General features: G+C 33.9%; 1 pseudogene; it reads right to left on the reverse strand.

Moving 5' to 3' along the window:
- Positions 1-30350: 30350 nt before the first annotated feature.
- LOC141553942 (DNA topoisomerase 1 pseudogene) lies at positions 30351-32660 on the reverse strand (annotated as a pseudogene).
- Positions 32661-144179: the final 111519 nt, after the last annotated feature.

Raw genomic sequence — 144179 nt, forward strand, 5'->3', positions numbered from 1 at the left:
TGCCCCTTTAAAAGGAGCAAGTTCATAGGTTGAAGTATTTTCTCACAAGCCCCGTTGAGTTCTCACTACAATCTCTGCTAGGATAAAAGAGGAGGGCAGGAGGGCAAGGAGTTAGTCTACTCTGGGACAGAGTTGGGATGACACTCTAGAGGAAGAAGTCTAGTCTGGGATTGAGTTGAGACGGCAGTCCTCAAGAACAATTTAGAGACGACCAGACCTTTACAATTCCAGACCTTGACAGAAAACAGTTCTGAAAAAGACATTTTTTTCAAGTTTAAGATGAGTTCATGAGATAATGTGGTATCTAATTTCCATTAATAAGGAGGACAGAGTCCTATCTAATATGAGTATTAGGTTTAGTTGTATGCTCTATGGCTTAAAAAGTAACACACTAAAAAATATACAGCGCTTGTCAATTTGAAAAGAAAATGTCCTTGCAAGGCCATGTTGGTTGAAGGAACTAGGTCTGTTCATTCTGAAAAAAGAGTCAGGGTATGACACAATATTTATATTTAAATATATGAAGGATTGTCAGGTAGCTGAGGAAAGAAACTAGTTTGCTTTGGCCCTAGAAAACAGAACCAGAAGCAATGGGCAGCCATAATAAATAATACAAATTATCTCAGATGTCAAGAAAAACTTCTATATTACTAGAAGATCACAAGGACAAACTGGATAATGGAAAGGTAAAGGAGGAACATTATATAGAAAATCCCTGCTTCAGGCATTGGGTAAAATGGCCATTGAGGTACTTTCCATTTCTAGATTCTAATAGAGAAAGCATTATCGTTATAAAATCACTAAATGGCCATGAGCATTAATTAGTGCATAAATCTTTTTTCTTTGGAGTCAGGAAGAGTCCAAAAAGTGAGCCCAGGGATTTGCATTCAAATCCCTCCCCTTCCACTTATACATTATATGAATATGCCTAAAATAAAATAAATAATATGGTGTGTAAACACAGAAGTTCCATGATGTTCTTAAGCCTTAGTTTGTTTATTTGTATAATTGTCATGATAGTATCTGGAGTACATACCATCAGTGGTTTTCATGAAGGTCAGGTAAGATTATTTATGTAAAGGTTTTTTGCAAGCATTAAAGCACTGAATGAAAATAAGTTATTTGAAGGATTTTTCAGGCCCATTTTTGAATTCTGGTTCTTTTGTGTATTCTCTCTCCAAACAAGTGAAATTTACTAAACATCTTGGGACCTAATTTTCATTATCTGTAAAATGAAGTGGCTAGATTCACTGACATCTAAAATATCTTGCGTCTTTAACCTTTACACTACAGACTGTCTGTAATAGAGAAATTCACCTTCAAATGTCAATGGAAGCTCTTCACTGGGACCTCAAATACAGGGGGGAAAGAGTTTGCACTTTAATTCTGCACATCAATGTCAGTTCTTAATAAGTGAAGTAATGGGATTACAATGATACATGGGAAATATTATGTACTCTAAGGTACATTCCATTTCTGTCATTCTCCTCTAGGGACGTAATTGGTCAGAAAGTACCTGATCAATTGGTTTTTCCCATTCCATTTGATATCATATTTTATAAGGGAATGTATTATATCCAGGTATTAGTGATATGATCTCAGTGCAAAGATAGTCTATACTCTGTCAGCCCTATACAAGGTGTGAAGAAAATGAACCTGATGAAATTAGAGGGTAGCTATAACCTTTCCAATACTTTAAAACATCATTCAGTCTCTAATCAGAGTTGAGAAAAGAAAAATAATCTTTAGGAGGTTGATTTATTTATCAAAGCAAAGATCGAACTATGAATTGAAGAGTAGGATGAAAATTTTAAGATGATGGAATAGGTCCGAAAATCTCAAGCTCTTCAGATTTCCCCCACAAACAAGACAAACAAGTCTTAGAACAATTTGTAGAATGGTAAAATTAAACAAGAATTGGGGTAGAATGTGGTCCTCCTGGGACAACCAGAGAAAATCTAAATAAATCTACTAGGTTTGAGGTTTGGACTCTATGAAGTGGGTAGCTCCACTAAAGTAGAAGGCCCAGAGATCTGGAGCTAGCTATGGTGGGAGGTATCTCAGTCCCAGAATTTTCACTTCTGGAACAATGTGGATTTGGAAATATTGAGATGTTTTTGTACATTTTTAGTGTCTCAACCAAAGGGTGGGATCTCCAACTTCAGTGGTAAGCAGGCCAGGGTTAGGCAAGCAGACAATTTTTAGGGCATCTTTTCTAGCTCCTTTCTCACACATGGAGTGTGCCAATGGTGTCATAATGATTAGTGATAAGGACATGATCCTAGAGAGATCCTAGGGCTGAACACTTCCCAGTGTTCTCAACAGAGCATCATCAATCAATGCTGAAGCAATTGACCATTTACCAAGTTAAAATCAATCACTCCCTAGCTGAAGGTCCAGCTAGGTTTTGAATGCCATTGAGCTATTTTCATGTAGCTTCAGGTGCTGATTCTATTCCAGATAAAAAAGACTAAGTAGGGGATCCATTGCTTATACAAACATTGACTGAAAGTTTACAGATTATATGTCCAGGATGCCTCCTTTGTCTCTTTATAAAGGTAAAGGGAATAGATTGTCCTGTGACAATCAGAGAGAGGTCTCCCTCTTAGTTGTTGCTGGCAAGATTCTAGCCAGAATCCTTCTTACTAGGCCAATCCTACTCCTGGAAAAAGGTCATCTACTTGAGAATCAGTGTGGCTTCAGAAAGGGCCAAGGAACGGTTGATATGGTGTTCACAGCCCAACAACTACAGGAAAAATGCCAGCAGTACAACAGAGCTCTGTAAACAAGACCAAGGTCTTTGATGCTGTTAGTTTTGAGGGCTTATTAAAATTATGTCAAAATTTGGTTGCCAAAAATATTTAGCAGTATAGTAATAGTAATGTGGAATAGAGAAGATTGAGATTCATCTTCACTAGCAAAAAAACTCTCCTTCACCAAACAGCAATATCAAATGCTGACCTGTCCCAAAAGAATTCACAAAAGAACTCAAAAAAAACTTTAAAAATCAAATGAGAGGTATTGAGGATTTCTTAAAATAAGAATAATACAAAAAAATGGTCATGAAAAAAGTCAACCAGCTGGTAAAGGAGAGCCAGAATCTTTTTAAAGTACTTTTTTTAATTAAAGCTTTTTTTATTTTTCAAAACATATACATGGATAATTTTTTGACATTAATCCTTGCAAAACCTTGTGTTTCAATTTCCCCCCTTCCACCACACTCTCCCATAGATGTCAAGTAGTCTAATATTTGTTAAACATGGTAGCAGTATATATTAAATCCAATATTTGCATACATATTTATGTAATTATCTTGCTGCACAAGAAAAATCAAACTAAACCCAGAAAAAATGAGAAAGAAAACAAGATGCAAGTAAAAAGCAACAAATAGAGTGAAAATGCTATGTTGTGAACCACACTAAGTTCCCACAGTCCTGTCTCTGGGTGTAGATGGTTCTCTTTATCACAAGACCACTGGAACTGGTCTGAATCAGGACTTCCAGAATCTTAAGCAAGAAAATGATTTATTGAAAATGAGAATTAAACAAGGAGAAACTAATGAAGTTATAAAAGACCAATTAATAATAAAACAAAATATAAAAAATGAAAAATTCAAAGAGAATGTGAAACATCTTATAAGAAAAACAACTGATCTGAAGATAGCTCAAGAAAAAATATATTAAAATAAGTAAATATCTAAAAGCAGTGGTAAAAATAGGATCTTGAGAAAAATAATAATTGTGAATAAATAAATAAATAATCAGCAAATTAATTCATTAAATAACTTTTAAAAATTGTCCTGGAGTGTTAGCACAAGAGAGGAAAGTAGAAATTGAATAAATCACTGATCACTGACTGAAAGACATCCTACAAAGGAAAACCTAATAGAATTTCATTTTTCCAAATAAAAACAAAGATAATTTCCACATTTACCCTTGCAAAACCTTGTATTCTATTTTTTTCTCCTTTTCTTCTCCTCACTTCCTTCCCAAGACAGAAGAAATCTTATGTAGGATAAACATATATGATTTTTCTAAACATATTTCCATATTCATCATGCTGCTAAAAAAAAAAATACCCAGATCAAAAAGAAAAAAAAAAAAAAAACACAAGAAAGATTTAAAAAAATAAGTCTGGCAAATAGATGTGACTCATTATAAATCTTTTGGTCATCTGTCTTTTATCCATGTGGTGGTAGATACCTTTTGAGGATTCACTTTTGCAGTGCCAACAAAAAAAGAGACAAGCTGAGTTAGCACCTTGTAATCCTAACATCTCCCCCTTTCTTTTGATTTAGAACATAGGATGGTCATGGATTTGAAACATAAATCCATCAATATGGGAGGTATTACACATAATTACATAAATTACATAAACACATAATAACATAACACATGCTAGAAGTGAGGTAACAAATAACATGATCAAATAACCATAAATTGAGAATTTATACATGTCCAAAAGTCCATTGTCCATTAGTTCATGTGCCAAAAATCCAATAATTCCTGCAAATTTTGAAGTCCTCCAATAGTCTCATCTTGTGTTAGGAAATCCAATGATTCCTGCTGGTTTTAAAGTTCTTATTAACCATGCTCTTTCAGTGTCAGATGTTTCTTAGATTTTCTCCTTTGTTTTGAGGTCTTTCTCTTTTTCTGTCTCTCTCTGATGGACAAGGCGAATACCACTCATTGGTACCCATCTGATTCCTTCTCCATCTGAAGAAATAGAAAGAAATCTCCCCCAAGCAGTTAACCTATGCCCCTTCCTTTCACCACTTTCTGGGTCTCTCCATATCACCTGGTGATTATCTAAGGACAGTGGAGCTGCTCACACTGGACACTGACCTTCTGGTGGGTTATAAAACCTGTATGCTTGAGCCAGTGCATCTTTGTCAAAAATTAGAAAATTATTGGTATAAAGAACTAAATTTAGAAGTTCTCTATGGTTACCTGTGGCTCTCCCATTCTTTTATTTTTGGAGAAGTATCTTAATGTCTCTGTTTCTTCTCTCCACTATTGCCTGACCTTGCGGATTAAAAGATATGCCAGTGGTGTGTAAAACCTTATACTGCACACAAAAGTGCACAAAATGTTTAGAAGTATATGCAGGTCCATTATCTGTTTTTATTTCTTGTGGCACACCCATAATTGCAAATGCTTGGATAAAGAATTCAGTGGCCATTCGGGCTGTCTCTTTTGTTCTTTCAGTATGGCAAATCTGGCAAATGGATGTGACCCATTATAAATCTTTTGGTCATCTGTCTTTTATCCACATGGCGGTAGATACCTTTTCAGGATTCACTTTTGCAGTGCCAACAGCAAAAGAGACAACCTGAGTTAGCACCTTGTAATCCCAACAAATAAGGAAACAAACAATAACAACAATAACAACAACAACAACAACAACAACAAAATGAAAATACTATCCTATGATCCACATTGAGTCTTCATAGTTCTCTCTCTGGATGTGGATGGCTCTTTTCATCACAAGTCTATTGCAATTGCTTTGAATCACCTCATTGTTAAAAAAGAGCCAAATCCATCACAGCTGATCATCACATAACCTTGTTAGTATGTACATGTTCTCTTGGTTTTTCTCACTTCACTTACCATCAGTCTGTGGAAGGCTTTCCAGGCTTTTCTGAAATCAGCTCCCTCACCATTTTTTATAGAACAATAATATTACATTACATTCACATACCATAACTTATTCAACCATTCCCCAACTAAGGAGCAAGGGGTTTTAAGTTTTAACATCTATTAATGTGATTTATTCTACTTATGAAGAAGCTGAGATCTAAGAAGGTGAAATGCCTTTTTCAGGTCACACAGTAAATGAGAAGAGACCATTCCTCTGACTCTTAAACCAGATTATCTTTTTTTCTCTACTGCACTGCCTCTCATTTTAGGAGTAAAAGGGAACACTAAAAGCCAAACATCTAATGATATTGCTATTGATTTAAATGAAAACCATTTATTCACCATACATTTAGAGAATAAGATATGCAAAATTCACTCCTTTGGTTACTGTGGGTATGCAAACATAAATAAGACACACTTCCTACCACTGCAGAACATAGCAGTCTAGCTGAAGAAATGTTACGAGCACAACTAAATACAATCTGGTCAGTCCTGTTTATAGAATAGAAATTAATATAATTTAATACTCCATTTCACTTGACAAAGCAGAAAAGAGAAAATTATATATATATATATATATATATATATATATATATATATATATATATATATATATATATATATATATATATATATATATATTTGTAAAATTCTTTGTTTGTTTTTTCAGGTGGTCTCTGGGAGCAGCCTTCGTTTCAGTTGAGTAATCACCACAAGAGTGGCCACTATTGATTAGGACCATATTTTCATATGATTAGAAATGCTAATAATTTCCTCGTTTAAAAACTGTCTGTTTATATCCTTACAAAGGAAAACTTGCAGAAATATTATATCCAAATTCTGAAAACCCTCAGGTCAATAAGGAAATATTATGAGCAACAAGAAAAAAGAAAAAACAAAATATGTATGGTGGAATCATAATTAGAGTCACCTAAAACCTGGCTGCAGCTACATTAAAAGACTGTAGGGATTGTAAAGCAAAAGAATTAGAGTTGCAGCCAAAGTAAAGCATAATCTGAAATGGAAAAAATGCACATTGAACTAATTCCAGATGTTGATGCAAAAAAGAATTAAACTTAATAGAAAATTTGACATAAGAGAGAAGATATAGGTATATATAAGAGAAATATAAGGTAGACATAAAAAACTAATTATAAGGCACTCAATAAGAACAAACTGTTTCTTTTATATATACATGGAAATGTCAACTATATGTCTAAGATTGTCATCTGTAATTGGGTAATTCAAAAGAAAGATTATCATAAAGTTGAATATTATGTGATTCTCAAAAGCAAAACTCTGTAAACAAGGTAAAAAGAGTCATTATCTTATACAAAGAGATGCAACAAGAACTGATGCAAAGTACTCAAATAGGGAAGCAGTAGTACTTCTGGAACAATACATATATATCTTAAAGGGTAAGAAAGAAAGAAATCAGGTAAGAGATGGGGGAGAGGATAAAGGAAAAGTTTTTAGAGGGAATCCTACTCAGCTCAGAATTGTTCAGAGAATAATATATACATTAAGAAGCAAATAAAAGTCCACATTTATCAAGAAATAAGGTGAGGAAATAGGAAAAAGAGGTGTATAGAAAGATTAATGGGAATAAGATAAAGAGAGGGAGAGAATGGGGAAAAAATTAAGGAAGGGATACTTGGAGGATAGGATTAGCTTAAATAGTAGGAGGGCAAAGTAGTGATAGAAGTATTAACTGAGTAGTCAGAAGGGATAGCGAATAAGAGATACAAACAAACATAAAAGGAAGATCATGAGTAGAATTCATTAGGTGAGGGGAAAAACAGGAGTAGCAATCATGATTTCTGATAAAGTTAAAACTAAAATAAATTTAATTAAAAGAGAAAAATAGAAAAAAGTATACCACATGTCAGCCATATTAATCAAAACTGTTTTAGACCATTTTAAATATCTAAACAGTATAAGGTTGCAATATTACTATAGTGTGGGAAATGAATTGTGGGAGTTAGAAAAATATGCAAAGACTTGGACTAATGAAAGAAGATGCTGTCCAGTTTCAGAGAAACATGCATAGTATGATCTTAGATAGGTGAACATGAATTTTTATGAATGCGTGTTTATACACATGCACATACACATACATACAGACATATCTCTGTGTATATACATACATATATATATGTGTATATATATGTATATGTGTATATATATACATATATATATTTGTGTGCATATGTGTGTATATGTATATATATATATATATATATATATATATATATATATATATATATATATATATATATATATATATATATATATATATGCTTAATTGTAGCCTCTTGGGGAAGGGGGAAAGGAATAAAAGGTGTATGGCAAAGAACAAAAAATACATACAAGAAGTGAAAGGCAGGATGGAAAGGTTTTTATTTCATTGGCTTTCTTGAAATGTAAATGTATTGTTTTATATTTTGAATCTTCTCTTATATTCAGCTATACACATGGTAATGTTTGTTTATTTTTAATTTCCCATTTTGTATTTAAGCTTCAGATAAATAAATAGTAAAATAAATCAAATAAAATAATTTAAGAGTAAATGAATGCTTGTAGTTCAATTGTAGAGAAAAATAGACTCAGAAGCTCAGTTCTACCTGCTTCCTGTTTCTAAAGGGTAGAAATGTACGGATTTTATGAGAAGAAAATAAAGGACACTGGAAGCATCAGTTATATTTCCCACATGTGATCTCATCTTACATACTTTATTATGAGTGCATTCCATGCATATGATCACTTTTCAATTTACCACTATGTTTATTTGTTTGAAAGTTCACCCAAGATTTTGGGGGAGGGAATGTTTTATTGTTATACTCTTCTTTTTTCCCATCTTAGTAAATGCATTTACTTTAAGCTAAATATGTCTACTGACTGATTGATAAATGTAAGCACCTTGATGGAGACACATAAACTTTTGGTTTGGGGCTGTAGATTTATATAATTACTAAAAGTAGAGGTTTTTGTCCCTAAGGAGCTCTGCCTGTCATCATATGTTAAAAATATCTCATAATAGTAATCTGATCTATGTGCTCTCTGATTTTATATAAATAGATAAAGAAAGATATAACCCTATACATTCCACTCCATTATTCACTAAGAGCAATTAGCTATATAGAAAGGTTAAGTATGATAAGAAAACTCATATCTGTGGCTACAGGAAAAAAATAAACAAACAAAAATTATTGTTTTCAATACTGTCAGGCACTTGAATGAATCATGGATCAATCTGTGGATAATTTTTGCTCAGAGGATTATCCAATATTTGATGATCTTTTCCATATCATATTTCAGACTTCCTTTGTCAACAAGATGTAAGCATGCCTTTTTCAGAGCAAGCTTTGCATAATTTAAACTGATACTTGATGGACTTCACTCTTCCACAGAAACCCAATGTTCTATGATAACTTGGGGAATAGTTTTAAACCCCATAATGGGGCATAAATGAATTTGATTCACAATCTGAGCAAAAAGAAGGGAAGGTTAACTCAGGAAGAAAAATAACCAAAGAGAATATGAAAAGAAATAAATGATGGTGATTGAAAATATGATGATGGGATGATAGAATCATTATTCATATTACTTATGGAAGCAAACATATTAGGGTTGAGGGGCTTTGATTTACCTCCATATATGCCTAAAGGAAAACAGAAATAATTTAAAGTCACAGAAAATTATTCAAATAGATTCCTTTTCTATCTAACCAGAGACAGAGACAGAAGCACAGAGACACAAAGAGAGAAAAAGGGAAACAAGAGACATGGAAAGAGCAAGTACTGGAAATATAAAAACACATTATCTCAAATTTAGAAGAGACATTCTGACCCCAATTTAACTTGTACCTGATCAGGAATCTCTTCTACATCATATCAAACAAATAGTGTTGCAGTCTCTGCTTTGGGGCATTTATTAGCTGTGTCACCTTCAGCAAGTCACTAAATTACTGTGTGTAAAATAGTGATGATAATAGCAACCACTTTCCAGAGTATGTGAGTTTAAATAAAACAATAAGATCACCTTGTGAACCTTAAAATTAAATTTACTTCAAAATCTACATGTAGGCTTATATGATATAACAATTTATAATATAAAATAAATATTATATAATTATTATATAATATAAATGCTAGAGGTTCACAGTGAAGGAGTCTACCATCTCTCAAAGCAGTCTAGTCCACTCTTCATAATTTAGTCTGGATTTGTTTTATTTGATATCAAACTTATGTTTAGATGTCCTGTAGACATCTTAAATGCAACAGATTCTAAATTAAACTCATATTTTTCAGTCCTGCTTCCACAATTCCATCATTTCCTGGACTCTACTATTATATTACATTGTTCTCCCATTCACTTAGGCTCAAATCATGGATGTCTACTTTTACAATCTTGCCTGTTCAACCAATATATTCCCAAATTCTATTAATGTTAACTGGGTAACTTCTCGATTACACATCCTTTCTCCTCGCCTGACACTGACAGTACCTTGGTGCAGGTTCTAAATACCTTATTTCTTTTTCAATAAACTGGTGAATTGTCTCCCTCCTTTTTGCTTCCTATTTCAATCCATCTTCCACTTAGTTATTAAATTGATCATCTTAAGTATAGAGCTGACTACATGAGTCAGAATGGGTGGCTTAACATTATCACCTGACTTTTCATAAACTCCATTCATTACCTATTATTTTAGAATTAGTAAGAAATCTATTTTTTTAAATGAAAGCCCTTCAAAACGTGTTTGTCTCCTTCCTTTCCAATTTTCTCATACCTTATCACATATTCTGTCATCAGTGAAACTTGCCTACTGTTCTCCCCCTCCCAAGACACTATGCCCCCAACTCCAGATAGCTTCACTGACTTATTCACCATTCCCAGAACTTTCTCATGTATTGATTATATTCTAACTTAAAGACTCACCCACCTTCAACAAGAAGTCATCTTGACTATATCCCCACTTTCTCTTCTCTATACTTTAATCTAGGGATCTCTAAGCTGTCCCATCCTTCCCCATAAAACTGGGAGCTCTTGGATTAGTAATTGCCTTTTTTTCTGTTTTTGTGTCATCTTTGCTGGCACATAGTACATCCTTTTTTTATTAAATTTTTTTTTTTTTGTTACACACTGCATTATAAATCATGTTGGAAGAGAAAAATCAGAGCAAAAGAAAAAAAAAACATGGAGAGATAAAAATATAAAACAGAAAAAAGTTATACATAACATATATTGATTTACATTCAATCTCCTTAGTTCTTTTTCTGTATGCAGATTACATTTTCTGTGGAAATTCTATCGAGATTGCTTTGGATCTAAGAACCAAATCTTTCATAGTTAATGAGTGCATATTTTTGCTATTGTTGTGTAAACTGTATTCCTGGTTCTGCTTGTTTCACTCAGCCTCCATTTGTGTAAATCTTTCCAGGCTTTTCTAAGATTAGCTTATTCATTATTTTTTTATAGAACAATAATATTCCATGATATTCATATAACACCACTTGTTTAGTCATTCCCCAATGGATGGGCATCCACTCCTTTTCCAATTCTTTGCTACCATAAAAATAGCTGCAATAAACATTTTTTGCACATTTGGGCTTTTTTTCTTCTTCTGTGATTTGTTTGGGATACAATGGCATTGCTGGGCCAAAGGTGTGCACAGTTTTCTAACCCTTTTGGCCATAGTTCCAGATTGCTCTCCAAAATGGTTAGATCATACCACAACATCACCAAAAATGCACAAATGTCCCAGTTTTCTCACATCTCCTCCAACATTTATCATCTTTTCCTGTCATCTTAGCCAATCTGAGAGGTATGAGATGGTACCTCAAAAATGTTAAACTTGCCTTTCTCTAATCAATAGTGATTTGGAGTATTTTGTCATATGACCACAGATGACTTTATTTTAATCACCAGAAAATTGCCTGTTCATATCCTTTGGACCACGTAGTAGATTCTTAACAAGTGCTTATGGACTAATGATCATACACCATGAAATCATTTGTTAAGGACAGAAATTCATATAGAATTATAGACCCAAGAATGTGTAAAGTGAGAAGGTATCCCAACAATCTTCTAGTCTAATCCATACCACACAACGTTTTCTGTGATGTGCCTCAGTACAATATATTCTAAAAAAGGGATTTTGACAATGTACCAAAACAGACAGTATACTTTAAAATGCACTCTAGCCTAACCAATATTGGCTTATATTTCTGCCTTGTGACAGATGGGAGTTTTTATACAACTTCAGAATTGAACAGAAATTTAACATGATCCAACTATCCTCTATTTTTTCACAATATACTCCCTGATAAAGGTCTTCCTCCTATTGTCACTGCAATAATTTGGAATATTTTCTTTCCTTTAATAACTCGATGGAATTCAATAAGCATGTTTCCAATGCTTATTTTCTGCCAGTAACTGTGACAACAACAATCAAAACAGCCTTTGCCCTTAAGAAACTCACATCATTTGACAAAAAAGGAATTATTTCAAAGGTAACCTAGGATAGACAAATACAATAGATAGATAGATAAAAATATATGATAATATATATTTAGATGCTTGGCATTTTGGTATAGAGATAGATATACAGATAGATATTACTCATATGTATATATATATATATATATATATACATATATATATATATATATATATATATATATATATTTGATGATATATATTTGGAAAAAACAGAGATGGAATTAGTAATAGAGTTAGAGAAAGATGCACATATGCATTTCTTATGTAGGATGTAGCATTTAAATTCACTTTACTGGAAGGTTAGGGGGCTGTCACAAATCAAATAGACAATAATAGTGTTGGAGAAATGTTCATCTTTTAAAAGTATATTTCCTAGCTCAATTTCATACCAACATCATCATTTTGTTGTTTCTTTGCTTTTGTTTGTAAAAGGAAAATGCTTTACTCATTGGCTTTTTCCTTGTGACAAAGAATAACATTGAGAAAAATAAATAATGAACACAAAAACTAGATCTGAATACAGATAGAGAGCTACATATAGATGGATTTATCTACATCTATCAAGCTATCTATCTACAATATTATGTCAATATTACCATCACTTTCTGCAATTTCTATGAGCAATATCTCTATGAAAAAAGAAGTAGGAATTTTTCATTAATTTTGATAAAGGATTTTCTTCTCTTCAGTCATTCCCATTGACTTCCTTTTGTGATTGTTTCATTTATATGTTTGCCGCATTGTGGATAGCATGTACTGCACACAAGATAAGCATGTTAAATTCTCTTGCTTATTAGATGTGTAAGCCCAGACACAGGCATTCTGGGCCCTAGACTTTTCAAGTCAAGCCCCATCCTTTAACTATCCACTTCACATGGTCTTTACATGTAATGCTCCTTTAATGTTGACAAGAGCTCTAGAAATAGAAATAGAGCTATCCTATTGAAGAAATGGCTGAGGGACATCTGTGACTCTGGGAGGGCATTTTTCAAAGGCTAGGAAGAAGACTGAGTGTATGCAGCTCAAAGAAATCATGTTGCATCTACTATGACGATTGGGAAAGGAAAACAGAAATAGCCTAATGAGGGAGAGATTAAAAACCCATTTCTGCAGCTCATGCCTACAGCAAAGATTTATCTCTTGATATAAGTAAGGATTTAAATGTATTAATTTTTAAATTTGAATAATGTTAAGTAATTGGGGAAGAAATCAAAGGAGATAGAGACAAGCATTTTATTAGGATTAGGATTAGTTCAGTTCTAGGCATTATATTTTAGGAAACACATTCAAAACGTAAAGTGTCTGTGGAAGGGCAATCAAAACGGTGAAATAATCCATCTTTTTACCAAAGTGTCATTTTTGACTGTGATTCTCTCCCTCCTCTCTCTCTGTATATATATATATATATATATATATATATATATATATATATATATATATATATATATACACACACATATATATACATACATATATATACACATACATATATCTGTATGTATATATATATACACATATATATACACATACATATATCTGTATGTATATATGTATATGTATGTATATGTATATATATGTACACACATATATATGTATGTATATGTATATATATGCACACACACACACACACACACACACACACACACACATATATATATATATATATATATATATATATATACACATATATATCTGATGTGTTCTCTTCTATTAGATTGTAAACTCCTTGAGGGTAAGAACTATAGCATAGTGTCTGCCATATAATGGGTGCTTAATAATGTTTATTTATTGATTAATTATAGCACCATTGTATAGGTAGTCTCTGTGTATACTACATAAAAGTCAAATGAGTCCTAGCATTTATAAATCAATCACTGGATTTCTGGTAAGATAGATATACATGTCATGGAATCTGAATTTGTTTGTATAATCATTAATTATGTTGGAGAAGTTGTATGTTCTGGATATTTTGTGTAATGTGTAAATTTTGTAAAATGAGATCTTTGGGTAAGGTCATCCATGTGTCTTCAGACTTTAAATATGTGATACTAAAATCAATTTCAGTGGTACCTAATATTGATTTATAACAACTAATTCCCTCTTTCTGCCCCTCTAAAAAAATAAAACCTGATCTTGGATTATATTATTTAATCAAGGATTGAAAAGTGTCTATTCAGTGCCATGATCTGGAAATAAAATGACAAAAGTGAAACATCTCACAGTCTCAAGCAGTTGTTCCAAGAATAAGGAAAAACAGTCTATCTGCAACGTGCCCCTGTTGGATAATATCAGGAATATTTTGTTCTAAGAAACATGTTTTAAGAAGTTCATTCTAAAGATGGAGAACCTAGAAGAGGGCAACCAGGAGAACAAAAGTTCTTACAAGTTCTTGCAATAGGGTAGTGAAATCATCTAATCTTGGCAACCAATGAGATTTTATGACACTGGTTATGAACTTAAGTGATTGAGTTCCATTAACAGAAAAGACAAGTTAAAAAGAAGGATGCAATTTTGGGGGAAGTGGAAAGATTCAATGCCAGACATGTAGAATTGGAGAAAATGGTAGAAAATCTAACTGGAAACTTCTAGCAGGAAGCTGACATGAAAAACCATAGGAGATGAATGAAGTAGAAATAAGAAATTTAGGGGACATTGACTATATGTAAAAATTTAGCAATTCTAATATAACCAATTTTTTTCAAATTCTTATATATTTCATTTTTCACATGGTAAAATAATGTTTAACCTTTGTTTTTGTCAACATTTTAAGCCCCAAATTCTATACTTCTCTCTTCTCTGAGATTGTAAGAAACCACATATATATTATACATGTGCAATCATGTAAAATAATTGATAATAATCATTTTATACAAGAAGACAGAGGATATTTTAAAAAAAGAGTTGGAAAATCCAAGTCTGTTTCAGTCTGAATTTAGACAAAATCAATTCCTTCTCTAGAGACAACATACTTCATCATAATCTTTTGGGATTGTCTTGGATCATTGTATTAGAGAATAGAAATTATAATTCTTTATCATATAATACTGCTGTTACTATGCACAGCATTCTCCTGGTTCTGCTCATTTCACTTTAAATCAGTTCATACAAGTCTATCCAGGTTTTTTTGAAGTCATCCTTCTTGTCATTTCTTATGGCAAAATAATATTCCATCACAATTAAATACTTCAACTTATTCAACCATCTCCCAATTGATGGGCATCCCTTCAATTTCCAATTCTTTGTCAACACAAAAAGAACTGCTCTAAGTATAAAAAATATTGATTAAGCATACACAATACACTTGTGAGGAGTATGTAGAACTGAAGACTAAAATTATCCTTGTTCTCAAAATGTTTGCATTTTATTCAGAGTGGAGAGCAGATTAACATTTTACACACCAATAAGAATAAATACTTTTAAATTCGCCTGAATAACTAGAATAGCCAGGGATAATTGCTTGTAGGAGGAGGCATCTAAGCTGTGCTTTAAAGGAAGATAGGATTCTATGGAAAGAGCAAATGAGGAGAGCTGACATGTGAACAGAGACAATATAAGAAACTGAAATGACAGATTTCTTTCTTTTTTTTTAAGAGTGAACTCTTAATGGCTAGAAAACATAAAAAAGCACACAGAAAGGATGAAGCTGGGGGTAGGCACATAGGAAGTGAATTTCCTCTGAACAACACCATAGAATATAAGGAAAGATAACAAAGAACGATTGGATGCTTATAAACAATAGCTAAGATATCAGATAGGTCAGAAAAAAATGAAGCCAGAGGATATTCAGTAAATTATTTCCTATTGGGGAGCTTAAATGATTTATCAATAGTTATGGAAATGTATAATAGTTTATCAAGGAATGAGATGCAAAAAGACAATGAGAAAATGAAGGTGATTATTATAGGCTGTACTGGAAGACTGATAGTGAAAAAGAAGAGAGAGAAAATGTGATATTCTGCAAGAAATGATGGTTCATGAAAGGTATTTTGAGGACACAGGGAACTAAGCATGCTGGTACTTGTACATAGAAGTCAAGCAGAGTTCCAAATGGAAAAAAAACCTACTTGGACAAAATGGAATTTACCAGGAAATTTAATAGATGATGATATTTGGATGAAGGTCTGGAGTTTGAAGTTCAGTGTGAGTACTGAGAACTAAGGATAGCAGGAAGGAGTTCCTGGAAGACATAGCACTGAAGTTATATAACTAGAGAAATTGAGGGTTGTTTTTTTTTTTTTTTTTTAATCTCAAGATATCTTCCCCAGTGTCTAAGGAGAACTGCTATTGAGAGTTTCACCCACTGGTCTCATTCTTTCTCTTTTCTTTACAAGTAATATTAGAAATATGAAGAATGAAAGGAAACTGGGTGATTTAGTAAATAGGGAATACTGGACTTGGAATCAAGAAAACCTGAATTCAAATTCAGTCTTATACACTTGTTAATTGTGTGACACTAGACTGATTATGAAGTTCTGTTTGCCTCAGTAAACTTTGGGTGAGAGTAGCATTTATTTTTTAAGATTATTATGAGCCTTTTCTTTACAGGCAATATTAGAAATATGAGAAATGAAAGGAAACTGGGTGATTTAGTAAATAGGGAATACTGGACTTGGAATCAAGAAAACCTGAATTCAAATTCAGTCTTATAGACTTGTTAATTGTGTGACACTAGACTGATTATGAAGTTCTGTTTGCCTCAGTTTCCCCAACTCTAAACTTTGGGAAAGAGTAGTACTTATTTTTTTAAGATTATTATGAGCCTTTTCTTTACAGGAAATATTAGAAATATGAGAAATGAAAGGAAACTGGGTGATTTAGTAAATACAGAATACTGGACTTGGAATCAAGAAAACCTGAATTCAAATTCAGTCTTATACACTTGTTAATTGTGTGACACTAGACTGATTATGAAGTTCTGTTTGCCTCAGTTTCCCCAACTCTAAACTTTGTGTGAGAGTAGCACTTATTTTTTAAGATTATTATGAGAATTAAATGAAATAATATTTGTAAGGCTCTTAGCACAGTATCTGACACAGAGTAAGCACTATACAAGTGGTAGTTGTTATTATGTCATATTATGCTATTAGAAATGGGGGGTGGGTGTTATAATGCAAGAGTCCACTATAGACAGGAAGCAAATAGAAACAGGAATCATCTATATCACTTAGGATTGAAAGATTAAAAGACCTGAGAGAAGATCTAGCCCAAGGCCTTGCTTTGCCATTGAGAAAACTGTGCATAAGGCTAACAAAGGATGAAAAGGGATAGTAACAAATCTTTTTCTGCATAATAGTAGACACAAGTCTGAACTCAGCTCCCAGCTTCTGATCCAAGCCTCTTTATTCTGACATAGTTTCCCATCTTTGGAGATAGTTTGGTAGAATGGAAACAAAGGAAGTCAAGAATCAAAGAGAAAATGTAATTCAAAAACAAGTAAGAGAGGCCTGTTGTTCAATCTTTTTAGTCTTGATTAACCCTTCATTTGTATGGGGATCTTTTGGTAAAGACACGGTTGCCATTTCCTTCTCCAATTCATTTTACAGATGGAGAAACTGAGGCAAATAGGGTCATGTAAATCACCAAGAGTCACACACCTAGTATATAAGCCCAATTTGAATTCAGGTCTTCCTGATTCCAGTGAGAGGACTCTAGCCACTGACTCAGCTATCCTTCCCTTTAGCAAGCCTGAGCCTATATCAAAAAGTGCATGTGAGATTTGGCTTCTTGCATGTGTTGAGTATGTTGTGTGACACTGACTTTGGAATAGCCTCTTGGTTTCTTCATTGGTGCCTCTGATGATGGGGATACTGAGACTTATTCATAATCAAGGTTCCATGGAGGGTTAGTCACAGAGCAGGGAAGAGACTTCAGGTCTGCTGTTCCTAGTCAGTGCATCTATAAGAAAATTCAGACATTGTTCCAGATGTTCAGTTAATATCCAAATTGGCAAGCTGTGGGGTGTGGAATCTTTGGGCCTTGATAAGATTTTGCTGTGGAATTTATAAACAGACAAGTTTGCAGTTATAAAAGGGAAGACCACGAAGAAGGTCATTCTAATTATCAATAATGCTAGAGGTGAGGGGGGGAGTCACTGGAGAAACACTTGCCTTAATTAGTAGCTTAATTCAGATTAATGAGCCCATAAAGTTCAGCAGCTAAACAAGAAGCTAGAGACACTTTAAATGAGAAGGTGTGAACTTCTCTGAATACTGTAATAAAATATGGTAAAAAAAAAAAAAAATCTATGTAAATAAAGAATTAGCCATTGCTTACTCCAGCAAGTTGTAAAGCTCTCCCACAGTCTAACCATATGAATAATCAATGCAAACTTTCAGATAGCTTGAAAATCAGTCTGTTGGTGCCCCCAAGCAATGTGTCAATCCCTTGAGTGTGTATTTTTGGACACTTGATTTATTGTCACTCAAATAATAAGAAGAGATGCTATTTTTGAAAAAAAAAAACAGCAAAATGAAGAGCATCAATTCAATTATATGTACATATATACATATATTCAATGCACAAGTAAATATATAAATTGAATTTAACTGAACTTTTCAATGAATCCTTTTTCTACTTAAGGTCAGGTAGTATGTAAATCCTCTCTTATTATTTTTGTTGCTTGAATCCATTTTAAATACCCAATGGCTGAAGTAAACACATTAGGAAAAATAGTCTCTGAAAACACATGGGATAATGTAAGCAATGTAGGTTGATAAGTCCCTGTAGATTCTTAGGCCTTTGTTATATACTAGCACCTTATACCTTATAGCTAACCTGACTTTCTCCTTCAAAAAAGTGATTTTGACTCCTGGGTCAACTGCTGACTTAAGGAATGAACTGAAGATGTCACCAAGTGATAGTCTCTTTACAGAAACTTGAAAAATGGAATGAGATGCTTAGAAAATTAACAAGACTTCTTCATATTACTTGACAGTTTGGTTTAAATTCAAATCAGTTCTGAAAAGGCTGTGGGCGAGAAGTATTTTTATCTTTAATTTCAAATTGATGACATTGATGTAGAAACATGCATTCAATGTCATTTGCCAACAAATATTCTTCCTTTGGAGAAATACATTCTTCTGAATAGCTTCATATAACTGCTGAGATGGAAGAGGATTCCCAAGGATACATAGTTAGACTTTAACTTGAATAAGAATCTTTTTATACAATATTATCATTAAGTGGCCATCTCATTTGCTTGAAGATCTTGAAATGATAAGAACTCATTTAGTAAGGTATCCTAATCCTCTTTTGAAAAGTTTTGATAACTTTTACATTGTGCCCAAATCTGCTTTTACACAATTTAAAAATCATGAAACCTGATTCCCTTCTCTTGGTCCAAATGGATCAATTCACATTACTTTTCTATATTCTATATGTGTATATATATATATATATATATATATATATATATATATATATATATATATATATATATATAGTTATAGTTATATATATATATATAGTTATAGTTATAGTTATAGTTATATATATATATATATAGTGTTATATATATATATATAGTGTTATATATATTTATATATATATAGTTATATATATAGTTATATATATATAGTTATATATATATTTGTGTTATATATATACATATATAGTTATATATATACTTAAATATAGTTATGTGTATATATATATATATATATGTATACACACACACACACACACACACACATATATATATATATATATATATATATATATATATATGTATACACACACACACACACACACACACACACACATATATATATATATATATATATATGTATACACACACACACATATATATATATATATATATATATATATATAGTTAAGTGACTTGCCCAGGATCACACAGCTAGGAAGTGTTAAGTGTCTCAGATGAGATTTGAACTCCAGTCCTCCTGAATTCAAGGATGGTGCTCTATCCACTGCACCACCTATTCTCTTCTAGTACTATAGAGCATCTGCCAAGTTCACTTTCCTCTCCACACACACAAAAAAGATAGATAGGAATAATTTCCCCCCAGGTTATCCTATGCCATGCTCTCCCATTCTCTGATATAGCTCCTACCTTCTTCTAGATACGTTACAATATACCTATGTCCTAAAATTTACCTCCTAATTCTTCTGAGAGATTGTTGACTTTTCCAGTTACCATGTCCCTCTTAATTCATATTCAGTTTGCTATTCACAAAATCTTTAGAATTTTTCCCACCCAAGAAACAGTTACTTATTCACAACTTGTAGAATTTATTTTTAAAAATTTTATTTATCATTTTGTAAATTTATGGAATAAAATAAGCATTCCCATAACAGAATATTTTAAATGATGATTGCACATGAAACTGCAAACCTATTGTGTTGAACATGTTATTTTCTCTGTGTTTATGTACACACACATACACACATTTGTATATATATATATATATATATATTATCATGTAAATTTCTTTATTTTTTCCTCCCTTTGCCCCATCCTAGATATGGCTACCATTTGATACAAATATGTATATAAAATATATAAATTCAATCTATATATACTTTTATTTATCATTTTTTAACCTGTATGGAACTTTATATTCAATTTCATCAGATTACATCTTAAAATACAGAACTCATCATTATTGCTCTCATTTTTTGGTTGTTTGTAAAGTAGAAGGTGAAGGGGGTGCTCCTTGTTTTGTTTATGATGATAACTTGTACATCATATGTTCATGTCATCCTTCTCAGCCTAATGTCACCTGAAAATGTTTCTTTATGATTAAAATGACCTTTTCAGCAAAAATACCAAAAATGACTAATCCAGAGTTAATTTCCAATAATTAATAAGAGAACATCCAGCAGACTTGGAAGAATTCAAGTCTCCTAGTTCAGATAAACTATGTCCTCAGTCCTGAAAGCCTGGGCAAATGTGAGGACTGAGTCAAATGAAAGGGAAATCCATGACAGAGAGGACACTGTAGTCTTCATGTGCAAAGAAGGATAGAAATCCCTGGGAACACTGAAAAATAGTGATTGCTGAATAAAATTTAATGAAGCAGTGAAGTGAAAGAGCTGTTATGGTATGACTTTATCCAAAATAGGCCATGCAGAATAATATCATTTCCTTTGTTGACAGGATTAGAAACTATTAGATGGCAGGAATTCTGTGGTGATACTTTGCTTGAATGATTGCCAATGTTTTTGACAAAATTAGTAATAATAATAATAATAATAATAATAATAATAATAATAATAATAATAATAATAAAGCTAGCACTCATATGATGCTTTAAACTTTTTCAAACATACTTTACATGTTATTGCAATATTATTTTCATAAAGGTGAGATATTGATTCGTCAATAATGTGAGTAGATAGATTTGAAACCGATTGGATTGAAATACTGAAGAACGAGTTGTAAATGACTCAAAATCGTTTTCATAAGAGGTCTTCAATGAAGGCCTTTTCTTAGTCCTTTTCTGTTAACATTTTTATCAGTAATTTGGATATGAACGAAGTTGGAACAAAAGGTTTCGCGATTGTCAATGCTGAAAAATTACCCATGCTTATATCTTGTAAATAAAAAGCTATAATAAAAAAAGAGAATGAATACAAAATTTGTTGCTGGCAATAATTTGGGAGGGATAGCTAACATATTCACCAACACAGGATTCCCCAATGGTTCAAACATTAAAGTGAATCTAATAAGTTGGAATGCAATAAGGATGAACATAGTTATATATTTAAGCATAAAAATATTAGCTTCACAATTCCAATTCAAATAGAAAGAGTGACACAGTTCTCATGATCACAATGGATTTCAAGCTCATTTAGTGACAGGAATATAATGTGATGGACAAAAAGGCTAATAAGACCATTTGTTTTATTAAGAGGGACAGAGGACCAGAATCAAAATGGCAGAAAATGGTAGGGATTCACCTTTCTCAAATTCTCCTGGAAAAAAAAAAATGTAAATAATGCCTCAAAAGGAATTATGGAGCAGCAAATGACAAAAAAAAAGAATGAAAAAATTTTCAGCCTGAAACAACATAGAAAGTCAGAAAGAAAGTTCTGTTTTGACAGAATGGCAGTATAGTGAAGTCTAGCACAAACCATGCTAGTGTAGGTCAGGTCCTGGCAAGCCAGGAGCAGCCTCAGGGTGACTAAATCAGTAGCAGCAACAAGGCTTTTTGAGCTCCCAGTCCATAGATAGAAAGAGGGGTCTGAAAAGGAAACTGACCAAAGGAAAGCTACTACAGTGAAAAGAGCATTCAAAACACAAACTCAGAATAAGACAATAAAGTCAGAAGTGTTATATCCAAAGCCCTAAAGCAAAATGCAAATTGGACTTAGGAATACACACACACACACACATACACACACACAGACTTGATGCTTATCACTAAAAGTATGATGAAAGTGTTCTTTTAAAAAATCAGACACATATATTGTATCTAGAATATACTGTAACATATTTAACATATATAAGACTGCTTGCCATCTGGGGGAGGGGGTTGGGGGAGGAAGGGAAAAAATCTGAATAGAAGTAAGTGCAAGGGATAATGTTGTAAAAAATTACCCATGCATATGTACTGTCAAAAAATGTTATAATTATAAAATAAAATTAAAATTAAAAAAAAATCAAATAAGAAAGGTAGAGCTAAATTTCCAAATGATCATTTTTGACCTATTCAGTTTGTGGCTTGAATAATTATTTATTAACTTAATGATGATGGACTATCACAGTAAGTTGACAATCCAAATACTTTTCATAATTGAGATGATAAATCTATTTTTTTCCGTTTAAGTTGGCCTATATGAATAATTAGACAAAATTCTGTTTATTCTGAGTCTTGCTTTGATACAAGGTCACCCATAAACAAGAGCATCTGTAGGATCTAAAAAATCCTCTTCATTTGGGAGTTTGTCAGGATATCCTCTATGACAATGGTAAAATATACTTAACTCACCTTATTTTGTGTCTCACTTAACACCATTGAGCAGAGGTATATAGATCAAAGTTTTCTCTTTAGTTATCATAACATCCTCCATGACATGAAAACATGACTGACTAGACACTATCTTGTTGGAGATGACTCTTTTCTTGAAAATTAGTAAATAGCAAAGGAAACGGATTTTTATAATCTCTTTTCAGTCAATTTTAAAAATTCACAAAAAAATTGTGAAGATGTGGTCTACTACAGAAAAGAATATTTGAGTGCTTGTCTCTTTCCTTACGATAATCATTATTAATAGTGCCTTCCACACTTGCAAAAAATGTTTGTATGTGTGTTTGTGTAGAATTCTGGGTCGATTTCTTTGCATATCATCCCCTTCTGTCATACTTTACAGTAGGTATCAATATAAAATAAATAGATAGATAAATAGACATAGGTGATAGATAGAAAGATATCCTTGTATGTAAAATACATAATAATATTATATATCCATATGTATATGGATATATGGATGGATTGCAGATATAGATATGCAAGTTTATATTGGCAATAATACTATTTGCATATGCTTTATATAAATATTCTCTCTTATCTATTAGGACTTCAAATTATTGTTGTACCTGCATGGATTTTTTCTTTCTATAATTATTTTTCATGTCTACTAATCCTTTTTAAATTTACCTTCCCTGGGGTCATTTCTAATTCCTGATATAGGAGATTTGAGTATTGAGTGTTTAGATTCCAATGTGGTCATTTTACTAACAGTGATGATGAAAATATATAATTTTCAAAATGCTGCAAAATCTGTTCCATTTAGTATCTGTAAATGCTTTTCAGAGGATTAGACTTACAGAGGCTTCGTGTCAACCTTTCTGAAAATGTGTCATTCCTCTTCAATTATTTTCAGTTTTGTGAGGCAAACCCTCCATTACCCACTTCTAGGAGATTTTTCTCATAAGAGCTAATAATTACTAGCATTTATGCAGCATCTTAAAGCTAAAAAAGCACTTTACAAATGTTGACTCATAGACTTGTTCACAAAATTGGTGTAAACTTTGACCACTATCCTAACTAAGTATTAGCTACATGGGGAGGTTTTTTGTCCTCCTTACTATGGCAAGTTCTTTTCAAACAAACCTGAAAATTGTAATAATTCAAGTTGTCATTGGGCTTAATTATTTTGTTCAATATTTCCTTATGTTAAGAAAGAGTTGTTATAATTGTCCAAGGCCTCTTTTTTTCATCTTTAACTCTTTTCTAATGTGATGTTAATTTTGATCCATTTTGAAATTTGTCAATAGTCTTACTTCACAGAAGTGATTACTCCAAAATGATTACACTTTTGGAAACTAGCCATTTGTATGGATCATGAGAGCTTCAGCTTCATTTTGTTCTGTAAGAACAAAAACAAGAAAAGAAAATATAGTAGAGATACTGGGAAGGACGGAGTGAGACTTAGTAGCAAATCAGATATGTAGGATCAATGTGAGGGTAGGATGAGACTGAAGCTGCATAGCTTGATTTACTAAAGAGTTGAAAATGTTCTTGGCAATAATAAATTTGTTCTGTGTTCAATATTCAAGAGCTCCAGTTTATTATGCTGTACAGCCCTATCGATGTATATTTTTGCAAGCGTGTGGGCAATAGGCAATAACCAATCACCATTCAGAGAAGCAGCTCATGGGCATTGGGTTTGCATGGTATCTACCAATGGGAAGAGAGCCAATCCAGCAATTCAGCTACTCTCTCACAGGCAAGAGACTCTGTTCAAGGATCCCTGTTCACATAGCCACTGGCTGTGACCCTCAGCTTACACTCATTCCCACAATGATAAATCAATGTTCTTTGCTCAACAAGGGCATTTCTGCAACATGGCAGAAAACTTTTTATGCCTCAAAGGTCAAGGTGATCTCAATATTCTCTCTCAGCAGAATCCATAACTTAGCATAGAGGTATAAAATTTCCTCTAATAACTGCTTTGGTTGCATCCCACAAATTTTAGTATATTATCTCACTGTTGTCATTGGTGTTTTGGCCTTCTCTGTCATCATAGGAACTTTCTATGGCCAAGGTACTTTCTATTTCTTGCTCATTTTCTTTCCTTTTCTTTGGCATTTCCTATTTCCTTTTACTTCTAAGGTTGAACTCTACTTCTAGGGTGAAGGGGGGATTGCCTCAGGCTTCCTGTGCAACCCTGAACCCTGGGTTTGAGCAGAGGGAGCCCTTGTGTTTGCTCTTTTCAAGAAACTACCTGAGTTCCCAGAGTTTGCCTTCTGAGCTGGAACTGGAGGCTGCCCCACTGACTTGCTCCTCAACTGATCCAGGACTCAGAGTCTGAGTTGATGAACTGCTATGATTAAGATGCTCTTTCTGGCTTATTAGCTAAGAGCTCTTGTTAGTAACAATTCCAAGCTCTGCAGATTTCGGACACAAACAAAACAAATTTGTGCCCTGGGGCAAACAAAAACCAGGGGAAAAAAAACAAATGAACCTTATTGTTATTTTTAAAATACCCAGATCAAAAAGAAAATTTTACAAGAAAGGGACAAAGAAAACAAACAAAACCAATCCAAATATGCTGGAGCTGCAATTAGAATTCTATAGCTTCTATCAGCAGCTACAATAAAACACGTTTGGTTCTGGAATAATATATATTATCAATCAAAATAACTAGGTCTGGAGCCAAAAATGCCATATTCAGCAAAACTAACCATACTATTGAAAAAAACCCTCTTTAATTAACCAATGAGAAATTAGCTTCAAATGAAAGTTTCCTAAAGAAATAGGAGTCCAGGGATTCATAATTATTCTTACCAATTGTGTACATGTGACCCACATTCAAAAGATCTGTCTTATTTTGTGCAGAAGAGAGGAAAACAGGGCATTAAGAGACCAAATAAGCACAGGCTAAGCATTCTAGGGTGCTGTAGTAGATCAATTGCTAAACCTGCTGCCAGGAATGTCTGAGTTCAAATTTCACCTCAAGTATTTACTAATTGAGTAAATCAGAACTCAACTTCTGTCTAAGTTTCTTCATCTGTGATCACCTGAGAAAGTTTTAGAAATTTTAAAATATTGCATACATGCTAAGTTGTTATAGTTATTATTATCTTAGGGATATCTAGTATAAGAAAAGAAAATTAATCTCTATACAATTCAAAAATCATTTGCATTTGAATAGAGTTTTGTACTACATGAGTTGAGCACTGTAAGGAAGTTCTTTGAACAGATATGTGTTCATATATTTTTTCAGAAAGCCCTAGTTCTCAAGCACTGACCTTGGAGTCATGCCCTCACTCACATGTATTGGCTGGATGACCAAGGCAAGTCATTTAATCTCAAAGTGGGCAATCAAGCCTTTAAATTATAGAGGAATTGCTTCCTGAATCACCAATTCACAAAAGTTGAGAGCTAGAAGAGACCTTAGTGGCTATTTAATTTACTACTCAAGGGTCTCTGAAGATTGTTACCAATCTCCCCATTTTATAAATAAGGAAACAAGCTACAGAAGGGCTAAATGACTTGCAGGACTACACAGCTGATAAATATCTTTGGCTAGATTTGAATTCAGGAAGATGACTCTTCTTGTTCCTCACTACTATCCTAGCATTCTATCCACTGAGCAAGATAGCTGCCCTAAGAGATGGAGACTGATGATTTTGTTTCTTTTTCTCTGTGAGGACTTGGCTAAGACATTCACTTTATTTATCTGAAATATGAGAGGGTTAGACTGGATTGCCTCTAAGATTTCTTCTAGCTCTGTTTATTTCACTTTTTGAAATGGAAATATGATCATAGAGGGAAAGTTGCTTTCCCTCCCTCACTCAATTATTATTACAAGTATGGTTAAGCGACTTGTGTGAGTCACCCAGTCAATATATATGAGATACAAGTCAGGATCACAAGGTCACTTCCTGATTCACTAGGGCCAAACCCTTCTGCAAACACATATAAACATATTTCTATTCTAATAGTTTCCTTTCTATGCTCAACCCAATTTGTACAAAACTATATAGATAGATAGATAGATAGATAGATAGATAGATAGATAGATAGATAGATTAGATGTTATGTTGTAAATGACTCATGAAAAACATTGAGGCTAATTTTCTTTTCCTATAGCTATTAATACAGACTAAGATTTCTGGGTGCTGTGTTATATTTCTGATTTGTACTGAGCTTGGTGTCCACTAAGCCTTTTAGATCATTTTTGCTTAAGCTACAATCTTATTGCCATGATTATCCCACACTACTCTTCTGCCTGAGCAAGAGGAAAGGGTGATGACCTCACCTCTCAATTTCTCTAGCCCAACTCCAGCTAAGTGGAACCATCTTGCTTCATTTTCAGACATTTCACAGATAGACTGTCATATCACCATTATACAGAATATAATATTATCAGGGAAATTCCATTCGAGGAGAATAATATCAGCATCAACTTTTGGGGTAAAGCAGAATAAATCTTCTTTCCATGGCCTACGCAAACATTAAAGAAAATAATGTTGCCTGGAGATGGTGGGGCAAGAAAAATGAGTCTAGATATTTAGGTAGCTTTGATTAGAAAGGAAAAAAAAAACTCAATCATTTGCTGTTCTGGTTGATTTATTGTCCCATATTTGTACTAAAACGAGGTGATGTGTTCCTGAAGGAAGCTGCAAAAACATTCATAATTCATCACATTGAGTAGTATGCCTAAAATGGGAAAACTATGAAGGCTTGGTGATCACTTTTGATGGCCCAGTGCATCCAATTGCAAGGTGATTCTTTGTCATAGGCTAAATTATAAATAAATGAGTCAGAGATAATTTAAGTAGATTCAAATCTTATCTTCGATGCTCTCTAGTTATGAGATCATGGACAATTACCACCTCTCTGAGAAAATTCCTCATCTAAAAATGGGTATGCAATGCACACAGTGTTTAAGAAATGAGATTTATGAGATTTAAATAAAATAGTATATATAAAGTTTATTTGCAAACCTTAACGTGGTATAGACATGTGAGTTGTTGAGATCTTATTTATGTAAAGAGAAATGGGGAAAGTCCCATTATATTGAGTGGACACTGATGGTGAACATTTATCAGTATGAGTATAGAGTTGGCAAATATGGCTGCATTGTTGGATGATACACTCACATAGTGTATAAGAGTATGTGTTTTTGGTTATGAATTCTTTTATAGACACCATTCCTCTTGAGTCTCCAAACAACACTGGAGAAGTAGGGAGCCTAAATACTGTTACCTCCACTTTATGGATAAAAAACCTGAGGCTTGGAAATCTGATTCTAGATCATTATCCTGATTCTTGATCAGGAAGTTTGTCTGGAGAGATGAGGTACCTCAATATATTCTAATAGGTAGAGCAATTAATCAATGGATCAAAGGATTTGTGAAGTGCTTGTCATGTGGTGGTCCTTGTCCTAGGTGCTAATTATATAATACCATCTGACACTTCTTTTGGATTAAGTAAAAACTACATTTGACCCAATAACCAGGCTGCTATTGCAATCTTTATGTCTGCATAGTGAATTAAAGAATCTGAGAGCTGGAATGAACTTCTGAGATCTGTTAACCCAATTTACACCAAAAAGAAATCTTCTATCTCCTACACATGAAAAGTCATCACCCAGGCTGTTCTTGAAAATTTCCACTAAGAAGGAATCAAGTACCTCTTGATTTCATCTGATTTTATTTTGTATGGGTTCTAATTCTAATTGTTCTGGAATTTATTTTTTTTTCTGAGATAATTGGAGTTAAGTGACTTGCCCAGGGTCATACAGCTAAGAAGTGTTAAGTGTCTGAAGCCAGATTTGAATTCAGGTCCTCCTGACTTTAGGGCCAGTACTCTATCCTCTGTGCCATCTAGCTGCCCCTAGAATGTACTTCTAAATGTGGATCTGTTCAATATAGTTTATCTATCTTGAGTAACTATAATCAATTAAATTCATAAACAAGATTTTGAACATAATTTTACCAATAGATTTCTCATGTATTAATCTTTCTAAAATACCCAGGAAAAAAAACAGCACTCAAGCAACAGGTTTTTGAGACTTGTTCAAGTAACACAAAAGTTTAGCCATATTCCTGAATTAGTACACCTTTCTTCACCTTAAGGAAAATGAATTCATGATTCTAAAAGTGAAAGCCGGGGACAAAGTTCCTTTTGTAGCCAAGGATTGGTCCTGAGTGGTTTCAGAACTAACAGAATCAACTTTCACATCCTTTCCCAGTAGAAAAAGGGGCAGTAATAGAAAGAGAGTATTTGGGATGCTAACAAAGTGACGTAGTGGAGAGTCAGGAAACCCATAGGATTTATTGGTTTTATTCAGTCATATTAATGATGTCCAAGTCTTTGTGAAAGGCCATCTGAAGTTTTCTTGAGAAAGATACAAAAATGGTTTGCCATTTTCCTCTACAGGTCTTTTTACAGATGAGGAAACTAAGGCAAAGTACTAAGTGATTTGTCCAGGGAATGATGTCCAAGTCTTTGTGAAAGGCCATCTGAAGTTTTCTTGAGAAAGATACAAAAATGGTTTGCCATTTTCCTCTACAGGTCTTTTTACAGATGAGGAAACTAAGGCAAAGTACTAAGTGATTTGTCCAGGGTCACATATCTAGTAAACTCAATCTGTTGGCTAGATACATTTCACATATGATGATATCATGCCAATATGGATCAAGATAGTATTCTGGTTACCCAGAAAGTTAATCACACATTTTTCTAAACCATCATAAAATTATATAATAAACATGTCCTTTTACAAGTAAATACCAGCATCATTTGCTGAAATCTCTCTTTATAAATAGGATTTTTAATTTAAAAGATTTGTGCAGTGATTAATATTATATTGTTAGTAGTTTCTGAGTGTTCCTTAAGAATATTTTTTCTCCCTACAGATGTGTAGGAAACAAACACAAACTTTCAATGATATTTTTCTTTATAATATTTTATTTTTCTTCCAATTAAACATAAAAAATAAACTATTTAACATTTATATTCAAAACTTTGAGTTGCAGATTTTCTCCCTTCCATTCTACCCAGTGTAATGTTCTCTAAATTATAATCCTTCTCTTGGGAGCAGGATTCTTTGGGGGAGCTTCTGGAGCCAGCCTTAGTTTTAGTTTCAGTTCAGTTTCATCACCTCAAAATACAGCCAGGAGTTAAAGTCCACTTGTATTTGGGGGGAAGGGGTGGGGGGAAGAAGGACAGAAAGTGGGCAAGGAAGTGTTAATAAGCTCACAGTTTCTTAATATTCCTCAAACCTTTTTCTTTCCCATAAAACCTCAACTTGTAAAAACATTTAAAATTCATAGTCTTTATCAGCCATGTCAATGGCCCAGGCAAACTTCTCTCGCTGGGTTTTGTTATAAATTTTCTCAATCGGGATTCCCCACTTCTTACACCAAGCAACTGAGATCCTGGGATCTAAATAGTTGAGCTTGGAGGTTCCCAAGGCAATCTGTTTGTTCTCCTCTCTGTCTGTGGCCTGAAGCTCCAGCTTCATCAACTGTTCCGCCAGCCTCTGAACAGCTTTCTTCTTAGTTTCTAACACCTTTTCAGACTTGACATCCTTTCGGACCTTGGCCTCAGCTTTGGCACTTTTCAGATCTCTTCGGGCATCAGCAAGCTGGTCCTTTTTGGCATCAATTTTAGTCTGCAGGTTCAACATGGACTTCTCGTAAGTCTTTGGTGGTGCCCTCTGATGATTACACAAAATTGCAACAGCTCTGTTGGCACGGTTATAAGAAAGGATCTTTGCTGGGATATTTTCATCCGGGGCAGTGAGCTCCTTTAACTGCTGCTGTAGCGTGATAGAGGCGTTGTACGTCCGGAAGACCTTGGCTGTCAAGCCCTCCATGAGATCTTGAAGGTGTTTGTTGAGGATACTGGTATTCAGTCTATCAAAAAGATCATCCTCAGGCTGCTTGTTCTCCATAAATAGGTGAAGATTCTTAAAAACCCTCTTCTCAACAGGAACCTTGTTGTAGTATCGGATGGAATCCTTTCCTAGGAAATCAAACTCAACCACGTATTCCTGGCCATCCATCTCTGGATGTAATTTGATGTGCTCTACTCGGAGGGAACAGCAGCCCACAGTATCAGCTGTCTCTCCTTCTTCTTTCTCATTGCCAGCTCTCAGAGCAAGCTTATCAATGAAATATAATGCTACAGCCCTCTGTCGGACTTTCATTTCCTTGGACTTCCAGTCTTCTCGGTATTGGTTCCGGATCTTATCTATGCACTTCTTCAATCTACGGGCTATCTCATACTTCTGCCAATCCTTCTCCCCCTTGATTCGTGAACTAGGGTTCAGCATAATGTATTTGATGGATCCTTGGATATTCTCAGTCCAGGACACCAGCCAGGTAACCTTGTTATCATGTCGAACTTCTTTCCATTTATGTCCAGGGGGAGGAGGAGGAACCTTGGCATCTTTGCTACAGTTGATAATTATATCTTCAGGCATAATCCTCCTTTTCAACATTCCCATCTTGGGATGGTTGCCTCGGCCCCGGAAAAGACCTGGAGGTTCAATCTTGAAGTTGGCAATTCTCTCTGTGTGATTGTCCATCACACAGAAACCATATTCTTTCAATATCCTTTCATTTTCCTCTTTGATTTTCAATTTCTCTTCCTTGCTCATTTGCTTTCTTGCTTCCGACTGGGCTTTGAAATACTCGCTTATCTGGTTGAAGTCACACTTGCTAAGACTGGTGATATTATTTTTCTCTTCATTTGTCATCTCCTTTCTCCAGTCTTTGAAGAAATTTTTCCTAAAAATATCCTTAGTAGTGTATTCATGGTCAAGCATTTTTGCAAAGAATGTAGCCACTTCTTCTGCTTTGGGGCTCAGCTTCATGACTTTACCATCGTAGTAGAACTTGACATTTTCTGGCAGAGGCTCATAAGGTGGAGCAAACACAGGGCCTTTATGTTCCAGGAATTTCCACTTGATGCCTTCAGGATAGCGCTCTTCTTCCCACCATTTCCATTTTTGCTCCTCCTCTTTCTTCTGCTTGTTATCTGGTTCTGGAAGTTTCTTATCTTTGTTCTTGATTTTTTTTGCTTTGTTCTCCTCATCTTCCTCTAGTTTCCTTTTCTTGATATCTTCTGTTTTTATTTTCTTGGGTTTATAATCAGCAGCATCATCCTCTAGAGGTCTCTTTAAAGGCTTGATATCTTTTTTAGGTGAGGTAAAATAACCCTCATCACCTGGTTCATCTTTAATACGAGGAGAGCTAGAAAAACAATTTTCTTTCTCCTTTATTTTTTCATCTCCAGATGGTCTTCCCTTTTCTTCCTTTTGTTTCTCCTTGTCTCTATCTTTGTGTTTCTCTGAGCTGCCATCTTTGTGTTTGGTTTTCTCCTTTTCTCTGTGTTTCTTCTCTGAGGAATCTTTGTGCTCACTATTACTGTGCTTGGACTTCTCCAGGTCTTTTTCCTTGTCCTTCTTGTGCTCTTTGTGTTGCTGTTCCCGATCTTTGTGTTTATCTTTATGTTTGTGAGGATCATTCACTCGGAAATCCACATTGATCTGGGAGTCGTTGTGCAGTTGATCCCCACTCATGTCAGACATAGCCATGGCACCAGCAGGCCTGGAAAGGAGTCTGGCAATAGAAGGCACAGACTGCTCGGGCTCCAGCCTTGAGTAAGGAAATCAGGCCTCAGAGCAAAGGAGGAGGTGGGCAAGTGAGGCCAAGGAATCAGCAACAGTCTCTAACTCCCTCTGAATCCAAAGCTTGAAGGTAGAAGTAGGAATAAAATCTTGACTCTGCCTCCAGGAGTGTGGGAGTCTGTTGGACTTGCAAATCCACTGAATCCTGGCTTTCTGAATCTTCTCTAGCTTCCCTGAAGTTCTTCTGGGAAGTCCTCTCCTTGAGTCAAATCAGACTGAATTCCCCATTCAATGTTGGCTCCTTATATACTCCCAGAGAATGGGCTTGGTACTCCATGGGCTTATGGGAACTCCTTACAGAACCAATGAGCAAACTCCTTTAAAGGTGGAAACTCCTTTAAAGGTGGAAACTCCTTTAAAGGTGTAAACAACTCCTTTAAAGGTGGAAACTCCTTTAAAGTTGTAAACAACTTCTTTAAAGGTGGAAACTCCTTTAAAGGTGGAAACAACTACTTTAAAGGTGGAAACTCCTTTAAAGGTGTGAACTCTGAACTAGAGAATTGTTAAGTACCGATTTAGCACCTAGTAATAATCCTAACAACCCAGCACTCAGCTCATTGAGAATGCAAACAATTCAGAATAGATTATACATATGTAGTCATGAAAAATATTTCCATAATAGTCATGTTGTTAGAAAAATAATAATAGAAACATAGATCAAAGCAAAAAGCCCTGTAAAAGAAAACAAAAACAACCTCTAAAAGTTAAAAAAAAAAATGCTTAAATCTGTACTTAGACACCAGCAGTTCTTTCTCTGGGTATGAATAGAATTTTTTCTCATAATTCTTTCAGAATTGTCTTACATCATTGGATTGCTGAGTATTGAATAGTTATACCATTCACATAATCATCTTAGAATATTGTTGTTAATTTGTTCACAGTATATTTGTCTTTCCATCAGATCATGGAAGTTTTTTCTAGCTTTTCTTTTGAGGAGAACATTCTGCTAATCATTTCATATAGTATCCCATCATAATCACAAATAACAATTTATTCAGCCATTTCCCAATTAATTGATATCCCCTCAATTTCCAATTCTTTGTCCCAAGAAAATACATGTTATAAATATTTTTGCACATGTAGGTGTTTTTCTTTGTGTTTTTATCTCTTTCAGGATACAGACCTAATAGTAGTACTGTTGGTTAAAGGGTGTGCATGGTTCCAATTTGCTCTAAAGAATAGTTGAATCAGTTCACAAACACAACTATATATATATATATATATATATATATATATATATATATATATATATATATATATATATATATATATATATATATATATATATATATATATACATATATATATAGATAGATAGATAGATAGATAGATATAGATATAGATATATATTTAGATATATAGTATATATATACCATGTATATGGATTTATTTTGTATCCTGTAACTCTTTTGAAATTGTGGATTGTTTCTAAGTAGTTTTTTTTAGTTTATTCCTAGGGTTCTCTAAGAATATCATCATGTCATCTACAAAGACTGATAATTTAGTTTCCTCATTACCTACTCCAATTCATTTAATCTCCTTTTCTTTTCTTATTGCCAAAGCTAGCATTTCTAAAACAATATTGAATAGTAATGGTGATAGAGGGCAATATTATTTCAGTCCTGATCTTAATGGGAATTGTTCTAATTTGTTCCCAATGATGCTTGCTAATAGTTTTACATAGTTGCTACTGATCATTTTAAAGAAAAGTTCATTTATTCCTATACTCTTTAGTGTTTTTAATAGGAATGGGTATTAGATTTTATCAAATTCTTCTCCTGCATCTATTTAGATAATAATTTGGGTTTTGTCAATTTAGTTATTGATATAATCAATTATGCTAATAGTTTTTTTTTTTTTTTTACTGTTTAACAACTCCTGCTTATTGGTATAATTCCTATTTGGTCATAGTGTATTATTCTGGAGATGATTTTCTGTAATCTCTTTGCTAATATTGCATTTACTAATTTTGTCTGAATATTATTAGGGAAATTGGTCTATAGTTTTCTTTCTCTGTTTTCACCCTACTTGGTTTTAGGTGTCAACACCATATTTCAGTGAATTTGGCAGGAATCCTTCTTTCCTTATCTTTTCAAATATTTTATATAGTAATGGAATTAATTGTTCTTTAAATGTTTGGGAGAATTCACATGTAATTTCATCTGTCCCCATGGATTTTTTTCTTGGGGAGTTGATTAATAGTTTGTTCTATTTCTTTTTCTAAATAGGACTATTTAAATAATTTATTTCTTATTCTGTTAATCTGGGCAATCTACATTTTTATAGATATTCCTCTATTTCACCTAGATTATTACATTTATTGACATATAATTGGGCAAAATAACTCCTAATTATTGCTCTAATTTCCTCTTTCTTAATGGAAAATTCTCCCTTTTTCATTTTAGAGACCAATAATTTGATTTTCTTCTTTCTTTTTTTCTAATTAAATTAACTAATTTTTATCCATTTTATTGGCTTTTTCATAAAACAGTTTTATTTAATTCAATATTTTTTTAACTTTCAATTTTATTAATCTCCCCTTTTCAGAATTTCAAATTTGATATTTGATTTTTTTAATTTGTTGTTTTTCTAGAAAGCCCAATTTATTGATCTTTTCTTTCTCTATTTTATGCATGTAAACATCTAAAGATATAAAATTTCATCTAATAACCACTTTGGCTGCATCCCACAAATTTAGATATGTTGCTTCATTTTTGTTATTCTCTTGCATGAAATTATTTCATCTCTTGGATGAAATCAATAATGATTAGTTGTTTCACCAATTCATTCTTTAGGATTAAATTTTTTAATATCCAATTAATATTTGACCTATTTTCTTCTGGCCTTTTATTGCATGTAATTTTATTGCAACATGATATAAGAAAATGCATTTACTATTTTTGTATTTCTGCATTGAGTTTTGAGATTTATATGTCCAAATATATAGTCAATATGTGTATTGGTTCCATGTACTGACAAAAAAAAGTTGTATTTCTTTCTGTCTCCATTAAATTTTCTCTAAATAGCTATCATCCCTAACATTTTTAGGATTCTATTTACTTCACCTCAGTGGGAGGTCTTTAGAGAAATAAAAAGGTTTGGAATAGTCTCTATTGGGATTTGAATAGTAAGTTCATAAGGAATGTCTAGAAAGATTGCCTAGAAATAGTCAAGACCCCCTGAATGAAGGGAAGCTACCAGAGGTTAGAGGAACATTGTTGATGCCAAAACAGGACAGAGGAAATATCAACTACAAATCCATGTGTTTATTAATGTTGATGTTGATCTTGATGTTGATATTGAATTTGTAGATGACCAAGCAAAAAACCACATCTAGATAAGCAACCATAAAACAAATTCCCCCTATAATTGCTTGTTTTGTTTTTAGAACATACAGACAGGTTTTGATACAATAGAAACAATACTTGAAAAGTTATCTTCTTTTCTATAATCAGGAAAATTCACCAATGAATGATATTTCATCAGATATAACTTTTTATGAGTATCAGGGAAGATAAAGTATAGTGAAATGAGTATTCCCACTAAACGAGGTCTCTTCAATGAAGTCCAAATTCAAGTTCAGAGTATTTTCCTGAAGATGGTTATAGCATCTCTGTGCTCTTTTTGGGGGGTTTGACATTTATCTGATCCATCAAACTTTTGAACACTACATAGCTTACATAACTACAGAAAAGCTACTGTTATTTTAGCCATTGATTCAAGGAAAAATAACTAGATAAATCATACATATTAACTAGAATAGGCTATGAAATGCAGGGAAAATCTATAGAGCTCATTGTGTGTGGGGGGGAGGGTGTGTGGATGGGTGTGTGGGTGTGGCTATGTGTGTGGGTGTGCAAGTACACACAGGTGTGTGTTGACAATATAAGGGGATTTTTACCCAGAACTAATTTTAAAAATGGTGGCAGAGTAGACAAAATTGTCTTAGAACAATTGAATAATCCTTTAATAATCCTCAAATTCTTTAACAAACACTGATCTTTATTTTTAATTCTAATAGTCCTACCACTGCATGGCTTCAAATGATGGATCACTAAGATCTCAATGGCATAAAAATCAATATTGTTTAGGTAGCACTATAGATGTTCTTGGAACATATGATAGTTTTGTGATATAGAAGCCACCTGCCAGTGGTTTTTGGAGATCTAACTCAGACCTGTAGAATGGATCTCTTCATGTAAGAGGATGACAATGATAAAAGGAGACTGAGAGGCAGTTGCTGTTCTATGACCTCTCTCCTCTTCCCTCTTGCCTCCAATTTATTTCATTCCCAATCCACAAGGAACATCTGGGAAGTCTTCTTTGAAATTCCTTCAAATTTATGATTCACAGCTGTGGAGGCTCTTGGAGAATTGACTTGCCCCTTTACCTGAGCATGGTCCTTAACAGGAGAGAATTCCACAAATAATAAATAAAAACCAGGAGAAACAATGAGCATAAATGATGTGGTTGTTCTGGTGTAGTGGAATAGACATTGAATTTAGAATAAGGGGAGCTAGGTTCAAATTATTGTCCACTATTTCACTGTATGTGAACTTAGTTGTGCCTTGACCTGTCTACACTCAGCTTATTGATCTGTAATATTAGTGGTTTGTATAAAATGGTCCCTGGCTATCTTTTCACATTAGATCTGTTAAACTTTAAAAAAAATGATTCATTATTTAAAAAGTAAGTCAAGGGGTAAGATCAAGATTGGAAAGTCTAGATCCCTTCTGACATCTATGTAAAAGCCACAAGAATATTATGTAGATCCTTTGTGCTGGAAAAAAATAATATTGAATGTATAAGAGATGTGCAACCTAGGGAAGCAAAGCATTGATTGGTTTTGATCTTCATTATTGTGGGAGATAAATGAGCAATAAGAGCTTGTTTACAACTTAATTTGGGAGCAATATCCAAGACCACACACTAAGTCCCAAATAGGCTGAAAACTGTTAGATGAACTAAGTATTAATTTTAGGGGCTCCACTAATTCTTGAGTATTAAAACATTGTTGGGGAATGGAATTCTCTATGCTAATGCCTTTCTCTAGTTTCCATGTCTTACAGCTCCTCTCAAGTCTTTAAATTGTTATTGTTTTATTTCATCCCAGCCTATCTTTATAATTCAAAACTGAAAGAAAACCAAGCCTTCTACCCCAATTAGGAACTAAAATGTCTCTTAGTTCTAGACTAGCACAATAAGGCCTCTGTGACAATTAGAATTATTTGTGTCATATTCAGATTTTAGACTGTAAACTCTATGAGAAAGTGTATTCCTAATGTCTATTAGAGTTTTGTTTTATTTTAAATCCTCAATTATATTTAATCCTTTTTAAAATTTTTCAAAAATTTGTTAGGATTACCAGGTGAGAACTCAGGTTGTCTGGACAGTGACAAGGTGAGAATTCAGGTTGTCTGGACAATTATAAGGTGAGAACTCAGGTTGACTTGACAGTTCTCTGGCTCAGACCTTTGGTTTGGGCCTTTAAAGGGAGTTTACACCTTAGGAATTCTAAGAGGAGCAAGTTCATTGGTTGGAGTACTTTTTCCCAGAAGTCCTTGCATTATCCCATGCCCATTCTCTGGGAGGGCAGCTCGGGAGGAACCACTTCAACCAATGAGCTTGCTCCTCCAAAGCATGCAAGCTCTTCCCCAGGAATTCACAAGTCAAACTACCAGGAAAGGCTGAACTAGAAAATTGTCAAGTACCGACTTAGCACTTAGTAAAAACCTAACAAAAATTAATCTTGAGGTGTTTTTTTTTTTAATTATAGTAAGTTTTTTTTTTTATTTTTAATGCACATTAAAATATACATTCTTGATATTTAAGTATTTTTTTTCTAGCAGCTTGAAATATATTTTCATTGAGAATATAGTTTTAGAGTTTTGCAACGATGTTCCTTGGGGTTTTCCTTGTCACTATAGTACCTTTCCATGATTGGTGTTCTTTTCTGTTTCATGCTCCTTTTCTTTCCTTTTCTTTTGGTATTTCCTCTTTGTTTACTTTTAAGGTGGAGCTCTGCTCCTGAGGCAAAGCCATTGTCCTAAGGTTCCTGTACAGTTCTGAGCCTTGGCTTTAAACAGAGGGGCCTCTTGTGTTTTCAGAGGGTGTATTTGCCTGCTCCTTTCAGGAAACACCCTAGTTTCCCAGAGTTTGACTTCTGAGATGAGACTGAAAGCTGCCCCACTGATCTGCTCTTCTACTGAGCCAACACTAAAAGTCTTAGTTCTTTGCACTGTTTTCTCAGAGCCAGTCTGACCTGAGCTAAACACTCCTTTCATTTCAGTAAGACTTTATCTTTTTTGAAGTTTTTTTTCAGTCTATCAAGCTGGGGCGTAGTTTCATTTTGTCAGATTCTGTTCAGAGGCTTGGTTTCATTTGGTTTTCAAGGGAAACTGGCAGAGCTAGAAACACTTCCTGATTTTACCCCACTCTTCTCTCCCTAAGATTTACTACTAAGCCATCACTAACCTCTTCTGATTTTTTGCCCTCTCTTTTATAGCTGGTGATTTAAACTGTCAAGCACTGTTTCAACAATCACTTCTTTTATTTATTTATTTTTATTTTTTTTGTTGTTGTTGATGGGTCTTCTTTCTGTTTTTTTTTTTTTTTTTTAATCCTAATGTTTCCTGTTTTTTTTTTTCTTTTATTTTCTGGAATTTGTTTATAATAGATGAAAATTTAGTAGCAAAATTAAAACAGCTAAGAGTTCTCTAATATTCAGACAGAACTGTGTTTTATTTGGTTGGGTCTAGTTTGGTTTCATATTTGATTTTTGAGGAGTAAAACAAAATCATTTTTCTTGAAAAGATTTAGTAGAAGAAAATAATTTATATTTTAACTCAATGTTTTTTGTTTTTGTTTTTGTTTTTGTTTTTTGTTTTTTAGCAGCCATAAGTCAAGTAACTCAGAATTTATTGACATGCATTTTTGGACTCTTTATGTTCTCCATATTCTAGCAACAAATTCCACCAAAAATTAATCAATCTCAAATTCTGTGCAAGTCTCACCAAATCTATATGTGAAACCTAAGTATAATATTAGTATAAACTGAAGTTTTAATGGCATCAAAAAAAGAAAATATATTGTAACATGGTCACTTCACTAGAAAAACTATCCTAAATCCAGCAAGACTGTGTTTATTCTTTTAATAGAACAAGAGCAATAAGACTCAGGCCTAACAATCTTAACAAAAGTAGCTAGGAGAGAGACAAGTAGGTAGCATAAAGGGTAGAGTGTTGTCCTAGAATGAAGGAAACATTAGGTCAAATGCCATTAGATTATTTCCCCCACTTACTAATCTTATATTTTCCCAATTACATATAAAAATAGCTTTAATATTCATTTTTGTAAGATTTTCAGTTCTAAATCTCTGCCTTCTCCTTCCCATTCCCTTTCCCAAGACAGCAAGTAATCTGATATAAGTTATACATCATTTTGTACAATTGTACAATCATTTTAAGCATATTTCCATATTAGTGGAACACATTCTAAGGACCTTTGCAATCCTGTGCCAAGTCATGTAAGCTATCTGCCACAGCTCTCTCATTTGTGAAATGGGAGTATGAATAAATTCTACTTTCTAGGGTTTTTTGAGGATAAAAGAGTTTCTCTCTCTCTCTCTCTCTCTCTCTCTCTCTCTTTCTCTCTCTCTCTCTCTCTCTCTCTTTCTCTTTCTGTATATGTAGATAGATAGATAGATAGATAGATAGATAGATAGATAGATAGATAGATAGATAGATAGATATTTAGATATAGCTCTATTTAGCTATAGCTATAGCTGAGCAGAGCTTCTGGCATATGGTAGACATTAATAAATACATTCCCCCATCTTTTCTCTCTTTATTCCTTTCTTTTTTCCCACTTTCAGGGAAAGGAATCTTTGGCTTTGGTAATGCAAGAAACAAAGAAAATAAAATACTACTTGAGTCATGGGAAATCTAGAAATAACATAAATTGTAGACATTCTATAAACACTAATTTAAAATTTGGTATTCTGATCGTGAGAACTTTTTCCAATGGCATTATCAGAAAATCAGAATCTAATAAATATTATTTTTATCATTGTTGATATATTTAGGAGACATAAGGATATTGAAGCTAAATAAAAATATGAGTCAAAGGTTTTCTTTTACCTGATAAAGAAAGACTTTGCGGGAGCTGGGCTCATTATATGTTCAAAGAGAATAAATAATATCTTTTCCTTTGAAATTTGTCTATATTTATATGAACATAAGAAGAAAAAACACAATGCAGAAAATACACAATTCATATTATTTCAGAGAATGAAATTGGAAAAACATTAGGTTTTATAATATTAAATATAAATAATTAATAATTAAGGAAAAAGACAAACAAGGGATACTCTTAAGGAGTGCACATTCTCCTGTAGTTACAATACATGTTGGAGTCATTTCCAAGGATAAGAACGTCAGCCTAAAATTACTGCCATGCTGAATGAGGCCACTGAAGAGTAGATTGACACATTATATCTGGGAAAAACAGCAGAACTGATTTAATCATGATTCATCATTCTAGAATTGAATATTAAAATTAGGAATAAGGAGATTGTGTAGGAAGTATCCAAAAAAATGAGAAAAGAGTAAAAAAAAATATTCGGGAAGTTTTTTAAAGATTCCTTATAACCACCATCACTGCTACTTCTCCATTTCCTGATCTTTTGCCAAGACCCAACATAACTTCTCCACTTAGGGGTAACCTCCTTAGTGACAGCTAACTTCATATACCTGCTCCATCTCATTACCTATACATCACCTATAAATATATTTTATGCAGCTCATTGATAATCTATTATCCTCCCTCCACTAGAATATAAAAATTTTGAAAGCAAGGACTTTTTTTTTCTGTTTTCCCCTAATTCTTAGCAAAATATTATATGCATACTAAAATTTTAATACATTACTTTTCATTTATTTATGCATATGGAGAAAGTAAGGTGAAAATAATTGTGAAAATGTAATCCATGAAACTTAGGAACTGGCTACTTATGAGAAATAAAGGAGAGAGAAAAGTCAAGACATTTCCTAACTGATGAGTCTTAATGCCAGGAAGGAAGAAGTCCTATTTTAATATATGGTAAAATGGGTAAGAATGACAAAGGATATTTTCTGGACAATAGAATTAAACAAAGCCAAAAGAAGTGATACGAGTTCATCGTATCAAAATCAGGTTTCCATATATTCAATCTCAGGGCTCTAGGAGGTACCTCAGAGTAGCTGGAATATTTTTCTAGAAAGTCATTGCCCACTGATTCCAGATGTGTTTACCTTAGCTAGCTCTTACAAAATAGGGATTAAAGCTATAGCAATCAGATTTTGCTGCAGTGAACCAGAGATCAGCCTCTTCTCCTTTTAGCTTTATTTAATTCTATTGTCCAGAAAATATCCTTAGCCATCCTTGCCCATTTCACCATACAACAAAACAGAACTTTTTTTTTCCTTCCTGACAATATGGCTCATCATTTGGGAAATGTCTTGACTTTTCTCTCTCCTTTATTTCTCATAAGTAGCAAGTTCCTAAATCTCATGGATTGCATTTTCCAAATTACTTTCATATTCATTTCTCCATATGCATGAATAAATAAAAAGTATGTAGTAATCATTTAGTATGCATATAATATTTTGCTATGAATTGGGGGAGGGGGACAGAAAAGTAAGACAATCCCTGCTTTCAAAATTTTGTATTCCAGCAAAGAGAACACAGAAGCATAAAATACTTTGCCACTTTGATACCTCAGGGGCATACTTTTCTCTTTAATAAATTAATGTCTGGTGTAAAAAGTTTTAGCCTGAACATCATTTCTATAGATCATCAGTCCTATCAAGTTCACCTCTATATATAATGCCACTAATAGAAGTCTGCCTCAGCTATTACCATATGGGGGTCATAAAAGTCACTCCTTGCTTCTTGAGATATCAATGTTCTGCCTGGCATAAAACCTAGCATGGGCCCAACTTCTAGATTCTCAGACTGCTGGACTTCCAGGTTCCCTGGATGGCTCCATCTTCGGACATTTTGAAACCTAAGGATTATATCGTTATTCCCTTTCACTTAAACACAATAACAAACATCAAGCCGGGTAAAGAAATCAGCCCCCTGTTCATCGGGTCATAGATGTTCTCAGATAGGGAAAATGTTTGTGTCCTTTCCTGTAATAGCATTTTTGCTCTTGTATCACCAGAATGCCAATATCCAAGAAGAAGTAAATTTAATAACTGTCAAACCAAGAGAAAAGTCAGCCAAGAACTATGGTTATGGCATTTTCAGTTTTCTTTCTTCAACTTGAGCTACTCAAAAAGATTTTGATTCAACTTGTGATTTCCAGATTAGAAACAATTGCAGAATATCTAATCATACTCCAGGGTAAGATATGTTCATCACCGTCGCCACTGTTGTTAAGTCAGTTTTCCATTGTGAAAAACTCTTCATTCCCCCATTTGGGGGTTTCTTAGTAAAGATATTGTAGTAGTTTGCCATTTCCTCCTTTGGCTCATCTTTGCAGATGAAAACCTGAGACAAATAAGGTGAAGTAACTTGTCCAGTTCACACAGCATAGCTAATCATGTCTAAGAATGGATTTGAACTCATGAAGATTAGTCTTCCTGATTTTAAGCCCAGTACTCAGTCTACTTCATCATCCAACTGACTGTAACCCCACTTCATTCCAAGCCCACTACTCTATTCACTACCCAACCTAGCTGACTGTAACTACCAAAGTACATCATAATTCTCTAAGAAGAAGGTAAATAATAGAGCAAATTGAATACTGGAGTTGGAGTGAAGAAGATCTGAGTTTTAATCTGCCTTTAGACACTGTGTGTGTGTGAGGTTCCTGGTAATTCATTTAACTCTGTCAAAAATAGTTAACAGATAAAAAAAAAAGAGGGAGGGTTGCGCGTCACAAGGGGGGTCTGTAAATTAAATATCGGGGAGGGGGATCAGGGGGGTCAAGGGAAAAAAGCATAATCTGGGGATAATACGATGGCAGGAAATACAGAATTAGTAATTTTAACTGTAAATGTAAATGGGATGAACGATCCCATCAAACGGAGACGGATAGTAGATTGGATCAAAAAGCAGAACCCTACAATATGTTGCCTACAGGAAACACACTTAAAGCAGGGAGATACATACAGAGTAAAGGTAAAAGGTTGGAACAGAGCCTATTATGCTTCAGGTAAAGCCAAAAAAGCAGGGGTAGCTATCCTTATCTCAGATCAAGCAAAAGCAGAAGTAGATCTCGTTAAAAAAGATAAGGAAGGAAACTATATCCTGCTGAAAGGTAGCATAAATAATGAAGCCATATCAATACTAAACATATATGCACCAAGTGGTATAGCATCTAACTTTCTAAAGGAAAAGTTAAGAGAACTGCAAGAAGAAATAGACAGTAAAACTATAATAGTGGGAGATCTCAACCTTGCACTCTCAGATTTACACAAATCAAACCACAAAACAAACAAGAAAGAAATTAAAAAAGTAAATAGAACATTAGAAAAACTAGGTATGATAGACCTTTGGAGAAAACTGAATGGCAATAGGAAGGAATATACTTTCTTCTCAGCAGTTCATGGATCCTATACAAAAATTGACCATATACTAGGACATAAAGATCTCAAAATTAAATGTAGGAAGGCAGAAATAATAAATGCCTTCTTCTCAGATCACAATGCAATAAAAGCTACATTCAGTAAAAAGTTAGGGGTAAATAGACCAAAAAGTAATTGGAAACTGAATAATCTCATCTTAAAGAATGACTGGGTGAAAGAGCAAATTATAGAAACAATTAACAATTTCACCCAAGATAATGATAATGATGAGACATCATATCAAAATCTTTGGGATGCAGCTAAAGCGGTAATAAGGGGAAATTTTATATCTTTAGAGGCTTATTTGAAGAAAATTGAGAAAGAGAAGATTAACGAATTGGGCTTACAACTTAAAAGGCTAGAAAAAGACCAAATTATAAACCCCCAACCAAAAATTAAACTCGAAATACAAAAATTAAAAGGAGAAATCAATAAAATTGAAAGTAAAAAAACTATTGAATTAATAAATAAAACCAAGAGTTGGTTTTATGAAAAAGCCAATAAAATAGATAAACCTTTGGTAAATTTGATCAAAAAAAAGAAAGAGGAAAATCAAATTGATAGTCTTACAAATGAAAAGGGGGATCTTTCCACCAATGAAGAGGAAATTAGAGAAATAATAAGGAGTTACTTTGCCCAACTTTATGCCAATAAATTTGATAACTTAAGTGAAATGGATGACTTCCTCCAAAAATATAGGCTCCCTAGATTAACAGAGGAGGAGATAAATTGCTTAAATAGTCCCATTTCAGAAAAAGAAATAGAACAAGCTATTAATCAACTCCCCAGGAAAAAATCCCCAGGGCCAGATGGATTCACATGTGAATTTTACCAAACATTTAAAGAACAATTAGCCCCAATGTTATATAAATTATTTGAAAAAATAGGGGATGAAGGAGTCCTACCAAATTCCTTTTATGACACAGACATGGTACTGATACCTAAACCTGGTAGATCGAAAACTGAGAAAGAAAATTATAGACCAATCTCCTTAATGAATATTGATGCTAAAATCTTAAATAAGATATTAGCAAAAAGACTTCAGAAAATCATCTCCAAGATAATACACTATGATCAAGTAGGATTTATTCCAGGAATGCAGGGCTGGTTTAATATTAGGAAAACTATTAATATAATTGACCATATTAATAATCAAATTAATAAGAACCATATGATCATCTCAATAGATGCAGAAAAAGCATTTGACAAAATCCAACATCCATTCCTACTAAAAACTCTTGAGAGTATAGGAATAAATGGATTATTCCTTAGAATAATCAGGAGTATATATTTAAGACCGTCAGTAAGCATAATATGCAATAGAAATAAACTGCAACCTTTCCCAGTAAGATCAGGAGTGAAACAAGGTTGCCCACTATCACCATTACTATTCAATATAGTACTAGAAACGCTAGCCTCGGCAATAAGAGCCGAGAAAGAGATTCAAGGAATTAGAGTAGGAAATGAGGAAATTAAACTATCACTTTTTGCAGATGACATGATGGTATACTTAGAGAACCCCAAAGACTCTGCTAAAAAGCTACTAGAAATAATTCAAAATTTCAGCAAAGTGGCAGGATACAAAATAAATCCACATAAATCCTCGGCATTTTTATATATCACTAACAAAATGCAACAGCAAGAGATACAAAGAGAAATTCCATTCCAAACAAATGTTGAGAGTATAAAATATTTGGGAATCCATCTACCAAAGAAAAGTCAGGAATTATATGAGAAAAATTACAAAACACTTGCCACAAAAATAAAATCAGATTTAAATAATTGGAAAGACATTCAGTGCTCTTGGATAGGCCGAGCGAATATAATAAAGATGACAATACTCCCCAAACTAATCTATTTATTTAGTGCTATACCAATCAGACTCCCAAGAAACTATTTTAATGACCTAGAAAAAATAACAACAAAATTCATATGGAAGAATAAAAGGTCAAGAATTGCAAGGGAACTAATGAAAAAAAACTCAGAGGAAGGTGGTCTAAGTGTACCTGATCTAAAGCTATATTATATAGCAGCAGTCACCAAAACCATTTGGTATTGGCTAAGAAATAGACCGGTAGATCAGTGGAACAGATTAGATACAAAGGACAAAAAAGGGTACATCTATAGCAATCTAATCTTTGACAAACCCAAAGATTCCAACATTAGGGATAAAAATTCATTATTCGGAAAAAACTGTTGGGAAAACTGGAAATTAGTATGGCAGAAATTAGATATGGATCCACACTTAACACCATATACCAAGATAAGATCAAAATGGGTCCATGATTTAGGCAGAAAGAGGGAGATAATAAATAGATTAGAGGAACAGAGGATAATCTACCTCTCAGACTTGTGGAGGAGGAAGGAATTTATGACCAGAGGAGAACTAGAGATCATTATTGATCACAAAATAGAAGATTTTGATTACATCAAACTAAAAAGTTTCTGTACAAATAATACTAATGCAAACAAGATTAGAAGGGAAGTAACAAATTGGGAAAATATTTTTAAAAACAAAGGTTCTGACAAAGGTCTCATTTCCAAAATATATAGAGAACTGACCATAATTTATAAGAAACCGAACCATTCTCCAATTGATAAATGGTCAAAGGATATGAACAGACAATTCTCAGAGGAAGAAATTGAAACTATATCCACTCACATGAAAGAGTGTTCCAAATCACTACTGATCAGAGAAATGCAAATTAAGACCACTCTGAGATACCACTACACACCTGTCAGATTGGCTAAGATGACAGGAACAAATAATGACAAATGTTGGAGGGGATGTGGGGAAATTGGGACACTAATACATTGCTGGTGGAGTTGTGAAAGAATCCAGCCATTCTGGAGAGCAATCTGGAATTATGCCCAAAAAGTTATCAAACTGTGCATACCCTTTGACCCAGCAGCGCTACTACTGGGATTATATCCTAAAAAAATACTAAAGAGCGGAAAGAGACATATATGTGCCAAAATGTTTGTGGCAGCTCTTTTTGTTGTAGCTAGAAACTGGAAGATGAATGGATGTCCATCAGTTGGAGAATGGTTGGGTAAATTGTGGTATATGAAAGTTATGGAATATTATTGCTCAGTAAGAAATGACCAGCAGGAGGAATACAGAGAGGGTTGGAGAGACTTAAATCAACTGATGCTGAGTGAAATGAGCAGAACCAGAAGATCACTATATACTTCAACAACGATACTGTATGAGGATGTATTCTGATGGAAGTGGAAATCTTCAACATAAAGAAGATCCAACTCACTTCCAGTTGATCAATGATGGACAGAGGTAGATACACCCAGAGAAGAAACACTGGGAGGGGAATGTAAATTGTTAGCACTAATATCTGTCTGCCCAGGTTGCATGTACCTTCGGATTCTAATGTTTATTGTGCAACAAGAAAATGATATTCACACACATGTATTGTACTTAGACTATATTGTAACACATGTAAAATGTATGGTATTGCCTGTCGTCGGGGGGAGGGAATAAGGGAGGGGGGGTAATTTGGAAAAATGAATACAAGGGATAATATTATAAAATATATATATATATATATATATATATATATAATAAAAAAATTTAAAAAAAAAGTATAAAAAAATAAAAAAAAAATAGTTAACAGATAACATGTGTCAGGCTTCCTCTGTTTACTCAATTGTATAATGGAGAGTATACTAGTACCTTCATAATAAGACTATTCTAAGGATTAAAAGAGATATTTGTAAACTTTTAGTAGTGTCTAGAACAAAGTAGAAACTTACTATATGCATACTTCTTTCCTTCATGCTATATGAGGCTGTCTAGAAACCCTCTATTTCTCACATCTCTACAAGATAACTGTTTTGGGATGCTGGAAGTAAAAAGGCTGGCAATTCTGATTGATTAAGAAAAGGACACTACAGGAAGCAATCTTGCCTAGTATTTCACCCTCCTCTGTGTGTTTGTGTGTGTGTGTGTGTGTGTGTGTGTGTGTGAGAGAGAGAGAGAGAGAGAGAGAGAGAGAGAGAGAGAGAGAGAGAGAGAGAGAGAGAGAGAAGAGAGAGAGAGAAGAGAGAGAGAGAGAGAGAGAGAGAGAGAGAGAGAGAGAGAGAGAGAGAGAGAGAGTTAGAGGAGAGAATGTTGGGTGGTATGGGTGAATGAATGTTGGTGTGAAGGAGAGTATGAATATATGAATATTCCTTAGAACTCAGGGCAGTCCACATTAAATTATTCAATAAAAACAAATTAAATACACTTTTCCCCAAGGCATTGTGGTGATTTTTGAGGCTACAATGACAAATGTGGAAAATAGTTTGCCCTCTAGGACTTTAGATACTCCTGGAGTCAAAGTAATAGAACAGCTGACAGTGACTTTCACCAACTCCCTTGTGCTAGAAATGCATGACTGTGATCGAAAGACACTTCACTTTTTTTGTTCTCAATTGTTTTAGTTGTAAAATCAGTGAGTGGACCTAAATGCCTCGGGTCCCTTCTAGCATCTACAATTTGAGGATCCTGTGGGCCTATGAATTTGAATATCTTAATAGTCGTCACCAAAAGCAGGTATTAGAAATAATCTGTGGGCTATTGGTGAGCATCTTAAACCTAGCTAAAGTACCACATTTCCAGTATTTCCTGACTCTGCACTCTTTGGTGAATTACTTCCCTTTTCTGTCTAACATTCTTCATTCATGAAATAAGAATATTACAGATATCTCTCTTCAGTAGCAAAATTCCATTTCACATGGAAAAAACATTCCAAACATCAAATGTAATATGAATAAATTTTTTTGACTAATTGACTACCTGATTCATTGTAAAAGTAAATTATATTGTTAAAAAATAAGTTTCCTACTCCAAAGCCCCAATTACATGATCATGAAACTGTGTTCTTGTGCCAATATATAGTGAGTTTATATTAAAACTCAGAACTCCAAACTATTGCAAACCCTGTGATCTAATAAAGTTGTTATAATATTTCAAGATAAGATGTCTTTCTGAACAAATGTTTATATTCTCTCTGTATCTTTCCACCTCCAAGGTAACAAATGGGTCAGCAAAAAGAAGAGGAGGAAGGAGAAGGAAAGTGGCATAAAGATAAGCCCACACATTAATTTCAGGCATTATCTCACAGAGAACAAACCTTCCTGCATGTTCCCTCATTCTATCAATAAATCATGGGTAGAAGTGGTTGGAAATCTGTTGGTCAGATTAGATCTGTGACCAGGATGAAAAGTGAATCTGAGCTTCAGCTCAGAATCCCCAAGGCAGAGAAGACAAGGACCTCATTCTTTGGTTCTTTTGACAGGATGCCCATAGAAAGACTTCTTTATTGCTTCTGCAAAAGCATGAAATGGCTAGAAGCTCAGAAATTGGGTATCCTCCAAATTTTCATCTTGGTAGTGATGTAGTATTTGTAAAGTTCTTTATATACATATATTAAAAAACTGATTTGCACAAACTTTTAAAAGAATAACCTTGAGCAGGTATACAGTACAGGGACTAAGATATCCATTTTTCAGGTTAAAAGAATGGGTTTTAGAGAGAAATAGTTTATCCAAGATTAGAAAGCTCCAAATCTAGAAATAATTCTCAAGTTTCCTTGAGTTCATTTAGGATCTCAGCTTCTCTCATCATGTCCTCCATAATTGTATGCAATTGGAGAGCCTTTTTCTGAGTGAATTTTAAGAAATTAAGAAATAGGTATGGAAGAAAAATGAATTTTGACATTTTAAAAAGAAATATATTTACTGACAAATAAGTGAACTCTTATTTTTGGAACTGAATGTAATATTACTATATTGTTTAATATTTAGTGATACAGATTTAAAAGACTTGGATTTTATTTTTGACCATAAAAAATCAATGAACAATATTAGGCTCATTTCTCAGGCTCAGACTTAGGTTCCTTATTTTAAAAGGAGGGGCAATAATATAGCTACTACGTAACTCATAAGTTTAAACTCATTATTTAAAATGGAATTGGTGAGTCGGAAATGATGACATCAGGAGAGTTGATTGAATTGGGGATGTTGTTGAAGTTGTGGTATTGTGATCACTGCTTTGTTTATATTGTTCCAAGCTTTTCCATTTATCAATGTGTCTCTTCATTTATAATGGTGATAGGAACTTTTATAACCAACCCATCAATCTATCCATAAGTGTCAAGAGACCATAAGTATTAATTATACAGGAATTGGCAAAGTGACAGGGATAGGAATTCACCGTGTGATCCTCTTGACAGAAACGACTCTCAGGAGAAGAAGCTCCCCTCAATCATGGTTCTTCAGTACCCTTTCTGCCACTTTTGTCCTTACAAAGTTTCCTAAAGCACTGGGAGCAGAATTCCCATTCTGGAAGTCTTTTAAATTATCAAACATAGTGTAAAATTTTTGTTATAAATATTGTAATCAATTTAATCTGCATAAAATCTACAACAGATCCTCAGAAGCCATTGCCAGAGATCTCTGTATTTATATCTGAGAAAAGGATTGGGAGTGGTCTATTTTTTGTGTACAGAATTTTCCCCCCAAAGTAGTGAATATTCTTGAGGTCAAGTATCCATTAGAATTCAATTAAATAACCACTTATTAAGAGATTATCATGCACTAGGCTTTAGTAATATGAAGACATAATATGTATAATCTCTCTAAAGGAGATTATAGTTATAGGAGATTAAAAAAACATGTGAGTGGATAAGACAATAAACCATATAGTAAAGAATAATTTTCACAAGTGTGGGAGATATTGAAACTTGGGGAGACCAGGAAACAATTCTGTATGCAGCTATTACTTTATCTGAATCTTTATTGATGGCATTGAGGGATATCCCATCACCTCTTAAGTCAGCTTGTGTCATTTTTGGACATCTCCTACCAAAAGGAAATGCTTTCTGACAACAAAAAAAGCTAAATTTTCTGTCCTGAACCTCTCATCAATGAATTTCTTCTAAAATATAGTCAGTGTATGACTAAACAACAAATATAATCCATCTTCCAATAAATATCTCCTCAAAAGGGCATAAGGAAAACTGGAATATTGAGGTTAAAATATGGAGATAAATTAAATCATCCACCCTTAAAGTAACTACAAAATTCTAAGCTCTCAAATTATATCAGGCCACATTATGTCTTAAATGTTCATTAAGCATAAACATTCCCAGGTAATCCCTCTAGGTTAAACAGGCAACTCTGTTAATATTCTGAGGTACTTGGTTATATGCATTACTTAGATATGAGAATGTCGTGTCAGACATAAAAGGAGAAAAAATTCTAGTTAAAGCCCAAATGAGTCTCTTGGGGGAAAGTAGTTTGACTCCATCACTTTGGCTAGAGAACCCTTGTGAACCTTAGAGTGTACAGAGGATTTGGAGATTTTCCTTTATGTCCTTGATGGATCCCTAGAAGAACTTACAGCAGCGCTTGCATCAATACCAATATCAAGGCTAGACTTACAATATGGGAATTAAAAACCATTCAATGCAGCCTATGCTGGTAGACAGTTAGATAAATAAATTATATCTGGTTTTCCATGATGTCCCCTCCTTCTTGGAAATCCTTTCTTGCCTTTCTCCATATAGCATGAATGGAGTATATAAATGACATGGAACTTTTTTTAAGTCTTTTTTTTAATAGTTTTTATTTACCAGATATATGCATGGGTAATTTTACAACATTGACAATTGCCAAACCTTTTATTCTAATTTTTTTCTCCTCCTTCCCTCCCCCCAGATGGCAGGTTGACCAATACATGTTAAATATGTTAAAGTATAAATTAAATATAATAGATGTATACATTTCCAAACAATTGTTTTGCTGTACAAAAAGAATCAGACTTTGAAATAGTGTACAATTAGCCTGTGAAGGAAATCAAAAATGGGGGTGAACAAAAAATAGAGGGATTGGGAATTCTATGTAGTGGTTCATAATCATCTTCTAAAGTTATTTTGCTGGGTGTAGCTGGTTCAGTTCATGACTGCTCTATTGGAACTGATTTGGTTCTTCTCATTGTTGGAGAGGGCCACATCCATCAGAATTGATCATCACATAGTATTGTTTTGAAGTATACAATGATTTCCTGGTCCTGCTCATTTCACTCAGCTTCAGTTCATGTCAATCTCTCCAGGTCTTCCTGAAATCATCCTGTTGGTCATTTCTTACAGAACAATAATATTTCATAATATTGATATTCCACAATTTATTCAGCCATTCTCCAACTGATGGGCATCCACTTAGTTTACAGTTTCTGGCCATTACAAAGAGGGCTGCCACAAACATTCTTGCACATACAGGTCCCTTTCACTCCTATAAGATCTCTTTGTAGTGGCACTCCTGGGTCAAAGAGTATGCACAGCTTGATAACTTTTTTAGCATAGTTACAAATTGCTCTCCAGAATGGCTGGATGTATTTACAATTCCACCAACAATGTGTCAGTGTCCCTGTTTTCCCACATCCCCTCCAACATTGCGCATTATCTTTCCCTGTCATTTTAGCCAATTTGACAGGTGTGTAGTAGTATCTCAGAGTTGTCTTAATTTGTATTTCTCTAATTAATAATGACTTGGAGCATCTTTTTATATGGCTAGAAATAGTTTCAATTTCTTCATCTGAGAATTGTCTGTTCATATCCTTTGACAATTTTCAATTGGAGAATGGTTTAATTTCTAATAAATTAGAGTCAATTCTCTATATATTTTGGAAATGAGGCCTTTATTGGAACCTTTGACTGTAAAAATGTTTTCCCAGTTTATTGTTTCCCTTCTAATCTTATCTGCATTAGTTTTGTTTGTACAAAAACTTTTCAATTTGATATAATCAAAGTTTTCTACTTTGTAATCAATAATGATCTCTAGTTCTTTGGATATAAATTCATTCCTCTTCCACAGGTCTGAGAGGTATGTCCCTCTAATTTATTTATAATCTCATTCTCTATGCCTAGGTCATGAACCCATTTTGACCTGACCTTGGTGTATGGTGTTAAATGTGAGTCAATGCCTCGTTTCTGCCATATTAATTTCCAATTTTCCCAGCAATTTTTGCCAAACATTGAGTTCTTATCCCAAAAGCTGGGGTCCTTGGGTTTGTCAAACACTAGATTATTAAAGTTATTGATTATTTTGTCCTTTGGACCTAACCTATTCCCCTGATCAACTAGTCTATTTCTTAGCCAATACCAAATGGTTTTGGTAACCACTGCTTTATAATATAATATAATTTTAAAGGTAGAAACTCCTTTAAGAAGTCTAAAGGTGTGTAAACTCCTTTTAAAGGTGTGAACTCTGAGCTAGAGAATTGTTAAGTATCAGACAACCAACTTAGCACCTAGTAAAATCTTAACATTTGATGACAGAACTTTTTTTTAGAATTAGTCCCCCAAGGTTTTTTGGCAAGTTCCCAAAATGTATCTACCATATTCCTTATTATTCCAAGGTTAGCCTAAAAATTTTATGTAAAACTTGTACAGTGCTATATCTCAAAAGCCCTCACCCTATTCTCTGACTATCCTGTGTCAGGGACTCCCATGTCTCCCAGTTTTACCAAAATTATTTGGAGAGAACTTAGAAGTGTCCTTTTATTGCTTATTCTGACCATCACACGAGCACCTGTGTTGTGTGAGATCTCTGTAATATGTAATCTTTTAAGCAAACATCTGTTTGACATTTGAACAATGTGATCAGGAATTATTTTTTCTGCAGTAGAATTCAAATGCTTGGCAGCTGAGATTAGAAAAAGCCCTTAGTATCTGGAACTTTATCCTGTCAGATGATCTTTGAATACTTCCTAAAACAATTCAAATGGATCAAATTTATGTTATAGCAATTCTTTTTCAGACCTAAAAAAATGAGATAATCACAAAAGCTCAGTAGAACTTCAGTTTGGTAGGCAGCTTAATAACTCTTTTCTCCTACAAATTCTTTCAGAGTCTACCAAATACTAAGGTACCTCTAGCAATGTGTGTGTAAATCCCATTCTTTATGTGTATATTCCTGGAAATTATACTACCAAGATTAAGTAAATTTATCTGAAGCATTCGAGATTCTCCATTTACTCTAATTGATGGTTCCATGTATGAATGGTACAATAGAGATCCTCTGTTTTCTTGGTGTTAATTATTAGGCCAAGAATAGCACAATGTCAAAGAATCAATCCATAGTTTGTTGCTTCTCAGTCTTACAGACATTAAGTATACAGTTACTGCAAAGAAAAAGTCACGCATCTATTCTTATTCTACTTTAGTCTTGGCTTGTAATCTTTTAAAGCTAAATATTTTATTACTATGTTAATTGACCTAGATGCTATTTTCATTCTCATTGAAAGTATATGAAAATGTCACTGAAAACATTAAGCTAAAAAGCAAGATCACAACCCTGCTAGACTGCATTGGTGACTGGGAAAGTAAGAATTCCTATAAACATGTCTTCATGATACTGGTTGTAATACTGATGAACTCCAGGCTACTATATTTTTCCATAATCTTTTGAAGCTTCTTATGACAGACAGACCTCTGTTCTCCTGGCATTTGTTCTGGACTTGATGAACAGCAAAAACCCATGTTGACCATCCCTTGGACGTTTCTGAAGCCACACAGGCTATCAGGTAGATGACTATCTTCTAGCTGAAGGATTAGTTAATTAAGAAGGAATCTGGCAAGAAAATTTCTGGAAATGACTAAAAGAGTGATTCCCTTGTGGTTGTCACAGGATAACCTTTTTCCTTTTACTTTATGTAAAAACAACAAAGGCATCTTTGACTTCCTAGGAGATGACTTCTTTCCATAATTCCCAAAAGATTTCAGTCAGCTTTTCTTTAAAGCATTGAACTCCATGCATCGTAGATCTCTGTTGAAATAGAAGCTTTCCTACATGAAAAGAGCCTACTGGCTGATGTAAATAGTGAGTTTCAGCACTGGTTGAGCATAGTCTGTTGAGAATGTTATGGAAGTATTCAGTCCATCTTTCCAGGATCATGTTCTTCTCAGTGATCAGGGTGGCTCCATCAGCACTGAATAGTGGAGATTCACTCAAGGAATTATAGGAGTACTTTTGATTATTACTATTAACATAAAACTGAATTTCATCTGTCTTCTTACCAAGCCAACAACCTTACATCTTTTTAAGCTTCACTTTCATTTTGCTTTTAAAGAGTTAAATGCTGCCTTTCTAGACATGGATGAATTATCCTACTGGCAAACTCTGTGGACTTTGCATTTTTCATTTAGTAACTTGTGGATTTCCACATTATTCCCATCAAACTAATCCTGATGTTTGCAAATGCCTTGGTTCAAATGAATGAATAGAAGGCCCTACAACAAATTTCTGAAAGCTGCCCCATCTTTTTCTGCTCCACTGTTGTCAATAATGCCCTGGCTCATCTTTCTCCCCAAAACAATAACAAACTGGTCATATGCAGAAAAACAGTCTAATCTGTTGACATTTAGTCTTCTGGTAGGCATCTTACCTTGGTACTACCATTTTATTGAATGTGAATGTTTATCGTGGAGAGCATAAATTGATGATCAGATGAGGATTATATACCACACATTGCCATTGCCATTTTTGTATCTTAAATGTCTTTTCACCTTACAATGGCATAATCTATTAATTGCCAATATTTGATGAAAGGAAAAACCATGAAGTTATGTTATAGTAAGGTAAATGGAAAATGGAGTTGGTGAAGAGAAGGTCATGAGTCACTCAAATCTTCAATAGTAAGGGACTGATTCTGTTGCTGTTATCAATTCCATTTCTTCCAAGAACTTCCTATGACTTTTCTGGTGTTAAAGTCACAAATTTGTCCGCATTTTTTTATTATAGCTTTTTATTTACAAAACATACGCATGGGTAATTTTTCAACATTGACCCTTGCAAAACCTTTTGTTCCAACTTTTTTCCCTCCTTCCCCTCACCCTTTCCCTTAGATGGTAAAGTTAAAAACTTGTCCTCTTTGAACACATTATTAATGAGTGTCTTCAGGTCTTCATAAAATGTTTCATTGACTCATCAGGATTTGTAATGAGAAGAGCATATGTGTTGATGATGATGAAATGGCTCTTTCCTGCAAGTAGTAATTTCATTGCTATCAGTCTGTTATACAATTATTTGAGGAGGGATATAAGCTTGTTAACTAGATTTCATTGTGATACCTTTGCCAACTTCATGACTTCTCCTTGTTATGGCTACTCCAGAAATAATGTGTATCCAAACTGACGTCAGGAAGCTGGTCTTCATTTGCCAGCCTTGTTTCATTCAGGCTTTATATTTGGATGTGATTCCGGCAGAGTTCTCTCAAAAATAGTTTTTTAAAAAAATTTAATTAACAGCTCTACTGTTGTCCACAAACATGCAGGCATTTCATGCACCAATGGTGAGTAAAATCATCTAAACAAAAAATTTATGCATATTTTTGCATTTTGTTTACAAGGTGGGTTCCTCATCTTTTATGGAAGAACAGGGTTAGGTGAAGCAGAGAAATTTAGCCAGTTTTTTCTACATCCTTCCTTATGTCAGAAGGTAAACGATGTTGTCTTTAAAAAGTATATTGAAATCATTCTGGTAAGATGGCAGAGCAAGTCTGAACATTCCAAGCTCTCTAGATTTCCTCCACATCAAAACAAAATTATTTTTCATGGTGAATGTTAATGAGTGAAAAACATATAAGAGTTGAGGCAGTGCAATGCTCCTTTTGGGACAACTGGAGAAGATCAGAAGAAAAACCCTAGGACTAAGGTTTGGCTGGTATGAAATGTAAACATCTTCAGACTAGTTCTGCTGAAACAACAACCAAGGAATCCAGGGGATAGTTGAATTTGGAGATAGCCTCAACCTTAAGCACAGGAAATTTTGCCTCCCACATAGTGCGGGAAATCTGAAGAAAACTCTGCTGATAGAGAAAAAAAAATCAGGCCTGGCTTTGATTCTGAGACTTGCCTCTAGAAGAAAAGGAACCAACACACCCAGTGAGTGCAGAAGCAATGGGATAAGGAGGGACACTGCTGGCTTATTTAACCTGAAAAAGGGTATGGAGTTCTTGGATTTGAGGTGACAGAGTCTTAAAGATAATATTTTTTAAATTAAAATTGGGCAAGGGGAAGTCAATGAAGCTACAAGATACCAATAAATAACAAAACAGAATGTAAAGAATGAAAAAAAAAAATAGAACCGATTGTGAAACATTTTATAAGGAAAAAAAAACATCCAGAGAACAGATAAAAAAGATAAAATATAATGACAACTGGCCTACCCGAAAGCTGTGATAAAAAAGAACCTTGACACAGTAATACAGAAACAATCCAAGAAATTGTCCTGGAATAATAGAACATAAGGGGGAGGAGAAATAGGGAAAAACAAAAACAAAAACAACTCACTGATCAGTGGCTCAAAGAGATCTTTTGCAGAAAGCACATAGGAATATCATTGCCCAAATGAAAGAGACAATTTTTCAAGAAACAAAGAAAATATCAATTCAAATATGTTGGAAGTACAATTATAATTGTATGGGACTTATCAGCTACCCACAATAAAAGATCACAGGTCTTTTCAAATGTCATATATGAATTATATATAACAGTAATCATAAGCAATCATATATACCAACAATCAAAAGAACTAGGCCTGTAGTCAAAATTATCATATACAACAAAATTATCTGTAATATTGAATACAAGATTTTGCAAGGTTGAATGTTGAAAACTATATATGGATATATTTTGGAAATAAAAAGACATGTATATATGTACTTATCTATGACCTACTAGAAAGAGGTAGTATTGTTATAGTGAAATGAATGGGAGGGAAAGAATAAAGTAATAAAAAAAAAGTGTGCAGCAGAGAATAAAAGAACAACCTACAAGAAACAAAGAAAACCGAATCCCACTCCTGACATTGTCCTTTGCCCAAAAAGTTATCAAACTGTGCATACCCTTTGACCCAGCAGTGCTACTACTGGGCTTATATCCCAAAGAAATACTAAAGAGCGGAAAGAGACATATATGTGCCAAAATGTTTGTGGCAGCTCTTTTTGTTGTAGCCAGAAACTGGAAGATGAATGGATGTCCATCAGTTGGAGAATGGTTGGGTAAATTATGGTATATGAAGGTTATGGAATATTATTGCTCTGTAAGAAATGACCAGCAGGAGGAATACAGAGAGGCCTGGAGAGACTTACATCAACTGATGCTGAGTGAAACGAGCAGAACCAGAAGATCGCTGTACACTTCAGCAACAATGCTGTATGAGGATGTATTCTGATGGAAGTGGAAATCTTCAACATAAAGAAAAACCAACTCACTTCCAGTTGATCAATGATGGATAAAGGTAGCTACACCCAAGAAGAAACACTGGGAAGTGAATGTAAATTGTTAGCACTAATATCTGTCTGCCCAGGTTGCATGTACCTTCGGAATCTAATGTTTATTGTGCAACAAGAAAATGATATTCACACACATGTATTGTATCGACTATATTGTAACACATGTAAAATGTATGGGATTGTCTGTCATCGGGGGGAGGGAATAGAGGGGGGGGATAATTTGGAAAAATGAATACAAGGGATAATATTATAAAAAATATATATATATATAATAAAAAATTATTAAGTAAAAAAAAAAAGAAACAAAGAAAACATGGACACTCCATAAATATAATTTATTCTCCTACTATATATATCATTTCTTAAAATGGACATTTATTGTTATATATATATTTGAATCCTTTCTGATGTTCTGCTGGGCATATAGCAACATGCTGTTTTGGTTTTTGGTTTTTATTTTTTTTCTTTCTTTTTTCTATTTAATGAAATAAATAGATTTTAAAAAATCAAATGAAAAATTTTGAGGAAAAAATTTAAAAAATAACATTCCTAGAAAAACAAAATGACTATGAAAAGACAATCAACCAAATAGAATATAGATCCATAATCTTAAGGAAAAAAACGACTTTGGAAATTAAAACTTGGCAAAGGAAAACCAGTAGAGTCATAAGAGACCATGAAATAATAAAAGAAAATATAAAGAAATAAGAAAGGAAGATAATATGAGATATCACATAAGAAAAAAAAAGCATATTGAGAACGGATTAAGAAGAGAAATCATAAGAATAATTGAAATACCTAAAAGTTATGGCCAAAAAACTTGATAAAATAATACAAGAAATGATTAAATAAAATCATTTTGAAGTGCTAGAGAGCCTACAAGCAAAACATATAAACATCATTGCTAAAATTCAAAAACAAAAGATCAAAAATAACTTTTTATAAGCAATCACAAAACACAAAATGAACAAAAATACACATATAAACAACAACAATGGGATGATTTAAATGTGTTGGAGCTATGATTAGAATTGCTCAAGATCTATCAGGGGCTATGATAAAAGACCACAGATCCTGAAATACTATATCTTAACAATCAAAAGAACTAGGGTTGTAATCAAAAATACTATATTCAGAAAAAAATATTATATTAAAATGTACATTCAATGAAGTGGCAGAATTCCAGTATTTTGTAGCACATAAATGTGAACTTAAAAGGAAATTTGACATATTTCAAAGGACTCAGTAAGAAGATGTCACTAGTTGACAAAAATTGCTGGGAAAATGCATTAGTAGCTTAAGAGAAAGTTGAAATAGAGCAGCATCTTACATTATATATCAAGATAAAGTCAAAATGGATACACAATTTAAACATAATGGGAGATTTACATAAGTTAGTGTCTCTTGAAAAATATGCCTGTCAGCTATATACATAAGGGAAGAACTCATGACATAAGGGAAGAACTCATGAAGAGGAACTTGGAAAGTAAATTGGATAATTTTGATTACATGATATTAAAAAGATTTTGCACAAATGAAATTATAATAGCCAAAATTAGAATAAAAATAGAAAACTGGAATTTTTTACAATGTTTCTCGTTCCTCAGTTATATAGGAGATGGAACCTAATATATAAAAGTAAGAGCTATTCCTCAGTTGATAAAATATAAAATTATATTAACAGGCATATTTTAGAGGAAATCAAAGACAACAATAGTCTTATTAAAAACACTCTGAATCATTACCTATTAGAGAAATGAATATTAAGTACATACATGTACAAACATAATGTTATATTTCAGGTTACTTATTTCTGTATATTATTCCTATCAGAGTGGCTAAATGTGGAAGAAAAGTAAAATGACAAATACTGAAAGGGATACAAAAAAAATAGAACAAAAATGTATTATTGATGATTATGAAGTAAACTAGCCCAACAATTCTGGGAAAAAAAAAAAAAAAAAACATTTATACCTAAGCATAAAAGACTACAAAACTGTGCATACCCTTTGATTCAGCATCAGCACTATTAGATCTATGTGCTAAAGAAAAGGAGGAAGAATTTATTTGTACAAAAATATTTACAGAAGCTTTTTCTGCTGACAAAGATTGGAAGTCAAGGGGATACCCCTCAACAAAGGAATGACTAAACAAGTTATAGTGTGATTGTAATGGGATAATATTGTGATATAAGAAATAATTAGTAAGATAAGCTCAGAAAAACACAGGAAGACTTACATGAACTGAGTCAAAGTGAATTGAGCAGAATCAGGAGAATATTAGACATGGTAATTTTGTAAGGATGATCAGCTTTGAAAGATTTAGCTAATTCCAATTAAAACAATAATCCAAGAAATTTCCAAAGGATATATAATGAAAAATATTTCCAAACTACAGAAAAACAACTGATGAATTATGAATTCAGGTTGAACCATATTTTTTTAAAGTTTACTTATTATTTTTTCTCTGTTTTCTTTTATAACATGGCTAATATGGAAAAAAAGTTTTTCATGACTTCACATATAATTGCTATTATGTTGCTTGCCTTCGGAAGGGTGGTGAGAGGGAAGAAAATAATTTGGAATTCAAAACTTGAAAAAAAAGAATGTTACTTTTTTACATGCAATTCAGAAATATTTAATGAAATAAATAAAATATATTACAAAAGTCAAAAAATTCTTTGATGCACCACCACTACAATAAAAAAAATCTAAGGGGAAATGAGCTTGTTTAGAAAATATATTCAGGGAGGCAGCTAGGTGGCACAGAGGAGGAGCACTAAAGTCAAAAGGGTCCTGAGTTCAAATCTAACCTTAGACAATTAACATTTCCTAGCTGTGTGACCATGGGCAAGTCATTTAACCCTGATTATTTCAGAAAAAAAAAAAAAAAAAGAAAGAAAAGAAAAGAAAATATATGCAAGCAGGAGTTAGATAGTACTTATGCTAGATAGCGTGCCATCTGCAAGACTTAGAATCAGGAAGACTGAAGTTCAGATGTGACCTCAAACACAAGCTAGATGACCTTGATGTGGTCAACTTCTCTTTGCAACAGTTTCCTCAATTATAAAATGGGCATAATAATAGTGCCGGGGTTGTTATGAGAATAAACATATTTATTCTTTGCTTAATATGGTGCTTGACTAGTAGGTGTTATATGAATGTTTGTTCCCTTTCCTCACTTTTCTTCCTCCTGTTGAAAGCATAGGTATGTATGTATGTATGTATGCATGTGTGTATGTGTGTATGTATGTAGCTGTCTGTCTATTTGTGTTTATCAGTCTGTCTATTCATATAGCTAGCTATCTACCTACCTCTTTCTAGACAATAATACATGCATGTGTATATACATTTACATATATGCATATGCTCCATTTTCATACAAAATAAACCATATGTGTACATAGACACATATATTGTGTCATATATGTGCATGTATGTCTACATATATGTATGTGTATTTATATACACATAAGCACATATATACTATTAGGTTTCAGTTCATATAGTTCTGTATATCAATTCCCAATACTATACATTATAGATATAAATAAATTTATTATGAATTTCATGGTTTTAAGAAATTCTACATTTCACTAAATAATTGACTTTTCTTTTCCACATGTGAATCATTGTTCTATATAAAACTTCTCGTATAAAGAATGTCTTTGGAAGATGAATATTGGATGAAGACTGTGATTACATATTGATAACATTTTTGTAGCAGGCTCTTGGTCTCCCATTTTGCTTTGATACTTTGGAAGTAATTCCTCCACATTAAAATGTACCAGACTCTTATGGCTATAAGCATTGCTTACATCTGTTTGAAGCAACATTGGTTCCTTTGGAAAATCTGTGCCTTCTAGCTAACCCTTTCTTGTACTGGAGGTGGCCTTTCAGACTGCTTTTCAGGAGCAGGCAGCAAGAGTGAATCACTGAATCGTATTCACCTGAGGGCATTCATCACTAGATTGATTTCTAGGTAGTTAAAGTTTCTTTATATTTGATTATACCTCAGCTAAAGATATATAAGTAGTAGTTACATTTCTCATAACTAAAATCTTATATAACTATGAATATAATTACAAAAATTACAGCTGTAATTTCCAAAAAAATCAGTGGATTGGGATGTGATGGTTATGAATATGCTCCATTACATTGTGGTTGTTATTCAGTCATTTTTCTGACTCTTGGTGAAACCACTTGGAGTTTTTTTGTTAAAGCTTCTGAAGTGATTTGTCATTTCCTGTTCTAGCTTACTTGACAAATGAGGAAATGGAGGCAAACAGGGTTAAGTGACTTACTGAGGGTCACGCAGCCAGTATCTGAGTAAGTATCAGATTTGAATTCAAGAAGATGAATCTTCCTGACTTCAGACCCAGTGCTCTATTCGCTGTGCAAACTAGCAATCTTTCATTGGGTAACCAGAACACAAAAAAATATGATATTATGTGATCACCTCCTTTTTGGGGTTCTCACCTCCCTGAGAAGTCAGGGATGGTGTTGTGCCCACATTAGTACCCTGGATATCTTAGAATCAGCCGGAGTCAGGATAAGCAAAAGTCTTCATTCTTGGTCTTTTGGGGTCTCTGTGAGGGGATTAGATCTAGGAATCTTTACACCTCCTTCCTCTCTCTCCACCGCCCAAGAATGAATCTCCTTCTCCTACTCCACCCAATGATCTTTCCCTCCCTTCTCTCACCACACCCACAGATCGAGCCAGTGTATAGTTGAGTAGGGTCATCATCCAAACATGTTAATAGAGAATGGTCCAATTGGTAATTAGCCTTAAGTGCTAGGTTAAGTTCATCTGCTCAGTTTTAGCCCTTTACATCATTGCATCAGAATTCCAAAATCTATATGTGTGATCATCTAGGTATCTATGACGGCTCATATGATGTTTTTCACTTAATAGAGTCATCTCAGGGAGTTGTTTTGACCTTCAGCATGTAATATCACTTGTTCAAGGTCATAACACTACTCTCTGCCAGCGGTGTGTATGAAGGCAAATTATCTCCCATTCCAAGCCTGTCATTTATTTGCTATATGACAACTGGTTTTTCAAACATATTTCATCTTATCAGCTGAGTCAATCAAAGACTGTGTAGGAGCAGCTGCATAAAGATTTATTTTTAATTCAATTCAACAATCATGTATTAACTTCCTACTTTGTTTTAAGACAAGGGATGTACAGAAATTAAATAATACGTGACATCAAAAAACTTACTTCCTACTCATAAAATATAATGGATTGGTTATGTATGTAGAGATATATATCTTGTCTAGGATAAAGGACTTCCAGTTCCTTCACTGGCAATTCATATAACATGAACTAAAGACCCTTCATTATCCTAATTATCCTCCTATTAACACCCTCTAATCCCTATAAAAGAATTCCTAGTCTAATAATTCTTGAAAAAGAGGATGGGTACTAATAATTATTCACTATAAGTTAAACTTATCTTGGACAATAGCTACAGTTTCCTTCTTGAGTTTAATTAACTAATCATTAATCAAATACCAACATTTATCAATTCTACTTTGTCAGGCAATATGCTAATTGCTGGGAATACAAAGACACAAATTAGTTCATGGTCTATCCTTAAGGACCGAACTTTATATGCTAATTGGGAGGCAATAGGTATGCTTATATATATACATATATGCAGTACATATGCAACACTTACAAAAGTTATTAAGAGCAAGGGGAAACCAGCCTCATGTAGAAAGCAGGCAATGGTTCCTAAACTGAGTTTTGAAGGAAACTATGATTCTCAATTGCAGAGTTGAAAAAATATGACATTTTGTGCAAAAGCACATAGATAGGGATAAGATCAATTGTGTTAGACCAAAGAATGGATACTACAGCATAGAATAAGTCTTCAATGAAATGTTGGAGATGATATTTTTTTCAATCTGATTTCTAAAATATCATTGCCAGGATATTCATGGGTAGTATCTCCCAGGCCATTCAAATTAACCCCTTTGCTTCAGTTTAAATCCCTAAGGTTTAAGGGTCCTTTAAATGGGCGGCGCCACAGCGCAACAGAAGATTGAGTGGCCCAGAAGTAATCTCTGTGGATATTAGGACTGCCCTGTGGGTAGGATCTTGGCCATATTGAGATAGCTTCATAATGGGTGACAACTCTCTCGCTGATTGGCTGTGTGTGTGACCTCACAGGCACTTTATAAGCCCACTGCAGACAGCAGTCGCTCTCTTTAACCTGGTTTCCTAACCTGGGGTAGCTGAGCCAAGAGGATGGATAGCCAAGAGAGGTAAGGAGTTTGGTAGAGAACACATGGGTCTTCAGACCAGGTGTTCATTAGGGAACCAACAAGTCAGGGCATTATGTGAGTAAGTATAATAAAGGCTTTTAAGATTACACGTGGCTGTTCTTGAGCGCGCTACTGGTTATTAAACTATAGATTCAAGAGATTGTAGCCAAAGACCTTTGAAGACCTCAGAGGAGGCAAGCCGGGTAGAGTTGACACTGCAAAGGTCAGCTAGGCCTAGGACAGACTGGTAATTGTAATTGCCAGGAGTGCATGTTACACTAAGGGATAGAGGAAACACTTTTCTCTCTTTGGTTAGACTTTGAGGTGCTTTCCTAATCACATTGCTTGGCAACTCAATGAAGCAATGTTTTTTGCTAATTTTATCTGTTATTCCATAATGGTGCCTGGGAGGTCCTTGTCTTGCATTTTGAACATTTGCATTGAATACTGACTGAATGACAAAAATAATGGTGAGATGGATAGAGCACTGGTACCTAAGTGAGGAAGAACTGAGCATGAATCCTTCTTCAGGTACTTATTAATCATGTGATCCTGAGCAAGTCACTTAACTTCTCCTAGATTTAGCTTCCCAGAGTTGATGTCCAGATTAGCTGAAATGACATGCAAACTGCTAAAGACTAGCTAATTCTCTGAGAAGTATTGTGTGGAGCTGGAATAGGAAGGAAAATGTGGCCAGCTCCTTTAGGAATCATCCTCATTCTATTTCTCTGAGACTATAACAAAGGCAAGGCTGATGGGATCCCCTGCAGAGTTCATTTAGCCTTTCAGACCCAGAAATTCTCTGAGCTGGAATGAATGCGTGATATCTCAAATTCAGCTCCTTCCCAAACAGTGCAACAACCTTTCCCAGTGCTTTTTCAACAAAGAGCCTTTATAGCTTCTTTTTGAACAGGAAGCTAGGCATTTCAATCATTTGTTAGATAAATCACGAAATCATAAATTTAGACTTAGAAGGAATCTCAAAGTGTACATTGATTCAATTACTGGGCCAAAGTCACATGAATTGTATGTGTCAGAGATGAAATTTGAAACCAGGTTCACCTGATTTTATGACCTCCCCACCTAATCATATCAGCTACAACTGATGGAATAGGGATAGGATCCTGAATTTAGAATCCCGGAAATGATGGGTTCAGATCCTGCCTGCCACAATTAAAAGCTGTGTGAACACAAGCAAATCATTTACACATAGTAAATGTTTAATAAATTAATGCTCGTTGGCTGATTGATTGACTTAATCTCTGCACCTCAGTACTCTCATATTCATAATAGAGATCATAATGTTGAAAGGGCTGCTGCAAGGCTCAAATGAATGAATGTCAAGTGATTTGAAAAGTGTAATAAATATCAGTTATTGTCACTAGGAAGCCCTTTCCTTTTATTGAGCCGAAATCTCCTTTTGTCTAATAGCTCTCCCTGGTTGCTAGCTCTGCCCTCTGGGGTCCAGCAGAACTAGGCTAATCCTTCTTTCTCATAATGGCCCTTCAATTTCCTCTACTTATTGCCTCAAAACAGTCAAGAGTTTGAGATACTTGGCATTCTATGAAAAATAGTGGGGATGATTGCTTCAAGACTTCAGGAATATTAAGGATTTCAAAAATATTCTCAGTCATGTCTGAGAATGTGACCCTTGGGTGTCCCTATTGCCAAGAAAACTAAGTTTTCAAAATGCCAAATTAGTGATGTGTGCCCTTGACACATGTTTTATTTATCTTCACTGCTTATTTCTAGACTAAACATGATAACATCCTTCAACCAATTCTCAAGGGCAAAAGACCTCCATTCCTATCCCTGCTCACAACTTGCTTCTGGAAGAGTCCCAGTTTATCTCTGTTTTTTATTAAATTTCTCCCTATAAAGCAGTAGGGAAACTGGGTCGATTGCCCCAGCATACTGCTAATCCAATGCTACTAATATATGATTGCTCTGGAAAAGCATCTGGACCAATGGTAAGTAGAAAAGGATTCATTTCTTTACCTCAAACAAGCTCTTTTGGAAACCAAAAATCAATCAATAACAATAAACCTCTTCACTCTCCCAGATATTTTGCCAGGAATTGGGGGTACAAAGGCAGAAAATGAAAACCACATTTTGTCTCCAGGAGTTTATATTCTATTAGGGAGATACCATACATATTAAATGATATACATACTCAGTAAAGGGAAAGTAGAAGAGGATTTTGGAGAGAAATACTGGTGTGGGGTGGGAAGTGGATGAAAGAGGGGTGGAACAAAAGTTTCTTTCTAAATGTAATATTTGAGTTGAATCTCGAAGGAAGATATCTAAGAAGAAGAAAAGACAACAGAAGGCTCCAAGTGTGTCAGACAGCTGGTGCCAAAACATGGAAAGGTAAGGAACCGCAAAAGAGCCAGAATCCTTGTAATTAAATGGAGAGGTATTCTTCACTCTATTCAGCACACAATTTGTACAAATACCAGATTATATAATAGATGTAAAAGGGTCTTAAAAGGGCTAGTTCTGTTGAAATATAATAGCAATGTAATCAACAGAGAACTAATACAAGTTTTAAAATAATCACTTCAAGTTCCTTTAGTCCTTCAAAGTCTCAGTCCTTGGTTTTCCATTTTTTTCCCCTCTGGTTTTCATTTTTTGATACCTCGATATTCTTCTTATCAATGTGCCACATAGTATCTGATCAGTCTGCATGGACAAACCAACCCTATTAATCACATTAATGATTAAAGCCATCAAATATGCAAGATTTGAAAAGTCCCAAGAGCCCCTGCTCAATGGGAAAGATGCTGAGACTTCATATTTGAATCTCTAGGGAAGAAGTTTAATCAGGGCAAGCAGGATAAGAATTAGCATTAAATTTTAATATTAATTTTCTTCGATGTAATTCAGAAATCAAACTCTTTGAAATCAGGAAGTACAGACTATTCTCAATCCTTCTTCCATTCTCTGTAGGTTCAGAAATCCTCAGGAGTCCTTGACCTTCAAGCTGTATTTGAAAATTATTAATGAGCAGACCCAAATGGTTTGAATAACTCAACCTAGTTGTCACAATGAGAATTTATAGACTTCAGAGATAATGGAGAAGAAAGAAGATTTTGGTCAACTTTATGGCTTATGGAAGGTACAGATTATTGCAGAAAAGGAACTGCCTGTATTTAGGGAAAAGAGCACATCATTTTATAGGTCCACCATATACAGCTTGTTATTGAGAAAAGAGAGCAACAATGGTGTGAGAGAGGCAGGAACCTTGCTTGAATATTGATTTAAATTCTGCAGGGGGTAGATGGTTGACCCTGACCTACTGGCTTAAAACTGAAGAAATGTGATAACTTAGAACTCTAAAATACTATCCTTCAGATACCCTATAATGGTACTCATGACATATAAATCTTTCTTGGATCTAGAAAAATGAAAAGTTACATATATATGTATGTATATGTACACATATATACATATATATGTAACTTTTCATTTTTCTATATATATATATAAGCTTTTCATTTTTCTAGATCTATATACACACACATATATATGTATGTATGTATGTGTATATGTATATATAAAGGTATATATATATATATATATATATATAACTTTTCATTTTTCTATATATATATATACTTTTCATTTTTCTAGATCTATATATACACACATATATGTATGTATGTGTGTATGTAAATATAAAGGTATATATATGTATATATACATGTATGTATATATGTATGTATATATCTATATCTAGATCTAGATCTAGATCTAGATCTAGATCTAGATCTAGATATGCTAGAAGGTGCCATTTTCCCTTTTGTCTTTGCATCTGACTTCTCAGTCATTGCCACCGTGTCTCAGCTGCAAGTTCATCATGGGACACCTCTAAGTGGCTAAATCTTCTCACCCTCTAACCCTTCTCCTTTACCTTTCTGACTTAAAAAACATTTCCCTTGTATACAAATGAATTCTGAACTCCTTCTAAGGCTTTTATTTTGAAGATGGACCTAGAATAGCCAATTTTGATTGTGTGCCCTTAATTCAGATGCTTTCTTTCCTCACTTCTATTTCCCTCAAGATTCAGGGCTCCTCAAATAAGGAGCATCCCTTTGCCCTATTCTGTGCCCGTCTTCCTAATGGTGAGTTCTTACTAAGGCCTCCATTTTGGAGAGAGGCTTGGATGGCCAACCTTGCTTACAGGTTCTGTTTCTAATTCTTGGGACTTCCACACAATTTCTCCCACATGAATATTCCTTCCTCTCTTTCTCAGATTTAATCTTCCCTGTGTGTTTTCTCTTAACATCAGCTCCTTGAGGTAAGATCTGACAGTGTTTTTATTCCTGTTTCTCTCCCAGTATTTTAGCACAGTACCTGACATACAGACAGTGCTTGATAAATGCTCACTTTTTGCCTTGTTCTATCAGTTAGGATAACTGAAAAAGTCTACACTTACTAGAATTCCAATCTTAGGGATGCATAATTTTAAGGATATGAAGTGATATAGGTCTTTGGAGAAGAGTTCTTTTTTTTTTTTTTTTTTAATTTAATTTTATTTTATAATTATAACATTTTTTAACAGTACATATGCATGAGTAATTTTTTACCACATTATCCCTTGCACTTACTTCTATTCAGATTTTTTCCCTTCCTCCCCCAACCCCCTCCCCCAGATGGCAAGCAGTCTTATATATGTTAAATATATTACAGTATAATTTAGATACAATATATTTGTGTAGAACCGAATTTTTTGTTGCACAGGAAGAATTGGATTCAGAAGGTAAAAATAACAGTTTACATTCATTTCCCAGTGTTCCTTTTCTGGATGTAGCTGGTTCTGTCCATCATTAATCAATTGGAATTGGATTAGCTCTCCTCTATGTTGAAGAAATCCACTTCCATGAGAAGAGTTCTTCTATAAGTAATGGTCAGTATTTACCAAGAACAATAAAATAATTTTTATTATTTCCCCCCATTGTCTTTTCCCCCCACCTGACCTCTTGTAAGTGTGATTGTCTGAGATTCCCAGATATCCTGGTTGGGAGAAATAAACCAGAAATGGGAGAGCAACAGCAGGCTGCTAATGATTTACAACTACCTGTCCAAGAGAAAAACAAAATGCACACATGGCACTCTTTTAAGTTTATTCTGCATTATTAACATTTGCTCCTTTGCTTCTTTAAATCTAGACAATCAATAAAACAATAAGTCAAACCCTGATTTGTGACATTTGCCAACTTTCAAGATATAAATACTCCCTTGGAAAAAGTAACAATTGTCTCAGACAGTACTACAAGCAATTCCCCCAAATATGCCTGACTCTTTTGTGACAGATGAAAGCTTCTTGGTCTTTTATTTCACACATATTGACACTCAAAAGTCAAGAGGCACAATGTCAGTCCCCAGAGGGCGAAAATTGTAGCAACAGGGAAGTTCTAAAGAGGTACCTTTGACACCAATGTAAGGAAAGACTTTTTAACAATTATAAGTCTCCAGAGGAAAGGATTGTCTCAGGAGGTAGTGAATTCCAATTTTGTGCAGTTTGGGGGAGCTACAATAAAGGGTTCTTATTCAGAATCCTTTGGTCTGGATTAGTTAAACCCCGTTATTCCTTCTGACTCTTTCGTTATGTGTTTCATTGATGGAGTCCCTTTAAGGCTATCATGGCAGATTACATAACAAAATATGTATACATATGTGAAGCCGCCCTGTCCATCCATCCTTTTGTAAGTCAAGTCCGAGTTAGACCCCAATCGATATGAATCTCAGAGGCTGGACCATAATTGGGTTTTATGTGGACTTGAAGTTAAAGATCCCCGAACTGCACCACCCTTACTCCAATACATTTCAGTGTCAGTAATCCTCCAAATAATTCACCTTGCTGCCTCCCTAAACATCTCATCAATAGTTAATGCCCTTTGCTGATAGCTTCATATTGTAGTGTAATTATGAGAAGGAAATTCAGTCAATACACGTCCAGCCCAAATCAGTCTTTATATCCTATATTGGAATTCAGGTGGGTTGGATACCACGGAAAATAGAATTTCCATATAAATGGATCACAGTTCCATTAATACCTCCCCTGCTACTCAATCCCGCTCCATGGTCAGCTTTATTTTTTTCTTATAAAGAAGCTACATGTGACTGCTATTATTGACACATTCACTGACAGCCAGATTGGGCTTGTCAGCCATTATGCCAAAAATGTCAACAATTGTGGAAAACTTGTACTTCACTATTTCCTTGCACACAGGCTCTCAGCTCTGTTCAGGGTGATCTCCTCCCATCTAAAAGAAAATGTATTAATGTTATCTTTTGAACTTTGCATTCTGCCATTAAAAATGACACCAGAATTGAGTAAGTAATCTGAAGTTTCAGCTCAAGTTCAGCCATAAACTGTGTGACCTTAAGTATATCACTTCTCCATTCTGAATTTTTTCCTCTGGATTAAATTTCAAAAGTTTGGATTATTATTTCATTATTATTATTTTCATTGATATTTCTATGATTTTTTGCACTCATATTTTAGAATTTAATCATTTACTCTAAAGTCATTATTATTCCTTTTTTTTAATGGGGCTTTATGTGTATATGCATATATATGTAAATATATATATATATATAATATATATATATATATATATATATATATATATATATATATATGTACACATACAGACATTAACATATCATGGAGAGTAATTCTTTTTGCCCTTGTTTATGAGTTTTCTGGAATTAATTTCTTCTAGAAGTAAAATTCTTAGATGGGTGTTAGGATTATTACTAGGTGCTACGTTGGTTGTCTGGCACTTAACAATTCTCTGGTTCAGAGTTCATATTTTTAAAGGAGTTCAAACCTTTAAAGGAGTTTACACCTTTAAAGGAGCTCAATCATTTATTCTGTAAGGAGTTTCCACAAGCCCATGGAGTACCCACAAGCCCATTCTCTGGGAGGATATAAGGAGCCAACATTAAGTGGGAGAGTGATAATCTGGATCAAATCAAGGGGAGAACTTCAGGGAAGCTGGAGGAGATTCCGAGAGCCAGGATTCAGTGGATTTACAAGTCCAGCAGGTTCACAAGTCTAAAGGAAAAGCCTGCTCATGGACTTCTGGGAGATTCACATCTAGGATTGAATTCTGGGAAACCTACAATCCCTCACTCCTGGAGGCAGGGTCTGATTAATTCCCACATCTATCTTAGTGCTGGTTGGAGGCTTTGGATTCAGAGAGAGCTAGAGACTGAAGCTGGCTGGAGACATTCTGACAGGAAAAGATTCAAGACTTTGAAGGACACAATATAGGATCTGGACTTTAACTCCAGGCTGCATTTTGGGATTATTGAACTGAACTGAAAGGAAGGTTGCCTCCAGAAGCTCCCCAAAAAACCTACCCCAGAGAACAATTTGACAAATTAGAAAACAGAAGAACTTCACAGATGGGAAACCGCCAGAGATTTAACATATCAATCTTTTCTAAGATACTAGTTGTACCCTTAACTTATTTCCTAATTGTTTTTTTTTTTCTATCTTAGAGAGTGAACATTGAGTTCAGCTTATTAGCTGTATGATCTTACTATGTTGCCCTGAAAATTAATTTTCTTTAAGAATTTAGATGTTATGCTATTTTGTGCACATAGATCCAATATTCATATCAACTCACTGCCTATGTGTTTTAAACATAATATAGATTCTTGATATTGTCTTTTAATTCCAAATTTTGCAATGTCTTGGATCATATTTACTACCCATGCTTTTTTTTCAGTTAAACTAAAATATAACTGATTTTGCTTCATATCTTCATATTGTACTTGTGAATCTGTTTTTAAACAAATGATATAGATAAATAATTAAAATGTATACACATATATAATTTATCCATGTCTATATAAATATAGTACATATTTACACATATATTTACTGATTTATCTAGCATTCTACTTCCTAATAATTTCTACTACTCTCCTCCACTTTATAGGTGAGTTCTTTCTATTCATATTCACATTTATAACTGTTAATTGTATGTTCCTATACTTTAATCTAATTCCCCATTATTAATCCTTGTTTTCCTCTTAGAGATAAGAAGTGGAATGAGAAAATTCATTCAATAATTAGCAGTCCATGACTGATGCAAAAGGCTTCTGTTACTCTTTTTCTCTTCTCTTGTTTTTGGCAGTACCTAAACAAAGAGATTTGTCTTTTATTTTCTTGGAATTTCTGAATTTCACTCCTAAAAGATGGAGCTTATTTTGTTTATGATGAATCCCTTCCCAAATTTGTTTTTCTTAATATCTTTTCTCCCACCTTGTTCCAGATTATTAAAAATTGTTGTTGAATTTAAAGCTACATTTATCTTCATTGATCCTTTCTTTGTGAGTTTCAGATGACATGTAAAACGCATTTCCAGGTATGTCATTCTGTGTAAGAAAAGCCAGAAAACAATAAAAGAAAAACTATCTTTAATCTGCTTTCAAGTTCTCCCAATTCTTTCTCTAGAGAATGGGCAGCTTCTTTCATCCTAAATCCTACACAGTTGTCTTGGATTATTTTATTGCTGAGAATAACTAAATTATTCATTGTATATGATCATACATGATTGCTTTTACTGTGTAAAATATTCTCCTGATATTTATCCTAAGGAGATGACTATCCTCTTAATTTTGATTTCTTTGCCACCATTAAAAGACCTGTTATAAATATTTTTGTGTACATAGATCCAAATTATGTCTAGAATGACTGAATCAGTTCACAACTCTACTAACAATGTGTTAATTTCTCATTTTCCCCATATCTTCCACCAATTGTTATTTTCTTTTTTCTGTTTTATTAGCCAACTGAACAGATGTGAGTTAGTAGCTCAAAGTGGCTTTAATTTGCATTTCTCTCATCAATAGTAATTAGAGCACTGTTTCATATGACTACAGATACCTTTGATCATTTTGTCTGAAAGCCACCTGCTCATATCCTATTGTCATTTACCAATTGAGTAATGACTCTTTTTCCCATAAATTTAAATCACTTTCCCACATGTAAAAGAAATGAAGTTTCTATCAGAGAAATTCACTGCAATTCCCCCTACCACAGGAATGATTATCAAAGATGTATTTTCCACTATCCCATTTCCACCATTTATCTTAATCTTTTCTTTTATCTTCTCCATTCTCAAAAGTGATTTGCTTCTGACTTTTACATTCACCAAATTGCCTTTCCTTCTGTTAACTCTCAACCCTCTTTTATCATCTTCCCTTGCTACCTTGAGGTATAGTAAGATAAATTTCTACACTCATCTAAGTGTATATATTTTTCCTTCTTTCAGCCAATTCTGATGAGAGTAAGGTTTATATGCTTCCTTACCTATTTCTCTCATTTCCCCTTCTACTTTACAATCTTTTTCAGGCCTCTTTTATATCAGATAATTAACCCCATTTTATCTCTCCCATTGCCCTTCTCCTGATCCATTCTTCTTTCTCAATCCTAAATTTATTAATTAAATTTAAGACAATCATATGATCACATTTAATTCACGTCTGCTACTGTAACGGTCCTAATAACAAAAAAGTTTTAAAAGTTATGTATATCATTTTTCCATGTATGAATATAAACAGCTTAACCTTTTCAAATGACTTATGATTTCTTTTTGCTGTTCACCTTTTTATGCTACTTTTGCATCTTGTATTTGAAAGTGAAATTTTCTATTCAGCAATGTTCTTTTCAACAGGAATTCTTGAAAATCTATTATTGAATGTCTATTATTTCTTCTGAAGTTTTATACTCAGTTTTACTGGATTTGTGATTCTTGGTTTAAACCTAGCTCTTTTTCCCTCAAGAATATTATATTCCAAGGGCTTATTTTTTTTTCATGTCAAGGCTATTAAAACTTGTATTATACTGACTGTGCCTCCATGATGTTTGACTTGCTTTTTTTTGGGCTTATTGCAGTGTTTTCTCCTTGATCCATGAACTTTGGAATTTAACTATAATGTTCTTGGGAGCTTTCATTTGAGGATTTCTTTCAGGAGGTGATCAATGGATTCTTTCAGTTTTTATGTAACCCTCTGATCCAGGATATGAGGGCAATATTTATGGATAATTTCTTGAAAGATTATACTTAGACTCTTTTACTACCACAACTTTTAGCTAGTCTAATGATTCTTAAATTATTTCTCCTGTGTCTATTTTCCAGATCATTTTTCCCAATGAGATATTTTACATATGCTTCTATTTTTTTTCATTCTTTTTTATTTGATTTGATTGTTTCTTGATGTTTCCTAAAATAATTTTCTTTCACTTGCCCAATTATCACTTTTAAGACATTATTTTCATCAATTAGATTTTGTACATTTATTTCTATTTATCCTGTACCATCTTTAAAGGATTTCATCTCTAAAGTTTTGGTATAATTTTTCCCATTTGGTAAATTCTGCTTTTCAAGGCTTTCTTCTCTCCATTGGATTTTTGGGCTTCTTTTACCATGTGACTTATTAAATAAGGTGGTAATTTCTTCAGTATTTCTGTGCCTTTCTTAGTATTGATTCTTTTTTTCCTGTGATCTTTTTTCAACACTCTATCTTTTCAATTTCCCTCTATCTCTTTTATTTGAATTTTACAAATCCTTGTTAAGTTCTTCCATGGCCTAAAGCCAATTCATTTTTTTTCTTTGAGACTTTAAATGTAGGAATTTTGAATTTGTTTCCTTCTTCTAAGTGTAAAGGAAGCACAACTCCAGCACAGCTTGTGGCCACAGCATAGTAAAAAGACTGTTCACAGTTTCAGGATTGAAATGGTGCTTTTGGTTGTTTGAAGCCCAGTGCACAATATAGGAGAGTAATGAACACAACTCTTCTTAAATCGTACTTCACCTTGGAAAAACCAAAAATTTACAGGTCCCAAAAATTAATTCTGTCACAGCTATACAAAAAACCCTGACATTTTGGATAGGGCACCCTTCACTCTGGAAGCAAAGGAACCAAAAAGTGATTCTGACTATAGAAAACTGTAGTGTCCAGATTAGATTTCTGGAGGATCTCTGTATTAGCCTTTATCTTTAAGTGGAAAAGTGACCAGCCTCATGGTGGCTCTCCTGCCTTCATCACTTTTCCACTTAAAGATAAAGGCTAATACAGAGATCCTCCAGAAATCTAATTCTGAATCTAACCTGAAGTCTTCTTTGTGTCTGTGGCTAAGACTCTCTGATCCCAGTCCTCTCAGCCCTTAAATACTTCAGTATGATTACATCACTATATCAACTGAGCATGTGTCAAGTAGAACCATTATATCACCATATTTTGCTAAGTATATGCCAACTAGAATGATTACATCATTATATCACATTAAGTATATATTTAATTAGAGAACTATTATCCCATCAATCACACTGAGTTGGTGCTTAACTATAAGCCTTTTCCTCTCCTTGATTCAAGTATACCTTTCCATAGTTCCTGCCCTCTACAGAAAATTACTATGGTGACAGGGAAGATTAAACCGCAAACTCATAAGACTACAGAATCAAAACTTCTATATCCAAAATATCAAAGAAAAATATAAATTGGAAAGGAGAGAAAGAGACAGATGGAGAGGAGGATTAGAGGGAGGGAGAAAGAGAAAGAGGGAAAGATGGAGAAAGGGAGTAAGAGAAGAGGGATTTTTGAAAATTATTTAAGAGTGGTAGAAAAAAGAGAGCAAAGCAAAAAATAAAACATGAAAACAAAAGATGCAACAGCTTGGTAAAGGAGAAACAAAAAATCCTAAAGAAAACAACATTTTAAAAAAGAATAGGCCAAATGATAAAAAAAAAAAGAGGCACAAAAAAACATGAATGAGAAAAATGCCTTGAGAAGCAGGATTAGTCAAATGGGAAAAACAGATACAAAAGCTTACTGAAAAAAATAATTTCTTAAAAATTAGAAATGGCAAGTAGAAATTAATGATTTTATGAGTCATCAAGAAAGAAATAAAGTCTAAAGAGTGAAAAATAGAAGACAATATAAAATATCTTTAGACAATAATTGACCTGCAAAATAAGTCCAGGAGTGATCATTTAAAATTCATTAAACTACCTGTCATGTTAAAAAAAAATTAAAGAGTTACACATCAATTTCAAATTGATAAATTATCAAGAAAAAACTGCCATGATATTCTCAAAACAGAAGGTAAAATAAAAAGAGAAAGAATTCACATCTCACATACTGCAAGAGATCCCAAAATGAGAACTCAAAAGAATATTATGGCCAAATTTCAGATCTTCCAGATAAAAAAGAAAACATTGCAAACTGCCAAAAAAGAAACTATTCTAATATAGAATCATAGTAGGAATAACACAAGATTAAGCAGTTTCTACATTAAAGGACTAAAGAGTTTGAAATATGATATTCTGGAGGTCAAAGGAGCTACAATTGTAAGCAAAAATCATCTATCCAGCAAAACAGTATAATTCTTCAAGGGAAAATGGACATTCAATGCAACACAGAACTTTTAAGCATTCCTGATAAAAAGACAAGAGCTGAATAGCAAGTTTGGCTTTCAAATACATGTCTCAATAGAAACATAAAAAAATACAAAAGAAAGAGAAATCATAAGGCATTCAATAGTGTTAAATTGTATTCCTTAATGTGAAAATGATTTTTGTAATTTTAAAAATTTTTCTTATTTTTAGTGGAATTAGAAGACTTTATATAGAGGATATGAGTGTGAGTTGACTATGATGAAAGTAATTATCTAAAAACAAAACAAAACAGTAAACTAAAATTAAGGGTGAGAAGAATGCACTAGGGGAAAGAAAACGGGAAAGGTAAAATGGGCTAAATCATCTGATATAAAAAAGACCTTAAAGAAATTTTATAATGGAGAGGAATATGGGGAAAGTATGGGGATAGGAGCTTATGAACCTTAATTTCATCTGCATTGGTTTAGAGGGAATAATATATACATATATACACACACATATATAATATATAATATATGTTATATATTATATTATATATATATATGTATGTATATATACATATATACACACACACACACACACACATATATATATACTCACTTGTATGTAGAAATCTGTTTTACCATACAGAAAATTAGAAGGGGAAAAGAACAAGATCATGAAGGGAAAATTAGCTGGAGAAGGAAAATAATTTTTGAGAATAGATAAGGTGAAAGGAAAGAGATAAGATACAGAAAAACAAATAATTATTAATCATTACTGTGATAAAAAAAAAATGTGATCTTCTCTGATAAAGACCTCATTTCTCAAATGTATAGAAAAGGGAATAAATTTTATAGAAATAAGAGCCATTCTTCAAATAATAAAAGCATATAAACAGGCATTTTACAAAGTAATCGAAGCTATCCAAAGAAATGAAATGACTCGGGGGCGGAGCCAAGATGGCGGAGAAGAAACACACGACTCAGTGAACGTCCTCACTCCCTCACAACCAATTAGATAAATTAAGTCTCAAAATTAGCTCAGGACTGATAGATACCACAAGGACTGGAAGCACGACTTACCAGCTGAAGAGAATCTGGAGTTTCAACAGGAAAGGTCAGTTCTCAGGGGAGGAATAAGAAAGACCAGCACAGACGGTGGGGTAGGGGCACACTGCACCCATTGCGCTGGGAGGGGCTCTGGGATCAGAGAAGCCACTGAGGTAAAGGAATCTGGCACAGGCTGTTAGCTCTTCTCTGCTAATTATTTAGCAGTTCAGAAGAGAAAGCCAAAATATTTTAAAACTCAGATTAGATTTCTCCCCCCCCCCACTCACCCTGGGGGTGACTCAGCAGAGAATCGGCACCAGGGGGTGTGGCCTCAGCTCCCTCCTGAGAATAGTTAAGAGACTGACAAGTGGGTGGATACGGCCCAAAGCAACACACACTGCCTAGCTTAGCTGGAGGGAGTGGAACTCAGCTCCAGGAAGTCCCAGAGAAGCGGAACCTTTGAACTAGGGACCACGGTTTCTGGCAGACACTTCCAGTTTGAGCGCAGGGGCTGCTTACGTCACCTGCTGCAGATACCCACTCCCCACCCGGACACATAGACTGGGCTTCTTGCTGTCTTCACTATTCTACGCCCTCGAAGCACAGCAGTGCTAATCACCTCTGAGGCACTCCCAGGGAGGGGGTGGGGAACTCTCTCCCAGAGCTCTCTCTTAGCGCGGGCGCAGGGGCCGCTGCATCCATCCGGTCTGGGAGGAAGCTGGTAAAGAAGTAAATAATTTCCTACCCCAGGGACAGACCCCAAAAGATTTTTTTAAGTATGAGCAAAAAAGCTAGAAAAACTATAGATTCCTTCTATACAGAGAAAGAGCGGGTACCCAACCCCGAGGAAGTTAACAGCAAAGATTCAGAAGATAACAACCTAAAGGGGAACGATTCCTGCCCCCCATCACATAACTCTCTCCTAGAAGAAGCTCTTAAGAAATTGAGGGAGATCGAAGAAAAATGGGGCAAGGAAAGGGAAGTTATGATAGAGAATAACAATGTCCTGAAATTGGAGTTGGAAAAAATAAAGAATTCACAGGAGATGCAGGGAAACAAAATTAGTGAATTAGAAAAGGTTAAAAAAACACAGGAAAGTAGGATTTCTGAATTGGAAAAGATAAAAAAGTCTCAAGAAAATAGAATTTCTGAATTGGAAAAAGAAAATAATTCTCAAAAAAAAAAATTAGGGAAATGGAAAAAAATTCAATAGAGCAAAATAACTCATTTAAAAACGAAATTGGGCATTTACAAAAAGAACTAAAAACTGTGAAAGAAGAAAATAACTCCTTAAAAGTCAGGATGGAACAAATAGAAATGAATGATTCACAGAGAACCCAAGAATCAGTCAAACAAAACAAAAAAAATGAGAAGCTGGAGAACAACGTCAAATACTTACTGGGAAAATCTATAGACCTGGAAAATAGATCTAGGAGAGATAATCTGCGGATTATAGGACTTCCAGAAAACTATGACCAAAAAAAGAGCCTAGATTCTATTTTACAGGAAATTATCAAAGAGAACTGTCCAGAGATAATAGAAACAGAAGGGAAAGTAGATGTGGAAAGAATTCATCGAACTCCTTCTGAAATAGACCCTAAAAAAAGAACACCACGGAATATTGTGGCTAAGCTGCAGAATTACCACACAAAGGAGAAAATCCTGCAAGCAGCTAGAAAAAAACAATTTAAATACCAAGGTGCCACAATAAGGGTCACCCAAGATCTGGCTGCCTCCACATTAAAAGATAGAAGGGCCTGGAACCTGATATTCCGAAAGGCAAAAGATCAAGGACTGCAACCAAGAATGAACTACCCAGCTAAGTTTAGCATCTTTTTCCATGGAAGAAGATGGTCATTCAATGAAACAGAGGAATTCTATATGTTTCTAAGAAAAAAACCAGACTTAAACAAAAAATTTGATCTACATCCACAAGACTGAAGAGAAACAGAAAAAGGTACACAGAACCCTTGAGAACTGTAACTCTGTTGTGGGTATATAAAAAATACTCAAGGATAATTTGATTTTACTGATATAAAAGAAAAAAAGGGGGGTGTAATAAAGGGAAGGAGGTCGGTTCAGAAAAAGGGGAAGGAGTGATAAAAAGAGGGAAACTACATCCCAGGAAGAGACATAGAAAATACACCATATCTGAGGGAACTTAGTGAGGGGGAGAATCATTGTGTGAATCTTACTCTCATCAGAAGAGGCTCAAAGAGTAAATAATTAACATATTTGTTTTTCAGAGAATTTTCTCTCACCTCATTAAAAGGGGGGAGAGGAAAAGGGAAAAGGAAAAGGAGAATAAGTGAAGGGACTTGGAGGGAGGGGGGAGGGATCAAAAAAAAAAAAGAGGGAGGGTTGTGCGGCACAAGGGGGGTCTGGTCTGTAAATTAAATATCGGGGAGGGGGATCAGGGGGGTCAAGGGAAAAAAGCATAAGCTGGGGATAATACGATGGCAGGAAATACAGAATTAGTAATTTTAACTGTAAATGTAAATGGGATGAACGATCCCATCAAACGGAGACGGATAGTAGATTGGATCAAAAAGCAGAACCCTACAATATGTTGCCTACAGGAAACACACTTAAAGCAGGGAGATACATACAGAGTAAAGGTAAAAGGTTGGAACAGAGCCTATTATGCTTCAGGTAAAGCCAAAAAAGCAGGGGTAGCTATCCTTATCTCAGATCAAGCAAAAGCAGAAGTAGATCTTGTTAAAAAAGATAAGGAAGGAAACTATATCCTGCTGAAAGGTAGCATAAATAATGAAGCCATATCAATACTAAACATATATGCACCAAGTGGTATAGCATCTAACTTTCTAAAGGAAAAGTTAGGAGAACTGCAAGAAGAAATAGACAGTAAAACTATAATAGTGGGAGATCTCAACCTTGCACTCTCAGATTTAGACAAATCAAACCACAAAACAAACAAGAAAGAAATTAAAAAAGTAAATAGAACATTAGAAAAACTAGGTATGATAGACCTTTGGAGAAAACTGAATGGCAATAGGAAGGAATATACTTTCTTCTCAGCAGTTCATGGATCCTATACAAAAATTGACCATATACTAGGACATAAAGATCTCAAAATTAAATGTAGGAAGGCAGAAATAATAAATGCCTTCTTCTCAGATCACAATGCAATAAAAGCTACATTCAGTAAAAAGTTAGGGGTAAATAGACCAAAAAGTAATTGGAAACGGAATAATCTCATCTTAAAGAATGACTGGGTGAAAGAGCAAATTATAGAAACAATTAATAATTTCACCCAAGATAATGATAATTATGAGACATCATATCAAAATCTTTGGGATGCAGCTAAAGCAGTAATAAGGGGAAATTTTATATCTTTAGAGGCTTATTTGAAGAAAATTGAGAAAGAGAAGATTAACGAATTGGGCTTACAACTTAAAAGGCTAGAAAAAGACCAAATTGTAAACCCCCAACCAAAAATTAAACTCGAAATACAAAAATTAAAAGGAGAAATCAATAAAATTGAAAGTAAAAAAACTATTGAATTAATAAATAAAACCAAGAGTTGGTTTTATGAAAAAGCCAATAAAATAGATAAACCTTTGGTAAATTTGATCAAAAAAAAGAAAGAGGAAAATCAAATTGATAGTCTTACAAATGAAAAGGGGGATCTTTCCACCAATGAAGAGGAAATTAGAGAAATAATAAGGAGTTACTTTGCCCAACTTTATGCCAATAAATTTGATAACTTAAGTGAAATGGATGACTTCCTCCAAAAATATAGGCTCCCTAGATTAACAGAGGAGGAGATAAATTGCTTAAATAGTCCCATTTCAGAAAAAGAAATAGAACAAGCTATTAATCAACTCCCCAGAAAAAAATCCCCAGGGCCAGATGGATTCACATGTGAATTCTACCAAACATTTAAAGAACAATTAGCCCCAATGTTATATAAATTATTTGAAAAAATAGGGGATGAAGGAGTCCTACCAAATTCCTTTTATGACACAGACATGGTACTGATACCTAAACCTGGTAGATCGAAAACTGAGAAAGAAAATTATAGACCAATCTCCTTAATGAATATTGATGCTAAAATCTTAAATAAGATATTAGCAAAAAGACTTCAGAAAATTATCTCCAAGATAATACACTATGATCAAGTAGGATTTATTCCAGGAATGCAGGGCTGGTTTAATATTAGGAAAACTATTAATATAATTGACCATATTAATAATCAAATTAATAAGAACCATATGATCATCTCAATAGATGCAGAAAAAGCATTTGACAAAATCCAACATCCATTCCTACTAAAAACTCTTGAGAGTATAGGAATAAATGGATTATTCCTTAGAATAATCAGGAGTATATATTTAAGACCGTCAGTAAGCATAATATGCAATAGAAATAAACTGCAACCTTTCCCAGTAAGATCAGGAGTGAAACAAGGTTGCCCACTATCACCATTACTATTCAATATAGTACTAGAAACGCTAGCCTCGGCAATAAGAGCCGAGAAAGAGATTCAAGGAATTAGAGTAGGAAATGAGGAAATTAAACTATCACTTTTTGCAGATGACATGATGGTATACTTAGAGAACCCCAAAGACTCTGCTAAAAAGCTACTAGAAATAATTCAAAATTTCAGCAAAGTGGCAGGATACAAAATAAATCCACATAAATCCTCGGCATTTTTATATATCACTAACAAAATGCAACAGCAAGAGATACAAAGAGAAATTCCATTCCAAACAAATGTTGAGAGTATAAAATATTTGGGAATCCATCTACCAAAGAAAAGTCAGGAATTATATGAGAAAAATTACAAAACACTTGCCACAAAATTAAAATCAGATTTAAATAATTGGAAAGACATTCAGTGCTCTTGGATAGGCCGAGCGAATATAATAAAGATGACAATACTCCCCAAACTAATCTATTTATTTAGTGCTATACCAATCAGACTCCCAAGAAACTATTTTAATGACCTAGAAAAAATAACAACAAAATTCATATGGAAGAATAAAAGGTCAAGAATTGCAAGGGAACTAATGAAAAAAAACTCAGAGGAAGGTGGTCTAAGTGTACCTGATCTAAAGCTATATTATATAGCAGCAGTCACCAAAACCATTTGGTATTGGCTACAAAATAGACCGGTAGATCAGTGGAACAGATTAGATACAAAGGACAAAAAAGGGTACATCTATAGCAATCTAATCTTTGACAAACCCAAAGATTCCAACATTAGGGATAAAAATTCATTATTTGGAAAAAACTGTTGGGAAAACTGGAAATTAGTATGGCAGAAATTAGATATGGATCCACACTTAACACCATATACCAAGATAAGATCAAAATGGGTCCATGATTTAGGCATAAAGAGGGAGATAATAAATAGATTAGAGGAACAGAGGATAATCTACCTCTCAGACTTGTGGAGGAGGAAGGAATTTATGACCAGAGGAGAACTAGAGATCATTATTGATCACAAAATAGAAGATTTTGATTACATCAAACTAAAAAGTTTCTGTACAAATAATACTAATGCAAACAAGATTAGAAGGGAAGTAACAAATTGGGAAAATATTTTTAAAAACAAAGGTTCTGACAAAGGTCTCATTTCCAAAATATATAGAGAACTGACCATAATCTATAAGAAACCGAACCATTCTCCAATTGATAAATGGTCAAAGGATATGAACAGACAATTCTCAGAGGAAGAAATTGAAACTATATCCACTCACATGAAAGAGTGTTCCAAATCACTACTGATCAGAGAAATGCAAATTAAGACCACTCTGAGATACCACTACACACCTGTCAGATTGGCTAAGATGACAGGAACAAATAATGACAAATGTTGGAGGGGATGTGGGGAAATTGGGACACTGATACATTGCTGGTGGAGTTGTGAAAGAATCCAGCCATTCTGGAGAGCAATCTGGAATTATGCCCAAAAAGTTATCAAACTGTGCATACCCTTTGACCCAGCAGCGCTACTACTGGGATTATATCCCAAAGAAATACTAAAGAGCGGAAAGAGACATATATGTGCCAAAATGTTTGTAGCAGCTCTTTTTGTTGTAGCTAGAAACTGGAAGATGAATGGATGTCCATCAGTTGGAGAATGGTTGGGTAAATTATGGTATATGAAGGTTATGGAATATTATTGCTCTGTAAGAAATGACCAGCAGGAGGAATACAGAGAGGCCTGGAGAGACTTAGGTCAACTGATGCTGAGTGAAATGAGCAGAACCAGAAGATCACTGTACACTTCAACAACAATACTGTATGAGGATGTATTCTGATGGAAGTGGAAATCTTCAACATAAAGAAGATCCAACTCACTTCCAGTTGATCAATGATGGACAGAAATAACTATACCCAGAGAAGGAACACTGGGAAGCGAATGTAAATTGTTAGCACTAATATCTGTCTGCCCAGGTTGCATGTACCTTCGGATTCTAATGTTTATTGTGCAACAAGAAAATGATATTCACACACACGTATTGTACCTAGACTATATTGTAACACATGTAAAATGTATGGTATTGCCTGTCGTCGGGGGGAGGGAATAGAGGGAGGGGGGGCAATTTGGAAAAATGAATACAAGGGATAATATTATAAAATATATATATATAATATTAAAAAAAAAAAAAAAGAAATGAAATGACTCTCTAAATTTCTATTGATTACAGAAATACAAGATTACTTCTGATTTACCTATCAAATTGGCTAATATGACAGAAAAGGAAAATGAAAAAATGGTGGAAGAGATGTGAAAAAAATAGGACTTTAACTTGAAGTTGTATGTTTATTCAACCATTCTGGAGCACAATTGTGAATTATACTTAAAGCTACTCAAAGCATTCTAAAACCCTCTGTACTTTTTGACCAATTGGTAGCATTAATAGCTCTGTAAACCAAGGAAATATAAAACAAAAAGAAGAGAACAAAAATGTACAAATATATATATACCAACTTTTAAAGATAGCAAAGAATCAGAAGTTGAAAAGATGCCCACTAATTAGGGAATTGCTGAACACATTGTTAAATAACAGTGATGGAATACTACTGTGCTGTATAAAAAGCAATGAGCATCATGGTCTTAGAAAAACTTTAAAAAATTTAAATGAATTGATGGAAAATTAAGTGAGCAGAATCCAAAGAACATTGTACATAGTAACAACAACATTGAGCAATATAATTCTGATTGATTTAGCTTTTCTAAACAAAGCAATGCAATGACCCAAATTCTATGCAAATTCCAGAAAAAGAATCAATGGTGTCTGAATGGGATCAAAGTATTCTATTTTTGCTTTCCCCCCCCTGTTTTATTTCTTCTATCACAACATGGCTAATATGGAAATATGTTTTACATTATTGTATATGTAAAATATATCTTAAATTGCTTATTTTCTGGAAGGCAGGAAAGGAGAAGACAAAATTTGGAATTCAAAATTTTTAAAGAATTAATGTTAAAAATTGACTTTACATATGATTTAAAAATTAAAAAAAAAGAAAGATAACTGTACATTTTGAACAGAATGAGAAGCAAATATGAAGATTTAAAAAAAAATAAAGGTGGGAATCAGATAGCCAAGATTCTGGAATGAGTCTGAGGAATATTTCCTAGAAGCAAGAAGTCATTGAATTTGTTGAGAAAAAAAATATAATGTAACAGTCTTTAAGAGTATCAGACCAACAATTGGGTAGAGAATGAATCAGAGAAAGCAGATGATAGAATTTGGAAGCCATTGTAATGTTCTACCAGAAGTACCATTGTTGGGTTGAGTGTTGTTGTTGCTGTTGCTTACTTTTCAGATTAAAGCTAATCAAGCCAACATAAGCTTGGAAGGCCCTACCACATCAGGCACAAGTAATCCATATGGACATTTGGAGTGGAGATGTCTCTAATTTTGCACATCACATAATAAGTATAATAAGCATCTTTACTATTATAATGGCTATAAAAGAAGAAAATTGAATAAATGCTGCATATTTTGAGTGTAGAAGTACTAGGATTTGACACTTGTCTGATTATGAGGAAATTGAAGAAGAATGACTAAAACAATGAGCCCAATATTATTAATCTCAATGATGAAAGGTATAGTAGTGACATTGATCAAACGGATGTGATCTGCATGAGAATATAAACCTAAATCAGGGTGAAGATGTACCTGTTCAAAGGCAGCTGAAGCATGTCTTTGTCCAGAACTATCATGAAGCTATCTACTGAAATATGGATCAGATTATTTGATGTTATAGAAAAAACCTTCTCTCCAATGACCCACCTGGCTCAGCTCTTAATACCTTTTTTAAACACAAATTACTTCACTTCATTTTTCCACTCTGTTTCTCCATTTAAAAATCAAATTGATATTTCAACCTTATATATAATCTGTATTCATTTACATGTGTAAGTTGAACACTGTTCATTCAAAATGTAAAGTAGACCAAGAACTGTAATAATTTTTTTCTTTATTTTTGCCTTGTATTTTCAGAGTCATGAAGACTTCCTTGAAATATTAATATCACAATTCCCTGAAGAATGATATTGACTGTTTTCCCTCTCAGAACCCAAATTTCCCTAGCTATAAAGCAGAAATAACCACCTCTCTGAGTTGTCCCTGAGAAAAGTTCTTTGTGAACATTTAATTTGCCCTGGTACAGTCAAATCACAGTAGAATTGGGTATTCTAAGAAGTCACTTTTCATTAGAGGCCATCTAGTAGGGGACTGGATGACCACTTTTCTCGGAGGTAAGATGAAGATCAAGATGTTGCTGAGAAAATTGCTGTTCAAGAATGGATTGGACTACATGGCTTTTGAATTTCTTTCCAACATTTGAGGCTGTGATTCTGGGAATTGATTATTCCCCCAAATCCTGGGGTCCTTAAACTGAGCTAAATTTGACTTCAGTCCTTTGTGTTCCTTAAGGCCAATAACCTAATTATCCATATTACTTTAAAAGGAAAATCAAGAGAATTGATATGCAAATGCTGGTTAATGGAGATGAAACTATTAAACGAGAGAGATCATGGAGAACCAGGCAATTACTGTGGGTCATGGGCCGTGACTGGGCTAGCCATAAGCTTTGTAACATCAGCTGCTCCATCTGTGTTGTCTTTTTAGTCAAAAGACAAGGGACAAGACACAGCATGAAGAGGAAGCCTGAAAAAGAAAAGATGAGACAGAGAGAAAGAAAGATAGAGACAGAAAATATACAGAGAGACAGAGACAGAAAAAGAGAAAGAAAGAAAAAGAAAAGTGATAGAAGAGAGTGATAGAGGTAATGAGGGAGGAAAGGAGGGAAGGAGGGAAAGAGAGAACAGACAGGCAAATAGACAGACAGATAGATAAATGGATAAATAGACTGAAAGAAAGATAATAAAGACAGATAAATAGAAGGTTGACTAGATATAGACCAATTGATAGAGAGATAGACAGAACAAACAGAAACATAGATACAGAAATAAATAGGTAGATAAATAGGCAGATGATAGATATGTAAATAAAAAAGACAGAGAGACAGAGAGTGAAAGAGGGAGAGAGAGAAGAAGAAGAAGAAGAAGAAGAAGAAGAAGAAGAAGAAGAAGAAGAAGAAGAAGAAGAAGAAGAAGAAGAAGAAGAAGAAGAAGAAGAAGAAGAAGAAGAAGAAGAAGAAGAGAGAGAGAGAGTGAGTGGGCATACAGATGGATAAATAAAGCACTTGTTAACTGCTTCGTATTTTCCAGACATTAGATTATGTTCTAGGGATAAAAAAGTAAGTGACAAAAGACACCCTGACAGAGCTTGCATTTTCACAGAAGATGTCCAATAGATTAAAAAAAATAAAACAAAAAACAAGGAGGCTAAGGCTCCTGAAGAAGAGGTAGAATAATTCAGAGAGTCAGAAATGTAATGGAGAGAAAAGTGAGGATGGCTTCTTCTGTGCTCTAGTTCTGTGGGATCCTGAGAATGCCTGTGCCATTCTAAATTTCAATTTGTTCACCTCTAAAATGGAGACAATCACATGTAAACTGCATGGCTGCTGAGAGGATCAGATGGATCTTAGGATAACGTCTATGTGATACATAAATTCTTGAGACCATAATTTTAAGATGTGTTATTTCCTTACTCTTATGTCTTCAATAATCTGACTTAAGAAAGTTTGAAATGTAGGTGCTGCTGACTTGACATCCAAGGCTCTAACCACTATAGCATGGAGCATAAATCCAGACCAAAAGGTCCTATAGATCACATACTTCACAAAATCTGAAAATCAAATTACAAATATTTACAAAGCACTTAGAACAGTGCCTGGCACATATTAGGCTGTCAATAAATATTTCTTTCTTTCTTCCTCACCTTCTATACTTTCTCTCTTCCTTCCTTGTTCTCCCCATTCTCTCTTCTTTTCTCTCTTTCTTCTCTCCCTTGCTACCTTTCCCCCTTCTTTCCATATATGTCTACATATCAGTAGTAGCACTTTTTGAAATAGAAAAATGGAAACTATATACCCATCAAATGGAGATTTTTTTGTAAAAATCTACTAAATGAATGCAATGAAATATTACTGTTATTGACAAACACATAAATATCCCCATATTTCAAAGAAACATGGAAAATGCTTATAAGAACTAATTCTGAGTGTAGTAAGCTAAAGCAGGAAACAACACGTTGACTAAACTGACGCGATGGAAAGAACAACATTTAATAGAAAGGAAATGGAACAATGTGCGATAATAATAAATTCAGCCCAGAGAAAGGGTTGAAAATATGTGTTTCCTCTGTTAGATGATTTCAGAATGACCTGAAGAGACTTACATGAATTGATGTGAGTGAAGTGAGTTTTAACCAAGAAAACATTGTACACAGCAACAAGATTATGCAATGATCAATTTTGAAGGACATGACTTTTCAATAATTAGGTGATTCAGGAGACCCCCAATAGACTTGTAATGGAGAGAGCCATCTGCATCAGAAAGAGGTTTCTTTGTTTGCTTCTTTTTGTTTCCTTTCTTATTCTTTCCCCTTTTTGATCTGATTTTTCTTTTGCAGCATTATAAATGTGGAAATATGTATAAAATAATTGTATATATTTAACGTATATTAGATTACTTGCTGTTTAGGGGATGGGGTGGGAGAAGAGAGAGAAAAACAATTTGGAACTCAAGGTTTTGTGAGGATAAAAGTTGAAAATTATCTTAGCATATATTTTAAAAATAAAGTTATTTTTTAAAGAAAAAGAAAATATGAATCTTCTTTTCTTCAATATATAAAAGTAGGAGTAAGGAATTTCATATCCATATACACAATTGAAATGATAGTTTGCCTCAACTGTTTTTAAACTCCTAGGGCAGAGTTGTTGCGAATATCACATGACACAGTATTGGTTTTTAAAAAGTGCTAAAGCATAATGTCTGGGCATGGAGTATACAACACATAGTAGACTTATTTCCTCCTCTTCCACTTCCCAAATTTAAGGTTTGGAAAGGGCTTTAGTGAGGAATTTTGTTAACCGCAGTGAAAGAGATTAAATTTAATGTTCTATCAATTGATTAATAATAACAATTTTCAGTATCATTTTTTCTATAAAATGACTAGTGGAGCATCTCTCTGTGTAAAGAAGCTTTTCTCGAGTCATCTGGAGTGGCCTTTCCATAAATATTTCTTTCTTTCTTCCTCACCTTTTATACTTTCTCCCTTTCTTCTCCCCTTCTCTCTTCTTTTCTCTTTCTTCTTTCCCTTCCTACTTTTCCCCATTCTGTCCATATATGTCTACATCAGATTTCTGTGTACAAATGCAGTCTAAATAAGATCTCTCCAGGAAAGAAGGAATCCCTATCCTTGATCCTATTTATTAGGGTTCAGGGTAAGTTTAGGGTAATTTATGAAGGAAAAACTAAAGCAGAAAGAAGCTGGACAAAATTCATAGACTGCTAGTGGAAGCTCAAAATTCATAACCCAACCATGACCAGTTCTAGGTTGACTCTCCACTCCTAAGAATGTGGTCATTGGGATGGGACTAGGACTTTGCAGTTTACCTCCTCATTAAATGTCTACCAATCAGGGTTGAGTTTCACTTGCCAGAAGAGTTCCCTGTTAGAAAGCACAAACCTCATTTAAAATGTTTCAGAGATTCCTTTGGTGGCTTTGAGTACTTAGTCATTGGTCATTAATGTATTGTTTAGTCTATTTAATAGACTATTTAATAAATTAATTTCATTACTGAGACACTCTCTAAGATTTTTAATTACTATCCCAAGAATTTTTTTAAAGCATCCATGCTCTCAAAGAACTCAGCCTAATGGAGAAGACAAGATAAAAACATCTGTGAGCAAAGAAACCATACATTGTATAAATTGAAGAAAATAAACATAATAAATACAATAAAGACACTAAAATTAAAGGAAATGAGTGCTTGACCAAAAAAAATATAAAACAAAAATGGCATCCAGAAAGTGAATATGGGGAGGGGGACTATAACCAGCCAAAGGAAATAGTAAAATTAAGAACTGAGAAATAGTAGCTTGTTCAAGAAACAGAAAAAAAGGCCAGCATCACAGGATCCATCCAATTTAATTCAATAAAATCTGATTAAGAGCCAACCATATAATAGGTACTGTGCAAATCCCTGGGAATACAAAAAGAGGCAAAGTACAGTGTACTCTAAATGAGCTTACAATCTAATGAAGCAGACAATGTGTACATAAGTATATAAAACTATACACAGGATAAAAAAATAATTAAGAGGGGAAGCATTAGATTTCAAAGAATTTAGGAAATAGTTCCTATACAGAGTGAGAATTGAGTTGGGACTTAAAGTCAGAGGGATTAGTAGTCATAATGGAGGGGAAAGAGTGTTTCAGGCATTGAAAGACAGCCAGAGAAAATAGAGTGTCTTGTTTCTGGAATATTCAAATCAAAAATGATGTGTCAAAAAGTAAAGTGTTAAGAAGACTGGAAAGATAAATAAGGACAAGGTTGTGAAGGGCTTTGAATGCCAAGCAGAGCATACCAAAGCCAATGAAGTTTATTATGTGGGAGTTGACATAACTTTAGGAAAATCACTTTAGAATGATTATCAATGAAACCTGGACAGTACACTCTGTTATTCCAGAAAATCGGGCCACTTCCATTTTAATTATCTTAGGAAGATTCTGAAGATGACCTGGCAGCATAAGGTCCCAGACACTGATGTCCTTTCTTGACCTGAATTACCAAGTATTTGATATCTTCTGCAGAGCAAATAACTAAAATGGGCTGCACATCCTTGTTAGGTTCCTGCCAGTGAATCAGTTTCTTTTCTTTCTTTTTCTTTTTCCTCAATTGTATTTTATTTTTCTGATTACATGTAAAGGTAGATTTCAGCATTTATTTTTATAAGATTTTGAATTCCAAATATTTTTTCCCTTTCTTTCTTCCCTCCCTGCTCCCTAAAGCAGCAAACAATCTGTTGTAGGGAATGCATCTACAATCATTTTAAACTTATTTCCATCTTAGCCTTGTTGTGAAATGATAATCAGATCAAAAGGGGCGGAAGTATGAGAAAAAAGTAAATCAAAAAAGTGAAAATAATCTGCTTTGGTCCACTTTCATTCTGCATGGTTCTGTCTCTGGATGTATTTGGAATCTTCCATCCCAAATGTATTAGAATCATTTTGGATCACTGCATTGCTCCGAAGAGCTAGGTCTATCATAATTGATCATTTATTAATTTTGCTGTAACTACGTACAATTGTTTCCCTGGTTCTTCCCATGTCACTTTGCCTCTGTTCATGCAAGTCTTTCCAGATTTTCTGAAATCAGCCTGCTTGTTATTTCTTATGGAACAATAATATCTATGACATTCATATACCATAACTCATTCAGGCATCCAATTTTTAATTCCTTGCCACCACAAAAAAGAACTGCTACAACCATTTTTGCAATGTAGGTTCTTTTCTCTGTTTTATGATCTTTTATGGATATAGAGCCAATAGTGACACCATTGAATCAAAGGTAGGCAGTTTTGAAGTCCTCTGGGCATAGTTCCAAACTATTCTCCAGAGTGGTTGGACTATTTCACAACTCCACTAACAATCTCTTAGTACCCCAATTTTCCTACATTCTCTCCAACATCTATCATTAATCTTTCCAGTAATTTTTGCCAATTTGACAATTGTGAGATGGTACCTCAAAATTGTATTAATTTGTATTTCTATAATCAATAATGATTTAGAGCATTTTATATGATTATAAATTAATTTCTTCATCTGGAAATTGTCTGTTCATATCCTTTGACCATTTATCAATTGGAGATTACTTTATATTCTTATAAACTTGACTCAGTTTTCCATAAATTTTAAAAATCAGGCCTTTATCAGAAATACTGGCTGTAAAAATTTTTCCCAGCTTTCTGCTTTCCTTCAAATCTTGGCTACATCAGTTTTGTTTATGCAAAACCTTTTAAATCTAATATAATTTAAATTATCCATTTTGCATTTCATAATGTTCTCTAGTTCATCTTTGATTATAAATTCCACTCTTCTCCAAAGATTGACAGGTAAATTGTCACTTGCTTTCATAATTTGCTTATATTATCACTATTTACATCTAACTCATATTCCAATTTCAACCTTATCTTGGTGTAGAGGGTGAGATGTTGGCTTAGGTCTAGTTTCTAATATACTCCTTTCCCATCTTCCCAGAATTTTTTTTGTCAAAAAGTTCTAATTTTAGAAGCTGCAGTCTTTGGGCATATAAAACACCACATCACTTTAGTAATTGATTATTCTATTGATTACCTATTCCATTGATTCATCATTCTATTTATTAGCCAGTGCCAAGTGGTTATAATAACGGTCACTCTATAATATAGTTTCAGGTCTGGTGTAGCTAAGCACCTTCTTTTGCATTTGTTTTCATTAATTCCCTTTATATTCTTAATCTCTTATTCTTACAGATGAATTTTCATATAATTTTTTCTAGCTCTATAAAATAATTTCTTGGCAGTTCAATTAGTATGGCACTGCACAAGTATATTGATTTAGGTGCAAATGTAAATTTTATTATATTAACTTGGCCTACACATGAGCAATATTTTTTCCAAGTTTTTAGATCTGACTTTTTTGGTTTGCAAAGTGTTTATAATTGTACTCATAAAGTTATTTCTTTGTCTTGGCAGACAGACTTCCAGATATTTTACATTGTCTATAGTTATTTTAAATAGAATTTATTTTTCTATCTTTTGCCATCAGGATTTCTTGATAACATGTAGAAATGCTTATGATTTATGTGGGCTTATTTCATGTCCTTAAACTTTGCTAAGATTGTAAATTGTTTTGAGAAGTGTTTTATAGGTGATTCTCTAGGGTTTTGTAACTATACCATCATATCATTTGTGAAGAGTCAAAAATTTTCATTGCCTGATCTAAATCTTTCAATTTATTTTTCTTCTCTTATTGCTAAAGCTAACATTTCTAGTACATATTGATTAATAGTTGTGATGATGGCCATTTTTGTTTCATTCCCAATTTTATTTGGAACATTTGTATTTTATTCCCTTTACATATGCTTCCTGGTGCTGTTAGATAGATATTACGTATCTTTATAAGGCAAACTTTATTTATTTCTGTGCTCTCCAGTGTTTTGATTAGAAATGGGTGTTATATTTTGTCAATTTTTTTTCTACATCTAATGAAATAATCACATGATTTCTGTTAATTTTGTTATCGATATGGTCAATTATGCTGATACACTTCTGATATTGAACCAACCCCAACCCTGTGTTCCTGCTATAAATATCCAACTTAATCAAAATATGTTATTCTAGTAAAAAGTTGCTTTAAACTCTTTGCTAATATTTTATTTAACGTTTTTGCATCAATACTCATTAGGGAGATTGTTTTGTAATTTTTTTCTCTATTTTGTCCATGTATTTTCAATGCTAAATGTGTAGTGCCCTAAAAGACTATTTCATGGAGAACTCACACAAAGCAAGTGCTTACTTTGAGGTCAGGAGAAGCATTACAAAGTCACTCTCAGAGACTTTCTGAAAAAATTATGGATTTTTATGATATTTTAGAAATACTGGCATAGGATCACTTAGCATAGTCCTCCCATATCAAAGAAAGCACCATTTTCTATAAGCAAAGAAAAATTATAGCTCAAAAGGAATAAGATATACAAATTTAGAGACATACCACTCTAAATACTCATATGAATTATTTGTGCTCTCAATATGTGGTACAGCCTTCCAATCTCATACCATTCTGATGTTTATAATACCTTTATGCAATATCATCATGTCATTTCGAACTTTTTTGAGCATGAAGGACAATAACTAATAACTTTCAAGAGACCACTTTTGAATAAATGATAAATTTGGAAGCCACACTGTAAGAGGTTAAGAAAAAGAATTAAGAGAATATATAGGTACATATGTATCTAAATTTTTAAATTTAGCTACAGAATTCAGAAGAGAAAGATTTGACAATGGTTCCAAGGATAAAAAAGATCATGTCAGGATGTTTTGTTTTGTTTTGTTTTGTTATTTTAGATAGAGGAGACATAATTATGCTTATTGACAGTGAGAAAGAAGCAAGTAGAGGAGAGATTAAAATAAGTAAAAGAGTTAAGATGACAAAAGGGAAAATCTGTTGAAGAGGATGGAATAGAAAGGAACTTATTGAAGAGATACAGAGTCTATATTTGTTAAGGAGTAAGACCACTTGATCTTATAAAACATCAATGAAGAAAGAGAAAGTAACAGAGACATACTTAAGTGATAGGAGATGAAGAAGAGGGGAAAAGAAAGAACTAAAAGAAAATGACTTCAAAAAATTTTTTTTTCTGTAAAATGTGAGGCAATTGAGAGAGTGGGGGCAGAGAAATTCTTGATATTGTCAAGAGAAAATAAAAAAGTTTTGGAAAAATCACTATGGAGATGAGAAAGGTATATTAATATTGTCTAGGTACAGTGAAGGCCTACTTAAGGTTATGTAATCAATTTATAGTGGACCCAGTCAGATAGTTGTGTGATTTTCCACATTTTCTTTCAGCCCCATGTGAGCAGGCAGGGATTGGTCCAAGGCTGAAACCTGTCTGAGTATATTCAGTGATGATATATTTGTCTCCATCTGCATTCTGAGACCTTCATTTTTCTATCAGTAAATGTTAAAATACATCATAATTACCCATTGAGAGGCACTCAGCATAATAGAATTTCATCATATTTATTTACCATATCTCTTTCCTACATTGTTCCAATCAAGACGCCTCTTTAGATTCCTTTTCTTTGTTATGCCAGAAAAAAATTTCAAATATATATATAAATATGTTATATATAATATGGATAAATATATATTAATATTAATATACAATTATTATATGTAAATATATAACTATAATATATGATATTGATATATTATGTAAATATATAATATCTATTTATACCTGTGACAGTTTTATTTTGGGTAAGATTAACTTACTTTATCTTTTCCTACCCTCTTCTCCAATTTCTCTTCTATTTAGATGTTGAGTGAAATATATATCTTTACCTAGCTCTCTGTGTCTTGGTATTCTTTCTTCTTTTGTCCAATTATGTATATATATTTGAAATTTTAGGGGTAATGTTGTAAAAAAAATTTACCTATGCATATGTACTGTCAAAGAAAATGTTATAATTATAAAAATTAATAAAAAATAGAGCCACTCCTATGATATGTTTTAATGAATTTCTTCTGTAACTCCTAATGATAAGGACAATACATCATCTCCCAATATTTGAATAAAGCAATTTGACCTTATTTAGTCTTTTAGAATTCTATCTTCCTTCTGTTTCTTGTCACTCTTGTGTTTGTATATGAAAATTTCTACACAGCTGTAGCCTTTTTTATCCAGATTAATTAGATAACTCTCATAGAAAATGTCTATTTTATTTGTTTTTATTTGTTTACCATTTAACATTTGTAGGAAATATCCTGTATGACTTTAAATCATATCCTTTCCTTTCTTAGATGTGTAGCTGTAGAGTTATTGTTGTTCAGTCATTTTCAATCCTAACTCTTTCTGACCTCATTTGGGATATTGTTGGTAAAGATACTACAATGGTTTAACATTTCCTTCTTTAACTCATTTTATAGATAAGAAAACTGAGTCAAACAGGATTAAGTGACTTATCCAGGATAACATAACTAAGAAGTTTCTGAAGACAAATTTGAACTCAAGAAGATGAGTTTTCCTGAGTACAGGCCAGGGGCTCTCTCTAAACCCTCCATTGTACCACTTAGGAACTATTAAGTGATAGCTACTAAATCATGAGTAATTCTGGCTGTGGCTCCTTAATACTGGCATTCTGTGTTTTCTGACTCCATGAAGTATTTTTTTCCCCTTTGATATAAGAATCTCAATTTGGCTATGATGTTCTTTGGGGTTTTTACTTGAGAGGTTTCTTTCAGGAAGCAATTGGTAGATTCTTTATATTTTCACTTTGCTAAAACATAAGAGCAGTTTTCTTTTAAGATTTCTACACTCCTTTTTTTAGCTACAACATTCAGGAAGTCCTATAATCCTAAATTTTCTCCCCTTAATATGTTTTCTAAGCCACTTGTTTTAGCTATGTAATACATTACAATTTTCTTCTTTCATTCCTTTCTTTTTATGGGCTTGGAATTAATATTTCATTTTGCTGGATAAAATCATTGATCCATTCTAATTTTCAGAGAGTTTATTGCTTAAGCATGTTTTGTATCTTTGGGAAAAGCTGCTAATTACTTTTTAATTTATTTTACTTGTAATCTCTCTATTTTTCTAAAACATTATATTTAATTTACATACATTTTTAATACTAAAATACTAAAAACATACTTTTTTTATTTAGGTATTGAGGATTTTGTTATTTTAGGATCTCAGGGGCAGACTGGACATCCACAAGCTTTAATGCTCCTAAGTCACCTGATCCAAGGAAAAATCTATTTGAAGTCTGATTTAAGCTCTGCAAGTTCCTGATTTAGGTTTGGGTATAAGGAAGAATAGACTGCTGCTGGACTTGATCCTAAGAGTCAATTGAAAAACTGTTCTTTTGGAATGGCAGAATTGTAGATTCCCCTTTGGTCTGGGATTCTTGTCTTGGTTATTTCTCTGCAGGTTGGGCTAAATATTAAAACTGTGATACTGTTCTCCACCTGAAGTCTAAACCATTCGGCTGCTGCTATTCATTTCTGGGCTTCTTTTTTTCTGAGGATATCACATTGGGCCTTTCAAAATGGGAAGTTTTCTTCTGTGTACAGGTATCTTTCTCAGACAGTTACAGATTGGCAACTCAGAACTGAGTAATCGACAACAAAGCTGACAGTCCATACTTGTCTCTTTGCAATGTCCCAATAAGGGTCTAAGAGGGCTCTGGTATGGGGCAAGGATCTCTTGTGAATCGGCAAACAATATTTTCCTAGCCTGTAGTCTGTTTCTAGTCCATTCTTGTCCCTAGTGTTTACAAATATCTCTGTTTTTTTATGATAAGCTCCCTATGAGGAATCACTATGATTTTTTCTGTACTTTTTTCAGAATTAAGTCTGGTGCAGTTTTTAGATCTATTTGGATGAGATATTTGGAAGAGAACTCATTCCTCTGCTTTCTATATCTTGACCATCTTGGTTCTTTTATTTTAAATGTCATCAAATATTTTAAAATTCCTTCCCACTTTTCTTCTCATGAAAACAATTCCCTTCCTTTCACATACATCATTGATATGAGACAAAATATTGAACAGGGTAAGAGAATTTCAGGAACTTAAGGTTGTATCACCATTTGCCTCTTCCATATAGACTTGAATCAAATAATTTATAATTTTTTTAGTAGATACTGAATAAGCTTCTCATGAATCCATCAGACTGGACTATCATACAATCTATATCTCTCCATATTATTGACAATGTTTAAATAAGAGACATTATCAGATATCTTATCAAAATTCAGATATATTGTGGTTGCATTTCTTAGTCTGTCAATCTAATACACTATCAAAAAATAAAGTAAGAAAAAAGAAAAAAAAACTGAAAATAAATTAGTTTGCCATAAATTAGTGAACCTATACTGATTTCCAGTTATCGCTACTTCCTTTTCTGAGTTCTTATAAATCATCTGTTTAATAATCCATTGCAGATTTTTGCCAGAGAGCAATGTCATTACCTATAGTTAGTGAAATTCATCTCATGGTTTTTTTTTTCAAAACAATATGTTTTTCCTGCCTCTAGTTTTCTATACTCCACTATCTTTTCAAATACCATGTTTTCCATCTGGAAATTATTTCAGCAGTTTGAGGCATACTTTTTTTTTAATTCATTTTTCCAAATTATCCCCTCCCTCCCTCCACTCCCTCCCCCCGATGGCAGGTAATCCCATACATTTTACATGTGTTACAATATAACCCAGATACAGTATATGTGTGTACATACCATTTTCTTGTTGCACATTAAGTATTAGATTCCAAAGGTATAAGTAACCTGGGTAGATAGACAGTAATGCTAACAATTTACATTCACTTCCCAGTGTTCCTTCTCTGGGTGTAGTTGTTTCTGTCCATCATTGATCAACTGGAAGTGAGTTAGATTTTCTTTATGTTGAAGATTTCCACTTCCATCAGAATACATCCTCATACAGTATTGTTGTTGAAGTGTACAGTGATCTTCTGGTTCTGCTCATTTCACTTAGCATCAGTTGATGTAAGTCTCTCCAGGCCTCTCTGTATTCCTCCTGCTGGTCATTTCTTACAGAGCAATAATATTCCATAACCTTCATATACCACAATTTACCCAACCATTCTCCAATTGATGGACATCCATTCAACTTTCAGTTTCTAGCTACAACAAAAAGAGCTGTGAGGCATACTTTTTTCTGAACCTAGATTTGTTTTTTGTTTCTCTAAAACTTCCAGGAATAATTTCGTTTATTTCCTATTTGTTTTGAACTGCTAGAGAATAAGGAAAATATTTTTTGTTTGGTTGCTTAATTTGTCCTTTCAATAATCATTGGTTAACAAGTTGCCTGACACATGCAATTTAACTTATTGACCTTAAAAGAATTCTTGTGATTCAAAATCTATTCAATTTTGTTTACTCAGTCTTTTTAGAATAAGATATCTTGATGAAAAAATACTCAAGATACAGAAATTGCTCTTTTTATGCAATCAAAATCTAGAAATTAAGAACTCCACAAATTCAGGAATGAATTATATATATATATATATATATATATATATATATATATTTATATGTGTGTATATATATTTATTATATATATACATATATATATTGTTTATGCATGTGATATAATACCATTGTGTTAAAATTATGAAAAAATTAAAACTTTTAAAAAATGTGAAAAGACATATATAAACAGAATTAAGAAAATGTTTTGTACTATAAAATCAATATTATAGGAATAATTTTTTGAGAAGTTGTATTGTTAAAGATTAAATCAAGACAGCAAGGGAAACAATCCATGAAATGACAACAACATTGTAAAGACAAAAAACTTTGAAAAAAACTATGATTGGTACAATTACTATCCTTCATTCCAGAGGACTCATGAAGAAAAAATGCTATTATAGAGAACTGATGGTTCTAGGTAAAATAATATCCTAGATGATTGGTAAATTTCATATAACTCATTTTCTTGATGTAATAGAACTTAATCCCCTTAGCATTAATCCTCCATCACTAACTCTCTCATTGTTTTTTGTTTGTTTTTTTCCTGGAGTTCCTGAGACATGTACTTCATTAGCCAGTTCTTGCTCCCAGCTTACAATTCATTAACTCTTTCTTTTATTAATTGATCAGTCATCTAAATATCAATTTAATCTATAATTGCTCAGAGGTTTTTATTTGAGAAGAACACTATTTCATGTTGATCTGTCCATAATTACAGACTCCATCAATCTCATTGTTATCTTTGTCCCAGCTTTGTGGTTGGTTTGGGGAAAATATCATATATTTATTTTATCTACCTGGGTAGTCTCATAATATCATTTTTTTTTAATCCAATGACTGAACAAATGTTTTCTACTTTATTTCTTCCATTATGATTGTATTCAGAAGCATTAGTATTAAACAATCACTAGTTCAATGAGATTAATTTGTAGGGGTTTATAAGGTGTTAAGGAAGGACTAGTACCTCTGTTGTAAAGGCTTGCTGAGTCTTTTTTCAGAGCAGATCATCCACCCTTTCATGTACACCTTCACCCATCTCTCATGTGTGGCTCTAAGAAGCTGGAACAAGCACAATGACTACACCCAGGTAAATTGTCTTAGCAGATGACTAAACAATCATGTAAAGACTTTCCCTGTTGGAAGGAGAGAATGAGAACAATTTGTTCCAAAGGCCTCAAAGATAATTGAAGTAGGTACCATAGTGTGCTTAGAGTATGGTCAAATATTAAAGATGCCAAGATCAACCACTGTATCCTGGGACATTTGGAGTCCTTTTGACATTTTTTTGATACATGACTGATTACTCTAGAAGAGAGAATGAGACAGATGACTTCACCAAAACAGCCTCAATTAAATCTAAGTCACCCACAAATCAAGACAGCATCATGTGATGTCATTGGCAACTCTTCAGAAATAGACAATCAACAACAATATCTATTTTTTTAAATAAAATGAGAACCTTTAAGTGTCACGTTACTATTAGTTCACATGAAGCCTTAATGATTTTGATTAGATTATTTGATTCAACTTTCAAATTTGTTCACATTTCATTGATTCAAGCTCATTCATTTATTAACATTCTATGTCATATTAGCAACAGCTAATGCATCCTATGGTTCCCAGACTTCTTGCTCTTCTTTGTATTCCTTTGAACATCATTCACTTTTGCTTGTTTTGATGGCCCCTAGTTGAGGTTTAATGACACATCAAATTGTAATATTTTATTTGGTTGTTTTCTCTATGGAAATTCTTCTTGATTTAATTATATTGATAAAAATGTTGTTTATTTACTGGATAATGCTTCAGGTAAATTTCAAACTTCCTCAAATAAAATAAATGGGAAAAACACTAATTAATTATTGAATAAATATTTAACCTTATACAATTAGAGAGGGTCTATTTTTTTTCTCATTTTATCTACATACCTAAAACAGTCCTAAGCATGTTTTAGTGTCCTAATAAAAATTTATTGAATTGGCAAAATGATCTAAGTGTTGGCGTAAGGAAAATTGCATTCAAAAGCTGTCTTTAAATATTATGAGCCTTGCAAATATGGATGAATATCTTTTCATCTCCATATTTCAGGAAACACTCTAGTATTTACCTCTTAAATTAGGGAGAGTTTATGCTCTCTGTGGGTATAGGCAACTGCCACATATTGTTACAAATAATGATAAAATCAAAGATTATTCTTGTTCCATAAATAGCAATAATATTAAATTATGTTGTGAGAACCAGAAAGACATTATAGAAAGGTGTTACAAAGGTCAGGGAAGGCAAAAGAAATATTTATCTAAAGGAAAGAATCACATGGCTGCTAACTTTAGCAAAGTTATTTTGAAGTTACTGGGTCATTCCAGCTGACAGACAAAATACAAGATCAATTAGCACCTAGATATAGATGTTGAAGTGGAAATAGGAAGAAAGTTTTAATATTCCCTTGTATTGTCCACCTTCTTTACTTTCCTTACAATTGCTTCCTTCAAAATGAATAAACAAAAAGTCTCAAGCTAAATCTAAGTATATTGCTAAAATGTTTTATACTTCTCTCTGGAGAAATATTTAGTAGAGATGTTTGTGGATCTTATAAATTAAGAGGTTTTATATTAGAAACTTCAGGAAGAAATCAAAAAGAATATTTATTTAAATAAAATCCAAGGAATAGGGATACATATTCTCTCTGATGCAAAGCAATGAAGATAAGATAAACACTACTGAAATAATTTTAAGCATTTGTTTTTTCAGTGCTAAACTTAAAATCAGAAATAATTATAGAATCAAGAAAAGGAGGCTGTCTTAGTTAGAGGAAAGGAAATTTGATTTCTACTCCCAGCATTGGCACTTAGTGCCTGCATAACATTTTTTTTTTTTTGTCCTCACTTGCCTTCTCTATGAAATGGGTTTGAGAGCAAACAGTTTTTGGCAAGGATGAAAAGAAAAAGGGCAAGAAAGTACATGTTATTTAAAACCATTGCTAACATCTCTACAATTCTTCACAGGTATAAATAATTCAATAAGAGTGTCGAAAGGTCCTAATGTACAAAATGAAAGAATGTTTGTACAATGCTTTGCAAAACTTGAAATGTCAGATAAATTGTAGCCATTATTTTCACCTACTCTGTGCTAGGAACTATGCTGATTGCTGGGGATCCAAAGGGAAAAAATATTTTCTGACTTGAAGGTGCTTATATTTTATCAGGGGTGATAGTGTGGGGGAGCTACAAAAGTATATAAAATAAATATGAGGTAATATTTTGGCGAGGCACTCACGATCAGCTGGGGAATCTGGAAATACTTCATGAAGATAGTGCCTGAGCACAGTTTGGAAGAAAACAAGGCATTCTAAAAAGGTCCAGGTGATTGAGAGTTCATTCTATCCTTGGAGGCCAGCTCATTCAAAAGATGAGTTGGAAGATGAAGTCTCATGTGTGAAGAAAAATAAGACAGCCGGTTTGGCTAAACTATGAAGTATGGAAGAGAGCAATGTATATGAGGTTGTAAAATAAGATGGGAACTGGTTTTGAAGTGTTTCCAAAAGTAAACAAAGATGTTTATATTTTATCCTGGATACATCAGGGAGCACTGGAGTTTGATGAGTAGAATGCAGTCATTGTCAGAACTCTGCTTTAGGAAAAGCACTTTGACAATTTGTTGAGTATGTTTGGAGATGGGAGTGAATGGAGATAAGAGTTAGGTTACTGGACTTGAAGTCAGGAAGAACTAGGTCCAAAACTTGCCTCAGACAACCATTAGTTTTATGACCCAGGACAGGACGCGATCTGTCTGTGTTTCAGTTTCTTCAACTATAGAATGAAGGTTTTGATCCAGGTACATTTTAAGATCCTTTTTATTTCTAAACCTATGAATCCAGGATCCTCATAACAGCTTTGAAGTAGATATTTTGCATGGAGTTTGGAAGGGGAAGGTAGAGATCAGAAAATGTTGACAGTGTGATCTGGAATGCTAAGTAGTTCAAGATCAGAAAACAAGGTTGCATAGTGGAAAGAGAGCTAGACATGGAGTGGGACATGTTTGAGTTCACAACCCACTTCAGACATCCTGGCTATGTCACTCTAGATGAGTCATTTAATGTCACTCCCATCTGAAATTAATAATAATATTACTGATTGTTGTGATGAAGATCAAATGAGTTAATGTATATAAAATTCTTAAATCACTGTGTCAATTTTAGTTGTTAGGTCAAGACAAAGAAAACCAGTAGTGAGAAATAGTAAAGATAATAATTTATAAAGAAATTAAAAAAAAACACATTAAGTTGTAAAAGCTTCATAAGGATGGGGGAATGGATGAGGAATGATCCACCTAAGTTGAGTCTTAAAGAATAAGCAGCATTTTGATGATTCCGAAGACAAGGAATTGGAACAGAAAATATTGTAACTTCATGATAGTCATTTAAAACCGATTTGAAGTCCCATTTCAAGAAAAATGATGCTAATTCATATTTTACATTGTAAAACCCAACTACAGCATTTCAAATCAGCAAAATACTACCCTTGTTGTCTTGACTTGTATACTTGACCAGTTTGTCTCCCCAAAGACAGCTTATTTCTTGCCCCAGTGAATAACAAATGGAGCCCAAAATGAAAAGGGAACACTCATTTCTCTTTCCTTTCTGCAGCTGGGACTAGGTAGCCAAAGGCTTACGATGACCTTTGGTTTTTGCACTAAGTAACTTTTTGATAAACTTATCCCCACTCTGCAGAGAGCCAATGCTATCAACCTTATTTGATGTCAGACCATTTTGTAAATAGTCATGCCCAGCATTAAGAAAATGCTCCAGGGGCAGCTTGATGACACAATGGATAGAGGAAACACCAGCCCTGAAGTCAAGAAGATCTGAGTTCGAATGTTCCCTCAATCACTTAACATTTAACTGTGACCCTGAAAGACAAGAAAATGTTTCAAACTAACATTTTAAGAGAACCAAGGTTAGAGTTTGTATGATATAGAGTGGAAACCATGACTTCTTTTCCAGAAAAAATTCTAGCTCATTTGAAAGGTAATTTGTGTAAATTCCTGGTACCTCAGTTTGTTAATTTTATGTCGAACAAGAGTCAAATTCTATCATTTTTAACAGTCACAGAAGAGGGCAGAGGGAGTGTTGTGGGCAGAATTTCTGCTACTTTGGTATTTTCTAATCTAAAACCCATTCCATATTGAATATGCCCTAGTCCTCTTATGCCATCCTTTCTCTTATGAGAGATAAGGCACAATAGAGCTCCATTCTTCTTAAACAGAATTTCCAAGTCCAAAGGCCTTATTCCTGAAGAGTCTGAAGCAGCATGGAAAGCTTAAACCTATCCATTTGTTAGCCTCGGTGAACTATGGCAGATAGAAGATGAGGGATGTTGACTGAATAAGTATGTGTTCTTCTTCATGAATAGATCTGATTGCTTCTTGGACCTCATTACTTCTTTTCCTATGGATATAGTGATAATTACTGTAACTGGTGAATATTTTTGAGGGTGGTATGAAGCATGATTATTGAGAGCTGGATCTAGTCCTCTATTTTGTTGGGAAAAAATCTTTAAGATTTCTTTCAAAAGGATATTCTGTTAATGATATTTTATCTTAATATTTTGGATATGTTGTTCCATCCTGTATACCATCGATCTTGTGAATATTGTTGCAACAAAGAAAATATCACAACTAAACAAGTTACCACAAGTGATAACATTTGCACCTTCTCCTCCATTTTTCTCAGCTACCCTAAGGAAAGAAAAGAGGCATATATTATTCTCTTTTGTGTACCTGATATTGGAGTATTGGATTTTGAAAAACATGCCAGCAGAAAAGGAATCCATTCCAGTCCGACATAGCTTAAAAGACTAATTTAACAATGGGGATTTGTAAAGGACTTGGTTTCTCTTGTCTGAACAGCAGCAGCCTTAATATTTTGGGGAAAGCTCACCACTAGAATCTTGAATAAAAACATATTTTGGTAATAACTATTAATGAACAACCAGGACATAAGATTTGATTTTATTTGTTATCTGTATCAGAGACGGAATAACCATACCATTGAAATGACACGTCCTCGAAGGAAGTAATATTTTTAAGGCTTTGGTACTGATATTGTGTATGTCCCTCCTGTATTACACATATGAATGAGATTTATTTCCATATTCTGTGTTCAGCTTATTAGTTATTTTATTCATTCTCAGTAGAATCTATTAGGCAACCACAGTGAAATATGTATCTATTATAGTTTTTAGAAATTCACCATATTAATCCTTGAAAAACATTATAACCCTGTACACCGGGAGTTCAGCCAGTCCAGCATTCTGAAACCACTCCCTAGATAAGAAGGAATATTCTGCAGATTTAAAGCTTGCTCGCTTCCTTTAAATATTTGCTTTGTTCTAACCTGAGCCAACCTGAGGGGGCTAGGAAAAAAAAAAGGGTTGGAAAGCATCATTTGACAAAGTTAGATAGTTGTAATTTGTTCAGGAAAAGTGCAGCTTCCTTGAGTGAGGATGGATTAGGTCAAATCCATTTTCTTGGACGGGGGGGAGTAGAATTGAGGATGAAGATGGGAAGTAGGGAGTATAGAGTGAGGTAGCTGGAATAAAAGAAGAAAGAACATACATGAGTGTGATCATTGGCTTTGAAGTCATTTTACCAACTGGTGTGCTTAACTTTATTTCATCTATTCATTACAGGATATTCCAAGGTTCAACATTATTAAGATTCATATATTGATGAAAGCAAATCTTCATCTCTCTTTTTAATAAAATGGTATAGCTCCTAAAACAGCATCAATAAGGGGCTAAAAAGAAGTAAGCCATTCTTCTGGGTGCAAGTACCTTAGTTTTCTGAGCCACACAAAGATGAAGACCTACCAAGGATCAATTAATTAGATGTGTACATCTCCTTGAACTCTTGTCAACAATATTCATAAATCTCACAACAATATATGTATTTGGACAAAATGAATGTGCTTGTTTAATAGACTTTGTGTATGCTCCTTGAATCCCCAGCTCTACTAGCACAACCACACATCAGGCAATTTTGTGCATAAAGACTCAAAAAGAAGTTCAATGATACTCTGATTATCTTGGCATTGGCTGACATTTAAGGGCAGTCCTGGGAATTTTTCATGGACTGGTGACTCTGGAAGTTCACAGTGAGCAAGAAATGCCTGATGATGCAGTATTTCTGTACTCATTTGGCTGTCCCACTTTGGTGACCATTCCTTTGTTTCATAATGTGATAAGGGAAGCTGGCTTAAATGGTAGGCACTGTGCTCAACTGTAAAAATAGCCCTGGGAGTTAGGAGACAAATGTGTACCCTCTGTTACTGGTAGTATCCAAGTAGAACCCAGGTAACAGAGAGAAGTGCAATGATTCCTTGCTCTCAAAAGAGTAGAATTCTTCCTGAAATAGGAACATCTGATGTAATCAAGTTCATCTCTTAGGAAAAGCCTAGAGTGAATCATCATCCAGTCACCTCCTGAACCCCTCCAAAGGTAGAGGAACCCATTAATTTCTGATCTAGGTCATCTTCATAAGTGATTTTAGGCAAGATCGTTTCCAGTGTAAGACTTGGTTACAGCAAGCATCTTTCTTCTTTATTTCCTTTAGACACCAAAGCAATGAAAAGGGAGAGGGGGAATATAGAGAGTGATGATTCATCTGTCCTAAAGACTCGTTCAGGGGGCCATTTTAGCTGATGAAATTCAGTGGGTATATTTTTAAAAAAAGGATGATGTAGTATTCTTTGATTTTACCTCTGTATCTCTGTTTCAGAATCTGTATCTACTGCTCTCAGTATGTATGACATTTCTCAGATCAACGCTGTTGACATTTAAATTGCTGCAAGATTGTAGTGGTCCACTTATAACAATGACAATAATAAATCTGTGTCTAAGGTTGGACAGTGTATATATGGAATGATTTCATGGAACTAGGGGCTAAGGAGAAAGCTTAGAAAAATGCTATGGGCATCAGAAAACAAAACAAAACAAAACAAACTTGTTGCATGTGGCAATTTGCTAAGAAAGGTGCCATCTCTCCAGGTTAGGAGTTGGAATGGGAATCTCCTTGTACCATGTAGCAAAATGTTCATTTCCACTCTTTATATCTTTGAAATGAAATAGTGGAGGCAGGGAATCTTATAACCATTCTCCACAAACAGCCTCTGGCTATTTCTGTTCCCTTAGCAGAAGCAGAATCGAGAATTTCAATTTTAACAGGAATGGCTGCATCCTCTAGGGACTTTATCTATCACATCTTCCTTCGTCATATTGGCTGGGCACTCCTCATAAGTTTTACTAGTGTATCTTTTGATTTCAATTCACTCAATGAATGTACTTGTATAACAATTGTACAGTCCTGTGGGAGGGGAAGAGGGGAAGTTAAAAATGAGATAAAAATCACAATGAAAATGGGCCCACTGAATCAAATAAGTTAGGACAATTTTTTTCCCTTTTCGAACCTTCTACTAAATGAGATAGATAAGTTAGAGTCTAGACCAAAGCTAGAAAACTTCATCATGGAAACCCAGCCATAGTCCTGTTCCTCATTCATTGATTCATACAGTCACTCTGAGGTCATATTTGTCAGTCCCTGAAGGGGAAGGGGACAGACAAACTCAGATTACCTGATGTCCAAGCAGAGGTTGCCCTCTGAGGAACTATTTCATCCCCACTCATTCATTCATAGGCCTCTTCACTCTAGATATACCATGGGAAATGGTATATTCCTAATAGGAGATAGAAATTACATTTTTTGCTTTAATGATTGAGACAAAATTGTGCTTTTCTTCACTGTCAACTCAATTCTGGGGTCAAGATGAAACAAGTCTAATCCAGCCCAATATAACAAACTCCAAATGCTTGAATACAGTGAATATAGTACAGCTTCCTATATCCTGTTTAAACATCCCCAGGCCCTTCAATATAGTTTTTAGTCCTCTAACCAACCCTGCTAGCCCCTTCAAGATGGTATCCAAATTCTTTTTTTTTCCTGAAGCAATCAAGTGATTTTTCCAGGCTCACACAACTATTAAGTGTCAAGTTCCTGATTTGTTGGATTTGAGATAAATCTGAGATAGATTCCCCAGAGTCCAGAGCAGTGCTCTATCTACTGTACCACTTTGCTGCCCCTCTTCAACTGCTTTTCAATGTTTCTTCTCAGATACAACACACACACACACACACACACACCACACACACACACACACACACACACACACACACACCCCAAAAATGAAACAAACAAGAAACAATCGTATTATATTCTAAGGTCAGATTATCATCATTTTTTCCTTATTTATTGTTGCAGTTATTATTTAATTTTTTTTGTTTATGTTTGTTAAGTCATTTGTTGCTATGATTATATTGGTTTTATGTTTACTGTTGACTCTTAGGTAGTTCCTACATCCTACAGCTCATTCATATTGAATCAGAAGACTACTTAAACTCCCAACATTCTATAAATGGCTTGTATTTGAATTACATAACCAAGAGTACTTTGAAATATGTCTAGAAATGTCACTTGGAATCAATTTATAAAACACTGAGATGAGATGAATATGCACAATATGGTAGAATAGACAGAACACTATTCTGGAATCAGGTCACTTGGATTCAAACATTATCTCTGATGCTAATAATATGGGTCATATGGAGTGAGTCACTTTTATATACCAGACTTCTGTTTTGTCATCTTTCAAATGAGGTCTTCTTCAGGTCTACATTTAGAATTTGGTGACCCCAAAAAAAAACTATCTGAACATATTAATTTAAAAGTTGTTTTTTTTTAATTAAACATATTCAAAAGTATTTGACAGCTTCCTATTGCCTCTAGATAAATTATAAAACTTTTTTGCCTAATAATTGCATTTTCCCACAATCTGATTCTAAGTGACATTTCTAGATATTTTTCCTATTACCCTTATTTATTTAATCTAAATTCTAGGTCAAATGAACCAATAGTTATTTATCAAAGTTGGCCTTTGCCCATTTCCATTTGAGTCTTGATTGTTATCTCCCTGATCCTGTGTACTCTTCTCATCTACATGGTCCTTACCATCAAACCTCAACTCACATATAACATGTTCTGTGAATTCTTCTTCTCTTTTCTCTTCCTTATATCCTGCCCCCAACTCCAAGCTAATAGTGGTCTCTATTGTCAAATTGTCATGTATTCACTAATTGATCCATCTGTTTTATTATCCCAGTAGAATTCCAAATGACACTGGGGATGGGTTATTTTTTTTCCTTTTAATGTTCAATGATCAGTGAATCTTATAGAAAAGAAACTCAATAGAAAATTGTTCAATTTCATTAAAAATATTCCCTATTCTAATGAACCTCATAATTTATAATGATGAAATTCACTCTCTTGCTATATTTTAAAATATGTATTGTATTAAAATGTTAATTATCATAAATAAAAATAAAGTTAACAATAATAAAATATAGGAAAACAAAAGAAAACCTATTGTTTTTTAAAAGGGAAAAATAGATAATATTTTTATAAATAGAAACATTTTTTTAATCTTGCATATCCTTTCACTCTCCTCATTTGAGTCCTCAGATTTTTGGCTATTCTTATGATGTTTGTACATTAATAGACATGTTAACATTGTAAACATTTATTTATGTGTTCCTCTAATTCTGTTTGCTCAGAATCAACCAACCAACAATAGCTAGACATCTAACATTTGCCAAAGCAGGCTAATTTCAGATATGGCTATACTTGTAAATATAGGTTTTATATTTATGGGTGTAGATAAAGGAGAGGAGACAGTGAAACAAATATTAGATACTTACAAAGTGTCAGGTACTATTCTAAACATTTTTGATATAAGCAAAAAGACAGTGCATGTCCTTGAGGAGATCATCTTTTAATGGGGAAGATAACTCCCAAAATAAGTTGAAAATCAGAGAGGCTGAACCTATAAATGAAAATAGTGTGAATGAGTGTAAAGTGTGAAGAATGAGAAAAAAGAAAGACAGAGAAGAGAGAGAAAAAGAGAGTGAAAGAGAGAAAAAAAGAGAAAGAGAAAAAAGAGAGAAGCAGGGAACGGGGAGGGAGAGAGTGAAAAAGAGAAAGAGGGAGTATTAGGGTTTGGGTTACTTGTCATGTTTTTTTTTTTTTATTTTAACTATGAATATAATCACTAATTATTAATTTATTTATTGCTGAATCAGTGGTTTTGATTTTGTTTATTCTATGGTGGCCGCCACCTTCTGAGAGAAAGAAAAAGAGACAAAGAGTCAAGACAGAGATAAAAACAGAGACATCTATGGATGGATGGACAGAGTAAAAGTATAAAGAGATATACAAATAGACATGCATGCACACATGTGCATCCATTGAGATTTTTCTTATTAATGATTATTAATGATAATGTATGTCAGAGGCTAGTATCTTCAGCTCAGGTTTTTCCAACTACCAGTTTGTATCTCTAGCCACCAAATATACACAATTAGTATTATATACTAGTAGAATATAGACAAAAATACACAATTAGTATTAGTATTAGTATTACTACTATTAATAGTAGGAGTAGTGGTAATAGTAGTAAAAGTAATCAATGATGATGAATGTGGAAATACTTGAAACATCTCAAATATTCACAAGAATCTGTATTCTTTATCTTACCACCTGCACCTTTCCATTCTAGGTGACTTTTGTTTCTTTTTTCCCATAAGTCCACTACAAGCAGCTCAACCAAAATTCTAGAGGGATGCTCTATCTTCTCCTGATATCACTAAGATAGCAGGAAAACATCCTTCCTATATATCTGCCATCTATCTCCTTTGGATTGCACCATTACATTTTCTTTTTCTAGCCTATAACATAATTTACTTCCCTCATAATATAATTTACTTCTATTCTTCAAAGTTCTTCATGAAGAATTGATGCTGCATCTGACTCACACACAATAGGTTTGAACCCTCTTGCTTTCAAGAACATCATACATAGCCATTTCATGAGTAATAATTTCTGAGAACACCATAACACTTTAAAACATTCTCAATTTTTTACGTACATCTTTACTCATAAACATACATATATATATATGCATATATATAGATAATACTAACTTTTGAGATGTTGAAGCATTTGAAATATTTGAGAAATACAATATTTTCTACTATATGGATAAAGAGGAATTTTTGAGAACTTTCCCATGATTATATGTTCCTAGTAATTAGAAGAGGCAGGTTTGAACTCAGTCCTCTTTGACTCCAATTCTAAAAATATGTCCATTATACCATAATGCTTCTTCATAGGGCTAAGGAATTTTAAACTCAGTCTCAAATTAACACCCCTTATTTAATTAAGGAGGCAAGATTAGCAGGAACCAAGACATAGAAGTCATTATAGACAGTTATAATTTATATTAGTGCTTTATGATTTGCAAGTTGCTTTATAAATATCCTATTTTTATAAATGAGGAAGATTATTCAGAAAGAAGTAAAGTGACTTGACTAGGGTCACACACACAGGGCAAATGTCTGAGGTTTGATTTGAACCTAGAGCTTCCTAACTCCAGATGCAGTACTATACACTATGCCACTTTGCTATATAAGAGATCTAAGAGACTTGACCTAGAGCAGGGGGACATCCTCCGAATTTGGTATCCAAAGAAATTCAATTTGAATTCCTAAGTTTCTTCAAGCTTGTTTCCTATTCTCTGAGTTAGGACTAGTGGTCATCCTCATGAAGAGCCCTTTCCATTTAGAGAGTGTTACTTGCATTGGACACCACTGTACTGAGATTGCTTCCATTCACATTGATGGCTTCTCTCTCCTAGGACCATATTTTTGAACAGAAGGGGAGCCATTATCACCATTCTCCTTCCTTCACTTCTTTAAAGTACTGTGGCTCCTATTTGTATATGTTACCATCTCCACTCACTGGGTTTCCTTTTGGCTACCTTGTGTTCTCCGAAGTCACCTGAAATGCATTTGTGAAGGGAGCCAATGACATCACCAAACTCACTGCAAAAAGGCACCTTCAACATCACTTAACTTTCTCATGTTGTCAAAAGCTGGCAGAACGATTCCCTTTTCTAATGCTTTCTAAAGCCTTTTCTAACTGGGTTTCTGAAACAAGATCTTCTTGTTTGTCAAGTAATTTCCTAAGCATTAAGATGCTTTCCTTGGCATTTCTGCCTTCCTCCTACTGAATAGTAATTCTAACTCCTACATATATAACAAATACTGAACATGATCTCATTTGATCCTGACACAGCAATCCCTAGGGGGAGGGGAAGAGAAACAGGAGACAGAATGAATAAATCAGGTCTGTTCTTATCCCCCACCCCCCACCCCAGCAGCTAGTACTTCCCCTCAGAGATTGCTCTGTATGTACTTTGTCTTATGTATTTAGAGACTATCTGCTCTGACAGGGTTTCAGCTCTTTGAAAACTAGGACTATGTATTTTTTAATTTTTCATTTTCAATGTCAATCACACAGTGGAGCACATAGTAAATCCATAGTGAATGCTCTTTGTTTGATTGAGTGATGGCTTTGGGAATACCTAGGTTTAGGTCCCATCTCTGATATAGACTGTGTGATTGGACTAGTCACCTATCTTCTCAGGATTTCAGCTATACTCTAAGACTTTCAAGCAAGTTATGCATCTGTAGTGTGTTGGAGGGCATCTCCATCCCAGGAGTGCTCTGGAATGAAATCTCAGTTCCCATTCAAAAAAAAAACTTTTTAAGTCTACATATAGAGTTCTAAGATTTGCAAAGCACTTTGGGTACAAGGATGAAGGAACCGCTATTTAGAGAATGGACATACATAGTGTCCAACAGGCAGGAAGGGATAGAGACAAGTTCTCAATACAATTCTTTCTGATCCAAAGACTAGTATTGAGCATTCCATCAGTGTCTCTTTTTCTTAGCTCATTAATGCCTAGTTTGGGGCTACTTTTAAACAATATGAAAATTGATCATCATAGATTTTAGGCTTATACAATATAATAGATTGGGGAAGGCATAATAGTACCTACTATGTGCCAGTTTCTATGCAAAGTTCCAGGGATTCAAACAAGAGGCAAATGACAGTCTCTTCCTTCAAGGAATTCAAGGTGTAAAGGAAAGTAAATGAGCCAATGAAATTTTAAGTGTAATACATGTCGTAAGATATATCTCATTTAGAACTATTAAATGAAACTCTTTTGCTAATAATTTGTGTTCCATGAATGAATAAAATAAATTATGATGATGGAAATAACAATAATGACAATGTTACCAAACTTTTCTTAAATTCTTATTAGGTCCCAAGCTCTAGGCTAAGCTCTAGGCATATAACTATATAAGGGATATAATTATATGTAGCTTTTATACCTTAAGGAAACTTATCTGTTATTCAAGTTCAAACAGACCTTTGACATAGTCTAGTCCATAGAAATCAATCAACTAGGCCCCTCTGACTAGAAGACTGAAGGGTGGAGCACTAAATTGCTCTCAAATATTTCCTTTATAAATGATAGACTCTGATCTTTCAGCTTACTCTTGTGTGGAAAGGTGAATTTACAGATCAAGTATAAATTGATCAGAGACTGTTAGCTAAAGTAGATAGAGCCTAAAGGCCTCAGTTTCGACTTCTCTGGAGTCATATGATTTTAAATAAGGCCTGGACTACATTCCATTGCCCAAAGAAGGGATCAAAAATATATATGTGGGCAAAGAAGCTGTATATCACCTTTTCTACTACATTTCACTGACCAAATAGGGGGATACAGGCTTATGTGATTAATCACAACATATAGAGGGTGGGATTTTAGAGGTTCTTTGTCTGAAATGTATAAAAGCTGTAAGCATTTTCAAGGCTCTGGGCCTCTCCTGTTGTGAAATTTGGCTCACAGACCAGGATAGGGTCCACTTCACAAGATTCTAATAAATAATTCTGCTTTCTATGAGTGACCTCTGTAGTAATCAACTTGGGTAGGTCTTTTTGTCCCCAACACTCTCGAGTTTTTACCTTCAACTCTCCTTGGTTTCAGCTGAACAAAACAAGATGCTCCTATGACCCAGTACCCCTTGGGGACACCTCTTCCCCATCCTTTTTCCAGCTTCTTTTTGTGTTTTGTCTTTTTTTCATTAGAATGAAAGATCCTTGAGGGCAATAATTAGCTTTCTTATTCTTATTTGTTTCTCTCAAGCTTAGGAGAGTAAATGTTTACTGAATTGGTGCATCTCCTGAAATCATAAATGTTTCCATGGTAAAATCTAACCAAATTATAACTTCAGCTCAGATCTCTAGTCTTTAGTCAAGGGCTTATATAATTACAACCTTTTCTTACACTACTAGTTACAAAAAGGATGTTTACAATGAAAAATTAAGGATTTTCAGCAATTTTGCAAAATAGAAATTCAGCCCAACCTGACAATATCAAAGCAACTGGTCAAATTATGAATCAGATTGGTATTACATCACAAATTTCCAAGTAGAACAAAATAACATTTACTACATGGTCTGGATTATTTTTATTCTTAACTAATTATTATGCAGAAAAATGCCATCCAAATTTTGATGTCATTCTGGTATGTAGAGTCTTTGATTGCAATGTCTTCAAACCAATCCCTTAAAATGTAGATAAATAGAAAATAATAGCAATAGCAGAAAGTTATCTTGTCTCAGAGCCAAAAAGATTCATGTTTAAGAACCTCCTCTGCTACATACAGCATACTGTATATATTTTGAGCAGATCCCTAGAGTTTCTAGACAACTCTCTAAGCCTATAAACCACAGAGAAAATTTTGGTTTTCATTGGCAAAAGGGATTTTCTCGTCTAAGAATTCCATACACAACTAAATTAAAGCAATGAGTAATAAGCTTTGAATCTGGGTTTGAAAAAGTATAAAGTTCCTCCATAATCCAGAACCCCAGGGAAGTTTAATTAATTAATTAGTTAACTAATTAATTAATTAATTAACTTATGTATTCATTTATTTATTTGCTTATTCATTCATTTATCTACCTATTTATCTATTTGTTCACTTATTTATTTATTTATTTAGTTAGTTATTCGCTTATTTGCTCATTTGTTTATTTGTTTGTTTGCTTGTTGTTTGTTGAATGTCATCTATTCCAACTCCTTATTTTGCAAAAGAATCTACTGAGGTTCTGCTAACAGGAAGTGACTATTGAAGGTAAAGTAAACAGTAAGTAACAATCAGGATTTGAGAGTGTGGTTTGATATTCTATTTAGTTATGGCTAATTGAAAAGAATAGGAAAGTAGCTTTGAATTCTACTTATTCCAAGACAAACATTAATCAATAATTCCCAGCAAATGGAATCAAGCCTCATACTCATGACTGTTAATTCATAATGATATGTTGATATTATTCACTTCTTACCTTAGAACCAGCCTCTGATTTAGCATGTACTCTTGTTAAATAATCCTGATACTTTCTAGTGGGCTATGCTAAAATGGTCAAAATGCAAGTTTGTTCCTTCAAAATATTAGCAAGTCTAGAGATGGAATAGACATTCATGCCCTTCCAGTCTAACAGCTCATTTTACAAGGGGACAAATGAGTACAAACTTTCTCAAGATCAAATTATGTCAGTAATTTTGAACAAGTTATTTCCCCTTTCCATAAAATATATCCCTTTCCCATAAAATTTTAGATACTCACAATGAAGAGGGAAACGCCAAACTGAAAATCTTTAAAGGAGAAAACCTCCTTCGACTCTTCCTCAGTGAGGGGACTCCACCCCAAGCACAAATAGTTTCATCTTTGTTATCTGGGTAGGGTTGGCTCAATCCCAAAACCTATTGAATTCAATTCAAATTCTAGCCTAGCTGAAACCCAGAAAGGAACTAACCTGGGACTCTACCCATGAGCCCCCTTCAGCTTGTAGCCAAAGTCCCCTATTATACAAGAGCCAAACTAAAACCCTCTCTTTGCAGAGGTTCCAAACATGGCAGCCCTATACTTGGCATGCCAAGGGTCTCTGCCCCCTGGAATATTGTTTCCAGTGCCCTCCTCTCTTTATCCTGACCTTAACTAGAACTTTACTTCCAATCCATATAATAAACCTCCTTTATCAATATAGGTTTTAGGGTCTGTAAATTCCTTTACAGAGAACTGCTTGTGCCACACTAGACCTCATTTAACTGCCTACCCTTGCATCTAATTCTGAAGGGTTGGCAGGAGAGCTCCATTTGGCTCTCTAAACCCCAAATCTGCCACTAGACCTCATTTAACTTCCTGACCACCAGAAACCCTAATTTCATTTGGGTACCCCAAATCTAAACCTCGTCAACAAGACTGTCAATGTTGAAGTGACAATGTCCATGTATTCTTAGCCTATTGTTTAGGTTTTGTTTTCTTTTAATAATGATATTTCATTTTTAAGGAAGCAGGAATCTGTGAATAAGGCTCATCTTTTCTTCACTTCTTGGCCATACACAGACCTTAAACTCTGTGACTTAACAGATGGCCTTCAGAAGATGAAATAGTCAAAAAAATCACTATTATATAATAATACATGATAATTATTTAGCACATTAATTTTCAAAATGTCTTTCTCATATCTCATTGGAGGTATTACCTCATTTGAGTTTGACCAAAAAATAATAAAGTATTGTAGGGATTATTATGTTAGTTCATAGGTGAGGAAATTGAGAATCAGAGAGAGTAAAGTGACTTTTTCACAGTCTGATAGTTAAGAAACATCAGGGCTTCATTCTCCTAATTTCAATCTACTACTATTCTAGAAAATGGTAATGAATCACTCTGAAATGCTATGTACTGGCAGTTGGGTATCAAAATTATTTTCTTTTAATTGAACTTTATTGGATACATTTTCAGTTTAATCAAATCTACAGAACTTATACTTTCCCCAAGATCATCTTATAATTTCCCTTAAATCTCACCTCCAAAAAAGTTATAATACATATTAAAATTTGTTACAAACATGTTGCCACCCAGATTTTTTAATAAAAATATTAAAGAAGCCTAGAGCTGAGAGCAATTCTTGAACAAGAAATAGATGTAATTATAAAGATAAAAGAGACATACTTAATTACATAAAGTGTAAAGCTTTTTTTTCCTCAAAAATAAGAAATGTAGTAGAATGAGAAGAAAAGTAGTAAAGTGTTTAATTTGCTTCCATTGTCTGTGAAAAGAATAGCTTTTACACTTGAAGTGTCAGAACCAAATTCACTAACAGCATTGATAACTAAAATAAGTAGGGGAATATTTAGAAATAAGTAACTCCCCATTAGGCATTCAAACTCCTTATCAGGCTTTTAAGTCATTTTGTCTAAATAAACTAAATTCTAAAGAACTGGGATATTTGACTGTTATATAACTGAAAAATCCAAAAAAAAACCCCATAAAATTTCAAGAGGATATTAAAGAAATATTTGATAAATATGTTGCATAGAAGCAGTAATTAGCAAAAGCTAGAATCATTACATGGAAACAGGACTAACACATAAAGCAATTTTCCTCTTTTGGTCAGCATTATTAATCTAAATAAGAAGAGGACTCTATGGAGAGAGAGTTTACTTGGATTTTTAGTAAGGTTTTGGGGGTAAAAAAGTGCCCCATACTATTCTTATGGAGAAGGTGGAAATATGTGCTTAAAAAATCCAACAATGTATTCAGAACTCAGAAGATGGCTGGAATACAACAATATGTGTTAACAGTTAAAGTATCTTTATGGCAGAGTCACCAATGGAGTTCACTAAGATTTGTATATAATCCTAAGGTGTTTATATTTTTATTAAAATTTTGGATAAAAGCCCCAATTATATACTTATTAAATATTTTTCAAATGGTAGAAATGGTTAAATTAATTTATGATAGAGTCCAAAAGATATTGAAGGGATAGTTAAGGAGGGTAGAATTAGGATTGTGGAATAATCACAGTTACCAAACTTTGCCTTCAAACCTCTCCTACAAAATCACCATAGAGAGTGATAAATCAAATTGTTAACAGAAAATTCAACAAAATGTCAGATTGAATCATTGTTCCAGCCTAGGGCAGCTTAGAAAAATGGAAAATAGATTTTTATTGAGGTGGAGGTTGGCTAGGAACATAAGACAATGGTTGTGGGACTTAGAAATGGTAGCTACAGGAACAGTGACAAGGGCATCTTTGCATTCAATGAAATGGGATGGTAAGATTATCATCACCTGGTCAAAAGAAAATATTACAGGAAAATCCTTGTATTAGCTCTGGGCAAAAGTTTAAGTGACATGTGTAAAATCCACAGTCTATTAACCAGTTCCAGATTACATTTTTAGGATGGAGAAGAGCAGTCATAGTCACTATCAATATCAAGGTATCCAGTAATGCTTGTGAGTACTTATCTGCACTAGTTGAAACATAGATAAATACACACACACACACACACACACACACACACACACACACATACACACACAAATGAGAGAGAGAGAGAGAAAGAGAGAGAGAGAGAGAGAGAGAGAGAGAGAGAGAGAGAAGGGAACAGAAATTAATCTTATTCAACAGATAAAGAAGAAGAAAATGAATTTAGAGAAAAAGGGTGATAAGTAAGAGTGTACTTTAAGGGAGGCAATAATAAGAAGCAAAATAAAAATTTCAGGAGAAGACAGTGAAAAAGAAAAGGATAAATAAAAGAGACTGTTATAGAAGGAAATGCACAATTAGCAATGCCAACTATAAATGTGATTGGCATTAATTCACTCATAAAACAGAAGAAAATGGTAAAATGAATTAGAAATGAGAATCTAACAATGTGTGTTAACAAGTATATTTAAAACCAAAAGAGACATTTGAGTTAAAATAAGGATGTGGAACAAAATTTCTCATGTTTCAGCTGAAGTAAAAAAGGATAGAGATAAAGATTGTGATTTCAGACAAAGCAAAGACAATAATATACATTAAAATACACAATCAATAAAGCTATATTTTTCTAAAAAAAAGTAACATAGCAAAGGAAATAAAAGCAATAGTAACTGTATTTGTCCCAAATGACTTAACATCTAAATTCTTTAAGGAAAAAGTAAATGAGTTATAGAAGGAGAAAGATAGTAAAACTATACTAGTAGGAAACATCAATATCCCCTTATTAGACTCGTCTAACCATAAAATAAATAAAAAGAACTTAAAAATATGAATAGAGTTTTAGAAAAAGTGCATATGATTGATCGTTAGAAAATATTGCCTGGGAATGGAAAATAATCTATATTTTCTCAGTTGTACATCACATCTCAAAAATTAATCACATACAACAGATAAAAGTCTCCTCAAAAATTTAGAAAAGTAGAAATAATAAATTCACTTGGAGCTCCTTATATGATAACAATTACATTCAATAAAAGACCTTCAAAGAATAAATTAAAAAATCAATTAGAAACTAAGACTAACCTTGAAGAAACAGTTTGGCAAAAACTCATAGAAACATTCAATAAAATAACAACAATGGAAAAAATTTTGGGGGTTAAAATAGTGCTTAGGGGAAATTCTATATCAATTAAAGAAGAGAGAAAGAATTGATTAACATATAGATGCTGCCACAAACAAAAAATAAAAAAATGAACAAATTAAAATCTTCAATAATACTCTGAAATAGAGATGCTGAAAATCAAAAGAAAGATTAATAAAAGAGTCAAAAGGACCCACAGGCACTTTGAACTAATACATAAAACTAGAGTATGGCTTCATGAAAAGAAGATAAAGAAAGAAAGAAAAAAGAAAGAAAGAAAGAAAGAAAGAAAGAAAGAAAGAAAGAAAGAAAGAAAGAAAGAAAGAAAGAAAGAAAGAAAGAAAGAAAGAAAGAAAGAAAGAAAGAAATTAAGGAAGGAAGGAGAAGAAAGGAAGGGAGGATGCAAAAAAGGAAGGAAGGGAAGTAGGGAGAGAGGAAGAGAGAAAGGGAGGAAGAAAGAATAAAAGGCCTTTGACTAATTTGATTTTTTTAATGAAAAGAAAAAAGTCAAATCATCAGACTCAAAAATGAAACAAAGTAATTGTAAAACCAATGAAGATAAAACTGAAGAAATTTTTAGAACCTATTTTGAATCTATACGTCAATATAACTGATAATCTAAATGAAATGAATGATTTAAATGGAAGTTTCCTGTTTTCACAAAAGGACAAAATGTAATGGTTAAATAACCCTATGTTTAAAAAAAATGAGCATGCCATAAATGAGCCTAAGGGGGAGAAGGGGAACGGCATCAAATAAGTATACAAGCAAATTCTGGCAAATATTTAAGAAAATATTTAATTTCAACAATGTGCAAATTATGTGGGAGAATAGATAAAGGAATCCTATAAAACTCCTTCTCTTACATGAATATAATTTTGATATCAAAGCCAAAGAAATATTAAAATAATAGGAAATTATTATTAAAAAGGAAGGGAGGATGCAAGAAAGGAAGGAAGGGAAGTAGGGAGAGAGGAAGAGAGAAAGGGAGGAAGGGAGAAAGGGAGGAAGAAATAATAAAAGGCCTTTGACTAATTTGACTTAAAATAATAAGTAGTACCTAGCTAAAGTTAAGAGAAAGTAAAATCTGTAATGATGATAAATTAGAAGTCTGTCTAATAAAATGAGGGGTAAAGCAAGGATTTCATCTATTAGAATCATGATTCAATATTGTCCTAGAAATAATGGCTCTAGTGATAAGACAGGAAAAAGGAAAGTGAATTAATAATTAGAGATAATAAGGAAACAAAACTTTCACTTTTTGCAGATGATATAATGTCATGCTTAGAAAATTAAAATTATGTGAAGTAATTTACAGTTTTAACAAGGTCACAAGATATGAAATTAAGCTACAAAAATCTTTATCATTTTTAGATATTATTAACAAAAGACAAAGGGAAATTTCATTTAAAATAGCTGCAGACAGTGTAAATCTCTTGAAAATGTACTGTCAAAATACACATTTGAGCTTTATGAACAAAATTACAAAGTACTTTTCACATAAACAAACTTACAAAAATTGAAGAAATATTAATTGCTCATGGGCACAATGAGCTAATGGTAAAAAAGTGACAATTCTATCTAAATCAATTTACTTAATCAGTGTTATAATTTTGTAGAACTAGAAAAAGTAATAACAAAATTCATCTGAAAGAACAACAAATCAAGAATATAAAGGAAATCAGTTTAAAAAAAAACTGGCAATGCAACATTTCAAAATATAATCCAAAGTGGTAATCATTAAACAATTTAGAATTGGGTAAGAAATAAGGTGGTTGACATCTCTTAACATATACCAAGATAAGTTCAAAATAGGCACACCTCAGATATGATAAGCAAATTAGTATAAAAAAATGACTTAGCATATAGAGATAAAGATATGTTGATAGATTCATATGGATTTAGATATTTTAAATAACCCAGTAAGAAATGGAAAAAAGTAAAAGAAAATAAGACATAATTTTGATTACATGAAATTTAAAAGCTTTCATATTAACAAAACAAATGTAATCAAAATTACAAGAAAAGCACAAAAGAGGGAAAAACAGCAATATTGTGCTATCATGATAAACAACTGAGAAAAACTACTCTGAACCACACAGTGATGAACAACAATTCCATCAGAGTAATGATTAATAACAAATTCTTTCAAGCTCCAGAGAGAGAACCAATGGGCTCTGAATGCAGATTAAACACATTTTTTCTTTATTTATTTTTCTTATTTGTTTGTTTGGTTGTTTTTTTTGACAACACAGCTAAAGTAAAAATATGTTTTCTATTACTTCATATGTATATTGAGTATCATATTTCTTGCCTACCAGTAGGAAAAGAAGGGGATCATGGGATGAAAATTTGTAACTGAAAATGAAAATTTTAAATTAAAAAAAAGTTATTGATGGAGTAGAATATTGAATTGAATATAAACATTAAATGGGGATGAATATGAAGTCATATATAGGCACATGAATCAACTTCATATGTAAAGTTTATACCATTTATTCTTAGAAAAATATCTGAGGTGTTAATTAAATTAATAATGTTTAATATGAGTCACAACTTTAATATTATGCAAAAAAAAAAAAAAAAAGCTGATTCCCTTAAGGGCTGCAAAAAGAAGGACAAAATTTCCCGGTATGGAGAAGTTAAAATCTTCTCCTCCTCTATCCTTTTCAGACCCTCCTGGATGATTGTGCCCACTTTTCAGGAATAAGATTAAGAAGGTAATGCATGTTTAAAATGAGTGTATATGTCTATCATATATAGGATTGCTTGCTATCTTGAAAAAAGGAGACAGAAAGGATGGAGTGAACAACAAATGGAGCTCAACATCTTATAAAAATGTATGTTGAAAACTATCTACATATAATTGGGAAAAATTAATTTTTTAAAAAGGATTATTCAGACCAGGACACAGGGAATAAAGTTAATATTGTAGAAGTTTCTTAGTAATTTTTGCTCCATATGTGTTGTATATTCTCACCCCAAAGAATCTTTCTGGAGATACATAATTCATGCTTTATTATTTCTCCTCCAAAGTTCTTCAGCTGCTCAAAGTGCCTTCTGAAAAAAAAAAATCAGACATTCACAACTTTCATCCTCTTCATCATCCTTATCCATAATCATATCCTCTTCCTTCTAACCATTCTCATCAGCATCTATTAATATCTTCCTCTTTATCAACATCCTCTTTCTGCCCTTTACCATTCTCTTTGTCATAATCCATCTAAGAAATCCTTCCTTAGATCATATTCCTCCACATCTCTGATTTAGGAAAGATTACTCTCTTGACATATGCATGCATGAAAGTCTTAATGTAATAAAATTTTAACCTTTACTTAATATTCTTCACTTTCCAAAGTTTTTGCTGTCCAAAATAACTATTTGGACATGTATACATATATTGTATTTAACTTATACTTTAACATATTTAACATGTATGGGTCAACCTGCCATCTGGGGGAAGGGATTGGGGAAAGGAGAGGGAAAGTTGAAACAAAAGGTTTTGCAATTGTCAATGCTAGAAAATCATCTATGCATGAAATTTTTGTAAAAAATTAATTAAAATTAATTAATTAATTAATTTTTAAAAAAGAAAAGAAAAAAAAGAACAAAGATACTCTTAGTGTCTTCCCTCTAAGATTATCTTCAAAAAAAGTTTTTGCTATCTTATCAACTAAAAATAACATGAGAATTCCCTTTTCCTATAAATATCAGGTAACTTCATGGTAATTGATTTGATGGCCCTACTGTGGGCTGACTCACTAAGAAAGCAAATGCTTCCCTTTTAAGGGAATAATGATCTTTCACATAATTTTCACCAAAAAATGCTAAAATAAAACAATAAGTTGGAGGAAGATAAAGAAAGCAGGGTATCTATCCATTCCTCCATGGGGAAATGAATAGACCTGGTCCTATGAACTTCTATTTTCCAACTTTCTTCTCACTATCTTTCTATATCAGCTCCCTTTTATTTGATACTGATTCTCCCCTCCCATCTTACAGTGAGTGAACCTTAAACACTGTAATTTAATTTCCTCCTGGATGTTTGGAAAGCTTTAAGTATGATCTCGCCTGAAGGCAAGGACAAGACCTCTCAGTGCCCTAGATTCTAAGGTAAAATCATTGAAACTTCACTTTTATTCTCTCCAGAGCTGTCCAGAATGAATAGCATTGAACTTGATGAGATGTGGCTTGGCTGATAAAATTTTCTGCTCTTCTAGAACCTGGAAAAGCCCTTGGATTTTAGTGATGAGGCACAGGGAAGGGAAAAGTCAGAGGAAGTGAATCTAAGGATAACGTACTTGTTGTAGACATTTATAAATATAGGCATCTCACCAATCTCAGTCTGCTCATCTGTGAAAGGATACTTATGGGACACACACACACATACATAAACACATACACATACAGATACATATGTATATATGTGTGTATAGATGTAGATATATAGCGATAAAGGATAGATATATAAAAGAAATGATGATAGAAGATAAATAATATAAAGATAGATAGATAGATGGATAGATGGGTGGATAGATAGTAGAATCTATCTACTTATCTTTATATATAGAGAGAGAGATGAAAAGAGGTAAAGAGTGGGACAGAGAGAGAAGAGAGAGAGAGAGAAAGAGAGAGAGAGAGAAAGAAGAGAGAGAGAGAGAAAGAGAGAGAGAGAGAGAGAGGAGAGAGAGAGAGAGAGAGAGAGAGAGAGAGAGAGAGAGAGAGAGAGAGGGAGAACTTTGTTTCTAAAGGTTTGTGTTTGTATGTATTTGTATATATGTATATTATATAACACACATTATCTGACAACTGACGTTCTCATCAGATAGAGAGATTACTTCCTTCCATTTAATTTCTCACCAAGAAATACAATGAGTATAAGATTGTAGAATATGTGAAACTATTCAGTCACTCCTTGAGGGGAAAAAATCCTGATGAAAATGCTATACCCTCCAGTTATCATCATAACACACATTTTCTAAAGTGCTTTCCTAATTGATGATCTTCAGAATAACCCAGGGCATTGTGGTATGCTATGTGGATTGTTGCACTGAAGTTAGGAAATCTAAGTTCTGTGCCTGTTTCAGACACTTGCTAATTATGTGACACTGGCAAAATCACTTAAGCTTTCTGTTCCTCAGTTTTTTTTTCTGTAAAGTGATGTTAGGGATTGTAAATCAACATCCTACAAACTCATGATATAGATATATATGTATATTTATTAAATGCTGACTTTATGCCAGGTAATGGGCTATCTTCAGATACTAATATATTGAAGCAAGACATTTTCTGCCCTCAAGGAGCTTCCATCCTAGTGCAGGATAGAGGCTACAAAAGAAAGAATGAAGGACATAAAAGAAAGCTAGAAAAGATTAGGGGAAGGAGATGAGGATGGTTATTAGAAGTGTCCTCCAAGTGGCAGAGATTCAATTTGATGCAAAATGAGGTCAATACTTCCTTGTCAGAAGTTAGCTTCCAGGGGGACGGTTCATGTTGGAAATCATAGAGTCTGAGCAGCCAGTGGGAAGGCATTGAGGACAATAGTTTATTTAGAGTTTGCAGGCTCTGGATATAGCCAGTAAATAAGGTCAGCAATTTAACATAATTATTTCTAATTGATAAATGAGGATTCTCAAAGGGTTAGAAATGCTTTAATGCTACATCTTGTAAGTAGAGAAAGCTAATATTAAGTACCAAATATGAGCCACACATCAGAGTCATTCCTGTCCTTCACAGTTATTCACAAGCCCCTAAAATCATAGAACTCTGGTTTTATATCTGCAAGATCAGCTTATTCAATATCCTCATTTATAGAATAGGAAACTGAGTCTCAGAGAGATTATACATACAAAGTCTTAAAGGTCATAATTAACTTACCATGATTAAAATTTAGAGGCTCCTAGCTGGCACCAAATCTAGCCCTCTCATTTAGAGATGAGGATACTAACATCCTAAGACATTCAATGTCATGACTAAAGGAATGTGTCAAAAGTCAAAAAAGGTTCATGTTTTAGAGGTCTGTGGGTCACTGAAAATTAGAAACAGCAAAATAAATGAATGGATGAATGAAGAAAGAAAGAAAGAAAGAAAGGAAGAAAGAAAGGAAGAAAGGAAGAAAGGAAGAAGGAAAGAAAGAAAGAAAGAAAGAAGAAGAAAGAAAGAAAGAAAGAAAGAAAGAAAGAAGAAAGAAAGAAGAAAGAAAGAAAGAAAGAAAGAAAGAAAGAAAGAAAGAGAGGAAGGGAGGAAGGAAGGAAGGAATGGAGGAAGGAAGGAAGGAAGGAAGGAAGGAAGGAAGGAAGGAAGAAAGAAAGAAAGAAAGAAAGAAAGAAAGAAAGAAAGAAAGAAAGAAAGAAAGAAAGAAAGAAAGAAAGAAAGAAAGAAAGAAAGAAAGAAAGAAAGAAAGAAAAAATAGGGAGGGAGGGAAGGAAGGGAGGGAAGGAAGAAAGAAAGAAAGAAAAAGAAAGGAAAGAAAGAAAAACAAAGAAAGAAAGAAAAAGAAAGAAAGGAAGGAAGGAAGGAAGGAAGGAAGGAAGGAAGGAAGGAAGGAAGGAAGAAAGAAAGAAAGAAAGAAAGAAAGAAAGAAAGAAAGAAAGAAAGAAAGAAGAAAGAAAGAAAGAAAGAAAGAAAGAAAGAAAGAAAGAAAGAAAGAAAGAAAGAAAGAAAGAAAGGAAGGAAGGAAGGAAGGAAGGAAGGAAGAAAGAAAGAAAGAAAGAAAGAAAGAAAGAAAGAAAGAAAGAAAGAAAGAAAGAAAGAAAGGAAAGAAAGAAAGAAAGAAAGAAAGAAAGAAAGAAAGAAAGAAAGAAAGAAAGAAAGGAAGAAAGGAAGGAAGGAAGGAAGAAGAAAGAAAGAAAGAAAGAAAGAAAGAAAGAAAGAAAGAAGAAAGAAAGAAAGAAAGAAAGAAAGAAAGAAAGAAAAGAAAGAAAGAAAGAAAGAAAGAAAGAAAGAAAGAAAGAAAAAATAGGGAGGGAGGGAAGGAAGGGAGGGGGAGGGAAGGAAGGGAGGGAGGGAAGGAAGGGAGGGGAGGGAAGGAAGGGAGGGAGGGAAGGAAGGAAGGAAAGAAAGAAAGAAAGAAGAAAGAAAGAAAGAAAGAAAGAAAGAAAGAAAGAAAGAAAGAAAGAAAGAAAGAAAGAAAGAAAGAAAGAAAGAAAGAAAGAAAGAAGAAAGAAGAAAGAAGAAAGAAAGAAAGAAGAAAGAAAGAAGAAAGAAAGAAAGAAAGAAAGAAAGAAAAGAAAGAAAGAAAGAAGAAAGAAAGAAAGAAAGAAAGAAAGAAAGAAAGAAAGAAAGAAAGAAAGAAGAAAGAAAGAAAAGAAGAAAGAAGGGATTGTGGGAGAGAAGAAGGGAGGGAGGTAGGAAGAGAGAAGGTGAAGTAAAGCCAAAGAACTTTTATTAAGGGCTTATTTATGCCAGGGCTCTTTGGCCTCCATTTGGAGATAGGACCAAGATGACTATGCATTGGCCTCCTGGCTATGCCTCTGATTATCCTGCCCTGCCCTTCATTATTCTGTGTGTATGTGTGTGTGTGTGTGTGTGTGTGTGTGTGTGTGTGTGTGTGTGTGTGTGTGTGTAGGGCATAGGATACCTTTTCTTCCCCACTCTAATTTCATTTCACTTGTATGTGTTTTCTTTCTCCACTAGAAGGTCAGCTCTTTGAAGGCAGGCATTGTCTTTCATTTCATTTGTATTTCTATCCTCAGTGTTTAACACAGTTTTGGCATATAATAATTACTTAGGTGTCTGCCACCTTCCTGGCTGTTCACTGGGGAAGGGCAGAACGAGAAATGCTATCATAATGCCATATTCAGCCCAACTCTTAAAAATCTCCTTGAATTTGAGGCACAAACCTACACAAACAAAACATTATTCATTCTTACCTTAGAAATCTGGAAGATTCATTTAAATCTAATCTTACAGGTTTAGGTGATCAAATGGATAGAGCACTTGGATTGAAGAAGACTTAACTTTGTGAGTTCAAATCTGGACTCAGACTTATTCCCTGTATGATCTTGAACAAATGACCTAATCCTATTTGACTCATTTTCCTCATCTGTAAAATGATCCTGAGAATGAAATGTCAAAACATTCCAATACTTTAGCCAAGAAAATACCAAATGGCGTCAAGAAGAATTGGACATGACTGAAAAATGATTTACCAGCAAGGACAGAAAAGAAATGATAATGATTTTACCTTTTTTAGCTCTTAAGAACTTATTGATATTTGGCCCATCTTATTGGACTTAGTCACATATATTAGACTTTGTGTTCCTTATGAGCAAGTTCAGATTTCTGTCTTTCTCTGATATTTCCAGATTAATGTTCTGCATATGGAAAATACAAAGGAACATAGAAGATACAACTCTTACTAGGACTTGTCAAAATTTATCCCAATGCTCTCTTGGTCAAAATGGTTTGAATTTTAAATTTTGTCATCCATAGATTCCTTGATAACTCTTGATATAGCTAGAGACAGACAGAAAGCAAGCAAACAAAAACAAAAAAGTTGGAAATGCGATGTTGTAATTCATATTCAGTCCCTATAAGTCCTCTTTATGGATGTAGATGACTCTCTTCATCGCAAGTCTATTGGAATCGTCAGCCATAGCTATTAAAGTCTTAATTTTTAATTTGGTAAACAGGTAGCATTTGGTTTCAGTTTGCTTTCAGGGAAGTCATGAAATTCATCCCACATGGTAAGTAGGAGTCCATTGGAATCCTTATTTCTTATATTGTCTTGTATCTTTTGGTGGATTTCTAGAAATAAAGACAAAAGAACTATTTTCCTACAAATGTTGTAGTACAGTATTTCTCTAATGCAGTATTACATGATGTCAGACAATGGATGCAATCTTATTTTCCCATGCATTTAGGCTCAGTCAATACATTATGGTGATTAAGGAGACAAGAGTCATCACTTGGTTTTCACTCATTGTCAAGAAGCATCTCCCAACTTAACCAACCTAATACTCTGACAACAAATGCATTGAAGTTTTAGAATGCCAGTTCTCAGTCTTTCTAGCTTAGCCAATCCAACCAGAATTTTGTTCCAATGTTATAGATAATAAGAAGCCAGATCCTTTTCCACGACATAGTATAGCATTCAACTATACAACATGAGGCAAATGTCCCCAGGAATGGTATTATGGAAATGATTGTTAGTGAAAGAAATTAAAGATGGACTAAAAAGACTATCATTAGAAAGGCAGTAAAAATTATTAAAAATAGCTCTCTCCTCTGGAATATTAGCTAAAATATCACCCATTTGTAGCCAAGGAAAATGAATTGTATTTAGATTAGATCATTTAAATTAGAAGAGTTTCATTATTTTATATTTGTAAAATGGAAACAATAGGGAAACAAATGAGAATGGTGATGACATAGAAATAAAAATAGAAAAACTAGAGGAAATGATGGGGATAATTAAAGATTTTTCTAGTTAGATGTTAAGAGAGTGAAACTGCAGAGAAGAAATTATGTTCACTTAAATTGAGTTCATGGAACAGACATAATAGAATGATGTTTGGGACATGGCTTTGGAAGCAAATTTAAGAGACACTCAATTTGTCTGGGCTTTGAGAATGTCAGTCCAGTTAGAACTCCATGTAATGCATATAAACTTCATAGAACTGAAAAATGTTAAATATGGAAGGAACCAGGGTAGCTAGGTGGCACAGTGGGTAGTGCACCAGCCATGAATTCAGGAGAAACTGAGTTCAAATTTGATCTCACACATTTAACTTTTCCTAACTGTGTGATCCTGAGCAAGTCACTTAACCCCAATTGCCTCAGCAAAAACAAACAAACAAATAAACAAATGAATGAATGAATAGATAGATCGATAAATAAATAATGATAATGATAATAATGGAAGGAACCTTAAAGGATATGTTCCGGTTTTCTGATTAGGGGAAATTGAAACCCAGAGGAAGGAAAGGATTTCCAGAGAATGTACGTGGAAATAAAGGATACAAGGTTTGAGTCCTGGTATTTGATCTCATGTCTAGTATGTTTTTTTTTTTTTAATTATATATATATATATATATATATATATATATATATATATATATATATATATATTATAATATTATCCCTTGTATTCATTTTTCCAAATTACCCCCCCTCCCTCCATTCCCTCCCCCCGACGACAGGCAATACCATACATTTTACATGTGTTACAATATAGTCTAGGTATAATACATGTGTGCGAATATCATTTTCTTGTTGCACAATAAACATTAGAATCCGAAGGTACATGCAACCTGGGCAGACAGATATTAGTGCTAACAATTTTCATTCCCCTCCCAGTGTTTCTTCTCTGGGTGTAGCTACCTCTGTCCATCACTGATCAACTGGAAGTGAGTTGGATCTTCTTTATGTTGAAGATTTCCACTTCCATCAGAATACATCCTCATACAGTATTGTTGTTGAAGTGTACAGTGATCTTCTGGTTCTGCTCATTTCACTCAGCATCAGTTGATTTAAGTCTCTCCAGGCCTCTCTATATTCCTCCTGCTGGTCATGTCTAGTATGTTTTTAACCTTGTTACACTTCATGCATTTTTAAGAGAGCTGTGTTTGTTGATAATTGAATAAAGGAGATATTTTAAAGACAATTGTCTTCAGTAATTTTATGTCAGAAAATGTTGAACAAGAAGAGGGGTGTGTGTGAAGATTTAAATATCTTTTCTTTTGATAAGCTGTTGTTTATGTTTTTTACATTTTCAGGTATTATCAAATGAGATAGTTTTTGTAAAAAAGCTCTAGTATAGCATCTGGCCTGTAGTAGTAGCTGCTTTATAAACGCCTATTGATTTTCTTTCTTTTCTTTCCTTCCTCATCAATGCTAAATAATAATAATAATAATAATAATAATAATAATAATAATAATAATAATAATGTTTTGGATGTCATCATTAACATAAACCTCACTCAAAAAAATCTGCCACAAAAACAGGATAATTTGAATGTGGATTTGGAAAAAAGATGAAACTTAATGGGCTAAATCTAACATCTCACAATTGGTTTCAAAAAAGTTAATTTTTTAAATAAGGTCTGATCTGTAAAAGACTTCAATTTCTTCCAACTTCTCTGAGTTCTTCCTCTAGAGCTAAAAAGAATAATTAAAATCAAATTTCTGATCCAGAGGACAAACTTTCAAGACTTAAAAAACAATGATCATCCTTTATCTTCTTCACAATCTGAGATTCAGTGATTCCAGTGTCTGTTACTCCACAACCAAGTTATTAACCATACCTTAATTATGACTCATATATAGGCTGTGAATAATTAACTAGTATGATGGTGATACTGTTAGGATTCTTACAAGGTGCTGAGTCGGTTGTCTAATTTAGCATGGTTCAGTATCATTGGTCTGTTTCTACAAGGAGATGTTATGGGCCAGAACTTGAGACAAGGTAATGTACTTAGTTCACACCTTTAAAGGAGATTATACTTTTAAAGGAGTTCACTCATTGGTTCACACATTACCTTTACAGAGATATATACAGAGAAAAGGAAAAGCCTATTCTTGGACTTTGGGAGATTCACAACTAGGATTGACTTCTGGGAAACCCACAATCCCATACTCTAGGAGATTCAGAATCAAGAGTCATTCTCACTTCAACCTTTGTGCTGGCTAGAGACATTTGGATAAGAGCTCTCGGGGAACCAAGGAGAAAGGAAGGCCTCCAGAAAACTAACCAAGCCCCAAGTGAAGGAGATAATCTTTTGGAAGAGACAATAAAGGATCTGGCCTTTTAACTCCTGGCTGCATTTGGTGATTATTGGAACTGAACTGAAACTAAGGCTGCTCTCAGAAGCTCCCCAAGAAACCTGCTCCCAAAGAATGATTATATTTTAGAGGAAAGAACATTACATGATACCCTCCACAGTAATAAGGAATTTAGAAAGAAGGAAGGGTTTTCAGGAAAAGATAATGAATTGGATTTGGACTTATTAAGCTTAAGATGTCTCAAAGACATCTAGTTCTAGGTTCCAATAGATAGTTGAGATAAAGGAGAAACAGGAAGACATGGTTAGATAAGATTTAAGGATCATCCTCCATATGTATCAGGATTACACCCTTCCCTATTTTCACATCAAATGCTGCTCAGATGAAGATCTAAATAATTAAACATCTCTCATCCCAACACTCTTACTATAACCTCTGTTTAGGCTGCTTACTGGTCTGTGACAAAGTCGCCTCCACCATCCCTCTGCTATTTCCATCAGTCTCCTGGGGCATCCTCACTCCCACTGATATTCCCCTGAATAATACTTCATTGGGAAGTTGGTGGTTTCCGGCTTCAGCTCACATATGGCACTAACTCATCTTTTCATTTAATCTTTATGGAATGGAAGAGCTCCGTGATACATACATTACTTTGATTTTGTTGAATCTCTTTCACATGCCATACTTCATCATTAACAGATGATAGTTTCCATTGTACACAATAACATAAACATTGTGTGATGATCAACTATGATAGATGATGCTCTTCTCAGCATACAGTGATCCAGGCAATTCCAAAATTCATTATGAAAAATGCTATCCCCATCCAGAGAAAGAATTATGGAATCTGATTGCAAATCAATTTTTAAAATCTTCTTTTCTTTCTCTTTTTTACCTTTGTACTCTAATTCTTCTTTCGTAACAGGATCAATATGGAAATATATTGAACATTATTGTACATGGTATAATCTATATCAGATGCTTGCTGCCTTAGGAAGGTGGGAAGGAAGGAAAAGGGGGAGAAAAATTTGGAACTCAAAATCTTATAAAAGTGAATGTTGAAAACTAGCTTTATATATAATTAACAAGAATACTATTAAACTTAAAAAAAAAAGATGATATTCTCAAGATAACTGGATTTGCTTTAACTTCTTCATGTTCCTAGCTTTGCCAGAATGGATCAATATAGAAAATATCAAATCTCTTTGAAAGCAAGGATTCTTTCATTTATTGGTGGAGGATAAGGGCTGAACTCATATTATGTAAAGCAGCCAGGATGGCATCATACATATGGAGCTGGCCTTGGGCAGAGAATATCTGTGTTCAAAAAATCTAATGCATACTAGCTGTGGGAGGGTTTGTAAATCAGTTGTTTTTTAGTGCTTAATCATTGCTACTCTGTGTAAAACCATTTATTATGCTGAGAAAGGCCCATTATCCTTTAGTGAGAAGATTTCCTTACCAGGGCTTTTCTCTTCCCACCAATGAAATCAATGGCCCATCCTTATCCCTGATCAGCACATTATTTCTATGTTGTCTGATTCATTAATATGTAACTCAGATGTTCACTGACAGATCCCTTCCCTTCCAAGACTTTTTTTCTGGGTGTTAATAGTCTTCTGAAGTTCAGCGTTATTTAGTATTTATTTGGTATATTATTTTTCAATTACTTAATTTTATATATGTTTGCTATAATCAAATGCATGCTATTCAAGAAAAAGCGCTGTTTTGCTTATACCTGAAATTTGAAGCCATTTTCAAATATTATATGTATAATTCTGGGCAAGTCACACAAGTCATTGTGTCTCAGTTTCCTCATCTGTAAAATGAAGACAAGAATAGCATATTCTTCCCATGGTTAATATAAACATGAATGAGGTAATATTTTGAGGCATTTCTCGAAATACTATATAAATGTTGATTATTATCATTATTGTTATTATTATTATTAGCTGGAAGCAGTTAAAGTTGTCTCTCCAGGCAGGCTGCTTAGCTGAAGGCCAATAAATCAAGCTTTCTAATATTACAAATGCCTTTGCATAATATAAAAGGCACATGGAAAGGAATAGGAAATGAGAATCCAGGATAAGCAGAATTTATTTCATGTGGGGAAAACAAATTATAACCTTTCATAATTAAATTAATGCTCATCAACTAGAGCATTGCAGTCAAATTTATAAAATAACTTCCATAAAATTGAATACTCCCTATGATGCCTTGGAGTCAATTTCCAAACCTTTGATGATTTTCACAGTGATTTGCAAAAGACTTTTATTCTTTTAATGTGACTGTATTTTACATTATATTCCTTGATAAAATACCAGGCTTTTTTTCAATTCAATTGATTTGATGGGGGAAAAGAATCCTTTGGAATTTTACTGGATTTGACAATGTCTTTGACAGTTCACAATATTCTGAAGTTTTCTGAGCCACAAATATGTTGTACTGTACTTTCCTTTAAATCATAGAATGTCAGAGCTAGAGGGAGTTTTAGAATACAGAATAGACTGCGAGAACCAGGAAGAAGCTTAGAACATAAAACAGGAGGGCTGAAAGAGATATGAAAACATAGAACAAAGAAGGACAGAAGTGGGAGGGACCAAAAAAAAAAGCATAGAAGAATTAGATCAGATCATAAAAAAATATGAGAGACCATCAAAGCACAGAGGTATTTAAAATATAGAACATAGAATGTTGGAAATAGAAGGACCTTTAGATTAGCCAACAGAGAATGGTAGTGATTAGAGAAAGTTTAAAATAAAAAAACAGAAATTCAGATCTAGGAGTTAACTTTAAAAACACTTAGCCCAGTCCTTTCATCTGAAAGGACCACTATGCTCAAGAAGGATCTCCATCTTCCTCTTATCCTTCAGGCCTGATTGCTGTCAGTTTCAGGGCATCCCCAACCATCATGCTTTGCTTCATTATCTCTGTGTGGTCACCTTTTCCTCAAAGCTTCTTCCTCTGTCCTCAATCTTTGGAACCTTGAACTTGGATCCAATTCACTCAGTCAAGACTTCTCAGTGATGACTGTCAATTTGCTCTCTTTTGGCCTGACTCGGGATTGCTTTAACTTCCCAGAACTTTTCCTTGACATCTTTCTCCTATATAGAAAGAAAGGAGATGGGAAGGCTCTTTTCCCATTCAAACTCTTTAAGGCCAAGAACTACCTTTGCTGGTAAATACCAATCCCTTCCACTCCTTATCCCCTATAGAACTGAGTATGTTGCTGAATGCATATTAATGCCTTTTCATTTATTTATTGCAATGGGGAAACTGAGGACCAAGAAGGGGAACAAATTTGCTTTACATTGTCTTTTAATGAAAGAGTCAGGACATAAAACCTAGTCCCTTTGCATCCTTTGGCTCCACTGATAAGAAAACCAAGGAATATCAAAAATAACTTAGATATTCAAGCTTAAATCAAGGCTGGCAATCCCCATCCTTGCAACAGGCAAGAGATAGAAGATTTATCAATCCCTTCTCAGTCTGTTTCTAGGGTGTTGGCTTTTTGGTAGAGGAACCAGAGTTTTATTTTGTCTTTATTTTTGTTGTTGTTGTTGTTGTTTTTTTCCACTTGAGTTCCCCTAGCAAGTAAGAAGTACAATTTGTGCTAAGATCATTCTGTTTGAATAGACCCAACCAGGCTGTGAATAAAATAGCCTCCAATTGTCCAATTCAACTGCAGAGCAGAGGAATAATAATTGTAATCTCTGAAGCAGACAATGCTTTGTGATCACAGCAGGAAATGCCCTTCCGTATACCCCTCAAACAATTCCAAAGCTTCATGTTCTTTTTCCATCAAATTGTGGGCCCTGGGAAAACCTTTCCTTGCTAGCTCCATATGCTTGAGGCCTGATTGCTACTTGGTTTTCCTTAAACACAATGTACTGGATTTATTAATACTCTGCACCAAACAACAACCTCTGCACTGAGAGAATTAGAAAGATAAATGAGTTGCAGTTTCTGCCTTCAAGGAACTTACAGTCTAATAGGATAATATATAGCATTTCCATAAGACATAGAGACTAATACATTTAATACAAATTAGAATGCAATAAGTACAAATGCTAGAAGGCACCCAGTACCAGAAATTAATTTCCCCAGAACTAAATGGGAGTGGGAGGATAAGATAAACAATTCAATGAAACAGATAGATCTTTTATAGGGGAAATATTCTCTCTTGTAATCTCCTTTCTCCGAGAAGAAGAGGAAATAAAAGTATAAACAAGGGTGTATATTGAGATATTGAGATTTCATTAAAAAGACTAACATAGGGGATCTGGGAAAGTCTGGGTTAACATCATATATATCTTAAAACTGCTAATCAAGGCAGTCTGGAAATATCCTGGTTGCTTTAGCTAAGGTAAAAAGATGATCTGGGAAATTAAATTCCCAGAATAAGGGTTTTAATATTTCCTGGAAAAGGGAAAGAATAAACTGATTTTATCACTTAGGACCTTGCCAATTTGAAGATTGTGATGTTTTTTATGAGTTAGAAATATGAATCTACAATTAGAAACTGAGTGTATGCCCACCAGTTGGAGAATGGTTGAATAAGCTATATGAATGTTATGGTATATTATTTTCTATAAGAAATGATCAGCAGGATGATTTCAGAAAGGCCTGGAGAGACATAGACTGATGCTAAGTGAAGTGAGCAGAACCAGGAGATCATTATACATGGCAGCAACAAGATTGTACGATGATCAATTCTGATGAACATGACTCTTTTCAATAGCAAGGTGAGTTCCAATGTTCTTGTGATAGAGCCATCTGCATCCAGAGGCAGGACTATGAGTATGGAGTGTCCACAACAATAAAAAAAATTTGTTGTGGTTTGCTTTCATTTTCTTTTCATTTTCATTTTTGTCCTTTTTAATCTGATTTGTCTTGTGTATCATCATAATTATAGAAATATGTATAGAAAAATTGCATACATTTAACATGTATTGGATTATTTGTCATCTAGGAAAGGGAGGAGAAAACATTTGGAACACAAACTTTTGGAAGAGTGAATATTGAGAACTATCTATGCAAAGATTTTGAAAGTAAAAAGCTTAAATAAAAATTCATTAAAAAAGATGATAAAAAGCTTTAAAATTTATGAAAGTCCAACAATAAAATGAGGTTTTCTGCCTTTTCAAATGATCAGTTAGATATTTCAAAAGTGGGAAAATAATTTCACTTTCTTTACTGTGATAAATATGTGCAAACTTTATATGTTAAATTCTTTAAAAAATAAATATGAACCTTCAAGGTAGTATTTGATTTGAATGTCAAAATATGATAATTATTTAGGTATTTTATCATGCATGAGTCTATATGACCCAATGTGAGCCCCCCAAAAAAAGAAAAAATTTACCCATGTAAAGTAGGACATAACTGAAAAATGGCTGAGTAACAATAACTAGCAAAAATATTAGAATGATCTACCATTTCTTTATTTAGCTAGTTTTTTTTTATTTTTTATTTTAATGAGGAAACTGAGAAAGAGTTAAGGCTTGCCCATAATCATACAGTTAGGGGCTAAGACCAGATTTCAACTTAAGTTTTCTTAATTTCAGATCCACTTATCTCTCCACTGTACCACCTAGCTGCCCCAAATATGAATTAGGTGACACTGAAAATATGGAGGGCAGAGACTAATCTCAGTATGAGATCTTTAAGCAAAATCATGACATTTGTAGGATATTTTAAGGGGACATTGCATTTAGCACATTGTAGGTAATGAGCATTTACTGAATGGTTGAATGATTAAAATTTTGATAAAGTATATGAATGGAAGAAATCAAAGATAAATTAAGCACATCAAGTATTGAGTTAATCCAAAGGGATAGACCCCCCAAAAATTAAAATGATAATCCCCCAGAGACGGAAACAGCCATTCAATCCAAAGAGTAGATTACAGAGACTGAATATAGATAAAAACATAGTATCTTCACCTTTTCTCTTGCTTGGCTGCTTTTCCTCTCTTGCATTTTCCCTTGTTTTGTCTGATTTTTCTTGTACAATGTGAGAAATATATTTAAAAAGATGGCACATATTCAACCTATATCAGATTGTTTGTGGTATTGGAGATGGGGGAAGCAAAGGAAGGAGAGAGAAAAAATTTGAAATACAAAACCTTACAAAAATGACTATTGAAAACTATTGTTACATGTATTTGAAAAAATAAAATACTATTGAGGAAAAAAAAATTTCAAAAGTCCCAGGTGGGAGGAACATATTAGTGAAAGAAATGTGAAGAAGGAGCAAAGGAGAAGTCATGGAAAACCTCTGAAAATATTGTTAGGTTCTTACTAAGTGCTAAGTCGGTACTTGACAATTCTCTATTTCCGGCCTTTCCTGGGGAAGAGCTTGCATGCTTAGGAGGAGCAAGTTCATTGGTTGAAGTAATTCTTCCCAGAAGCCTTTGCATTATCCCATGCCCATTCTCTGGGAGGATAAAGAGGGCAGCTCTGGAGGAAAAAGAGAGTTGTTTCTGGACCAGACTTGAGGCTGCTCTCTGCAAGAAGGGAAGTCGGCTCTCTACAGGAATAAGAATCTGTCCAAGAGATTTGGGTTGACACAGCAGATCTCCTCCCAGAGAGCGATCAGCAACTTCTGGAGACAACAGCACGTTACAAAACATATTGAAGGAGAAAGCAGGATGAGAACCCAAAGTTAAGAAATAATGTAATTTATCTGAATTGAATAAAGGCATGGCTCAGTTCTTATTCTGGTATCTTGGAATTCTGACTGGCAAAACATCTACCTATTTAACAGAACGGATACAGCACTCGTTGCTATCCAATAATCTTTATATAAGCTGATACGGGCCATTTTTTACTCTTTACTAGGAAACCAATTCACTGTACCTGCTTTCCACCTCCACTACTGGGAATATTACTTAAATCAACACTACCATTTCTAGAAAGGATGCATTAATCAAGTTTTTTTGTGACTCTTATCATATCCTTGTCACATAACACATACAGACTCACATAAAAATCATAATTCTCCTTTTACATTCAAGGAACTCCAAAACCCTAATTAAGAGTGATAATACCTCCTAGAACAAAAGTCCTGGTCCCAACCTGGTCCTTACATCATTTGCAGAAATGACTCCTTCACAAAAGGATTCAGCCATGAGAACTGGATGTAGACCACCTGCTTCTTATGGGGAAGCCACGCCAACATAGGGAAAGCAGAAATCATCTTGCATATGAGACAGAATGAGGAGTGTACCAGTCAAGTCAAATCACTTTTTTTTTTGCCTCCAACAGGACCTCCTCTTAAACTGAAATGGAGGCAATCCCATATCCTGAAGCCAAAGCTTCGAATCTTATCCCCATAAGCTATAACTGAGGGAATCAGTAATGATGAGAAAAAGACGCTACTTATCCTCATCACCACCAGAGAATTGCTTTTACCCTGACCCATAAGACATCTTTTTCTATTATAAAATAAAGACACTTAACAAACTAGAGTATAAGCCCTTGCTCTAACAAATTCAAGCTGTTCAAACTTGGATAATAACTTCACTGACTTTCAAAGATAGGAAGGAAGTAAAGAGGGAGGAAGGAAGGAAAGGAGAGAAGAAAGGAGGGAGAAAGGAAAGAAGGAAGGAAAGAAGAAAAGGAGGGAAGGAAGGACTAGGAAAGAAAAATGTAAGACTTTTGATTATTTTCTCTAAATGCTCTTAACTATCATCTATTATCTATTTATACCTATATGCATATACGCATGAACATAAAGAGAGGAAGAGAGATGATATAAAGTAATTCAATTTGAATAAAAATGTCAGAAAGTAATTTGCTTTGGGAGGGGGATATAGAATGGAGAAGATCAGGAATTCTTGAGGAGAGGAGAAATGCATTTTAGGTAATCAGAATAACCAATCTCTGAAATCTGAATGTTCTCTGAAAGTTGATAAAATTGAGGCAGTGAAAAGCCCAATTTAAGGTATTACCTTGTCTTTTTTTTTTTAAAGCTTTTTATTTACAAAACATATGCATGGATAATTTTTCAATGCCGACCCTTGCAAAGCTTTCTGTTCCAAATTATCGCCTCCTTGCCCCTACTCCCTCCCCTAGATAGCAGGCAGTGCAATCCATGTTAAGTATGTTAAAAAATATATGTTAAATCTGATGGATGCATATATATTTATACAGTTATCTTGCTGAATAAGAAAAAATAGATCAAGAAGAAAAAAAATTGAAAAAGAAAAAATGCAAGCAAACAACAACAACAGAAAGGGTGAAAATGCTATGTTGTAGTCAATGCTCAGTTCCCACAGTCCTCACTCTGAGTGTTGATGGCTCTCTTCATCACTGAACAATTGGAATTGGTTTAAATCATCTTATTGTTGAAGAAAGCCACTTCCATCAGAATTGATCATTGCATAGTCTTGTCGTTGCCATGTACAATGATCTCTTGGTTCTGCTCATTTCACTTAGCATCAGTTCATGTAAGTTCCTCCAGGCCTCTCTGAAATCATACTCCTGGTTGTTTCTTATAGAACAATCATGTTCTATAACATTTATATACCATAATTTATTCAGCTGTTCTCCAATTGATGGGCATCCACTCACTTTCCGGTTTCTTGCCACTATGAAAAGGGCTGCCACAAACATTTTTGCACATGTGGGTCCCTTTCCCTCCTTTAAAATCTCTTTGGGATATAAGCCCAGTAGAAACACTGCTGGGCACAGTTGGATAATTTTTTGAGCATAGTTCCAAATTGCTCTCCAGAATGGTTGGATCCATTCACAATTCCAGCAACAAAGTATCAGTGTCCCAGTTTTCCCATATTCCCTCTAACATTTATCATTATCTTTTCCTATCATTTTAGCAGATCTGAGAGGAGTGTAGTGGTATCTTAGAGTTGTCTTAACTTGCATTTCTCCGATCAATTATGATTCGAAGCATCTTTTCATATGACTACAAATGTTTTCAATTTCTTCATCTGGAAATTGTATGTTCATTTCCTTTGACCATTTATCAATTGGAGAATGGCTTGAATTTTTATAAATTTGAATTAATTCACTATATATTTTAGAAATGAGGTCTTTATCAGAAACTTTGAATATAAAAATGTTTTCTCAGTTTATTGCTTCCCTTCTAATCTTGTCTGCATTAGTTTTGTTTGTACAAAACTTTTAAACTTAATATCATCAAAATCATCTATTTTGTGGTCAATAATGATCTCTAGTTCTTCTTTGGTCACAACTTCTTTCCTCCTCCACAGATCTGAGAGGTAAACTATGCTATGTTCTTCTAATTTGTTTATAATCACTTTCTTTATGTCTAAATCATGCACCCATTTCGACCTTACCTTTATATACAGTGTTAGGTGTGGTTCAATCCCTAGTTTCTGCCATACTAGTTTCCATTTTTTCCAGCATTTTTTTTTATCAAATAGTGAATTCTATTGCAAAATCTGGGGTCTCTGAGTTTGTCAAACACTAGATTGCTATAGTTATTGACTATGTACCTTGTCTTTCAATGGTAATTCAGACTTTGCAAAGATTTCCTCCCTGTCACATTATTGGGAAATGACCATTATTTTGTTCATTGTTGGCAAAATTTATTTGAGATTCAGAGAAGCCTGCATGGTAAGGATAAATCAACACTGTGATTTAAGTTCAGATCTCTTAAAAGCCCTTATCATATAGGAAAAAATAATGTCTTATGGGTAAGTAGAAAACTCATTCCTCTGGAGAACTAAAATTCAAACCACCTTCCACCACTCCTGACCTGTCTCTTTTGATTCATTCCCTTTTTTTCTTTGGGTCTCAGATTCCTCTTTTCTTAAATGACAGTGTTGGACTGCCAATGGCCTCAAAGATGCCTTCCAGCCTTAGGTTCTATTGTTCTATCCTGCTGTGATCCATTAAATTGATATCCAGTGGATATAAAGACATAATGAAGTTAAAGTCCCAAGCAGGTTTGTGACAGATCATAGATGTGAAGGTCCTGGTCTGTTCATGAAAACTATCAAGCTCCCTTCCCTTCTTCAGTCCTGTGCTCCTTTTTTGCTGAGTGGGAGATGTGAAAAGATTCAAGTTGCAAACTTCATATCAAGGGAATTAGGATGGGAAAAAAATGAATTCATTTTCGTAAAAAGGATGGGAGTGGAGCTGAATGGCATAAATTGAGTGGCCTTAATTGGTTCTTTATCAGGATCATTCCCTGATTAATTTATCCAAGTAAGTAATAAAGTGGCCCACAAGTCTTCATAAATGCAACTGATTAATAGAAAGACTAATGGGTGAAACCTTATGTTCATCACAATAAGAAAAGTGGCTGGTGATTAGAGATTTGCAGTCATATGAGGCAATTTCCCATCCCCCAGTCCCTGGTCTACTATTTTGAAGTGGAAAGTTTTAGGTCTTAGGATTGCAAGTGGAAAGCCAATAGGGACTTTGGAGGCCACACAATCCAACGTCTTCTTGTTAAAGATAAGGTTCAGGGGAGTTAAATAATTAGCTCAAGGTCATAAGCCTCAGAATTTGAACTCAGATTCTTTGGTTTCAATCTTAATTATCTTTTCAAAACATCACTGCATCCTAAGTGTAACATTTCATTTGATAGGAGAGCAGTCAGCTGATGTACAATCCCAAAGAATCAGAGTGAGAAATGACTCTCAAGGTCATCAAGCATCCCTTCTCATTTTGTGGAGTCCCGAGAGGGGTGGTCACCAATTCACACAACCACTGACGGTGCTGAGACTCGATGTCAGGTCCCCTTCTTGCCCATTCAGGTCCTTTCCTTCCCCCTAAACTATTCTACCTCTTTCAAAATCTGCAGGGTCATTTGCTTTAAACTGAATTCAGGGAAAACACTGCTGCTGAATATGAATAAGGCTAATGCTCTATATAAAACCTCTTATTATTTCCCTGGCCAAGAAGTTCCTTTAAGTGACTTCATGGGAAGCTGGGCAGCATTTCTTTTTATTCTCATCACATCTCTAAGAGAAGGGATTTGGCGGCTACATAATCAGTCCCTCTAAAGAGAGGATTTTGTCCTTTTCCTTCACTCCAAATAAAGGCTAGGACTCGGGATCAAGACTTTGATTTCCTAGCAGGAGGCTTGGATATCTCCTTAAAAACATAACATTTCTGCTCACTGTGTCTATCATCAAGGAACTATTAAGCTATATATCTCTGCTTCCTTCCCTGCTTATCATGCATGATGCTATGTGGTGATTAGCTCTGCCTGTAATCTGATTTGAGATTTCCCTCTGTCCCTGTAATCCTGTAGCAGGGCTGACCATCCATCCTCTGAGAACAAGGATATCAGGAACTCATCACAAAGGTCTGGTGAAACTGTGGAGGAGAGAATAAAAGAAGCCACTTAGAAAGAGGGAAAGAACTACTTGACTTTTAAGTTTGCTTGAGTTTGAAGATTGATTTCTATCTTTCCAAGGATTGATTTCTAAAATGATACCATTGGAGAACTGGTTTGAATGTTTTTAAATGAAGTTTAAGTTTAAGAACTCTGCCCCTCCTATTTTACACATAGACACAAAGACACAAACACATACACACACACACACACACACGTGCACATGCGCATGGACATGGACTGCTCTAAAAATTTTGAAGTTGAAAACTGTTAATTCACACTCCAGAATTCTTATTTTATAAAAGAGGAAACTCAAGTCAGAGTCAGATTGTCAGTCAATTAAGTGTATTAAGCATGTCCTCCAGGTACTGAGGCAAATGCTGAAAATACAAAGAAAAGTACAAGGTCTCTATGCCCTCAAGGAACTCACAGTCTAATGGGGATGAGAGCAAGCAATTCTGTACAAACAAGTAATTCTGTGTGAACAAATTCAAAATGAACAGGAAATAGTCAACCAAGGCAAAGGAACAGAATGAGAGAGAATTAAGAGAGCCAAACAGTTTAATATTAGGGAAGTCTTGGAGCAGAAACGATGAAGGACAAAGTTCTAAGCATAGGTTATTTGAACTTAAGACCCTGAAGAGACCATTTAGAACAAAAGAAAAAGCGTCTGAAGGGATCAGCAAAAAGGGTGCTGATCAGAGGAGTAGAATTCAAATCCTCTTCTGTCCTTTACTATTTGTTTCTCCTTCAGCAAATTGTGTATTTTCCCAGGGTCTCCAATCCTCCCTCAATCAAATGACCCCATTATACTTGATGGCACCCAAACTCCTTTGTCACTCTCCAACTTTTATCTCAAGAGTCTTACTTTTGTTGACATTTCTCTTTTCTCCATCTTTCAGATCTTCAAGTTGCCATCATCTTCATAATTTAAGAAACAAAAAAGACAGAAAGATCAAAGAAAATCTCTCCAAGCTATTTCAAAACATTGGTTATTTAACCAATTCTTAAAGCTTTCCATTGAAGGGGAACGTACCATTGCATGAGGATAAATTTTCCATCTCTGAGAAGTTCTGTCAGAAGCAAAAGTGTTTCTTAGCTGCCACTTGAGGTGACATAAGAATAGGCTTCATTAAGAGAGACATAACTGCCAGGA

Source organism: Sminthopsis crassicaudata, chromosome 2, assembly GCF_048593235.1.
Source record: "Sminthopsis crassicaudata isolate SCR6 chromosome 2, ASM4859323v1, whole genome shotgun sequence".
NCBI lineage: Eukaryota > Metazoa > Chordata > Mammalia > Dasyuromorphia > Dasyuridae > Sminthopsis > Sminthopsis crassicaudata.